The sequence below is a fragment of the Protopterus annectens genome, chromosome 7.part0 (assembly GCF_019279795.1).
Source record: "Protopterus annectens isolate FY-2018-M chromosome 7.part0, PAN1.0, whole genome shotgun sequence".
Classification (NCBI taxonomy): Eukaryota; Metazoa; Chordata; order Ceratodontiformes; family Protopteridae; genus Protopterus; species Protopterus annectens.
Window position 1 is genome coordinate 1,562,903,180 of NC_056739.1, and position 144,179 is coordinate 1,563,047,358.

Consider the following 144,179-nt stretch of genomic DNA (forward strand, 5'->3'; position numbering starts at 1 on the left):
TTTGCTTAAAGTTCCTCATGGTGACTTGAACAGTAGAAAATATTTAGCCTCATGGAATCTTAGTATCAACTATACTGTGAAAAGTGACAAATTCATATCTGAAAGACTTCCATGCTTATGAAATAAATTCTCAGTCTCAAACTCAAGACATCAATTCGTACTTTCAAGAAAGAATCGGATGATTACAGTGGCATCCATATTTTGTAGCATGAGATCCAGGCATTCAAGGTTTTTGATGACAGTAGGCTTCAAGCTTGTTCACCAAACCAAAAAACTTATGAACCTATGAACCTGCCACATTTACTCTGTCTGCACCCAACTGGGCCATGAGAAAGATGTATTTAGCAGAGGGAAGGCCTAGAAAACTCAAAGAATGAGATTAGAATGTTTGCATCATATGAGGGAGAGTATTTGTGTGTGTGTGTGTGTGTGTGTGTGTGTGTGTGTGTGTGTGTGTGTGTGTGTGTGTGTGTGAGTGCGTGTGCAGCATGTGTGTGTATGTCCATATATACAGTATATATATAATATATATATATATATATATATATATGTGTGTGTGTGTGTGTGTGTGTGTGTGTGTGTGTGTGTGTGTGTGTGTGTGGGTCTACTTTCATTCACTGAAAACACATTTCACTGAATTTCAATTCGCCCTCAGTAAGTCGCTGAAAGCTCAAATCACTGAAAACTCATTTCACCTAATCATATTTCACTGATTGTAAGTACTGTTGGGCAAATAAAACATATATGCCCTTTTCCCCACTGTAGTGCAATCCTAGAGTTAGTATATATAGTTAGGGGGGGTTGGAAGTGCACAGCCCCCCACACTGGGGGGGTGTGGGGGGCACATAGCCCCCCATCTAGTTAGCTTTTATATTTATGAATCTCATTTCACTAAAAGTTAACAACATAAAACCAAAAGTAGGTGGGGGGGCTATGCCCGCTGCACCCCTGTGCCTCCCACACCCCCTAACTATATATATATTAACTCCAGGATTGCACTACAGTGGGGAAAAGGGCATATACATTTTATTTGCTCAACAGTACTTACATTTAGTGAAATGTGATTTGGTGAAATGAGTTTTCAGTGATTTGAGCTTTCAGTGATTTGGTGTGAGCAGTTTGAAATTCAGTGAAGTGTATTTTCAGTGAATGAAAGCAGACCCATCTACGGATATAGATAGATAGATATATGTGTGTGTGTGTGTGTGTGTGTGTGTGTGTGTGTGTGTGTGTGTGTGTGTGTGTGTATATATATATATATATATATATATATATATATATATATATATATATATATACATATATGTGCTCATTATCTTTTGTATAATATCAAATATGTCACACATATATTTGTAAATAATGACGTTTACATTGTGAGGTAAAGTATAAACACCACCTACTCTTTTTGATAAGTACCTTGCTATCTTTTGTATTCATCTGGGCTACCACCAGTTTAAGAAGCTAGGATGTTAGTTTAATATATTACCTGAAGGATGGCACACTCAGGAGAGCAGTGTCACTCTTGTGCATTGCACTGCACTGATGGTATTGTGAAAAAATCAGTCCAATCACTTTTGATCTACTATCTTCAAAGGTAAATGTGCTGCCTGGCGCACACTGGCATTTCTTAGGGCCAGCTGTCCCATCTAGATTAGCCTGCTCCAGTGCAGTTCTTAGTATTGTGATGCAGACAAAGGTGGGGTGACCAATGCAAACCAGTCATCAAGATTTACATCAACAGAAAAAAATGAAGCATTTGCAGTTATCAGGTGTATTTATCTGATGATAACTGGAAGACCATACAGGATTTTGTTGTTTTTTGAATTCTTTTTGAAGAATTGTAATACCGAGCTACCATCTTTGGTGGGAATCCAGCTCTCCAGGTTACCAATGAAGCTTTTCTGCATGAGTGTTATTTTTAAATATGCAAAAAGTTATACCCTGTTACTTTTGTTCTGTCAGATATGTACATCCAGATTATGATTATTTGCATAAATGTTGCACACAGAAGATACTTATGTTATACTGAAACTATCCACATCTAAATAATGAAGATTATTTTAAGCAATCAAAGAGTTAAGAAAGCTTTCTATATTTAGACTTAATGAAACAAATGCAGACAGTTCCCAAAAGTAAATGTCTGTTGTCTTTAGTTTAAACTGTATGTCATTAAAGAATTTCTATTTTAAAAACCCCTTTGATCACAAACTTAGATTAACAATGATAAATTCTGACAAGTGAAAAACCTGGTAGAATACACAACTTTCATTATTCCAAAACACTTTCTGACAAGGGCTGTAGATTTGGATTTGCACAAGTTTTTCTAAGTTCATTTTAACTAACATCAAACAACATGAGGTCTGGGATACACCTCAAAAAAGCCCTAAGGTGTTTTTTTTTTTCTTGGAAAAATGATGCATTAATAATATAGAGGTCATTCTGTAATGTCAGCTTAACTTGCATATTGGATTAGATGGTCTGCTGATGGCAAAAGTTCTACAAACAAACTAATTTGTTTGAGGTTTATGCATAGGTTTACTTTCAACAGTTTACTCAATATTTCATGCTTAATCCTTTATGTAGACCTAATGATTTTATTTGCTGAGTGACTGGATACTTATATGGTTGAAAGCAATGCAATCTATCTATCTATCACCTAAGGAGTTTCTTCCTGTTAGTCAAATGCTAGAATTGGCTAAATTTCCAGAATCATAAAAACGCACACATTTGGAAGGATAAAAAACTTCCTAGATATGTCTGCTGACTATTTTAAAACTGAAGAACTACTCATAACTGGACAGGCAAAGCATCTTCCAGATGTGTGATTGCAAAGTGCTTTATTTTATTTATTTATTTATTTTATTTTATATTTGTTAACCGGGAAGTTCTGACTGGACCAGGTCCATTTTCAGCGGAGGCCCGGGGAGAAAAGCTCCAACATCAAGTTATACAAATACAGTACATCCAGCATAATACACAAAACAGGTTACATCATGTATGCTGAGCATAGTAATATAACAAGAATTAATAAAAACACTCCAGGTAAAAGATATAGAACATGGGTAAAAAGACAATGTCAGTCATACTTTGGTAAGAAAAGAAAATATATCAAGTAGGATTCTACAGTTAAAAGTACCCTTTCAGATGACCAAGCCTACAGGGGATCAGAGCTCCAGCATGTGATCAGAGAGGAATTTGGGGAGTTAATAGTAGTATGGGTAGGGTTATGTGATACAAGGGCATAACCATGTACTAAGAAGGTGCGATTTGAGGGAGTTTTTGAATATGGATGTGGAGGGGGCAGTGGACACAGATAGGGGAAGAGAGTTCCAATTTCTGGCAACGGTGTGGGAGTAGAGCACTTTCCCTGCATTATTGTTAGCCTTGGTGATGGAGAGGAGAGATTTTTCACTGGATCTTAGGTATCGGTTTGTAGTATAGATAGTAAGTAGGTTGGATAATGAGGGGTTTTTTTCAGGATATTTGAGAATATTGTAGGCTGTGCCCAGCTGGTAATAGTTAAGTAGCTGTGGTAGCTCAAGCCATTTTAGTTCTTTTAGTGCAGCACAGTGATGGGTTCTATAGGTTGAGTTAGTAGCAAACTTGGCTATTTTATTGTAGCATAATTCTAGTTTGTCTAGGTCACATTGTCTGATTTGGGTAAAGATTGGTGCTGCGTATAATAGAGTTGAGAGGAGGTGGCTTTGTGCAAGAGTGACTCTTGCTTTTTGTGAGAGAAAGGACTTATGCCTGTATAGGGAGCCTAGTTTTTTGTGTACTAGTTTTATGGTATGTGAGATATGAACATCAAAGTGGAGATTATTGTCTATTTCAATGCCCAGAAGTTTGGTGTGGTTAGAAGGGGAGATGGTGGTGCCGTCATTAGAGGTTATGGTAAAGGAGAGGGTTTTTTTTGATCTATTAGGGGTAAATAGTAGCAGTTTTGTCTTTTTGGGATTTAGAATTAGTTGGATCCCAGATATCCATTTTTCTACTGAGATAAAGGTATCTTGAGTGAGTGTACGTAGGGTGGTGGGAGATGAGGCGGAGCAGATCAGAGTTGAATCATCTGCATATTGTATGAGTGTGGCATGTTGTGTAGAGCATTTGAGGTTATTTGTGAAAATAGAGAACAACAGTGGGCCCAGTATAGAGCCTTGTGGGACACCTATGGTGGCTGGAAGTTGTGTAGACAGAGTTCCTTTCCACTGGACTGATTGTTGCCTGTCAGACAAGTAGCTTCTGAACCAGGCTATAGTAGAGGAGGTGAAGGATAATGATGTTAGTGAGTCTAGTAGAATGGAGTGGGAGACCATATCAAATGCTTTTGAGAGGTCTAGGAAAATGGCTGATACATATTTGTTATCATTCCTGTGAAGGTTTATATAATTAGTGAAAGATAAAAGGGCTGTGGTAGTGCTGTGATGTGGACGGAAACCGTGTTGTGTGGTAGATAGTAGATTGTGTGTTAAGAAATGTCATCACTTGCAAGTGGATGCATTTCTCAAGAATTTTGAATAAGGGGCAAAGGATGGCAATAGGTTGGTAGTTGGAGAATTCAGAAGAATTACCTCCTTTATGGAGAGGAATGATGCGAGATACTTTCCAGAGTTTGGGTATGTAGGATTCTAGTATGGAGCGGTTGATAAGGATGGAGACAGGATATGATAAGGAGTCACTAGCCATTTTTAGGTATGCAGCAGGTATGTTATCAGCTGCTAGTGTGGTTGGCTTTAGTTTTAGGAGGAGTTTTTTGATAGTTGAGGTGGGCACTGGTGATAGGCTGAAAGAGGGGGTGGTGTGGAATAGGTTATGTTGTGACTGAGGTAGACTGTTTTTGGTTATTTGACTGGACAGGGCTAAGATGGATTTAGTAAAATGGTTATTAAATTGAGAAGCTGTGTCTAGGGTATTGTTAGTAGAGATGGGTGCTGGTGTTGTGGTTTTGCCTGGCTTTAGTAGGGAGTTAATGGCATGCCAGAATTTTTGTGGACTATTTGAATATTTCCTTTTTGTTTGGCCTAAAGATAACTCATTGAGTAAGATTGTTCTATTTTGAGTTTGCCCCTTTACCTAAGGGGTTGCAAACTTGAGAGTTTAGTATACTAAGTTCAGAGATAAAGAGGTTGATGACTGCTATATTGAAGAAGTGAGGGAAATTGCTTATTAGAAAAGGCCATCAAAAAGGCAGTTAATCCCTTGTTTTTGATGCACGGTCATTTATCTGCTCTTGTATGATATTACTGTCTTTATAGTTCATGGCAACTAAAAGTAAATCTCATGCTGATTAATTGTTTTCTGCATTCTTGCATTTTATCACCATTGTTATATATTAATATAAAGAAATGAATTATTTCTCAAATGTTAGGTGACCGAGATTAATGAAGAGATGGGAGTAATGAAGACAGAGAAGGGAGATGAGCAACGAGTTAGGTAGTTTATCGACAGCCATAATGGTGATACAACAATTATTACCTGGATTATTCAATTTGCTTGATGTTATTGTTAGAAAAGTACTTCTATAATTGAATTGGTGGTTAATTAAACTGAAAACATTTATAAGCCTTATAAAGTAACTGCAGTTTTAAGCAGGTCACACAACCTCATGACTGTGTTAGATAGCATTACTTAAAGTCTAATGGATGCACTTTAAATGATTCTCAGGCCTCGCGTGGCAAAATAGCTGCTACTTCTCAGTACCTGGGACTTAGGCTCTGTTTTTGTGCCTGGACATTGCATGGGTGGAGTTTACTTTTTCTCCATAGGTTTCTATGAGTTTGAATTTTCTCTGTGCACATTGGTTTCTTCCCACATCTATGTGCTACTAACATGGATAGGTGAGTAATTATTTGTCTCCACATGTATTGCATAGTGTTACTGCCTGGGTCTCCTTTGTAAAAGAGTAATTGCATAAATAGAACTAACCATGTTAACTAAGTATAACTAAGCAGACAAAAGGAACAAATAAATAACTTTGAAGCCATGTAAGCAAAGTATAAACAAGTTAGAGACAAAAAAAAGTTAAGATTGTTTTTTTTGAATATGATCATTTCCAGAATACAAAACAATGGAAGTCATGAAAAAAATAAAACACTAATTCACAGCATTAGTTTCAAAGACCCTTTTGCTCCATTCAACAGAGATAGCAAACGTATAGGCTACCCTAACAAACATGACTTGTGGGAACAATTAAATGATGTACATTCAGTATAATCCAGTAAAGACCATCTTACTGTAACAACTGTTATGGTATTACATATGATATAAGGTTATACCTTCGGGTATGGAAAAATGTAAAGCACATGCTATGTCATACAGGAAGAATGATGTGGCTTAGAACATAACTGTATTTGTAATGTCTGAAAACGAAAATATGGTATGTTTGGGAAATTCCTTAAATAAACAAAAATGTGTAGATAAATATGTAAACTAGTATTTATTGTAAGTGTAGGTTAGTCTGAAGGATACAGCATTGCAGTTAAATTAATTAACATTCCTCTATTAAGCATGAAACCTTATAAACAGCACAAAATGATGTAAATAACACAAAAGTAACAATATTGCAGGCTGAGCACCCGTCTTTTTTTCACTGTTTATTTTTATGCAGACATTAATGTTTGTTGAATTTCTTTTCAAGATGTCGGTTGAATGGCTAAATCCATTGTCTAGAGTACACAACCAGACATTTTTGTAAAGATTTATGTCATGAAGCATGACGCACATTTATCAGTATAGTGTAAAGGACAATAAAAACTGATGAACATATTGCAGACTTTACAATGATCAGTACAGACTGCACTGTCTTTCATTTTAACATGTACAATATCTGAACTATCCAGCCTTTTCTAATACAAAAAAATCCTGAATACTTTTCACGTATTTGTTCATCTTTCTTTTTCTCTGAGTAACATGCCATGTTCATATATGTATGGCAAAGCTGACTGGTGCAGTTCCAAAACATATGGGTGTAAGCAATAAGTAAGGCACTACTAATTCTGACTGTCTTGAAGCATTACTGGAAGATTTATTTGAATTCACTTTTTTCGAACAGACAACTTGCCTCTTTCTGTTAAAATGATGATAATTTGTAGCTGTGCAATAAGGATGCCAACTAGAATCAGAGCAAATGCTGGTAACCAAAGAACACATTCTGTTTTTTATTTCCAAACATAATGTCATTATATGATCATTTCCTTTTCCAGAATCCTCTGTTTAAGGTGCAATCTTCATAACGAATTATCATTTACAAAAGTATTACTAAGCTTCTTAACAAATGATGTTAAAATAAACAAGACACAATGCAGAAATAAGAAGTGATATAGTAAGCATTTATGGGGGGGGTCTTCCTTTGACCTACAGACCACTTTGAGGCAAGATTTGTATCTCTAATGTTTTGATACATTTTTTACATGGTGTGATGGGTCTCTCTCTCTGAGCCAGCAATCAAGGAGACTCAATCCTCACCACTGAATCCAATGAGGGACGATCACTAAGAGCAAACATGGATTCACACAGTATTTTCAGATGCAGCTCCCTGCACCAAGTGCAATTTCCATTAACAGCATGCAGGGGACATGCTCCAGACCTGTGGCTAGATTGCCCTTCTCTCTCCAGACCCACACAGAACTCCACACTGACTACTTTGAGATTTGTGTCTCTGTTCCCAGTAGCTGACATACACACTTGGATATTTGAGTTTCACACACACACACACACACACACACACACACACACACACACACACACACACACACACACACACACACACCTGAGAAAAGCTGGCTCAGATTTACTAGCTGTGTCCCTTTCTGCACAGACTCTGAGTTAATCATGCTGCATTCAGCTACCCTAAAGGATACTCAGTTATACTGTGTAAAATGAATACTAAAACACATGATAGGATGTGACTAAAGAAGGTTTTTAGGAGCAGAGACAGTGTCACTAAAATTAGTATAAGTACTCTCAAGCTGTTAAAAGTAATCTCTAAAGGACAAGCCACAATGAAAGGTATTAAAATATTTAATGATAAATAATAAAACAGAAATCCCTACCTTAATAGAGGTGGAGATTATATTAATAAATTACTTGAATTAGAAACTAGAATTATACTAAGGTTTAAAACTCTAAAACCCTTTGGTCTAAATCAAGAATTGGCTATTTAAACAATAGTTGTAACATCTAGCATTCCATATGAATAATAATAATAATCATATATAAGGAATATCTAATTTTTGAATATGTGATTGTTTCTTATGTTTTTGTATATTTATACTTATATATTTTCATATTTTTGTATTGCAATCAGTGATAAAATAAGGAATTTAATGTGATTTGCACTGTGTCACTTTAAATATGCAGGATGAATTAATGCTTGAATGCAAGCTGTTTGTGTTAATTAGAGTTAATTAATTAAAATGAATAAGTATATAAGCTAATTGTAAAATGTAAGCTTTGTGATCCGTGAATGCGAAAGGCTGAGGTACCAGATCGCTTACGAAATAAAGAAGATACTCTGGTGAAGTGCTGGTGATTTTGTGTTACTTCATCATTTGTTTGCTGGTGTTTTTTGAACAGGAGACTACTGACTACAATAGACAATACAGTTTTAACCACAGAGATATAAAAAAAATACATTTGGATAGTTTCTCACAGATGCAGAAAACAATACTAAACTATTCTTACTAAATGTCCCTGACTAACTAAAGAATTACTGTTTCCTGACTACGTACTAAAGCAAAGCAAGCTGATGTGTGCTGAGTGTCTTATTACAGCAAATTCCCGTATGTCTTTGTCTGTGTGGATGTGTGAGATATATAAATCCTGTCAGAAATCTTTCCTGTCAGGTTCCAAACTGCTGCTGTGAGAGTTCCAAAGAAACCAATGCTGGTTACAGGATGACATCACTTCTGGTCACCTGACTTTACAATACACACACAAACTTTGCTAATATCTGTGGTAGCATCTGACAGCTATAACACAATTTCAAGCTTTCCACCCTTCCAGGGTTCTCTGATAAACATACACATTTGATCAGTTACAACAATACAGCCTAATATACGTGCATACATTCTTTCTGTCCAGCAGGACCTACTGTTGATGCATTATTAACAGAAGTAACTTTGCAAATATATTTTTAACTCAACCATCTGTACAAGTCAGTGTGATAGTCAAATAACATAAAATTCTTTACAAAACTCCAGTAAGCTATGCTGGCATATGTACACATGTACTGCCCTACTCCCTTTGGCACAGATGACACTACATCATATCATTACACATTGGTTCTAAATTTAGATATCTTAAAAAGTTTCTAGGTGTTCCGTGAAAATCAAATTAGTATTCTGGAAGGCTGCAGAGCTGGTGGTTTGATGTCTGGAGGCTATTCTTTATTATATGGTGCTTTTTTGATTTAACCAGAGTCTCCAGGGGCCATGGGCAGTTCATAAATGTATCTTTAGAGGTTTCTATACTGCATGATCATGTATTCAGAAGAGAAACAGATCAGAAAGATTATAGTTGCTGCTAGTAACAGAAATAATGTATTTGCCTTGTTCTACAGGATGGTACTAGAGGATGGACTGGAGGTGCTCAGTGCACATTTATCTGATTGTCCAACAATCAAATTCAGTTGTAAAAATTAAACCAAATTACGAAAACTTGTGATAACTGTGATCAAAGCCATATTATCTGCAACACAATATTATGTACATCGAGAATACTGGTTGTCAAAGCCCCCGCATCCAACAACGAAAGCTAAAAAGCTCAACCACTAAATGATATGAACTATATTATCTCGTGAGTCATAATGCTTGCTTGGTCTGAGACTGATTATGTTTATGCACATGCTGTGTTTATTCAAGTTTGGTTTCATGTCTCAATCTGAACTGCTGAAAAGAACTTTGTGTTTTGTTTTTGGCTGTGATTGTTACATTTTTGTTGAAACTATTTTTAGTGCAACCTGGCCTGAACTTGCAGTTCTTCATGCTGAAATTAGTGCTCTACTCTAGTAATGAGAATGCAAATAAAATTAAAAAAAGAAAAAGAAAAAAGAAAAAAAAAGAATGTTACTTAATTTTGACAGTGAAATTCACTTGGTAGAATACACCAATTTGAGAGAAGTCATATATGTATATGTGTGTGTGTGTGTGTGTGTGTGTGTGTGTGTGTGTATGTATATATATATATATATATATATATATATATATATATATATATGTATATATATATATATATACATATATATATATATATATATATATACATATATATATATATATATATATATATATATATATATACATATATATATATATATATATATATATATATATATAAATATATATATATATATATATATATGTATATATATATGATTAACCTCATGACCTCATGATATGTAACCGCAAAATATAGAAACTGAAAATAAGTTGATGAAAAAGACGCAAAATAAAAGTTATAAATGGTTGTGAATGGACTGTTTTCCTGGAAGATGAAAAAGTGGAGCAGTGCAAGTGCAAGACAGGCAGAGAGGGAGAGAGAGAGAGAGAGAGAGAGAGAGAGAGGAAGTTGGCAGTGGGAGAAGAATGTCACTGGAATGACTGGTAGTTGGTGTTATGTAGAAGCACTTTTATGATAGAAGAGTGGTAGTGGGATTCCATTATAGCCCAACACGTATGAAGTAGACGGTATGATAAGTTGTGTAGAGAAAGGGTGAGACATAAGTTCATAGTTTTATATGTGATTACTAGGCTAATGGCACAAGAGCTTTTACAAACCTAGTCATTACTACTCAGGATATGACAATATTATATCTTAATTCCCCAGATATGGGATGGGGTAGTTTCAAGGTTGTGGGTCTTTGGGTGTTGGAACCATGAGTAATTTTACAGACTGACTCAGTTGATAAGGGACATGGGCACTACCTCAGGAGTGAATTTATGGTTCCCCATCCATTATCCAAATTATTTTTGAAGAGAGAGAGTAATGGGCTTTGTTTTATGAAGATGATAATTGTATTCCACAGATGAGGCAGCCTTTGGTTTATGAATCTGTCTCTCTAGTTCTGTTGGAGTCACAAATATGGTTCGGGTCCATGGAACACGTAACCCTTGTATAATTCTTCTTACGATTATGTAACATTTTCATCAGGGCTGGATCAGAGAATGCTTTGTAGGTTAGGCATAAGTCACCTCTCAATAAATGATATGCAATGGAGTAAAGGGATAGGGCCTTTAGTTGGTCTGCATAAGACAATTGTCTTATACCACAGGAACAACACAGGGCAGGGCCACACAGCCCCCACCATTGCCAAGGCCTGTACAGGCACAGAGTGACTTGGAGGAGGAACAATTTGAGCCTGCCCCAGTAGGTAGAAGGAGGTGTGCCCAGTATGCCTTGGCCTCGACAAAGAGGCAATGTATAGCACATACACTGACACGGGAGGGACCCAGGGAATAACACCTCTCTCCGACTCTCACATACAGTAAAAGGGATGCCAAACATTACCTAACCATGTGTAGGGAGTGTACTATGTGCATCTGACATAAGTAGCCCTGCAGCACCACCATCAGTACTGGGACACCCAAATGGTAAGTGACTCACATATGCCAGTCAGGGGTGGTGACATACCCAACAAAAGTCACAGCCAGAAAGACAGGTGTAGACAAGCACAAACAAAGGCTGTGCTATGGCCTCTGAATGAAGCCTATGGGTAACCCCCCCCAGGCCTACATAGACAGACTACAGCAGGTCAGGCAGTGGGATGTCAGTTCTGAAGGCTAGGAAGTCAGAAACTAATATGTAGGTAATTAAAAGCTAAGATCTGTAGTACACTGGTATGCGTCTATCCAGCATGATAGGTAAGACTACAGACTGAAATGGAGTACCCGACATACCAGTACAGTCCTAGCAAATGTGTACAAGTGTCAGGTGTGCCCCCCCTACGTAGAAATATAGTAACAGTCAGGTGTGCCCCCCAATCCTGTGTAGAAATGTAGACATAGTCAGGTGTGCCCCCCAAACAAAGGCTGTGCTTTGGCCTCTGAATGGGTAACCCCCCCCAGACTTACAAAGACAGACTACAGCAGGTCAGGCAGTGGGATGTCAGTTCTGTAGGCTAGGAAGTCAGAAACTAATATGTAGGTAATTAAAAGCTAAGATCTGTAGTAAACTGGTATGCCTCTATCCAGCATGATAGGTAAGACTACAGACTGAAATGGAGTACCCAACATACCAGTACAGTCCTAGCAAATGTGTACAAGTGTCAAGTGTGCCCCCCCATCCTGCATAGAAATATAGTAGCAGTCAGGTGTGCCCCCCAATCCTGTGTAGAAATGTAGAAATAGTCAGGTGTGCCCCCCATCCTACGTAGAAATATAGTAACAGTCAGGTGTGCCCTCCCAATCCTGTGTAGAAATGTAGAAATAGTTAGGTGTACCCCCCATCCTATGTAGAAATATAGTAACAGTCAGGTGTGCCCCCCTCAATCCTGTGTAGAAACATAGAAATAGTCAGGTGTGCCCCCATCCTACATAGAAATATAGTAACAGTCAAGTGTGCCCCCAATCCTGTGTAGAAATGTAGAAATAGTTAGGTGTGCCCCCATCCTACGTAGAAATATAGTAACAGTCAGGTGTGCCCCCCAATCCTGTGTAGAAATGTAGAAATAGTCAGGTGTGCCCCCCATCCTACGTATAAATATAGTAACAGTCAGGTGTGCCCCCCAATCCTGTGTAGAAATGTAGAAATAGTTAGGTGTACCCCCATCCTATATAGAAATATAGTAACAGTCAGGTGTGCCCCCCTCAATCCTGTGTAGAAATGTAGAAATAGTCAGGTGTGCCCCCCATCCTACATAGAAATATAGTAACAGTCAAGTATGCCTCCCCAATCCTGTGTAGAAGTGTAGAAATAGTTAGGTGTGCCCCCCCATCCTACATAGAAATATAGTAACAGTCAGGTGTGCCCACCCAATCCCCTGTAGAAATGTAGAAATAGTCGGGTGTGCCCCCCCATCTTACATAGAAATATAGTAACAGTCAGGTGTGCCCCCCAATCCTGTGTAGAAATGTAGAAATAGTCAGGTGTGCCCCCCATCCTATGTAGAAATATAGTAACTGTCAGGTGTGTCCCCCCAATGCTGTGTAGAAATCTTGAAATAGTCAGGTGTGCCCCCGCCATCCTACGTAGAAATATAGTAACAGTCAGGTGTGCCCACCCTCAATCCTGTGTAGAAATGTAGAAATATTTAGGTGTGCCCCCCATCCTATGCAGAAATGTAGTAACAGTCCATGCCAAATGATCAACAGATACCCTGCAGAGACAGCATGCTACCTGTAGGTGTACAACACAAAGGTCAGCACTACAGTACAAACTACCTGGACCCAATCCACACATTCAGTACAGACAGCCATAATGGGCATGCCCACACACTAATGAAGGCAATGTCAGTCAACAACATACTGAAAGGTCATACTGGGCATGCCCACACACTAAAACACATGAAGGCCATGTCTGCAAACACCAGTGGACCAGACATATATGGCAGCTGCAGATGTTAGTGCAGACACTCTTCAGTATGCACCACACCTGCTTTGCACACACAGTGGATAGGAATACAGGCATATATGTAAGGACAACACATTATAATAAGCCAAAGGTAGACATACATAGATGTGTGAAAGAGAGTGACCATGACAAGGAGCCATCCAGGGCTCTCCCACCCAGCACACAGCCAAAGAGCCACAATCACATGAGTGTCTGATGTCACACACTGCAGATAATAGCCACCGGTATCTGTCAGCATTACAGAGTATGTGGTGCACGTGCCAGCTGTGCAACATGACTGTTCAGGGAAGTAGTCATCTAGCAGCTGTATACACATACCTGTGGAATATAACCAAGGTTGTGCCCGCATGTGGCGTGTCAACCCTTAGATGAATGGGTTATGGCCCATGCACACACACTGCCCTCCCCATAGCCCCACTATGATAAACCTGCTGTGGTCATCTACTGTGAAATGCACCTTTGGGAGAGTTGTATCCCAGTAATCTTTGTGGCGTGTCCCATAACTGCATCCTGCTGTAGTGTGATTAATTAGCTAGGTAGGAGTTCTGGGTCCATATTACATTATCGAAAGATGATTTCAGTGAATGCTCACATGAGCGGAAATGCTGAAAATTGAACTTCTTATTGTGAGGGGGCTGTACCCCCCCCCCACTAACTATATATTCCAACTCCGAGATCGCACTACAGTGAGGAAAGGGCAAATATCCTACTCCTCAATGTACCACGACCCCATAAACACCCTTTCAATTTTCAGCGTTTTTGCTCATATGAGCGTTCGCTGAAATCAACTTTCGATAATGTAATATAGACCCAGTGTTCTAACCTCAGCCTTGGCAAGTGTGTGTGTGTGTGTGTGTGTGTGTGTGTGTGTGTGTGTGTGTGTGTGTGTGTGTGTGTGTGTGCGTGTGTCTGTCTGAGTCTGTCTGAGTAGAGAGCATTGCTTTTTGGGGTGGTCATACTCCCTACCATTGCAATGCTCTACTTTGGTAAGGCTGCTGATGTAATCCACCTAGAAATACATCCCTGGAAAAGTTGTATCCCAGTAATCTCTGTGGTGTGTCCTGTAACTGTGTACTGCTGTAATATGATAAACTAGTTAGTTAGGAGTTTTAACCCCAGCCTTGGCAACTGTGTGTGTGTGTGTGTGTGTGTGTGTGTGTGTGTGTGTGTGTGTGTGTGTGTGTCTGTTTGTCTGACTATATTGGAGTATAGAGCAATGCTTTTTAGGGTGGTCACACTCCCTACAATTACAATGCTCTGCTTTGGTAAGGCTGCTGATGTCGTCCACCTAGATATACATCCCTGGAAAAATTGCATCCCACTAATTTCTGTGACATGTCCCATAACTGCTTCCTGCTGTAGTATGATAAAATAGGTAGGAGTTCAATTCCCAGACATGGCAACTGTGTGTGTGTCTGTCTGTGTACAAAGCAATTCTTTTTAGGGTAGACACACCCCCTACAATTTAAATGCACTACTTTGGCAAAGCTGCTGATGTCATCCACCTAGAAATACACCTCTGGGAAGGATGGAGCACAGTAATCTCCATAGCGCATCCAAAAACTGTGCATTGCTGTAGTGTGATAAATTAGATAGGTAGCTGTTCTACACTTAGAGGTGGCAAATGTATGTCTGTCTGACTCTGTGTAGAGAGCAATGCATTTAGGGTAGTCACACTCCATACAATTTGTATGCTCTACTTTGACAATGCTGCTGATGTCATCCACCTAGAATTACACCTCTGGGAGTAATGTAACCCAGTAATGCCTGTAGTGCGTCCTATAACTGCATACTGCTGTAGTGTGATGCGTTAGGTAGGTAGCTGTTCTACACCCAGACATGGCAAGTGTGTGTCTGTCTATGTGTAGAGAAATGCTTTTTAGGGTGGTCACACTCCCTACAATTGAAATGCCCTACTTTGGTAAGGCTGCTGATGTCATCCACCTAGAAATACACCTCTGGGAAGCTGTAACCAAGTAACCTCTGTAGCACGTCCTGTAACTGCATACTGCTATAATGTGACGTAGAACTCTGCTAGGGGTTCTGTACCCATGCATGTCAGTTGTGTATGTTTAGTGTGTGTTCCACTGTCTGTGTGGGGAGCAATGCATTTTAGGCTAATCACACCCAGTACATATCCAATGGCTTACTGTGGCAGTCCTGCTGATGTCATCCAATGTGAAATACACCTTTGGAGAAAGGGTACTCCAGTAATTTCTGTGGCCCGTACTATAACTGCATAGTGCTGTGTGTGTGTGTGTGTGTGTGTGTGTGTGTGTGTGTGTGTGTAACTTGTATCCTGTGTGGAGGTAGGTGTGAATCCTGAGTCCAATGTGGGGTGGGTTTTGCAAATGTCTTTTATGGTGGCCCTATATCACAATGCCCACCGTACAGGGATAACAGATGAGAAATAGCCGAGAGGCTGGGGTGCAAATCCATACACATGACATCACGGCCAGGCAATCACAGTTTGCAACCCCAGTATTACCCAGAGCACACTCTCAACCCATGTTGCATACACACACACACGCACGTACACACACACACACACACACACACACACACACACATGCATGCACACACACGCACACACACACACACACACACACACACACACACACACACACACACACACACACACACACACACATACATATGCCGAGGCAACAGCCAATATGTGTGTAGTACACTGCATATTGGTGACTGATAGTAACTATGGAGTGATTGCAGTGGCCTAACAAGGGCATGGCACCCTGTCCATCTGTCCAATAGCACATACATGCAGACAGTACACCTTCCCCGTGTTCCCCACTGGACACCTGCAACACCTGTGGTGCCATCACGTGACCCACAAAGGACATACCATACCTGAAAACATGCCCTGTATGGACAGATACCACTGATGCCAGGGAATGCTGGTAGCATGCTATCAATGTAGGTGCAGGGTTAACCTGCTGTCCAATACCAGTCCCTGTCACAGGTGGCCACGACTGGCACATCTGATGATAATCTGTGTACACAACATGGGCCTGACACCCCAGGTACAATTCCACATGTCACTGTACATGCATGCGGGAGGTGTGCACATCCCAGATACCATCCATGTCATGGACTAGGGAACACATACATGGCAGGCGATGCACAGCATTGGCCAAATGCAATAGTCACCCAGGTGACTGGATGGTGGATACAATACCCACATGTGTGGGCAAATGCAGAAAGCACAGGCCTGAGCCACAATGCAGACCATTGTCATGTGGCCTGATGCCAAGTTATACCCATCACCTAGCTTTGTATAGCCATCTGCCACAGTCAACCACCACATACCCATGCAGAAATGCACCCATTCATGTCAGTACTGGCACCCTGTGTGTTTGTGTTGTATGATGTGTATGATCACATCCACACTCAATACAACCCCAGTGGCATACTGATGCGTGCTGTTTGATGTCAGATACCTTGATGTCAGATACCTCCCCATACCCTTTTCCCATATAACCTCCATATGACCCGTGTGGTGCATGTGATACCTGCACAGTAATGTGTTGTGGCAATCTCACTAGTGATGAGTTGTATCCCTGACCCTACCGTGAGTGTCAATGTGTGTGCGTCCCTGTGAGAGTGTGGCTGTGTTGATACTGGCACCTGTTCATGCGGACAGGCACGTGTATCTCACCTACCATATAGCTACCATATCCCTGTTACAGATGTCACTCACCATCACATATATGTTCTGCGGACTCCACAGCAGGTAACCTTTGTGGTGCATCCAACAACTGCATAGGACTGTGATAGCAGTACATAGTCATCAGGGGTTTGAAACCCTGTGTTGGTAGGTGTGTGACACAAACATACTTAGTTTTTACTCTCCCAACCCTCCATAACTTGCCGGTGCCTCTGTCTGCCTACCTCACTCCCTCACTGGTGGATATGGAGACCTATACCTGCTTTTCTTAGGCAGCAGCATGTGTATTTTAGGTAATGCTTATGATCAGCTGATGGCCTCTGCATGAATTGCAGCCCTCCCCTAGCTGATTGCATGTGGAACAGCTGTGGTAACATTCCCAAAGACAATTGCATGGACACACACTCCAATATCTAGGAACATCATGTTTGTGTTGGTCCTTTTCAGTCACTGTGAGAAGGAACTCGTTCTGCTGTTTGGGAAACTGCATCTCAGATGGTGTGGGGATTTACCTCTGACAACATACACTGTGGAAATAGGCCAACACACAGGAAGGGGATGTGCCTGACCTGACTACAGACTGTAAGTGCTGCTATACTGCATTCGGAGTAATGTTGGTTTAACAGGGTGTGTGCAGATATGGCTGTCCTACACGTATTAATGCCTCCCATGTCAGTTGTATGTTTATGCGGACTCCCATATGTATGGTCATCTGCAGACTGGGTAGTGTGTGGTGCCTTTGGTGTCATTTGTTACCCACAGAACATGTATCTGTGAACTGCAGAAGGCAGTGTGAGGATTGCAGTCTGTAGATGGGGTAAGCCATGACAGTTACTGACTTCATATCCCTCATAGGACATATGTTGCAACAAAACCTGTTACAACAGTAAATGTATGGTGTTATCACAGCAATGTGTCAGCATTGGCCCTGTGTATGTGCTTTCAGCCACAACTCAGTCAATCTTTGTGCATATGTCATGCATTAAGAGGTGCATATGTGTGTACACCATAATTATTGTCATCATATCTGATAACAAGCCAGTGAGATGGACTGCTACACATGTTATGTACAGTAGCGGATATATTTGATGACATAACCTAGACATACTTTGGTTGTTTGTACAGTACTGAGGTCTGTGTAGTTATGATGAATGTTGACAGTGTGTGTATTGTTAATATGTACATTGGCCTGTGTACAGACTGTGGTAGTTGCCATTGTCCTAGGTCCCTTCCTATCTGATGTTACATGCTGCTCTACTGCATGTTACCGTATTGGCTTACATGTTTGTAGGGCCATACAGACACGTCCCATACCACAGTCAGCCATCAGACCAAACTGTTTAGTGGCCCAGTATATGTAGAGTTAGTGTGTGTGTGTGTGTGTGTGTGTGTGTGTGTGTGTGTGTGTGTGTGTGTGTGTGGCACATATGAGGATGGTGTTGAACAGCTAGTCCATAGCTTGCCATATGTGGCTGTGGCTGTGGTCTCAATAGTTGTGATTATGCACCCTGTGCTGTGACTTGCCTGTACAGCTTATTATATGCAGGAACATATGCATTCCCCCATAGGAGATGTAGACCATTGTTGAGCCAGTCTGCCTGTAACCTGCATAGTGCATTGTTACATGCTTTGCAGCTTACTGTACTTACCCAGTGAGATGTCATGTGCAGATACTTGCCAGATATACTGTTGCCGGGCCTCCCCTTAACAGTCATGTATGTCAGACAGAGCAGTGGGATGCTGTACAGATGTATGTCAATATCTAGTGGGTAGTATGTGGTCATGGCACCCACGTACCAGCGGTTATTACGTGTCAGGCCAGGCAGGGGTGTTTGACTGCATAACCTACAGTGGCATATGTATACCAGTCATTATGTGTTATACCCATCTACATGACTGTTAACATCCATATTGTCAGGCATGGCACACAATGTTTTGCACTAAGGGGTTCTGTGTATACCTCTGGACTGTACAGAGTGTGTCAGCATGTCCACACATATTGGCCAATATCTCTGCTGCAGTCGACAGGGGCAGTACATGCTAGCAGCGGTACTTCTCTATGATGTCCTTAGGATATCTGTCACTAGCCAATGGCACACATGTGGAAAGCAGATGTGACCTTCCACACACACCATGTCTGTGAAGATAATCACAATTACTGTAGCAATAGTATATAGAACTGTAATAGTACACAAATAAAGGTTTTCTATTTCTGCACACCTGTGTATGGGTTTTTTTTCCTCTGACCTCTCTGTGGGTATATGTTGCAGGCAGTGATTGTCATTTCTATGGGTGGCCCATACAGTGCCCAGTCATTCACGTGTGAACTGTAGGCATAGTGGCTGTTCAATATTTTGTGCACATTCGACATATGAATCTTACTGTACAAATCTCTGCATGTGTACGTGTAGTCACATGTATATCTATATTTATCTATCTATCTATATATATATATATATATATATATATATATATATATATATATATATATGTCTGCATATATGTGTCTGTGTATATGTATCCCGGGGATGTTGATAGCTTCCACATTTTACATTTCTGATGGGAGCCAGACTGTGCTGCATGATATGTTACCAATACCAGCCTGACATCATACATGTGGAATGTAGTACTGTTAATATCTCGTGGCCAAGTCATGTCAGATCCTGGTTATGGGATCTGCAACACTCAGTAGCGTATTGCAGGGCGGACGTATTTGGCTGTGGGGGGGTATGCCTATTCGTACAAGACATATATTGTTTGATCCTATCAACCCCATTATTGGTGCATGTGGACATACTTGTTTTTGTTAATCTACCATTGCTGTCTACAGATGTATGGCCACATATACCTATATAGATATATATATATATATATATATATCTGCTTACATATATATGACTATGTCCATATATACCTACATAGATATATATCTGCGTACATATATGTACCTTGCTGTGTGTATGCAGACATATAGGTGTAGACATATGTATATGCACGTGGACATATATGTTATTAATTCCACATTGTTATCTACAGATGTATGTCCATATATACATATATATATATATATATATATATATATATATATATATATATATCTGCTGACATATATAAAACCTGCCGTATATATCTAGACATATAGATGTAGACATACATATCTATGGCTGCATTTGCATGAATATATGTTCATATATATGTATATATGTCTATATATATATATATATATATATATATATATATATATATATATATATATATATGTTGGATCTGTTTAGATATTAGTATATGTACAAACACACATACATCTAAATGTTAGAATACATGCTCTATACTGTTCAATGACTGGGCTGGATGATATGTTATTGAAAACAGTAGGGTTATGTATATCCGGCATGGCTTAGTGGTAAATCACTTTGTGTATGGTATGCCGGTTCCTGGTTTCGAGCCTTGCAGAAGTTGTTTATTTTGTTGCTGGGCAGAATATGGGCCGTTAGATACAGAGTGATTAAGACACTTTAAAGCAGTTGTAAGCTGGTTTGCATGGGTTTGCGCTGAGTTAAGCAATGCTTACTTCTGGTTACAGTTTCTTACACTCAACTTCTAAATAGCTTAACTTGTGTAAGCAGTGATTACCTCTGCGCAAACAGGCTTAAACCCCTTACTGCTGCTTAAAAGTGCTTACTCTTGCTTATCCCCATGCTAATTTCTTTAAAAGAAAAGAAAAAGGGGTTGATAGGACAGTGGTGAAAAAAGGGACACAAAGAGGGAAAGACAGTAGGGAAAATAGCCAAGAATGTGCAGGAAGGGTGTAGGGAAGGTCCATAGCTGCCTATTTCTTCTACAGCAACAGCTTTGCATATACACTGAATTTGGGGGTAGATTTGGACACTCAAACCCCTGGGTGGGGGTGAGGACAACAATAATTTATTCTGATGCCCATTAGACCAGATTACATGTGTCCAGTGGACATGTGTGCAAAATGGACAGCTATGTATGGTTTGAGATTTTTTTGTGGAAACAGATTACCCTTTTTTTCAGGTGAGAGTGGGATGTTGGGGAGGCATAGTAGGTATATTTGGGGTGTAGGTTGGGTAGGTTAACAGACAAGACAAACAAGACGCATACAGGGGTGGTATATGACACATGTGGGGGGTAAACACCTTGGACGGGGAGGTGTGTTTGGAAGTTGCAAACCCATGAGCCCCCAAATGGAAACAGTGGAACTGAGGTCTCCACCCATGGGCAGTCACCACTGCACCTTCACAGCCTCAAAGGTGGCTGTGCTTGGGGCTGGGTAGGAGGGGCAGGCTCACTCTCCAATTGTGCCATGTGGCCCTCAAGCTGGCATAGCTGTTCTAGAATCTCCTTGTCAAGCTCCCTACGCACCATGGCCAGGACTTGACAGCGGGTGACAGATACCTCTTCACCCCCACTCCTGGGGGGCCGAGCCCCGTCCCCTATGGCAGTTCCACCAGAAGGTGATGCAGGGCCAATGAAGGAGGAGGTCCCAGGCTGGGCCCCAGATGTGCTGGTACCCAGTGCTATGGCCAGCTGAGGTGGGACAGGTGGGTCTGCTAGTACCAGCCTTCCCATACGAGCTATGGTGTTGCAGTTTTAAGAAGGTTATCGGTTAGTAATAGTCAACAATATTCAGGATTAGTTATAACGGCATGCATAGGTATTCCCATTAACTCAAGACACCAGATTTACAGCAGTTGCAGAGCAAGCAGAACACATGCTTATATGGAACAACAGTGGCCATTACAACATGCAGATTTCATTGATGGCAACAGGCCACCAATATGGGAGAACTTTAACACGGCACATGCATAGAATCATATGTGAATATTTATAAACCGATAGGACATATGTCCCAACAAAAGGTTGGAGTGCACACGTACCCATTCAGGTGTGTAATTAGGTTATTGTAGTACATATGGTGGGGGTTAGAGAGAGGTCAATTAACAACTAATACATCCCTGTAGTTTCACAACATTCTTATTCACTGCAGTAATCTGTCCCTTACATGTATTATTACACTACCCAATGTCCTTACTTTGTACAATGGTATGTTTGTAGATTCGTATCTACATGTGTCTTACATATAGTTTACACTTCTTACCTGTTACAGCTGTTGAGGAAATCATTGTTAACACTACTTGTCAAGTTCTACACATACTTCCAGATTCCATGCTTGTAGACAAGTATAGAAGTGAATTGTGTTGTTCCTATAGTCTACACCTTGTACCTGTTATAGCTGTGGGGAAAATCTTTGTTAACACTACCTGACAGATTCTACAAATACTCCCAGATTCATGCTTGTAGACAAGTACATGAGTGAACTGTCTTGTACCTAAAGTCTATACCTCTTACCTGTTATAGCTGTGGAGAAATATTTGTTAACACTACCTGACAAATTCTACACATACTCCCAGATTCCAAGTTGATGTTATACACATATCTAACAATCCATTATTGCACACACTCTGGTCAAGGCTTGACAGGCTGCAGGTGTTAATGCGACATATTTTGGAATAGCTGTCATACACTTTAGGTGAGATGCTACAATGACAGGTTTGTTTCCATATACATTCTCTGTTTATATTCAGGTCTGACTATCCATTATATATCAGTAAAAGCTGCCTACATTTCTTGGATCATCACACTGATTTGTCAGGGGAACAAGTTACCGGGCAGCAGATTTGGGCCATTTGTCTGGACATGCTGGACAGATCAGAACAATTGAGGGGTATGACTATGCATAAAGCTTACTACTGAACATTCTGCCACAGTCTGTACAGTTGATGGTTATGATTATGCTTACAGCCTACTATCTGAACATTCTAGCAAAGTCTGTACAGTTGGGTCTAATTATGCATACAGCTTTCTATCTAAACATTCTCGCAAACTCTGTACAGTTGTGGGGCATGATTATGCATATAACTTGCTACCACTCCAGGAATTGAAGCCCCTGCTGTGTGCGGTAAAAATATTACAGCTGATATTACAGTGCACTGTGCTATCAGGGAATTGGTGTAAAGCATTCCAATGGTTTCTGTCTAAGTCTCCCTCAGTTGTTCTATATGACTGTCCTCTTGGGACTTACAACATTGTTATACTGAACTTCCTACACATTTTAACTTCATTCAACAGTGTGGGTAACACTGCTTAATACAGCAGTACTGTTTATAGAATGCAACACTACAACAACATATGAAAGCAGAATGTACACAAGCACTCCAGGGGTTATACTTTTATTCACAAGATATTACACCTTTTTTCCATGCAACCTATATGACTGTCTTCCTGACATATTATCTGATTTATTCAGTACATCCCATACACAATACAGTTTTATGCTGGTACAACACTTTCTAGAACTGTTATATTTATTTGTTATGACAGTACATGCAGGAATATTACTAATCTGCCTCGCGATGCAGTCTTTGCAGCCTAGCAGCATGGGCATGCTGGTTCACAGCCCACTCATCTGCAGCTGTCAGAGAAATACAGTGATATTTAGTCGTTATCTATCCATAGTATACACAAGCTAGGCAATCATTTTCTACATAACATAATGGGTATTTAGTGCTGGGGCATCAGCCATCTGCCTTGCTTCTTGGATCCACTGGTCCAAGAGATTACCCCTCCACTGCTTCAGGTCATTATGGTGATGCCTGACCTGCTCACCAGTCCAGAGGTTACCAGTGGCACTGATGAGGTCACAGGCGAGACTGTTATAGGTCTCCACTTTATAATGAGAGCCCTGGTACTGGCCCTGCAGTAGTGTCTCCTCATGGTGTCTTACCAGGAGCCATACCATGAATCTGGACTCCTGGGTGCCCCAGCACTGCATTCTAAATTGAGTGTCTTCCCCAACTCCAGCCATTCTGCCTGTAGTAGGGAGCTGCAACCAGTTATGGAAATTATTGGAGACTGTGGGGTTTAAATACGCCCGATTTCTCACACTTTCCCATGATTGGATGGTTTTGAAAAGGCTACGCTATGGGCACACCTGCTTACCTAATGTTGGTATTGCTTGAAGGGGCATACCACTGGGCAGATTGAGTTAGCCGGCCTACACATTGCTTACACCACATAAGCTGACCTGTGCAATGCTTAGCATTGCTTAATATCTAATTAGCATTATATTTTCCTTTTGACGTTGATTTATTATATGTTGCATGTTATATCTGTGTCTGGTATCTCTGATTCATGTGTATGTACACTGTATGGGGTCCTGGGGACTTCAACACTTTATTACAATAACGCCTCACATCTGGCCTTACTACAGTACTCCAGTTCACATATTTATGTTATGTAGCAGGTTATACAACATCACACTGTACATAGATTAATTTCACATGTTCAGTTTGATTTTCCTATGGTGAGGATTTGTTTGTTGAAACCTCAATCTTATATACTGCTATGATGGATTAGTGGTTAACTAGTATGACTGTAGTGTCCAGGATCCTTGGTTCAAGACTTGCAGAGGCTGTTCATTTTGTTGATGGGCAGAACACGGGCTGTTGGATACAGAGTGATTAAGGCATTTTAATGCAGTTGTAAGCGGGTGTGCGCATGTTTGCACAGAGATAAGCACTGCTAGCTTCCAGTTACAGTTTCTTATACTCAGTTAGCTTCCAGATTGCTTAATCTGTGTAGGCAGAGCTTACCCCCATGCAAACGCACATAAACATGTTTACTAGTGCTTACATATGCTTACTACTGCTTAGTTGTGCTTAGACTTGCTTACTAGTGCCTTATTCATTATGACACTGATACTTCACATGTGCATTTCCTGCAGTACTCTAGTTCATAAATATGTGTTATTTACTGGGGTTTACAGGAAAAAAATTGGTTATAACATGCTTTGCCATGTAAAATAGACTGTGCTGCAGTGGGACACGAACCGGGAACACCTGCTCATTAGGGGGATGCTTTGCCCACTACACTATTGCTGTGCTGCTTCATTTGCATATATCTTCCTTGTTATCCTCTTCAGCCTTTTAAGCTGTTTTAACCGTAACTAAGTGATGGGCACACCCACTCACCTATGGTTAGCTTTAATCGGATTAAAAAAAAAATAAATACAAATTTTTTTTTCATTTTATTTATATGTACTGTTGCTGTTGTACACATGGGGGACTGTTGGTGGGGATATGTGGACACCTATGAGTGTTCTCACTCATTTATTAATACTTTCTGCTGTTCTACATTACAGGAGAGTGGTTATTCTGAGATCTCTGCTCTCAGACACGCTCCCTGCACTCGTACAAGCTCCATGTAAGCCTGGGAGCTCGGGTAGCATGCCTTCATTAATATGCATGGCGTGCTGCCATCCTGCTCCTACATGGGTGCCTAACTTAGTCCTGCACAGAAAATTAATGAATCCAGGGGAGGATTTTTTTACTCTTCCAATTTAAGGTGATAATTTTTCTTGCAATTGCAAGAAGAGACCAGAGAAGTTGCACTTGTGACCTTGGAATATAAACTGATATCGGAGCATTAAACAATAGCAATGAATCAGTTATTTCACATTTGTCTGTCCATAATGCATTTATAAAGTTTTTAAAATCTAGCCAAAATGGAGTTACAGTTTTCCATTCAAGGAACATATGTTTCTAATCTGCATAGTGTTTCATCGCATCTACAACATTTAGTATTATCATTTCCTGATATCATCGCTATTTTATGTGGGGTGAGGAAGCTTTTATGTATAAATTTCCATGTGAAAAATTTTCCAAGAGGAAGCTGATATGGTATTGTTTATTGATTTAAGTATTAATGTTTTCTCACTTTCTGAAAAAGTAGATTTATTTATTCTTTCTGTATATCTCCATAGGGAATATTCTGGGTATTTTAAATCAGCTCTTAGAGTTTTATATATTTTTGATAATAAAAGGCCGTCATTGGAACACAATGTGTTTATTTCACAAAAAAGAGATAAAATATTTGATCTGAGTGTAGTGTTAATTTTCTGACATATTTTGAATTCTTTAACAGTGTATTCTCTGAATGTTTGTACATTCAACCAGTTGTCTTCATTTATATTGTATCTTGCTATGAGAAAGCTAGCATTTATTATTGACTCACAGAAATTGGTGCCAATAAACTAGTCCATTTTTCTTCATCTCTTCTTTTTTTTCAAATTAAATGAGTCTAAACATCCTTTAGTAAAAGCTATGGGAAACAATATTTGTTTTATTCTTGAAGTTTGTAAAATTATTGTTCTTAAAATGTTTTGTAATAATTTGGAGCTTTTCTCCCCGGGCATCCACTGAAATTGGGTTTCTACCCAGTCATACTTTCCCAGTAATCAAATGTCAGTAAATAATAAATAAATAAACACATTCAGATAGAGTCTATGAAAACATTCATCCTCTGCCATAGGACCTAAACTATAGGATTCACCTTCCCACAAAATCTGTAACATATCAGAATGCAACACATTCGTACAGAGTCTATGAAAACATCCCTTGTTTACCATAGGACCTAAACTACAAGAATCACTTCTTTACAAAATTTGTAAGATATAAGAATGCAGCGCAATAAAGCTGCTAAGCTTCAAAACATTGCATACACATATATAATGAAGCTGGTCTTATACTTCTATTATTTATTCATTTATATTTAGTGCTGCCACAATGCCAGCAATATTCTGTATTGTGAATGCTGGAGGTTTTGTGTTTGAATCCCCAATGAAAGTTAGCATTTCTGTTTTATATTTCCTTGACTTTAACAATGATTAAGCAAAAGGCTTTCTCTGTATTTGTGTGTGTTTATTTGACCTTAACTATTATGATACTGGTTTCCTTGGAAAAAAGGCTCTTAAGGGAAACTTTGTGCTCAAGGTTTTCTGGAATTCATAAATTCCAATGCCATGGATCAACTTATCTACACCCCCACCAGGGGCAGCAATATCCTAGATCTGGTTATTACCAACATGGGCAACTGGTGCTCCACACCAGAGGTCAATTCCTCATTGGTCAGATCCGACCATAAGCTAATCACCCTAGATATCCACATCCCTCCCCCACCCCCCATCAGGGAAACCACAGTAAAAAATTTCTCCAAAGCCAACTTCACGCTTCTTAAGACAGAAGTGGCAAACTTCACGACACCCATGCTGACGGACAATAGAGGTATGACTGCTGAATCCTACACAAATGCACTTTATAAGCACTTACACGATGGATCGTGCAATCCCTAACAGAACCAAGATGCTATCCTCCAAAAAAAGGAAGCCAATCTGGTGATCCCCTGCCATAAACAAACTCTACAACAGAAGAAAGAAACTGTTGCAAAAAAGAGTAAAATCCCATGATTGGAGAAACTCCCTGGTCAGCTTCAGTAAGAAGCTGAGATCCCTCATAAAATCCTCCAAAGCTAGTTATGAAAACAAAATTGCCACTGACTCTAAAGACAACCACAAAGCATTCTATAGCTATGTCAAGAATCTCAATGGCAACACTCAGATCTGCTCTGAGTTACAGCACAATGGCACTAAATTTACAGAACCAACGGATATTGCCAACATCCTGGCAGATAGGTTCAGTGCTAACTTTACCCCTCTGTCATCCCCTAAAGGGCAAATCTCTATACCAAAAGAATGCAAAGTTCCTGTAATCATGGCTGCACAGCTAAAAAACGCACTATCCAAAGCCAAGAACACAGCATCCATGGGACCTGACGACATCCCAGGCTGTGTTCTGCATGAACTACAAAACGAACTGGCACCCCACCTAAGCACCATGTTCAATCATAGCCTCACCTCAGGCTATGTTCCCACTGAATGGTGCACAGCAACAGTTATCCCACTCCACAAATGTGGAGCCACCACAGACCCTGGAAACTACCACCCAATTAGCCTAACGAGCCTGGTCTGCAAGGCTATGGAGCGTATCATCATGGAACTTATAAACAATGACATTGATAATCTCCAAACTCAGGACCCCACCCAGTTTGGGTATGTAAAAGGCAGATCATGTCTCTTAAACCTGATAGACTTCTTTGAAGCAGTTACAAAAGCTGTAGATGAGGGAAAGGTGGTTCACACAGCCTATCTAGATCTCGCCAAGGCTTTTGACACCATCCCCCACTCTGGAATTATAGATAAACTCACTAAACTAGGTATAAATCCTTATGTCACAAGATGGGTTGCCAACTGACTCACTGACAGAACCCACACTGTGAAAGTAGCAGACTCCAAATCCAGCTTCAGACCAGTGACAAGTGGAGTACCACAGGGTTCAGTCCTGGGTCCTCTTCTGTTTGGTATCTACTTCTCTGAAGTACAGGCCAACACAGAAGGTCTTTGGCTAATGAAGTTCACAGATGACTGCAAACTAGGAGCCATAATCAAAACTCTAAAAGATGTGGACATCCTGCAAAAGGGCCTTGCTGAGACAGATGCCTGGTGTCAAAGCCATGGCCTCAAGCTCAATGCCAAAAAGTGCATTGTCATTCCTTTTGGTAAAAACTCAGTACCCATGAACTACCACATAGGTGGTAGTCTACTTAACACCAAAAGTGAGATAAGAGACCTTGGGACACAGGTGGACAGTAGTCTTTCCTTTGATAATCACATCGCCACAGTAGTCAGGAAATCCTTCTATGTGGCACACCTCATCACAAAAGGTTTCTCATCCAGGAAAAAAGAGGTCATTGTTCCCCTCTACTCGTCACTCATTGGACCCATTATAGAGTACAATGCCCCTTTTGGTATGTACCTCACAAGACATCTACAGCAACTGGAAAGGCCACAGAAATACCTCACAAAGAGGATTACCAGCCTCAAAGAGATGCCCTATGCAGACCGCCTCAAAAAACTGCAGCTTTACTCCATTGCATATCGCCTACTCAGAGGTGATCTCTTCCTTAACACACAAAGCTATGTCAAACCCAGAGCTTTTAGACATGCTCCACTTAAAGAAATCCCAATCCCTACGAGCTACATGCTCTAGGGACCTAAACCTCGTCACCACAATAAACAGAACATGCTGGAGGGATAGATTCCTGTCCCAGAGACTTCCCATACTGTGGAACAAACTACCTATCTATATCAAACAAAGCTCCTCATTAGCACTGTTCAAGAAAAATCTTGATGATTGGATGGGAGATAGGAAATTCACCCCGGGGATCACTTCTGTGGCTCTGCTCAACAGTGGCACAGGAAAATAATTTTCTTGGGTGGCGAAAGCCAGGATACCTTTGGCTAGGCTTATATAGGTCTAGGGGCAATAGCCTAGTACCTATGAACCTATGAACCTATGAACTCAGCCCCTCTCTGCCTTAAGACTCTTGTTTATTTTCTCTACTAATTAGCTCCACTACCCTTTTTTTCCCTGAAGCCCTCCTTTCTTCTACCATTCTTTTCTCCTCTGTTCACGCTTTCCTTACATACCTTTCCCTCGTCTACCTCTCTCTCTCTTTCTCTCTCTACTCTTTCTCTTCCATCATTCCTCTATTGCTCTATTAAGCAACTGCTGTTTGCCTTTCTAACCAACTTTTATTCTTCATTTATACACTCACCTTGAATGTTTTATTTAAGGCCTTATCACATTATATATCTCTCATGGACTATACCAGTCTTATCCTGACATGTTTTGCTCTGCAGTATGTCATGTTATTATTATACCCCTGTACTATGAATATGCTCAACCTTCATGTCAGAAAGTTTGCAGCAGGTTTAGTTCATTTTATGTAAACTTTTAATGAACATCTTATGAAATTTGTTTGACTTTTTATGTAATTTCTGTAAATAATTTTCGTGTACTTGTTTTTGTTACTTTCTGGAGCTTTTCTCCCTGGGCCTCCACTGAAAATGGGCTACACTGGTCAAGTGGACTTTCCCAGTAAACAAATGCTAATATATAAATTAAATAAATAAAAAAAATGTATCTGCCAGGAATAACACCGGCAATGAATGCAGGATATTTTGGCATCAGATCCCAGGTTTAAACTAAGACTTTCCTTTCATATTTCCATAATTCTAACATGCCTAAGCAGAAGACTTTCACTTCATTTGTTCTTTGACCTTACTCATCATGCTAGGGGTTTTCTAGCTGAAAAGAAAAAGGTCACTTAAGGAAAACTTCAGTGGCTATCTATGCAGGACCTCTTCTTTGTCTAAAGGTATTGCTGTTCAATGCTAGGAGCTTAAATAAAAGACTGCAGTCCCTGGAAGCACTCCTTACCCTGGAGAACACAGACATATATGCAGTTACAGAACCATGGTTCAAATCCATGGAGAGTACCCTGGCTATCAAAGGCTACAATGTCTTTCATGCATTTCAATCCCTCTCAGCTCAGGATTAAACAAAGGGAGGAGGTATCTCAGTGTTTATGAAGGACAAGGAGAGACCATAGAGGTTCCTGATCAGGAAAATCCAGGGTCTCAAACACCTATCCTATATGGATAGGCTAAAGGCCCTGTTCCTCTACTCAGTCTCATACAGACTGCTAAGAGGTGACCTGTGTCCGGCATACAAGGCCATTTCAGACCCAGCCTTGATGGAGTTGCTGCATATCTGTAAGACAATCTCCACTCACGCAACCCGCATGCAAGGCCTTAACCTTGTGTGTGACATTAATAGAACTTATTGGCGGGATAGATTTGTCTCCCAAAGACTCCCCCATCTGTGTAATAGACTCCCTCTCCATGTCAAGCACAGTACCTCTCTAGCCTTCTTTAAGAAGCACCTGGATGACCTGCTGGGCAGGGGAAACAGGTGCTGACTTTGAGGGAACATGGGTGGAATTCTTGGCTAGGCTTATAAAGGCCTCTGGGCCAATAGCCAAGTATCTTCCTATGAACCTATGAACAAGTACACTGTTAGACTGATCCAATAATATGACTCATTTGAGCTGCTCGATACCCAGCTAACTATAGCTGCACCCCCTATCATATCCTTGCTAGCTAAAGATTCCCTAACATGAGTCTGGAAAACACACCCTCTACCTAAACCTACTGAAATCTCTTAACATTCAGCCTTATATCATACATATGGGTGAATTCAACTACCTTGTCATAATCTGGGAGACTTATACAATCTGTAATTCCTTGCTCAGAGGTATTTGGACTTCATCAATGCAAACACCATAGAGCAATTAGTTAACTCCCCAGCTAGAGGTACAAATATCCTAGACATGAACATGGGGGGGATACTGCTCCTACCTGTGCATTAACTCCTCCCTAGTAAGATCTGACCACAAAATGATCTCCTTTAGCATTAAAAGTAACTAGAATCTCCATCAAACTCCTAACCTGTTAAGATACTTTGCTAAGGTCAGTTACCTCAAACTTAGTGACAGCCTATTAAACTTTCAAGCCCCTCCAAAACTGGATGACACTGAGGCCTACTCTGAGCTGTACACAAAAGCACTATATAACCACATTCATAGCTGCATAGAGGAGGCTGTACCTGTCTGAGTCAAACCTTTGATTACTGGCAAAAATAAACCACCCTGGTGACCCTTAGCATAAATAGGTTATTCAATAAAAAGAAAAAAATTCTTGCCAAAGCCAAGAAGGAACAGACAAAACAGTGCAAAAAGACACTCAATGGTCTAGACAAACAAATTAGAGAGCTGGTCAAATCTGCCAAAGCAATCTGTGATGCAAAGATAACCTCCTATGTGAAAGATAACCATAAGGCTTTTTCTTTAATTATTTTCATAACCTCAGAGGAAATGCTCAGCAATGTGCCAAGTTGATAATGAATGGCAACACTTACACCCAGCCTGAAACTATACAAAACCTGCTGGGTGACAAGTTAAGTTCAAATTTCTCCCTCCCATCACCTCCTACCACACCCAAAGAATTATCTGTAACCACCCCCCTACTGGTCATTATGAGGGAACAAGTCCTTACTGCTCTCACTAAAGCCAAAAACATAACCTTCATGGGTCTGACAACATTCCAGGATGCTTCTTAAATAGTTTAAATATAATCTATCAGGGCCACTAAAACCCTTTTTAATACAACCTCCAAATGGACTTTGTCTCAAAAGAATGGAGGACTGCAGCTGTCTTGTCTCTGAACAAGGGAGAGTTCATCAACTGACTTAGGGAACTACAGACCCATAAGCTTGATCAGTCTTATCTGCAAGGCCATTGAGAAAATAATCTGGACCTGGTCAATAGCGACACTGGAAATCACCAAACACTAGACCAGACCCAATTTGTCTTTGTTAAAGGTAGGTCTTGCCTGTTCAGTCTGGTGAACTCCATTAAGAAAGTCACCAGGGCCAGGGATGATGGTAAAATGGTACACACTGCTTTGCTAGACCTGGCCAAAGCTTTCAACACAAGCCTTCACTTAGGGATCATAAATAAACTTACTGAGTTAGGCATAAACTCCAACATTGTAAAATGGATGGAAATTGGCTCACTGACAGGACACACATTCTCAGGATAAGTGAAACATCTTCACATAAGAAACCTACTACTAGTGATGTCCCACAGAGCTCAGTGTTGGGACCCTTACTGTTTGGTATATACTTCTCTGAAGTGAAGGTCAATGCTGGGGTCTTCCAGTTCATCAAGTTCGCCGATGACTGTAAGCTGGGAGCAATCATTAAATCCCCAAACAATGATGACATGCTACAAACAGGTCTAAAAATGACTGGTGCCAAAACCATGGTCTGAAACTATATACTAAAAAATAAATAATCATACCGTTTGGTAAATCAGATATTCCTGCAAATGTTAATAGCAAGCCCCCCCCAAAAAAAAAAGTAGACCCAGTGGTGAGGGACAAAAGAAAAGAGACAGTAACCTAAACCTTTACCACCAAGTAGCTATGGTAGTGAGGAAATCCTTCTGTGTAGCTCAACTTATAAGTAAAGGTGTGGAATCACGTTCCAAGGAAGTCATAGTGCCATTGTATTCAGTCCACATCAGACCCATAATTGAGTAAAATGCTCCAATCTGCATGTATCTAACCAGACACACTAATTGGAGTGGTTTTGCAGGATCATATTGTGTAGCATGGCACATACAAGGACAATTTGGGTACATGTAGCTGGTGAATACTGCAAGGCTCCACTGGATTTGTCCAGGCACCGGAACCGTGACTTGAGCATCCCAAACACACGTTCTGTTATGATTCTTGTTTGTGCATTCTGTTATAATTCTTGTTTGTGCATGTGCCTCATTATGGAGTTCTTGTTTGGGTTTGTGTGCATTTCTGATGGGTGTCATCAGCCACGGCTCCAGTGTGTATTCAGCATCCCCCATTAGGTGACCGTGTGGGATGTCCCCACTGGCAAATCTTTGGTACAGCCATGTCAGATGCCAGATGTGGTAATCGTGATAGCTTACAGGGCAGCCAGCACACATGTTCATTATTATGCCCTGGGCATCGCACATGACCTGGCAGTTGAAGGAGGGGAAGCCTTTGCGGTTGATGTAGACCCTACCCCGTTCACCGGGTGGTGCTTTGATGCATATGTGCGAGCAGTCAATTGCACCCACTACCTCAGGGTATTCTGCTATTTGGTGGAAGAGACGCATATTGCTGGCCAACTCCTCACGGGTGTTGGGGAAATATACGTGCTCACCGACATGTGTTGACAGGGTATCCAGGAACTAGTGGAGTATCCTGGATGCTGATGCGTATGAAATCCCCATCATATCCCCAGTTGGCCTTTGGAAGGTACCTGTAGCTAGTATTCTCAGGCCTACACATACCTTGGTATCCACTGGGATGGGTTCACCTCTGTTAGTTCTCTGTGTGAGGCATGGCCGGAATAGCTCAACAATTTGCTGTAGGAGGTCCCTGTCCACCCTATAGTGCTCTACTATCTCCAGCTCATGTAGCCCCTGGTAAGTTACCCTGGGTCTGTACACTCTTCTCTGTCTCCTCACTGTGGGTTGGTCAGCAGCATTCACATCTTCACCACACTCAGCCTCTTCCACATGTTGTATGATAGCTATTGCAGCCCCAATCATTTTGCTGTTGTGAGTGTTAAAAGTTCCCCACTTGTTTATACCAGTGGTGTAGACTGTGGGAAAAAACAGAGGGGAAGGTGTTTGCTTAGTTGATAGTAGTGTTCTGGGCTGGGCTAGTCTGCTGCCTGTGTAATTGGCTGATTCTGATACATTTCACCTGCCATCTAAGCTAGTTCTCCTTGATTTCCTTCCTACTGCTGTTTTCCCTTCCCATTGCCTTCCTGTTTAAGCTCGTGGGCACGCCGAGAAAACACAGTGCTCAAATGTGCACACTGCTGCTATTTCCAGATTTAACCTCTTTTTTCTTCCTGTAAAGCCTGGTGCGTGGCGCACACACCCACTTAGGCTTTGTAAAGAGTGCTAAGCAGGTTTATACACACCCCGTAGCTTAGCTATGCTAAGCTAGGAGCAAACCCGAGCCACAGGGCTCCAGTCCGCTTGCAGTATGCCTGACACACATCCCTATGATGCCACCTAACTCCTAAGCTTGCACCAGGCTATTCCTACTCTTACACTGTTGGGACCTGACTCACATGCTGGGGAAAACTGGGATTCACTATCCTTCCCTCATTTGCATAGGATTGCCTGCTAATGCATAGTTATATGTCTCACACTGAGCCTCCCCCCTTAGCAACCACTTCTCACTGACCAAATTGTCTTCTGCCTGCCATTTACTTGCATGTCAGAATACTGATTTGAGTTAGAATGCTTATTTTAGGTTTATTTTATTATTTTTCCCCCGATCCTGTTTGCGTGCCACTGCCCTATGCTTAAACAGCTGAGATCGGCTAAAAAAAAAAATAAATGTTTATTTTTATTTTTTTTTGTTTCGTTTGCAATACCAATGGCCTTATACTTGGCCATTGGCATGCTTACTACATGATATGCAGCCTTTATTTGGTACTGTCATAGCTCCATTTTGGATTTTGCAGAAATGTACTTGGTTACTAACCGAGTACATTTCTGCAGATTGCACTAGTCTTGCACCAACTGTTGCAAGCTTCCTGGATTGCAAAATCACCTAATTTCCAAGGATTTCACCTGCAAATGGGGTGATTTGCATACCAGGGCTTAGTCAGTGCAAGAGTAGTGCAGGAGCGCACGTGCACGCCCCTGCATGCTGTTCCTGGATCGCACAGCAGACATATTGCCTGCTTGAGCTCCTGCACCGATTTTGCACTCCGTGCATGCTTTTGATACCCTAGGGGCCTGTCATTCATGGACTTTATTTCAATGGCCAGAATTGTATGTAATAGAGAATATTAACTGTAACTGTAAGAACTACAACAAAGACACATGCACAATTAGCTTGGTTCAAACTTAAAAAATTGCTGAATAAAATGTAATTATAACAACGAAAGTATTCTTGTCATGGGCAATGTATATAGTTTTTATTAATTTACAATGTTTAGTAGTTTATTTTAATTGTTTTTTATAAAAAAACAATAAAATATTTCTAATAAAAAATAAAACAAATACATCTACAGTTTAAATAATTGTAACAAATTAGACATAATATAAAAACATAGGTTAAGAATAGCAATCATTTAATATTTAGAGAAATGCTGGATAGTCTGTAGAGAAATTAAAGGTAAATTAGTGTAATACAAACAAGAATTGCAATATGAAGTGAGGGAAAAACAGGCTTAGGGTATATTTGGAGAGAAAGTCAGAGAATACAATTAGCAGTAAGGAAGTGAAGAAGGGAAAGTAAGGAGGTACAAGGAATGAAAAGGTACTTGTTCTCATTTAGGGATATAGGTTATACTGTTTTTTTTTTTTTTTTGCAACCTCTTTATTGACTTTTCTTAAATGACATTTCCATTGGGTTCAAAACCAAGAACAAACATTCCAAAATAGAAGAACAAATATAGGTAGATTACAATCCCGCAGATTTACTAATCTTCCGTGCTGGACTAGTCTAGTCCTGCATGGTCCCGCAGATTTACTAATCTTCATGCTGGACTAGTCTAGTCCTGCATGGAAGCGGCAGCTTAGCAGGACGATGCCAGCGCGCCATACATATTAATGAAGGCGCGCTGCCTGAACTCCCAATCCTACACGGAGCATGTATGAGTGCAGGGGGTGTGTCTGAGAGCAGAGCTCTCAGAATAAACGTGCCCATGCAATATAGAACAGCAGAAAGTGAAAATAAATGAACGAAGCCACCCATAGGTGCCCGCATATCCCAACCAACAGTCCTCCATGTGTACAACAGCAACAGTACATATAAATAAACCATAGAAAATCGACTATATTTATTTAACTCCTAATACAGTTAACCATAAGTGCACGGGTGTGCCCATCGCTGAGCTATGGTTAAAGCAGCATAAAAGGCTGAAGGGGATAACACGGAATATATATGCAAATGAAGCAGCACGGCAATAGTGTAGTGGGCTGAGCATCTGCCTAATAAGCAGGCATTCCCTGTTTGAATTCCACTGCAGCACATGCCATTTTCCATGTGAAATCCGTATATGAACAATTTTTTCACGTAGTTTGCTGTATAACCTACTAAATAATATGTAAATGTGAACTGGAGTATTGCATTAAATGCACATGTGAAGTCTCAGTGTTATAATGAATACGGCACTAGTAAGCAGGTCTAAGCACAAATACATAAGCACTAGTAAGCGTGTTGAAGTGCAGTTGCACGGGGGTAAGCATTACCTACAGAGATTAAGCAAAGCAGAAGCCAACTGAGTGTAAGACACTGTAACCGGAAGTTGGAGTGCTTACCTTCACGTAAACCCATACAAACCGGCTTACAACTGCTTTAAAGTGCCTTAATCACTCAGTATCCAACCTCTGGTATTCTGCACCACCAACAAAATAAGCATCTCCTGCAAGGCCCGAACCAAGGACCCTGCACAACATAGACAAAGGGATCTACCACTAAGCCAGACAGATACTAATAATGTCAATGTTATCAGAAACATATCCAGTCCAGTCATTAAACAGCACAGAGAATGTATACCTACAGTTAGATAGACGTGTGTGTGCAAATATATTACTGTCTAAATGGATACAACATATCTATAGATGTAGTCACACACACACACACACACACACACATATATATATATATATATATATATATATATATATATATATATATAAAATCCAGATATATATATATAAATATATGAACAGATATACATGCAAATGCCAACAACTACACATATATATGTCAACATCCATACGTCCACATATACACAGCAGGTTACACATATATACGCAGATAAATGTCCCCATAGGTATATACGGACAAAGTTAGAAATATCTAAGCAAATATATACACCCACAGAGGTGTATATGGCTAGACATCTGTAGATAGCAGTGGTAGATTAACAGACACATATATGTCCACATGCACTGTGAAAGGCTTGACAGGCCCCAAACAATATATGTCACATACGAACTGGCATACCCCCCCACCCAGACAAACACGTCCGCCCTGCAAAACACTACCAAGCTCAATGTAATGTACGTGTGTCATTGAAATACGGATTTAAATTAGCCCTTGGTCATGTTCCACATGTTGACATCACAACCCCTTCCGACTTACCCACTAGGTGGCCCGAGCAGTACAGGCCCATCCAACCAAGGCCATCCCTGACCCATATATTCATAACCCACAGTTCCGCTCCCCCTCACCCACTGCACACATGTAGCCACCATCTCAACCCTGGTTACCGGCCCGTAGCTACCACACCACCACACATTGCTCCCCCCTCCACACACCCCCCTTGGGACCCAACCTGTATGTTGTCTCGACCCAAGTATCCTAGGTTTGGCACACGCCATAGTCCATGTACATAGCCATGGGTACCTATGTAATTCTGGGTGCAGACAAAAGTTGTATACCCAATGTACGGGCTGTCTCGCATGGGACGAATGATTACCTGGTACTAACAATAGATTTTATGTGTGACTCTGTGTACACTAATGGATTTAGTTGTAGGTATCGCAATGCATATGTGGCATACAAGATTGGCCAGTATGCACACAAAACAGTACCCAGCAATAACAGGCAACATGACAGGATATGTAGCTATATATGGAGAGGTATGTGTGTGTATATATACCCATAACTACATGGAGATATTCCTCTTCCTCTCTGTAGCACAAATGTATACATACATAGACAGACATATATATATAGATACCCACATATAGATATATACATATGCAAACACCCATACATCCACATGTCATTTTATATATATATATATATATATATATATATATATATATATATGTGTGTATACATATGTGTGTGTGTATGCATACATATACAGATGTGTATATATACATATATATATATATATATATATATATATATATATATATATATATATATTTCTATATATATGTGTGTGTGTGTGTGTGTGTGTGTGTGTGTGTGTGTGTGTGTGTGTGTGTGTGTGTGTGTGCGTGTGTGCAAATATACAGAGATATATAGGTAGGACATGATATAGCAGCTAAGACTTACATATGTTCACAGGTCATGCCAATGGGGGTGAGGGGCCCAATCAACAAACGTGTAACACATAGCATCAACCCCCCCCACAGCTAGACAGGTGAAACATACAAGCACACAATAAAAGTATACAAACCACTGCTTCCCAGACTACAGGCAGGATACTACCAGTGGGAGAGACCTGCCAAGTCTAATCTTGAAACAAAGACAAGAGCGTCCCTTGCGGGACAGCCCAAAAATTTAATGGCTATTTGGGCTTCCAGCCTTTACATGGATAATATACGGCAGGGCATGCATGTTCCCGGACTACAAGGTTGAGGAAGCCTGATGACCCATGGGGCTAGACAACGTATGTGATGGGTCCCGAGAAGTGGAGAGTGGGCAGTGTGTAGTGGTGTGTTTAGACCCGACCTGCACCCGGAGTAAGGAAAAGTGCTGAAAAGGATGTGTGGGTTGGGAACTATGGGTATGTAATTATGGGCCTAGCCATGCAGGTGTTGGCTGGAGCGGTGCTATGTGGATCACCCCAGGGATGTAAGCAATAGTGTGCATTGGGCAGAGATGATGCCTAATGAGCAGCCACACCAAGTACGAGTCCCACTGCAACAAAGCCTAGTTTACATGGCAAAGGACAGTATAACCAGATGTGTTGTTGCAAACCCACTAAATGACACTAAAGAACATATGGTCACAACACCCCACTGTAAGCATGTAAGCCGAACTAAGTGGCATCACAAGGTATTATTGCTGTCCTTCCCCCACCCAGGGATGTGAGTGTCCAAACCTACCCCCAAATGCAGGGTATATACACAGCTGTTGCTGTAGATAAAATGGCCATCTGTGGACCTTCCCATTAGCCTTCCTGCATATCCCTGGGCATGTCCCCTACTATCAGCCCATCTGTGTGTCCCAATAACACATGACACATGCAAATAACACATGAAGGGAAACCTCAAGCACACTTGGATCACCACCTGCTCACCACCTGGTGAAGTCCACTCCCCACAACTAACACTCCATCCCCCTACACCAACAAGTGACACCAACACCTCCTGTCCTGCCTCGCATACAAATCCCAGCATCCTGCAAACGTGCAGTACTGCTCCCCCACCAATCAGTCCAACGGCCTACTATACAGTTAAAATGCCCCCCTCCCCCTACCTACCTACACCTTCACTATTCACATCTACTCTACAACACAGGTATGGCATAATGAAACCTAACCTAAATACCTGAGTGTAACCTATCCAGAACTACTAAACTGGAATCCCACTTCACCGTACACTGACCTCCATCAAAGGTCATACCTGACATGTACACCTGACTTAAGCATGTATCATACCGACATATTAATGAAGTAGCATGGGGGTATGTGGCAGCAAGCGGGATTACACCTGCTTGGGTGGCGGTAAGCAATGCCCACACTGGTTAAGCAATGTGGAGGCCAACCCAGTGTAAGATGCCATAACTGGAGGTCAGCAAGTCTGAGCCTCGAGCACACCAGAGCATACCCGCTGACAATTCCCCCACAGTGCCTTAGGCACTCTGTAGACAACAGCTGTCATTGTGCCCAGTAACAAAATGATCAGCACTCCCAGGTTCCTCCCCCACCCTGTGCACTATAGTCCAAGTGAGTTACCACAAAGGCATGGCATATAGACAATCAGCTGCTGTTACCACGAACACAACATCCAGCACACACAGTCAACAGTAAAGGAAATGTATGTAAGTATGCAGATTAATACCAGCAAACATGTACACATTGCTCAATTACAGTATTCTGAGCAGTCTATGAGTATCAATGAAAAGTCCCTGTCCACACATACTGGGAGAACAGTAGTCTTGCATAATGCTGAAGAAAGGAATGAAAAACGGGGCACGCCGTGGGGGCATGCTTCATCCGTGCAACCGAGAGATGAGGCTGGTCCAGTGTGTGAGCACACTGCTGCATCTCAAAACCCTGACAGGATGCTACCAGTGGGAGAAACAGTGTTGACCAGCAAAGTCTACTCGTGACACAACAACAGGTCCATCCTTGGTGGGACGAACCAGACTTTGTGGGTCACAAAGATGTGCCCACCAGTATCGGAGGAGGATCAAGGGGAATCTTGAATGTACGTGGACTAACCGGTTGAAGAGCCTGCAGAAGGTTGCGTCGTGACAGTATAATGGAGGAGTACCGAGACGTGCAGAAAGGGAAATGTGTGGAGGTGTGGTATGGCAGGGCTAGCAACTGGAGAATGGATGGATGCTGTGTACGCAGAGCTCAGGGGCCAGGGAAAGGGAGCAACAGTATGACATTACGGTAAACATATGCAAATGAAGCAGAACAGCAATAGTGTAGTGGGCAGAGTATCCGCCTACTGAGCAGGCATTCCCGGTTCGAGTCCCACTACAGTACATTCCATTTTCCATGGGAAATCTGTATATCAACATTGTTTTGCTGTATAACCTACTAAATAACATTTATATTTGAACAGGAGTACTGCATTAAATGCACATGTGAAGTGTCAGTGTCATAATGACTAATGCACTAGTAAGCAGGTGTATGAGTAAATAAGCAGTAGTAAGCATAGATAAGCAGTTGTAAGTGTGCATACGTGTGTTTGCGTAGGTGTAAGCATTGCCTACATAGATTAAACAAAGTAAAAGCTAACTGAATGTAAGAAAACACGCCCAGAGGTTAGCATTGCTTAGCTCTGTGCAAACCCATGTACAACCGCTCAAATGTCCATTAATCACGCTGTATCCAACAGCCGGTGTTCTGCCCATCAACAGAATATACAGCCTCTGCAAGTCCCGAACCCAGGACCCTGCACATCATACATTAATTGATTTACCAGTAAACCATGGCAGATGTACATAACCCTCTTATTTCCTGAAAACATATCATCCGGCACAATCACTCACCAGCACAGGAAATGTAGGAATATCATACCACACAACCTCTTAATGCAGGCATTCCAGACAGAGTGTGCCATAATGTGGGTACAAATAGGGATAACTGTCAAATACTGCTCTAATACACTTAAAACATTTCTAGTTACACAGTTATATGGAGTTATATGTAGTAGAATACATACTTTGAAGGAGATGAAAAGTCTGAACAACGAATGAGTTGGCACGAGTGACTGGCCTCAGTCCTAAGGTCAACCATGTCAATTGCCAAGAGAATGAGGTACAGGCCACACATATAAGCCAAACATGCATGGACATATGGACAGATATATATCTGTAAATGTAGACAGATAGACAGCCTAGGTATATATATATATATATATATATATATATATATATATATATATATATATATATATATGTATGACCCACAAATAACCATATAACAGCAATTGTCCATAGATAGATAAATATGTTCAGTGTAGATATCCTGATATATATACATACACATACATATATATACATATACACATCTAGATCTATATCACTGTCCATATCTATCTCACTATATATGGGGATTTCACATATATAATTATGCAGATATACACACACACATGCATATATATATATATATATATATATATATATATATATATATATATATATATATATATATATAGACATGTGTATAGCATTGCCACATGGGAACAAACTCCTGAACAACCTGTACAACATAACAGACCATGAGCACAGTTAATGGGGGTGGGGCCACAAATGAGGAACACCTGGTAATTACTGCTATGTAACCCCCCCCCAGCCCTAACAAATATGCTGTGCAATCCAGTATCCAGCACATGAAGTACTTGATGTCAGAGACCTCCACAACACAGCTACAATGCTCCAACAGTAATTCAAGTCACCTGTACATGTCAGGGCAATATCTGTAACATATGCAGAAAATTCATTCATCCATAGGGAATGTACATTGTGGAAGGGGTACACATTATATGCACACACAACTATACATTGGCAATTATGTTCAGGTATATATATATATATATATATATATATATATAGATATATATATATATATATATATATATATATATATATATATATATATATATATATAGATATATATATATGGGTGTACCTGAGATGGTCGACAAGCCATTCGATCGACACTCATTTGGTCGACAGTTCATTTGGTTGACAGGCAGATTTGCCACCCTCCCCAATGTTGTGTGACCCTGGAGTTGATATATATAGTTAGGGGGGGTGTGGGGGGGCACAGCCCCCCCACTGGGGGGTGTGGGGGGCGAAGCCCCCCACATAAAACTGCTTGTTGACCAAATGAACTGTCGACCACATGAGTGTCAATCAAATGGCTTGTCGACCATCTCAGGTAGACCCATATATATATATATATATATATATATATATATATATATATATATATATATATATATAGGTAAATACACATATACACAGACAAAAGGTATTAGTAGCCATACATATGTAGAAGTAGTGTGGCTCTACTGGATGCAAAGTATATCCCTCAACCACAAGCCCTGTAACTGTTACCTGTGACATGTGTAGTGTGGCAACCATGCCCACAAAGGGAATACTTACATTACACATATACCCACTCACAATTCAAAGGGCATGACATGATACACAGGTATGTATACACAGACAACCTTTATTTGTGTACTATACAATAATGTATTCCATTACTTACAGCATGTAGAATTTGAAATATTTAACCAGTGATGTATGCAGGGCCCACACAAAACAGTAGATGCAGACAGTGTGGATATATAACATACTTTAATTCGTACAGCAGTAGACAGAGGATTTGCCTTCAAGTTAAGTAACAATCAACAATATCAGATGTAGTTCAGCAGCCTTCAATTACACCCTGTAGTCAAGCCCTAGGGGGACATTCATTACTTGTGGTAATGTCAATGTATCTGTCACATGTATGAACCTTGACCAACATATGTCGTGGGAGTCCACAATATGACTGAGATGATAGCAGGAATGCTAGCAGTAAATAATGATAAGCCATTACCTAACAACCCCTAACCATATCACAGCAGGACATAGCCTGCCAAATATGTGGAGGACAAAGCCAGGAACACAAGGCCTTATTCGCAATATTGCTCTTACACACCCTGGGAAATGTTGGTGTTACAGGATTTGCTGCAACATACCCTTATGCAGGAATAAGACATCAGGAACACAAATGGATGTAGACATGTACTGATAGCACACAACACACATACTGCCAGTGTAATGTCTGACACAGGACCTGTGTGGTGGACGGACAACACTTGATAGGCATACCTCTGTCCAGCAGGAGGATAGGCCCACAGTAGTGAGCTATGCAGACATACTGCATTCCAAGGTAAACTAGTATGTACACACACACACCCTGTAACACCAGTACTATACAAAACATAACACAACTCTACTGACAGTCTGTCTGTGGTTTCTGATCCTCCTATATATATGTGTATGCCATGAGTGTGCAGGTTCTCCTGTAAGAGGTATTGCTACCTGCCATCTGTAACACTGATCGAGCAAGGGCAAAAATACACAGTCCAAAAAAAGTGAAAATCCACTTTAATTCACTTAAGCGCTTTTCATCAGCGATATACGCTGACTTCTTCAGAAACTGTTAAAATTGGTTATTTAACCACCTGACCTTTATATTGACAAACAATTAAAACATTTTAGACACGTGGCTGAAAAAGCCAATCTGTTAAAGCTATTCAAGATAACTAAACTAAATTAGGGTATTAGGGTGGCACAATTAGATGCTGTATAGGTTGGGTCAATGTGTGTTTAGTTTAACCTTTAAATTTATGATTCATTGATATTTTATTAGGGAAGTTTGAAAATTATTGTTTTATTTTACTATTTTATTTTATATCTACTTTTTATAACGTACTGCATTTTTCAACATCCATTGTCATTATTTATGTCTCGAGAATTTTTAGTTTAGTTATCTTGAATAGCTTTAACAGATTAGCTTTTTCAGCCACATGTCTAAGATGCTTTAATTGTTTGTCTATATAAAGGTCAGGTGGTTAATTAACCAATTTTAACAGTTTCTGAAGAAGTCAGCATATATCGCTGACAAAAAGCGCTTAAGTGAATTAAAGTGGATTTTCACTTTTTTTAGACTGTGTGTTTTTGCCCTTGCTCATTTAGTTTGTTTGTTACAGTTTGCTTATTAGTTATACGTCCTTTGATTTGTAACACTGATGCCCACACACAGGAAGGATGTCCGTCACACAGGAAATGTAAAGGGAACACACTCACATGCTGTCGGGATTCATAGTGGGTGGTTGCCATGACAGTGGTAATTGGAAGTACTACACATGTGTAATCATATCTATATGGCTATGTGGATAAGTATATATACATATATGTCCACCATATGTCCTGGACAAGGAGTGTAGCCCTACCCCAGCCCATATAGTCCCACAGTCGTAGTGCAAGGGGATGTCAGGTATGTATAGTAGGTATATTAGTAGACTATTGCTACTGTCATTGGGATTGTTTTTGCAGACATGGTGTGTATAGAAGGTCATATCTGCTTATAACATGTGTGCCCTTGACTACTGACAGACATACTAAGGACATCAGTGTAAAGTACCGCTGCTAGCATGTAATGTCCCTGTGGACTGCAGCAGGGATATTGGCCAATATATGTGGCAAGTTTGACACACCCTGTACAGTCCAGAGGTATACACATAAGCTCTTAGTGCAAAACATGTGTACCATGCCCGACAATATGGATGTAGACAGCTATGTAGATGGGTATACTGGTATACATTTGCCACCATAGGTTATGCATTCACACACTCTTGTCTGGCCTGACACATAATGACTGCTGGTACAGTGGTGCCATGGCCACATACTACCCACTAGATATTGACATACATCTGTACAGCATCCCACTGCTCTGTCTGACATATATGATTTTTAACAGAGGCCCAGCAGCAGTACATCTGGCAGGTATCTGCACATGACATCTCACTGGGTAAGTACACTATGCTGCTAGGCATGTAACAATGCACTGTGCAGGCTATAGGCAGACTGGCTCAGCACTGGCCTACATCTCCTATGGGGGAATGCACATGTACCTGCATATATAGCAGGCTCAACAGGCATGTCACAGCACAGGGTAAGATACACCTGTGTGAATGTGTGTAACCACAACCAATGTGAACACAGCCACAGCCTCATATGGTAAACTAGCATAATATGACAGTATATGGACTATCTATTCTTCACCATCCTCATATGTGCCACCTACAGAATTACCCTACATATACTGGGCTGCTACATGGTTTGATATGATGGCTGTTTGTGGTATGGGACATGTGTGTGTGTGTGTATGGTCCTACAAACATGTACGCCACTATGGTACCATACAGTGGGGCAGCATGTAACTTCAGATAGGAGGGGAACTAGAACAATGACATCTACCACAGTCTGTATACAGGCTAAAGTCCATATTAACAATACATACACTGACGACATTCACCATAAGTACACAGACCTCAGTACTGTACAAACATCCATAGAACGTCCAGGTTATGTCATGAAATATAACCCCTACTGTACATAACATGTGTAGCAGTCAGAGATATTACTGGCTTGTTATCAGATATGATGACACTACTTATGGTGTAAGACACATATGCACCACTTCATGCACAACATATGTAAAAAGGTTGACAGAGGTGTGGCTGAAAGCACAGACACAGGGCCAGTACTGACATGTTGCTGTGATAATCTCATACATTTACTGTTGCAATGGGGTTTGTTGCAACATATGTCCTATGAGGGATTTGAAGTCAGTAACTGGCATGGCCTTCACCATCTACAGACTGCAGTCCTCACACTACCTTCTGCAGTCCACAGATAGATGCTCAGTGGGTAACACATGAAACCAATGGCACAACACTGCCCAGTCTGCAGATGACCCTGAAGATGGGGATTCCTCATGAACATGGAACTGACATGGCAGGTATTGTGACATGTACAACAGCCATATCCTCACAAACACTGTTAAACCAACATTACTCCAAATGCAGTATAGCAGCAGTCAGTAGTCAGGTCAGGCACATCCTGCTCCTGTTTGTTTCCCTCTTTCCTCAGTGTATGTTGTTAGAGGTACATCCCCAATCCTTCTGAGATTCTGTTTGTCAAACAACAAATCTAGTTCCTGCTCACAGTGAATGAAAAGGCACAACACCACCATGATGTACCTAGATATTGGGGTGTGTTTCCATGCAATTGGCTATGGGAATGTTACCACAACTGTTCCACATGCAATCATCTAGGGGAGGGCTGCAATTTATGCAGAGGCCATCAGCTGATCATGAGCATCACTTAAAATACACATGCTGCTGCCTGAGGAAAGCAGGTATGGGCCTCCACATCCACCAGAGAGGTAGTGGGAGAGGCAGACAGAGGCAAATACATATCAGGGAGGGGTGGGAGAGTAAAACTGAAGTATGTTTGTATCACACACCTACCAGCACAGGGTATCAAATCCCCAACAACTATGTAGTGTTATCACAGTTCAATGCAGTTATGGCATGCACCACATCGCTTACCTGTTGTGGAGCACTCAGAACATATATGTGATTGTGAGTGACATCTGCAACAGGGATACAGTAGAAATACAGTAGGTGACGTACACGTGCCTGTTCACATGAACAGGTGCCAGCATCAACACAGCCACACTTTCACAGGGATGCACACACATTGACACACCTGGCAGGACCAGGAGTACATCTCATCAGTAGTGGGATTGCCACAACACATCACTGTGCAGGTATCACATGCACCACACGGGTCATATGGAAGTTGGATGGGCAAGTATTATGAGGAGGTGTCAAACATCAGACAGCATGCTGCAGTATGGCCATGGGGGTGTAGTGAGTGTGGATGTGGACATATGCAGTATACAACACACACACAAACACTCAGGGTGCCAGTACTGACATGCATGGGTGCATATCTGCATGGATGTGTGATGGTCAACTGTGCCAGTGGGCTATACAAGGGTAGGCAATGGGTATACCTTGTTATCAGGCCACATGACAATGGTCTGCGTTGTGGCTCAGGGCTGTAGTTTCTGCATTTGCCCACACAGGTGGGTATTGTATCCCCCATCCAGTCACCTGGGTGACTATTGTGTGTGGCCAATGCTGTGCCTCGCTTGCCATGTATGTGTTCCTCAGTCCATGACATGGATGGTGTCTAGGATGTGCACACCTCCCACATGCATGTACAGTGACATGTATAACAGTACCTGGGTTGTCTGGCCCATGTTGTGAACACATATTATCATCAGATGTGCCAGTCTTGCCCACCTGTGGCAGGAACTGGTAATGGGCAACAGGTATACCCTGCCCCTACATTGATAGCATGCTAACAGCACTCCCTGATGTCAGTGGCATCTGTCCATACAGGGAATGTTGTTAGGCATGGTATGTCCATTGTGGGTCACATGTGAAGGCACCACATGTGCTGCAGGTGTCCATCGGGGAACATGGGGGAGGTGCACTGTCTGCATGTATGTGCATATTGGACAGATGGGCAGGAGGACATGTCCTCTGTAGCCCACTGATATCACTCCATAGTTACTATCAGTGGCCAATATGCAGTGTACTACCCACATATTGGCTGTTGCCTAGGCATGTGTGTGTGTGTATGAGACATGGGTTGAGAGTGTGCTCTGGGTAATACTGCGGTTGCTAACTGTGATTGCCTGGCCTTGATGTCACATGTATGGGTATGGTTTGGCACCTCAGCCTCCCATCTATTCTACATCTGTTATCCCTGCACAGTTGACATTGTGAAATATAGTAGGGCCACCATATAAGAAATGTGCAAAACCCACTCCACATTGGCCACAGGTGTCACACACCACCTCTACACACAATACGGTTTACAAACACACACACACACACACACACACACACACCTGTCATGTCTGGGAGTAGAGCCCCTACCTAAGTAGTTTATATATTACAGCACTATGCAGTTACAGTACATGCCATTACTGGAGTACTCTTTCCCCAAAGGTGCATTTCACAATGAAAGACATCAGCAGGATTACCAAAGTAGGACATTTGAAATGTACTGCAAGTGACTAGCCTAATATGCATTACTCCATACACAGACATTGAAACATACACAAAACAACCAGAACTGCCATGGGTGGAGATGGGACCCTACCACAGTTCTAAATCACACTCCAGCAGTACGCAGTTACCAGATGCGCTACAGAGATTACTGGGCTACAACTTTCCCAGAGGTGTATTGCTAGGTGGGTGTCATCAACAGCCTTGACAAAGTTGGGTTTATGAATTGTAAGTTGTGTGAGTACCCTAAAAAGCATTGTTCTTACTCAGTCAGAGACAGACAGACATACACACACAGATTCACGCACACACACACAGTTGCCAAGTCTGGGGTTAGAACACCTACCTAGCTACTTTATTATACTATAGCAGTACACAGTTATAGGATGTGCTACAGAGATTACAGGGCAACAGCCTTCCCAGAGGTATATTTCTAGGCGGGTGTCATCAGCAGCTTTGTCAAAGTTGGGTATATGAATTGTAAGGTGCGTGAGTACCCTAAAAAGCATTGTTCTCTACTCAGTCAGAGACAGACAGACATGCACACACAGTTGCTAAGTCTGGGGTTAAAACACCTACCTAACTACTTCATTACACTACAGCAGTATGCAGTTACAGGATGTGCTACAGAGATTACTGGGCAACAACCTTCCCAGAGGTGTATTTCTAGACGAGGATCATCAGCAGCCTTGACAAAGGTGGGTATATGAATTGTAAGGAGTGTGAGTACCCTAATAAGCATTGCTCCCTACACAGTCAGAGGCAGACAGACATGCACACAAACACACACTCACTTACAGTGCTATCTTGGGGGACAAGGGTGACTGCAGCTGTGTCTGGGATTGTGGGCAGACACCTACGTATTCATGGTACATTATGCCATGCTGGAGTGAGAGCTGCAGACACTTGCTGCTGGGTCTGTGTATCCAGTTCAGCACCTTGGTAAAGTGATGGCGGAGGGGTACCATACTTGTACAACCATTGACAAGACAGTATGGTCTTATCTTGCTGTGACAATGCCTCACAGCTGTACAGATTCTCAGGGGTTGCCCAGAGGCAGGGGCCATGGGTCAGGACATTAACCCTATTGTGATGTACGGGCAGATGTGTAGGCACCCATTCATGTATTTGCAGCCAGAGATAGTGTGGGCACACAGCTTAGTATCAGACCCTGCACATTCCATGCTAGCCATGTTGCCACCCACCCTCTGTTATTGTAACCTCTTCCATACTTTATGCAGACATTCTCTGATACTTCCCCTAAGGGTATCACCCCATCACAGGTGTGTGTTAGTGGTGGTCCACATTTCATGCAGTGGGTCAGGGTGGACATGTTGCTGTGGTTTGTCCACATTGCCTTGCATATGGCTAATGTGGAGCATATTATGTTGTTTTGTGGGTGTCCATGACTTAACATTCATTGACAGTACATGTGAGACACAGGCCTTTGACAGAGGTCTGTGGGGCATTAGGTAGCTGGGGGCCACTTGTGGCTGGATGTTGCATTCTGACAGGTCTACAGTCACAGACCATCATACAGTATATTCCTCTGGTGTGTCAGGGTAGGTGTGATGGGTGTCCATGCACATTCCTTCTATCAGTCTTGATCAGGTGGTGTGGATGCTGGCAGGGTGCTACGTACAGCTAGGGACACACCTGCATGGGATACCTGCACTGCATGCTACATTTTTCCACTATTGCCATGTACAGGAGGGATCATACTGTACCCATTCCCCGCAGCAGGGGTATGGCCAGTGAGGAACCTGTGGGTGGTGTTTGCATGAGCTGGGTGCATGTGTGCTATGGACACTACTTGCATCTGACACACAGATATGCATGGGCCATTCCAGGTATGCTGGCATGTGCAGCTACACCAGCTGTTTCCCAATACATTAGCCCTGCCTGCTTTGTGATCTGCAGTTGTTCGAGCGGGCATCACAGGTATCCCCTACTATGCGACCAGTTGCTGTGATGCTTACCTGTCTGTACAATTCCAAGGGTGCCTCCATTTCACAGTGATACAATGCATACTGTATGTCTGGGGTACTTCCCCCTGTGTACTGCTTGTATATCTAGCCCAACAGCCATTCCATGTCAGTCTTTCAGATGGTGACACATATTACCACCATGCATTTACATTGGCTTACTGCTGGCAGGTGGTATACTGGTGGGGATTGTCCTTGGTACTGCAGGTGTGAGGGCTTCTCCCTGTCATCAGCAATACTGGGCTATGGGCACCAGGTCTTACCTCGACATGCATACATACTGTCCACTCTCACACAATATGAAACACACACCATCCTAACACACACACAGACTTGCATATTGTGCACATATTACAGCCTATCCTGCTACCTTGGCCACCTCTGGGCATCTCTGCTCCACTCGTATTATACCTATGCATGCATGTTACTACATTTATACACTGGATTGGGGGCAAACTGTTTCTACATTTCTAGGCTGGAATGGGGGTGGGGCACACCTGACTATCTACATGGGAGTGGGGGAGCACACCTGACTGTCATTACATTGCTATGCAGGATGGGGGGAGCACAAGTGACACATGTACACATTTGCTATGCCTGTACTGGTATGTCATGCACTCCATTTCATTCTGTATTGCTGCCTATTATGCTGTCCAGAGGCACACCTGTGTACTACAGATCATGGCTTTGGTTGCCCTACATATTATTGTCTGATGTCTTACCCTTCAGTACTGGCATCCCACTGCCTGCCCTGCTGTGGTCTGTCTGTGTAGGCCTGGGGTGGGCTTAAATCTAGCCATTATTCTGGGGCCATAGCACAGGGCCTGTTTGGGTTTGTGTCCACCTGTCCTGCTGGCTGCAACTGTTGTTGGGTATGTGAACCCTCCTGACTGGCATGTGTGGGTCATATGGTCACACATTTCGCACAGCACATTTCCTGCAGTGGTTTATGTCACCCTGTGTAGTACTGGCTACTGTGATGACTCCAGTATGTGTTATACATGTCAGGGTGCCACTATGAGTGTCTACTGTCTGCTGTCATAACATTCAGCCACCCAATTCCCTTGCATGCTCACATCCATACCATAACTACAGGTGACAACACATTCTACTCCATTTGGCAATCGGTAGGTTGAGTGACTTACCTTGTGGGTGTGCCAGACTTTTGGATGGTGCTGCAGGGCTACCTATGTTGGATACACACAGTACACTCCCTATACATGGTTGAACACAGGTGGTGTAATGTTTGGCATCCCTTTTACTGTATGTGTGAGTCGGAGAGAGGTGTCATTCCCTGGGACCATACTGTGTCAGTGCATGTGCTATGCGCTGCCTCTTTGCACAAGGCCAGGGCATACTGGGCACGCCTCCTTCTGCCTACTGGGGTAGGCTCAGGGTCTCCCTCCTCTGGGTCACCCTATTCCTGTGCAGGCCTTGACATTGGTAGGTGACTGTGTGGCCCTGCCCCATGCTGTTCCTGCTGCAGCTGTTTCCGCAGGATCATATTGTGTAGTATCGCACATACCATAACTATCTGGGTACATGTAACTGGTGAATACTGCAAGACTCCACCAGATGTGTCTAGACACCGGAACCGTGCCCTGAACATCCCAAACACATGCTCTATTATATGTCTGGCCTGTGCGTGTGCCTCATTATGGCATTGTTGTCCAGGTGTGTGTGCATTTCTGATGGGTGTCATCAGCCACGGCTCCAGTGTGTACTCAGCATCCCCCACTAGGTGACCATAGGGGATGTCCTCATTGGCAAATCTCTGATACAGCTGCGTTAGATGCCATATGTAGGAATCGTCATAGCTTCCAGGGCAGTCAGCGCACACATTCATTATAATACCCTGGGAATCACAGATGACCTGGCAGTTGATGGAGGTGATGCCCCTGAAGCTGATGTAGGCTCTACCCTGCTCACCGGGTGGTGCTTTGATGCATATGTGCGTGCAGTCTATTACATCCACTACCCCAGGGTATTCTGCTATTTGATGGAAGAGATGCATATTGCTAGTCAACACCTCACGGGTGTTGAGGAAATATACATGCTCACTGGCATGTGCTGCCGTGGCATCCAGGAACTGGTGGAATACTCTGGATGCTGATGCCTGGGAGATCTCCATGTTATCCCCAGTTGTGCTTTGGGAGGTACCTGTGGCTAGTATACCTAGACCTACACATACCTTGGTATCCACTGGGATGTGTTCCCCTCTTTCGGTTTGGTGTGTCAGGTGTGGCGGGCACAGCTCTACTACTTGCTGTAGGAGGTCTCTGTCCATCCTATAGTACTCCAGTATCTCCAGCTCATGTAGCCCCTGGTAGGTTACCCTGGGTCTGTACACTCTTCTTCGTCTCCTCACTGTGGGTTGTTCGGCAGCATGCACATCATTACCACCCTCAGCCTCTTGCACCTGTTGTTCTATGTTGCCTGCAGCAGCCCTTCTCATTTTGCAGGTTTGTTTGTAAAAATTCCCCACTTGTATACACAGGTGGTGTACAGTGTGGGAAAAACCAGTGGGGAAGGTGTTTGCTTAGTTTATAGTAGCGCACTGGGCTGGGCTGTTGCCTGTGTAATTGGCTGCTTCTGATACATTTCACCTGCCAGATATGCTAGTTCTCTTTGATTACCTTCCTACTGCTAGTTTCCCTTCCCATTGCCCTTCTGTTTTGGCCCAGGGCCGCGCTGCGCAGACAGAGTACTCGGGTGTGCAGACTGCTGCTGTTTCCTGGTTTAACTTCTTTTCTCTTCTGTACATCCCGGTGTGCAGCATGCACACCCACTTACACTTTGTAATGAGAGCTGGGCAGGTTCATACACACCCCTTAGGTTGGCTGTGCTAAGCTGGGAGCATACCTGAGCCACTGGGCTCCAATCTACGTACAGTATGCCTGACATACCCACCCATGATTTCACCTACCTCCTTGTCTTGCACTCAGCTATTCATACTCTTAAACTGTTGGGACCTGCCTCACATGTTGTGGGAAAACTGGGATTCACTGTCCTTCCCCTCATTTGCATAGGATTGCCTGCTAATGCATAGTTACATGTGCCACACTGTGCCTCCCTACTTAGCAACCGCTATTCACTGGCCAGGTTGTCTTTTGCCTGCCATTGACTTGCATGGTGGAATACTGATTTTAGTTAGACTGCTTTTTTTAGGTTTATTTTCTTATTTCCCCACCAATCCCATTTGCGCGTCGCTGCCCTAGGCTTCAACAGCCATGATCGGCGGACATATAATAAAAGTTGTATTTTGCATGTTTTGCGTTCTTTGCAATGCCTGTGGCCTTCTATTTGGCCATTGGCATGCTTCCTCAATGTTATGCAGCCTTTATTTGGGGCTGTCGTGCCCGTTTTGGATTTTGCAGTACCGTACTCGCTTACTAACCAAGTACATTTCTGCATATTATGCTAGTCCTGCACGCCCTGATTACTGATTCCTGGATGGCAGATTTACCTCATTTGCATGGTTTTCACCTGCAAATGGGGTGATTTGCATACAGGGGCTGGGGATGTGCAGCATTAGTGCTAAACTGCTCGCGCACGTCAGACATGCACGTACATGGTTCGCTCGGCCACCATATTGGAAAAATGTCATCTTACACTAATCATGCACGCTGTGCAAGCTTTTGAGAATCCAGGGGAATGTTAAGTACAGTGAAATGTAATAGAATGACAAGTTGATGTTATCACATATGATTAGCAAAAAGGTTATCCTGGTTTTGAGCAAGAACAAAGATGAATTTTAGCTAGGAAGTCTTTCAGAGAGGTTTTGAAAGATGGGAGGTTGGGAATAGACCTGGTGGATATAGGTAAGGCATTCCAGTCCTTAGCAACTTTGTACTAGTATAGAAAATGCCCAGCAGATTTGCTAGGTTTATAGACAGACAGGGGGTTTTGGTCACTGGATTGTAATGACCAACTGGGAACATAGTTGTGTTGAATGTTTCTTAGTGCTGGACAGGCAGATGGACACTTGGATAATTTTATACGTGGTAAGAAGTTGTGTATATGCTAGTTGATGTGGCAGTTCTGATCAATTTAGGCTTCCCAGTACTATACAGTGGTGGGTTCTGAAAGGGGTTTGTGCTGCAAATTTAGCAGCTTTATTATAACATTGTTCAGGTTTAATTTTTTGTGAAGCCTGGAGGTTAGTAAGGATGAAAGCACCATAAAGAATAGTGGGAAGGAGATACGTAACGATAAGTGTAGTTTTAGTTTTGTCGGTGAGAAAGTGTTTGGCTCTGTAAAGCATCCCTAGTTTTTGATGTGTTTTTCTTGTGCAATTTTCCATATATCGGTTGAATGTAAGATTATCATCCACTGTCACCTTTAATAGTTTGCTACGAAAACTGACCTCAAAGGTTATATTATCAAGAGAGAGGACTTTAATTTTAGTTTTTTCACGAGAAAGATATTTAGGGAAAACAGTAGTAGTTTTGTCTTTTTTGGGGTTGAGCATGAGTTATGATTTACAAAGCCATGTTTCAGTGGCAGCTAAAGATTCCTGAGTAATTTTTGGCAGGTATATAACATTATCCAACCAAATGGTGTTGAAGTGCTAAAGTTAAGTATAACCAAGTAACAAGTAGTTACTTAGGTATATAACATTGTCAGATATGCAAATGAGAGTGGAATCGTTTCTGTATTGTATTACGGTGGCCTGTTGTGTAGAAGTATAGAGAGTGCTGGTGAAAATGTTAAAGAGGAGAGGTCCAAGGATAGAGCCTTGTGGTACACTGGTGGTGACTGGGAGGTAAGAAGAGAGCACAGAGTGACTGATACCTGTTGGATAGGTAGGTTTTGAACCACAGAAGGGTGGGCTGAAAGAGATCTAGTGAGGACATTTATGGAAGAAGTTTGCTGTGACAAACTGTGTTGAAGGCTTTAGACAAGTCAAGGGATAAGGAAGATACTAGTCTGCCAATATCTCTAGCTTTATTGACAGTATCTATATAGGTTAGAGGGGCAGTGCTAGTACTGCGGAAAGGATGGAAGCCATGTTGTGTAGGGGATAGGAGTTCTTCCTGCAGGAGATAGGATAACAATGTGATTTGCATACATTTTTCAAGTATTTTGGTAAGGTGAAAAAAGATTGTTATAAGTCTAAATTACTCATGTCTTCTGAATTTCCTCCTTCGTGCAGAGGGATAATGTGTGACTTTTTCCAGAGAGAGGGAAAGTGGAATTCCTGGATTGACCTATTTACAAGGATTGGGACATGATAAGCAATGCTATTGACTGCTATTTTTCAGTACTCACTTGGAAGGTCATCAGATGAAGAGGAGCATGTTTTAAGTTTTTTTAAGAGTAGTTTTATATATGATATGAGCACAGGTTTGAAGGTGAACGTAGATGTGGTAATATATGGCTGCTGGGCAGGGTTGGGATTAGATGTTGAGGAATCCTTGGTTAGAGATGCTATACTATCTATAAAATACGAGTTCAACTGTTTTGCAGTTTTGAGTGGTGAGATATTGGGACAGGAGTTTAGGTTGAAATTTTGACCAGGATGTAAGATTTCTTTAATGACTTTCCAAAATTTTTTAAGGTTGTGTTGTATTCAGATATGTTACAGATTTCATGTGGAATTGAATCTTATAGTTTAGATCCTATGGTAAAGGAGGAATGTTTTCATAGACTTTGTCTGAATGAATTGCATTCCAATATGTTATGGATTTCATGTGGAAGTGAATCCTGTAGTTTAGATACTATGGTACAGGATGGATGTTTTTTGTAGAATCTGTCTGAATGTGTTGCATTCAGATATGTTACAGATTCCATGAGAAAGTGAATCCTATAGTTTTGGTCCTATGATAAAGGAAGGATGTTTTTATAGACTCTGAGTGTGTTGCATTCAGATATGTTACAGATTTCATGTGGAAGTGAATCTTATAGTTTAGGCCCTATGGTAAAGGAGGAATGTTTTCATAGACTTTGTCTGAATGAATTGCATTCCAATATGTTACGGATTTCGTATGGAAGTGAATCCTGTAGTTTAGATACTATGGTACAGGATGAATGTTTTTTGTAGAATCTGTCTGAATGTGTTGCATTCAGATATATTACAGATTCCATGAGAAAGTGAATCCTATAGTTTTGGTCCTATGATAAAGGAAGGATGTTTTTATAGACTCTGAGTGTGTTGCATTCAGATATGTTGCAGATTTTGTGAGGAAGTGAAGCCTATACTTTAGGTCCTATGATATAGAACAAATGTTTGTAGGACCTGTCTGAATGTGTTTCATTCAGATATGTTACAGATTTTATGAGAAAGTGAATCGAATCCTATCATTTAGGTCCTCTTGCAGAGAAAGAATGTTTGAAGGATCTGTCTGAATGCATTGCATAGATATGTTACAGATTTCATGAGGAAGTGAATCCTACAGTTTAGGGCCTATGGCAGAGAAGGAATGTTTGTAGGATCTGTCTGAATGCATTGTATTCTGATATGTTACAGATTCTGTGTGGAAGTGAATCCAGTACTTTAGATACTGTGGTACAGGATGAATGTTTTTGTAGAATCTGTCAGAATGTGTTTCATTCAGATATGTTACAGATTTCATGAGGAAATGAATCTATAGCAGAGAAGGAATATCTACTGGTGGAAAGGGAGTTTTTTGGCCTGAGTGGTAGCATTGCACTAGTGCATGGTGAACAGGTGTGGTATGGGGTAGTTTCCATTGCTTTTCTGTGGCTAAGAGATGGAATGGTATCACTGCATGTGGTGCTGCTAATTATACTGAGAAGTAGGAGGTCTGCCAATTCTTTTACAGGGAGTTTGTAGCAGTGGTACTCAGTTTTATGTGAGGGAAGGATCAATTGACATATTTTGTTGTAATAGTGTCTTGAGATCTTTAAGGTTTTCCTTGGTGGCATATTTTAGTTTAGGTAGAGCATACTCAATTTGTGGCTCAAAAATAATTTCAGTTATAGATATCCCACCATCAAGTAAGAAGAAGAGGGACAGCTATACGGGATAGAATACATTTTACCTTTTGCATTGTATATGTGCAGAGCCATATTTCGGCCTACATCCAGAGTGACAAAATGTTATTTGAAAGTTTATACCCAATGAATGAGTTGACTATTGTATGTGACAAAGAAGTCATGATGATAGTTTATTCAGCTTTTGGTGACTACCAAAGAACATACATTTGGTTTTGGTAGCATTTAGTGTAAGTTGTTTATCTAGGAGCTATGGGTCTAACATATAGAGAGACGTTTTAAATTATATATAATTGCTTTGCATTTGGTGGCTGTGGCATTAAATACTAAATTGTGAGCATGAAGTAAGAGATTTGCATCTCTGAGGTTTTATGGTAAGGTATTAGTAAAGATACTGAAGAGTACTGGTGCTAGAAATGAGTCTTGTCAAATGCCTGTGATTATTATTATTAGCATTATTATTATTTTTTCTGGTATTGAGAATTTTTTTGACTGCAAAGGATCATTTTGGAGGTAGCTTGAGAACCATTATAGATTAAAGGAGCCAAATGTTGATAGCATAAGAACCATAATAGGTCAGAAAAGCCAGTAATCCTGCTTTAGCAAGGACATTTATTATCCTTGTGTAATGCACTGAATCAAAAGCTTTGGTAAGGTTGAAACAAAGAGTGGCACTGAATTGACCTCTGTCTGTATTAGTGAGAAAAGTATCAATTAGGTAATGTACAACAGTCTGAGCACTTGTGTGTTTAAAAAGAATGCTTGTAGGATGAGATTATATTATATTGATAAATGTAGTTTGGTTGTATAGGCCTTTCACCAGGCTAGACCAGGAGCTGGTTACAGTAAGCTGCCTTCTCCTACTAGAATTCACTGTGTGACTAGAACCCTTAGAATCCACCATCCTAAGTACTAATATGACCTTGTGGTTGCCTATGTGTGAGTGAATGAATAATCTTAAGTGCTCTTCCTTGTGGGAAGTTCATTAAAACATGATGCATGTGTCTGATACAGAAAAAAGAAACTGGTTATGCAGTATTCTGCAATTAGCAAGAAGAATACCAGAATTCAAAGGATTTCCTACAAATGGGCTATGTCTTTTCTGGATTGTTTCCACATATGGCCTAAAACTATTCCAATTCCTATTGAGCCTTTTTTAGGCGAAGTCCATCTTCTGGATGAATTCCACTTTGGCTTACATTTATTAATTTATTTAGTTATTGACATTAGTTTACTGGGAAAGTCTGACTTGTCAATGGTACCCATTTTCAGCAGAGGCCCGGGAAAATAAACGGTCAAGTAAAGACAATATTAAGAATATCACAGACATTAAGTAACTTGTAAAATTAATAAGTAATACAATCAATTTATTATAGTTACTATAGGAAATCAAAGACAATGATTTAGTGGCAAGACATAAAAAATGAAATAACACAGTTGCTATAAGAAATATAGAATACATAGAATAATTAATTGCCAAAGACATTATAACTTTAGAGTAGCAAGAAACATAATGGGTATATTGATAAAATGACTGAATATGGGGAAAGGAGAGGGGAAGAAAAATATAGGTGAATTAGGCCTGGAGAAGGCAGAAGATTATGGTATATAAACAGGAAGTTGTAGGAGACAACATTTAACTTAATATTGCACTTGGAATCCTTGTTTGTTACTATTTGACTGTATTTGTAGCAAAATCTTCTGTGTAAGCTGTAGTAGCTGATTCATAGCATTTATAAGTGTTTGCTGTACCTGTTTCTGCCTGTTTTGTGAAAAAAAAGAAAAAAAAGAAAAATATATCTCTTGTTTTTCCTGCTTTACTAGTTTAGTCCAGTTTCAGAGTTGCTGATTCCTGGGCTTTGGTTGTAGTTCCTGTGTACTGTTTCCTTGCCTTATTTGGGGGAAGGGAAGCTACCTTGCTTACCAGTGGGAGTGGGAAGGATTGAGCTGCCTTTTGTCCAGTTTTGTGAGGTTTCAGCCAGTAACTAATAGTTTATTGGTCGTTTTGGGCCAGTTTCTAGCTTTTTCCAGCCCCCTGGTATAAAACTTTCAGCTTGTACCTACTCAGCACAGACTCCACGTGGGCCAGCAGAGTAATCCAGGCTGCAGAGAGCTGAATAAGCGACTTTTCTTGATACTAAGTATATTTTTTGTTGCTTTCCACATCTGAATACCTAGCAACTGTATTTCACCTGCCTTTCTGTTACATTGAAGCTGTTTTTACTGCATTTAACTTAATATTGCACTTGGAATCCTTGTTTGTTACTATTTGACTGTATTTGTAGCAAATTCTTCTGTGTAAGCTGTAGTAGCTGATTCATAGCATTTATAAGTGTTTGCTGTACCTGTTTCTGCCTGTTTTGTGAAAAAAAAAAAAAAAAGAAAAAATATCTCTTGTTTTTCCTGCTTTACTAGTTTAGTCCAGTTTCAGAGTTGCTGATTCCTGGGCTTTGGTTGTAGTTCCTGTGTACTGTTTCCTTGCCTTATTTGGGGGAAGGGAAGCTACCTTGCTTACCAGTGGGAGTGGGAAGCATTGAGCTGCCTTTGTCCAGTTTTGTGAGGTTTCAGCCAGTAACTAGTAGTTTATTGGTCGTTTTGGGCCAGTTTCTAGCTTTTCCAGCCCCTGGTATAAAAGCAGCTAAACGCGTTAGCGATTTAGAGCGATTTAGCTGAGCTGCCACTGTTGCACACTAGGGCAGTGCCGGTTAAGCAGGTTTAAACTATTCGGGCTACCTAAAGTCCACTCTTCAAATTTTCCCTTAAAACTACCTTCCTCGAACTATACTACTGATCAAATCAGCGTATCCTATAACTATTAAGGTCATCTCTACTTGACTCCAAGTAGACTATTCTCTATCTATTAAACCTAGCACTTGCTCCTACAGTACTTATTACCTTGATACGGCACTCTTGTCATAGATAGTACGCCAAAAAGGCAACCCCCCATTTCTCGGTCACCCACGTCCCCCGGAATCTTTATTTAAAGTTTTTCGTCTACCCTTCTAGCATGTCGAGGGATCAGTTGCTAGTGTCCTCTCCTGCTCAGCTGGTGAACCTGGGAATATTGAGGCAATGTTTCAATTGCCTCATGTACACAGACAACCCTTTCCTCCTCCCACAAAACACAAATACATGCGAGAGATGCAACTATACGGCCAAACTGGAGGCTGAGCTCTCTAAACATAGGACTGGCAAGACCAGTCAGGAGGAGAAGGTTACCACACACACTATAGACCCAGTCTCACATAGTACCATTACAACCTCAAATCATACACATAAACACACAAAGACATACTCGGAGGCTCTGATCAAAAATCTACCAAAACAGCAGAGGCCACCAAAGCAGACACCCAAACAACCACCACCTCAGAACACAACACCCGCAACACATAGACCTCACAGTCAGAGTGTCAAACAGTCACAGCCCTTAAGGCCAAACACAATGCCAGACACACTAGTCATTGGTGACTCCATAGTCAGACACACTGATGTCCCGCTCACCAGACTGAGTAAGGAGAAGGTCACAGTAAGCTGCCTGTCGGGCGCTAGAATCCGCCACATAACGCAAGCACTCAGGTCTCTCAACAGCAGGTACAAATATGACTCAGTCATTGTCCACGCTGGTGTAAACGACCTGAGACGTACCTCCTTGGACTACATGAAAAGAGACTTTGAGGAGCTCTCTGATTATGTAGCCCAGGCAGGTATGACCCTGACCTTGAGCAGTATCCTACCTTCACCAAGAATGATGCCACAATACAGAGATAAGATGATCAGCTTTAACAATTGGCTTAAACACTGGTGTCATTCAAAGGGGATCCAGTATCTGTCTGCCTGGGATGACATGCTGGACAAGCCACGCTGCCTCGCAAGGGACGGCTTGCACCTGTCACCCTGGGATTCCGGATATTGGCAAAGGCTCTTGCCACCCCATAGTGCCTTTTTAGGCAAGGCTCAAATTCTAAACCTACCACCCTAGAACACAAAAAGGAAAAAACTAAGGCTAATGCTGCTCAATGCCAGAAGTCTAAATCTCAAAATGCACGCACTCGAGGCCCTTCTCAGTATGGAGAACATCGATGTCTGTGCTGTGACAGAAACCTGGTTCAAGGCTCCTGAGAGCACCCCAGCGCTATCAGGTTTTACCTCATATCATGCGTTCCGGCCCCAAAATCCGGACAATACCAAGAAAGGAGGGGCCGTATCCATATTCATCAAGGACACCCACACCTCAAGACTGGTGGCAACGCACGATGCATCGGAGACCATCCAGGTGCAATTAACCATAGGCAAGACTGCTCTGCAAATTGTAGCATGTTACAGGCCACCCTCACAAACTCAGGAAACTCACATGGCCTTCCTGAAAACACTAGAGGGATAAATGTATCACCAAACACCATCATACTAGGTGACTTCAATTACCCTAATATAGACTGGGAACACTACTCAAGCCCAAACACCCTAGCCCAAAAGTTCCTGGAATTCATAAACTCAAATGCCATGGAACAACTAGTCACCATCCCCACAAGAGGAGATAACATACTTGATCTCATCATCACGAACATGGGAGCACAATGTTCAACACCGAAGTATACCCCTCACTGGTGAGATCAGATCACAAACTAATCTCGCTGGAGGTCCTCATCCCACCCCCACCTGAAATAAAAAAAACCACAGTAAAGAACATCTCAAAAGCCGACTTCACACTTCTAAAGACTAGTGTGGTCTCCTTTCAGGCCCCGAGCGCGGAAAACAATACTCAAGCCGCTGAATCACTTACAAACGCCTTCTACCAGCACCTGCAGGACTGCATGGATAAGGCAATCCCAAGCAAAACAAAGACTCTTTGTACCAAAGGCAAGCATCCAGTCTGGTGGACCCCAGCCATAAACAAACTCTACAACAAAAGGAGGAAGCTACTACAAGATAGAGCAAAATCCTTAAAAGGTAAGACACCCTTGATCACTATAAGTAAAAACTAAGAGCTCTCATAAAATCATCCAAAGCAAATTTCGAGAGAAAAATAGCTAAAGACTCAAAAGACAATCATAAGGCCTTCTTTAGCTATGTTAGAAACCTAGGAGGAAACTCCCAGATATGCTCAGAACTAGTTCAAAATGATGTGAAGATTACTGATCCTACAGACATTGCCAACATACTGGCTGACAGGTTCAGTGCAAGCTTCTCTCCTCCCCAAAGGAGAGATATCTATACCAAATGAGTGCAGCCCCCAAACATCTCCAGCGCCCAAGTGAGAACTGCTCTCTCCAAAGCGAAGAACACAGCATGCATGGGATCCGATGGTGTCCCGGCTGTGTGCTCCACAAACTCAATGAGGAATTAAACCCACAGCTAGGACAGCTGTTTAATCAAAGTCTTACCTCTGGATACGTACCCAGGGAGTGGCGCACTGCAACTGTGGTCCCACTTCACAAAGGCGGTGCCTCCACAGACCCTGGAAATTACCAGCCCATTAGCTTGACAAGCCTTATCTGCAAAGCCATGGAGAGGATCATAATGGACTTCATAAATAAAGACATAGGGAATTTGCAGACTTTGGATCCAACCCAGTTTGGCTTTGTCAAAGGCAGATCATGCCTTTTAAACTTGGTTGACTTTTGAAACAGTCACCAAAGCCATTGATGAGGGAAAGGCAGTCCATACAGCCTACCTCGATCTGGCTAAGGCCTTCGATACAATACCCCACTCGGGTATCATTGAAAAACTCATCAGCTTAAATGTTAACCCATACATCACAAGATGGGTTGCAAACTGGCTGAGTGACAGAACCCACAGGGTCAGAGTTGCTGGCGCCATGTCAGACTCAAAGCCTGTCACAAGTGGTGTCCCACAGGGCTCAGTCCTGGGCCCACTCTTGTTTGGCATCTACTTTTCCAAGTACAAGCAAACACAGGAGGGTTATGGCTGACAAAGTTTGCAGATGACTGCAAACTGGGCCATAGTAGAAAACACATCTGACACAGATATCCTTCAGAAGGGTCTCACAGAAGCGGATAACTGGTGCCAGAGCCACGGCCTAAAGTTAAATGCCAAAAATGCATAGTCATACCCTTCGGGAAAAACAAGGTTACCCTAGCTACCAAATAGGTGGCAATCCACTGAGCACAGAAGAAGTTATCAGGGACCTGGGGACCCAGGTTGATAGTAGTCTGTCATTCAACACCCATGTAGCTAAAGTAGTTAGGAAGTCCTTCTACATTGCCCACCTTATCATGAAGGGATTCTCATCTAGATCAAGGGAGGTCATAGTCTCCCTTTACTCATCACTCATCAGACCAATGATTGAGTACAATGCCCCATTCGAATGTATCTGACCCGACACTTGCAGCAGCTGGAGAGGCCACAAAGTTCCTCACCAAAAGGATAAAGGGTCTCAAAATCTGTCCTATGCTGCCCAACTGAAAGAACTCCAGCTCTATTCAGTCGCTTACCGCTTGCTCAGAGGTGACCTTTGCCTAACATACAAGGCCATGTCAAACCCAGATTTGATGAATATGCTTCACCTCAAAAATCTAGATCCATCAGAGCCACAAGGGCGGGAGACTTAAACCTCGACACGGCTATTAATAGGACGTGCTGGAGGGATAGATTCATCACCCAAAGACTCCCTATGCTGTGGAACAAAATCCCGGTACATGTGAGGCAGAGCACCTCGCTGGCCTTGTTCAAGAGAAATCTTGACCAATGGATGGGAGATCGCAGATATACCCCAGGAATTACCTCAGTGTCACTGCTCGACAGAGGCACAGCAAAATAATGGGTATAGTTCCCCATACTAAAGGGGTGGCGTAAGCCACAAAACAATGGGCTAGGCTTATAAATGCCCTCGGGCAGATAGCCTAGTATGAACCTATGAACCTATATAACAGAGACAACTGATAGAAGATTGTAGGCAAAGAAGTAATATGGAAATAAGAAACAGATTAAATTAAATAAGCTCAAAAGTGGTTGGTATGAGTGGATACCAGTAATGCATAAATTATGAGCAGATGGTGCTCCAGTGGAGATAGGTAATATAAAATGGGGTAAATATTTACAGTATGTGCAAAAACGAATGCAAGAATTTCTCTATATCACTTTAAATGGGGCTTAGAATTTATTTTTGTGGTGTTAGCTGGTGAAGCTGGAAGAGAATATTGAAAGTGTTTAGCCAGGTATAGAGCAGGAGCAAAGCCAGAATTCAGCTAGAACTTATTTCAGTGTTGGTTTGATTGTGCGGAGGTTATGAATGGACCTCAGGGCAAGTGGGATTGAGTTCCAGGATCTAGAAATGCAGCTAGAGTACAGTGTATTTCCTGCAAATCTCTCAAGTTGTCAGGTGGAGAAAAGATTTTATATCATATGAGTGTAGCCATCTGTTGGGAAAGTAATTGTGGAGAATGTTGCTTAGTGTTGGGCATTTTAAAGTTTATGCATTACCTCATGAATTACAAGTAACTAAATGTATTTAAGATGGTGGGGTATTCAAGCCAATGTAATTGTTTTATGGCAGAGCATCAGTAGCTTCTATAGAGTTGCTATAAAGATGGCACTGCTTAATGCTAAGAGTTTAAATAAGAAAACTCCCAAATTTGAGGCCTTGCTGACTATCCATATCTGTATCTTTACTGAAACTTGATTCCAGTATATAGATAACATTCCCTCTATAGCTGAGTTCAGCAATAATCATTAATTTAAACACAGTGGAAACTGTAGGGTGTCGCCATATTTTTTATCACACCTTTATCTCATGCCAAATTCCAAATTACATCAACGTCAAGATCCTTGAGTTCATGGTTATTTTAATAAACACAACTACCATATCCTCAAAAATTATAGGTCCCCTTCAATGTCTCCCGCTGGTCACGATGTATGCCTGAATTACTTCGATAAAATATGTATAAAATCATGTATGCTGTTTCTAGGTAATATTATCTACCTTCCCCTCAAAAGATTCATGTTGATACATCAATACCACTTTCCTCAAATGAAAAAAAAATTCTGAAAATATTTTATTGAAAACACTTTTGGTAAAACATAGAGTACATCTTTTCTTGCAATTGGGAGGTGGGGGACAAGCTCACCTGCAACCCAATGAGGGGGGACATCCCCACCTCCTAAACTTTAATGTACCTCCTATAAGTGTGTATAACAGTGATGAAAAAGGAATTCTCCATTATTATCAAACTGCTTTCGGCAAAATATTTTTGCAAAACTGGCAGTCACCTAAACTGCCATCAGCACATTGACATACTCCCTCATCAACTGGGACATGTATATGAAGCAATAATAATGCACATCAATTTCTTAAATTTTATAAATAGCTCCCTAAAACATATAATACACTTTTACACTGAGGTACTCACCTTCTAGTCCTTGTGTTCTCCAATATTACCCACATCTGCACACCACTGTATGTTACACCATCTGATTAAAACTGACCACCAGACTGTCATCTTCTCCCTCAAATTCAGCAACACTCCCCCCAATGAGCCCTACTTCATTTAAATACTATTCCAAAGTCAACCTATTCCTCTAGGATATCTAGATACATTTAATTGTGACACCCACTAAACCTATTCGCCAATCAGCCTACATTCAGTCCCAAATTATACTCACATCTAGACAGCTGCATTGAGGCATCCATTTCCATATGCCTCAACACAATGGAAAATTAAAGAATAAAAACCTATGGTAGAATTACCAGATTAATAAATTGTGCAACAAATGAAAAAAAAATGTACTTACATATGATCTCTGTCTCCCTTCACCATAAAAGGCATTAAAAAATAATAAACTAAAGCCTCAAGTGACCTATTAAAAATGTAAGTCTGCCTATGAATTAAAAATTGCCACCTCTGCCAAAAACAACCACAAAGCTTTCTTTGACTTTATCAGGCATCTCAGAATTAAAACTTGATTCTTACTAAACTAATATCCAAACACTCCCACTTACTCTGAAACTGAGGACATCCTTTTTTGAGAAACCCAGATCTGTTGCATGCAAGCTCCTTTATGGTGATCTGTGCCTGACATTTCAAGCCATAAAACACCTCACATTCTTTGATCTTCTACACAAAACAAAAGGTATCACAAACACCAGTACCAATGAACTTTACTTTTACTAACACATATATAGAACATGTTAGCATGATAGATTCATAGCCCAATGAATCCTCTATATATGGAATAAACATAATGTATACACCAAGCACAGCAACAAATTGATTTCATTCAAAACTACACAAGGGTTGGATAGGCAATTATAAATTCCCATTGGAGTATGCAACATGGCACTGCTTGACTGGGGAGCCTAACCCATCCGGGTAGTCTTAGGCTTAACTGGCTAATCTCAATGGTGTTCCGAACTGCACATCCCCTATATAACTATATACATGTAAACATTTGTATACTACTTGTATACCTTCAGCATACCTAAAATTTATATACTATCAATGCATCACTTGTGGGGTTTTGAGGAAACAGTTTGTGCCAGCAATCTGAAGCCTATATCATGAAACAATGGACAACACATGCACATGGTGTATGCAGGATAAGATAGCATTGCCCTCGTACCACTTGACATAATCCAGGACTATGAGCTGAATACTGAGGCTCACTGCTTCCAGCAACAGGTGTGATGGGGTGACATTTCCATATGACCCATAGAGTGTGGTGTAAGATCAAGCACTGTAGGCTATGTGATAGTGACAGTGCAGTCAATGCTGCCTCTTGCAGACTTAGTGCAGTCACATACCTCTTCCTCATGGACTAGTAGTTCATACAGCACAGGCATATGTTGGTAACATTGTAGCTCTTGAAGACAAGTCCAGGTAGTTGGGCATGTCCTTTGCTCACACCATAGCATATTTGCCCTTGTCCAATGAACTAGACTAGTTAAGACCAGTATACAGGCTTTGCTGTATTCTGGGCTGTGTGTAGTTCCTGTGTTGGCCATTGCCTTACTTGGATAGAAGGAAGTTTCTGAGCTCACCAGTGGGAGTGGGGAGCCTTGAGCAGCCTATCTGTCCCTGGGGGAAGTGACCTCAGCACTTGAGCTGTAAATCATTGGTTGCTTTGGACCATTTCTAGCTCTTTTCAAGTTCCCTGTATAAAAATCCGCCTCAGGGCATTTTTGCGCGGTTGGGCGCATAGCGCAGCAGCGGTTATACAGGTTTAAACTATTTCTGGCTCCGCCAAGTCTGCTCTTCAATTTTTCCCTTAGAAGCTCTACTCAGTCTATTTAGCTGTATATATTAGCACTTGCTTTCGGAACTTCTATCCTTAGCAAGCACTCATAATAAAATAAGCACTCTTATCCTAAAGTAAGCACTACAGGCATCCACTACCCCTGTGAATACCCACTTCCCTTAAAGGCACAGCACTCCTTATAATATTCTAGTATGTCGAGTGGTAGACCACTAGCATCCTCTCTTGTTCAGCTGGTTAATCTGGGAATCTTAAGACAATGTTACAATTGTCTCATGTACACAGACAACCCTCTCCTCCTTCCTACTAACACATATACTTGTGAGAAATGCAACTATATAGCCAGACTGGTGGCTGAACTCTCTCAACTCAGGACTGGCAAGACCAGACAGGAGGAGAAGGTACCCACACCCGAAGCAAAACCGGTCACACATAAAACCACCACTACTACAAACCAAACACATAAGAACACAAAGACATACTCGGAGGCTCTTATAAAAAACTTACCAAAACAACAGAGGCCTCCAAAGCAGACACCCAGAAATACACCCCCACAAAACGCAACACCTACAACACATACTTCAAGCAACAGGTGTGTCACACAATCACAGCCCCTAAGGCAAAACACTATGCCAGAGACATTAGTAATAGGTGACTCTATAGTCAGACACACCGACGTTCCACTTACCAGGCTGAATAAGGAGAGGGTAACGGTGAGCTGCCTATCAGGAGCAAGGATCCGCCACATTACACACGCACTCAGGTCACTCCAAAGCAAGTACAAGTATGATGCAGTCATTGTCCATGCTGGTGTGAATGACCTGAGACGTACCTCCCTGGACTACATGAAAAGAGACATTGAGGAGCTCTCCGATTATGTAGCCCAGACTGGTATGACCCTGACCCTGAGCAGCATCCTGCCTTCACCAAGAATGATGCCTCAATACAAAGACAAAATGATCAGTTTTAACAATTGGCTTAATCACTGGTGTCATTCTAGGGGGATCCAATGTCTGTCAGCCTGGGATGACATGCTGGATAGGCCACGTTGCTTCGCAAGGGATGGCTTGCACCTGTCACCACTGGGCTTCCGGATACTGGCCAAGGCTCTTGCCACCCCCATAGTGCCTTTTTTAGGCAATGCTCAAAAGACAAATCAACCTCCATAAAAAACAAAAATGGAAAAAAATTAAGGGTAATGCTGCTCAACACCAGAAGTCTAAATCTCAAGATGCAGGCACTCAAAGCACTTCTCAGTATGGAGACCATCGATGTCTGTGCAGTAACTGAAACCTGGTTCAGGGCTCCTGAGAGCACTCCAGCGCTACCAGGCTATACCTCATATCATGCGTTTCGGCCACAAGTTCCAGGCCGAACCACAAAGGGAGGGGGAGTGTCCATTTTCATAAAGGACACCTACACCTCTCGATTGGTGGCTACCCATGAAGCATCAGAAACCATACAAGTTTTACTCACCATAGGCAAAACTGACATACAACTGGTCGCATGTTATAGAACACCCTCCCAATCCCAGGAATCCCATCAAGCATTCCTGAAAACACTGGAGGATATGAATGTCACACCAAACACCATCATATTGGGTGACTTCAACTACCCCAACATAGACTGGGCCCACTATTCTAGCCCTAACACCCTAGCCCAAAGATTCCTGGAATTCATTAACTCAAATGCTATGGAGCAACTGGTCACTTCTCCTATGAGGAGAGATAATATACTTGACCTGATTATCACAAACATGGGGCCCAAATGCTCCGCACTGGATATAAACCCCTCACTAGTAAGATCTGATCATAAACTGATCACGTTGGATGTACATATCCCACCCCCACCCCAGAACAAAAGACTACAGTGAAAAACTTTTCAAAAGCTGACTTTGCGCTCCTTAAGTCAGAAATGATATCCTTTAAGCCTACTGGGTTAATGGAAACCACATCACAAAATGCTGAATCCTTCACAAAAGCCTTCTACGGACATCTCCAAGAATGCATGGATCAAGCAATCCCAACTAAAACCAAGACCCTCTCCACAAAGGGAAAACGCCCAGTTTGGTGGACCCTGGCTATAAACAAACTGTACAACAAAAGAAGGAAGCTACTGCAGGACAAAGCCAAATCCCACAAAGGAAAGGCTTCCCTGATCAGCACAAGTAAAAAACTATGTTCTCTCATAAAAACATCTAAAGCAAACTTTGAGAAAAAGATTGCCAAGGATACCAAAGACAATCACAAGGCCTTCTTCAATTATGTCAGAACCTTGGGAGGAAATTCTCAGATATGCTCTGAGTTAGTACACAACGACAAAAAATTCACTGACCCTACCGACATTGCCAATATTCTGACAGATAGGTTCAGTGCAAATTTCTCCCCTCCCTCACCCCCTAAAGATGAAGTAATTATCCCTGCTGAATGTAACCTACCTGTCATCACAGACATACAGGTGAAATCAGCACGCAACAAAGCAAAAAACACAGCATCTATGGGACCCGATGGTATCCCCAGTTGCGTGTTACGTGAACTTCAAGATGAACTAAACCCGCACCTAAGAACGCTATTCAATCTTAGCCTCACTACAGGATATGTACCTGAACACTGGCGCACAGCAACAGTGGTCCCACTCCACAAAGGGGGAAATTCTACTGACCCTGGTAACTACCGCCCCATAAGTCTGACCAGCCTGGTCTGTAAGGCTATGGAAAGAATCATCATGGAACTCATAAATGGCGACATTGGGGATCTGCAGACCCTTGATCCCACCCAGTTCAGTTTTGTAAAAGGCAGATCCTGCCTCTTAAACCTGGTTGACTTCGAGACAGTCACTAGTGCCATCGACGAGGGCAAGGCTGTCCACACTGCCTACTTGGACTTGGCTAAAGCCTTTGACATGATACCACACTCTGGCATCATAGACAAGCTCAGCAGCCTAAATGTAAATCCATATGTCACAAGATGGGTAGCAAACTGGCTAAAAAACAGAACCCATAAGGTCAAAATTGCTGGAGCCATGTCAGACTCAAAACCAGTCACAAGTGGTGTCCCACAGGGCTCAGTCTTGGGACCACTCTTATTCGGCATTTACTTCTCAGATGTGAAAGCAAATATGGGAGGATTATGGCTGACAAAGTTTGCAGATGACTGCAAACTGGGTGCCATAGTTGATTCACCTGCTGACACACACATCCTACAGAAAGGTCTCACTGAAACGGACAACTGGTGCCGGAATCATGGCCTCAAACTTAACGCCAAAAAATGTATAGTCATCCCCTTTGGGAAAAACAAAGTACCCACAAATTATCACGTAGACAATAACCCACTGAATACGGAAGAAGTAATCAGAGACCTGGGGACTCAAGTCGATAGTGACCTCTCCTTTGACAACCATGTTGCCAAAGTGGTCAGAAAGACATTCTACCTTGCCCATCTCATCATGAAGGGATTCTCATTCAGATCAAAGGAGGTCATTGTACCTCTATATTCCTCCCTTGTCAGGCCCATGATTGAATATAATGCTCCATTTGGGATGTATCTCACCCGGCACATGCAACAACTGGAAAGACCCCAGAAGTACCTCACCAAGAGGATCATAGGTCTCAAACATGTGCCTTATCCAGCTAGATTAAAGAAACTCCAGCTCTATTCAGTAGCATACTGCCTGCTCAGAGGTGATTTGTGCCTAACATATAGGGCCATGTCCAACCAAGAACTGATGGACATGCTCCATCTCAAAAAATCCAAATCCACCAGAACCACCTTGAGCTAAAGATTTCAACCTCTGCACAAATATGAATAGGACATGCTGGAGGGATAGATTCATAACACAGAGGTTACCCATACTCTGGAACAAAATCCCAGTTCATGTGAGACAGAGCCCTTCATTGGCACTGTTCAAGAAAAATCTCGATGCATTGATGGGAGATCGCAAGTTTACCCTGGGAGTCACCTCAGTGTCACTACTAGACAGAGGTATAGTTTACTAAATAATGGGGTCCCACATGTGTCACTACTAGAGAGGCGCAACTATATAATACGGGGTGGCGGAAGCCACATCACTGTTGGCTAGGCTTATAAATGCCCCCGGGCAGATAGCCTAGTACACTACTACTATGAAACTATAATATAATTTAGTTTGTTTGCTTGTTTGCAGTATTGCAGGTTTTGCATGTCAATTTACTATCTGTGTGCACAGAATTGGCATGTTTGCTAACCTTTCACTTCTAGACAAGGTCTTCACAACTTCATTCCCTGCTATGTTACTGTTTCACAGCTGTACACTTCCCCGCACACAGCTCCCATCTTGTATACTGTAATGTGTACAAATGCACAACTCAGTGACATATCACTGTGCTTGTCTTTGCTAAAATTGCTACTGTGGATTTAACGTTCACAGGAGTACATTAGTGATGTTTTTTATCAGTGTTTGTCATCGCCAATCAGTGTTTTACTTTCCCTTATCATCAGTAATTGTCTTTCTACACAAATTATTACATTATCATTTTAATTTAGGTTATAAATTTTTCTAAAAATCTAATATTTGATAAACATATTTCTCTGACTATGAAAAAAAGTTCACATCAAAGTTGTCACCTTATATAGAGCAAAACCATACCTAATGCAAACCGCCAGACTGGCCATTGCTAGGTCTCGCCTGCTTTCTGCACTCCTCTATGGTTCTCATACATTCACAAACCTGCATAAAACCAACCTCAGTAACCTAGAAACATGTTACAACAAAATTGCCACGTTTGCCACAAATCATCCACACAGGACCCACCACTGCACTGCTCTCTCCCAGCTCAACTGGCTAGAACTCCCTAACCTTTTATCTCTCAATCAACTCACCATTCCCCAAAAAATAGCCCATCAACCCAGAAACTGCCCTGCTCTTTCTAACCTAGTCCAACCTAATATTAATCTCAAGTCCCTCAGATACTCTGACATGATAATGCTAAAGGTTACCCACTCCCACAACTATCAGGACGACTCCCTGTATGTTAACAAAATTACCAAATTTTGGAACATTCTACCTCAACTCATCACAAAAAATCCTCACAATCATGTGTTCAAACAACTCCTAAAAAACTACCTAGCTACTCATTGGCTTTGCTTCTGCCATACTCCAGGCTAATCTCCTAACCCCTTACTACAGCACTCCTCCTAACTTCAAAACTTTATTCTGCTGCTTCTTGCCTTCCTACTTTCCCCTCCATCCCTATGCTGAGCTGCATATATGTTTATAACCTCATTCTGCACTCTTCCATGTGGGTTCATAATAACCTTTGTACATAGCTGTACATGTAATTGCAACTGCATTGGTGTCACTGTCTCTGTCAATTCTTCTCTGTGTATATTTGTACACATTGTTACTTGATTTTTGATACTTTGCTCTTTGTTTTTTAATTATAATTATAAGTGTTAGTATTGTTACTGCTCCAGAGCTTTTCTCCCCAGGCCTCCGCTGAAAATGAGCTTCTGGCCCAGTCGGACATTGCTTGGTTAACGAATGTGATAAATAATTATAACATCTCTACACTGCTGAACTGGCTGTAGCGTATACATATTTATATAGGAGTGTGTGTGTGTGTGTGTGTGTGTGTGTGTGTGGGGGGTCTGTGTTACTACTTGTGCATAGTCCACACCTCTGCTTGCACGAGCACAAGGATTTTCAAAGGCTGGAATGTGACTCATTAGCTATTGAGTAAACAGCCTATAACAGAACTGGCTTGGCAAAAAGATAATAATATGACATTTGTATTTTGAGGAACTGAGTTTCTTCCACATAGTCATCCATCAAGCTAAAGAATCCCCTTCCCACATACACATATATGGAGTTGGCAATTCAGATAGCATGTCCTTCTAGAAATGGCCATCCAGTCTACCTTTGGCAAACACTACTTATAAATCTCACATACATTATTTTAGAGAAATCAGAAGCACTGTGGTAAGTTGAAGGATATAAATATGTTACTCTCTGTTACAAATTTGGTGGTGCTGCAATGTAACAAAGTGGACAGCTTCAAGGGGCTGGATACATGCAGAATCTTTGCATTTGTTCAGGTCAACCCCACCATTCATCACAAACTCATCTAGACTATAAATAAAGTGCCACTTATGTCCTTTTGCCACCTGTGCAGTTCAGCTGCATACCTACCCCCTGCCTCTTTTGCAAAATTCAAGCTCGTTTGCATAGCACTCTTGCCAACTTCACACTTACCAGACATATTATTATCTTTGATTATTTCAACCTAAACATTTTGAGTCCTGCTAAATATGAGATCTCGGAGGTCCTGGATGATTTGAAACTACTCAAAATCATAAGCAACCCAAGCAGACAGAATTGTGAAACACATCACCATTCACTCTTTTTTTAGAGATTAAAAACTTTTTTAAAAACATTTCACCATTTGTACGAACTATGCAATCCTGAAGCATAGCACATTTTATAACTATACTGTTGGCTGTCACAGTATGATTTCAATTCAGATTGTTATTTAATCAGAGTCTATCCCCTGGATTCTCAAAAACTTGCACAGCATGCATGCTTAGTGTAAGAGGTAATGTTGGCAATATGGTGACTGAGCAATCCACGTACATGCTTGTGTGACGCACGCGAGCGCTCTAGCACTAGTGCTGCATGTTCCCAGCCCCTGTATGCAAATTACCCCATTTGCAGGTGAAAAGCATGCAAATGAGGTAAATCTGTTATTGAGGAAGCTGGAAACAGGGTGTGCAGGACTAGCGTAATATGCAGAAATGTACTTAGTTAGTAACCTTATAGTTTGCCATTGGCATGCTTCCTCAATGATATCATGAGGAAGCATGCCAATGACAAAGTGTAAGGCCATTGGCATTGCAAACAATGCAAAATGTCCAAAATACAACTTTTATTTTATTACCGCCGATCACGGCTTTTTAAGCATAGGGCAGCAGCGTGCAAATGGGATCGGTGGGAAAATAAGAAAATAAACCTAAAGCAAGCATTCCAACTAAAATCAGTGTTCTGTCATGCAAGTCAATGGCAGGCAAAAGACAACCCGGACAGTGAATAATAGGGGGGAGGCTCAGTGTGACACATGTAACTATGCATTAGCAGGCAATCATATGCAAATGAGGGGAAGGATAGTGAATCCCAGTTTCCACCAGCATGTGAGGCAGGTCCCAACAGCGTAAGAGAATAAATAGCCGAGTGCAAGACTAGGAGGTAGGTGACATCATGGGTGGGTGTGTCAGGCATACTGTAAGCGGAAGCCCTGTGGCTTGGGGTTGCTCCTAGCTTAGCACAGCTAAGCTAGGGGGTGTATCTAAACCTGTCTAGCACTTATGACAAAGTGTAAGCACGTGTGCACGCCATGCACCAGGATCTACAGGACGATAAAGGAAGTGAAACCAGGAAATAGTAGCAGTGTGCACATTGGAGTACACCGATTGTGCGGCTTGCCCCTGGGCTGAAACAGAAGGGCAATGGGAAGGGAAAACAGCAGTAGGAAGGTAATCAAGGGGTACTAGGTTCGCTGCCAGGTGAAGCGTATCAGAACCAGCCAATGACACAGGCAGCAGACCAGCCCAGCCCAGAACATGACTATAAACTATGCAAACACCTACCCCTCTGGTTTTTCTCACACCCTACACCACTGGAGTAAACAAGCGGTGAACTTTGAACACTCACAACAGCAAAATGTTAGGGGCTGCAATAGCTATCATGCAACTTGTGGAAGAGGCTGAGGATGGTGAGGATGTGAATGCTGCCGACCAACCCACAGTGAGGAGATAGAGAAGAGTGTACAGACCCAGGGGTAACCTACCAAGGGCTACATGAGCTGGAGATAGTGGAGCACTATAGGGTGGACAGCGACCTCCTACAGCAAATTATTGAGCTGTCCTGGTCATGCCTGACACACAGAACTAACAGAGGGGAACCCAACCCAGTGGATGCCACGGTATGTGTAGGCCTAAGAATACTATCTACAGGTACCTTCCAAAGGCCAACTGGGGATACGATGGGGATTTCACAGGCATCAGCATCCAGGGTACTCCACCAGTTCCTTGATGCCATGTCAGCACATGTTGGTGAGCACGTATATTTCCCCATCACCCGTGAGGTGTTGGCCAGCAATATGCATCTCTTCCACCAAATAGCAGAATACCCTGAGGTAGTGGGTGCAATAGACTGCACGGGCATATGCATCAAAGCAACACCTGGTGAGCAGGGTAGGGTTTACATCAACTGCAAGGGCTTCCCCTCCATCAACTGCTAGGTCATGTGCGATGCCCAGGGCATAATACTGAATGTGCGTGCTGGCTGCCTTAGAAGTTACAACTAGGATTAATTTTAACAATTTAATATTTGTAATTTATTAATAAGTTATTTACCATTTTTTATAACATAAGACAAACCCATACAACAACTACATTAATGGACGGGGTATTTAGTTTGTGTTTAACTTCTTTTTTGTATAGATATATGTGCAGTTTTAGGTGCATTACATGTTATTTAGTTTTTGCATTCATTCTTTAACTCAATAGTATTTATTAATTGTTGAGGTTTGCAGCCTAAATTAATTGATATGGGCAGTTTTCCAAAAAGGTCTTTAGCATATAATGCTTTTTAAATATAATGCTTTTTAAGTATGTTTTCTATGATGTTTTTTATACAGTTCTTTAATCATTCATTGAATTATTTATTATTCTCTTTCATTTGCGAGTTGCTTAATAATGATAGTAGAATTTTGAGTTGCCTAACATACAATGAAATTTAGTATGAAACGTTTTTTCCACTAACACAACAAGTGAGTTTGACAACATGGGGTAAATTAAATTATTACTGTTAGATAATATGTTAAACAACTCTTAACAATTTTTAAATAATTACCAAGTACCTTTTAAACAGAATGGTAATAAATTATGTGATCGTGATTTTTTTGTATAGTAATTTGGTTATTTTATGTATTTTTAAACAGTACACAATGCACTTTGCACTTTAAAAGTCAGTGAATGAGTTAATTTTTGGTCAAGCTAATTGTGCTTGTTAATTGATTGTAGTATGTAAGCTTGTGCACATCCGTTATGAAATTTGTATTGAAAAAGCCTGATATTAATCAGGCGAAAGCACTTGTTTTACTGTATGTTAAAGAGAGTTTTGCATCGCATTAAAGTGCTTTGGATTATTTGGCTGGTTCAACTGTCGTGGTTTCTGAAGGATGCCTTAGAAGTTATCACGATTCTCACATCTGGCATCTGACACAGCTGTACCAGAAATTTGCCAAAGGGACATCCCACACGGCCACCTAGTGGGGGATGCTGGATACGCACTGGAGCCATGGCTGATGACACCCATCAGAAACGTACACACACCCAAGCAAGAACTCCATTATGAGGCACGCACACAAATCATAAGAATCATAATAGAGCATGTGTTTGGGATGCTCAAGTCATGGTTCTGGTGCCTGGATACATCCAGTGGAGCCTTGCAGTACTCACCAACTACATGTACCCAAATCGCCCTTGTATGTGCCATGCTACACAATATGATCCTGTGGAAGCAGCTTCAGCAGGAGCAGCATGGGGCAGGGCCACACAGCCCCCCACCAATGCCAAGGGCGGCACAGGCACAGAGTGGTCAGAGGAGGAACAACCTGAGCCTGCCCCAGTAGGCAGAATGAGGTGTGCCCAGTATGCCCTGGCCCTGGCAAAGAGGCAACACATAGCACATACTCTGACATGGGTGGGACCCAGGGAATAGCACCTCTCTCTGACTCTCACATACAGTAAAAGGGATGCCAAACATTACACTACCTGTGCCTAACCATGCATAGGGAGTGTACTATATGCATCTGACATAGGCAGCCCTGCAGCACCACCCTCAATACTGGGACACTCACAAGATAAGTGACTCACATATGCCAGTCAGGAGGGGAGTCACATACCCAACAACAGTCACAGCCAGCAGGACAGGTGTAGACAAACACAAAAAAATGCTGTACTATGGCCTCTGAATGAGAGCTATAGGTAACCACCCCCTCAGGCCTACACAGACAGACTACAGCAGGCCAGGTAGTGGGACGTCAGTTGTAATGGCTAGGAAGTCAGAAACTAATGTGCAGGCAATCAAAAGATAAGAATGGTAGTACACTGGTATGGCCTAGCCAGCACAATAGGTAAGAATACTGACTGAAATGGAGTATATGATATACCAGTACAGTCCTAGCAAATGTGTACAAGTGTCAGGTGTGCCTCCCAATCCTACACAGAAATACAGTAACCGTCAGGTGCGCCCCCCCCCCCAATCCTGTGAAGAAACATAGAAATAGTCAGGTGTTCCCCGCGCTATGCAGACATGTTGCAACAGTCAATGCCAAATGATCGATGGATACCCTGCAGACACAGCATGCTACCTGTTGATGTACAACACAAAGGTCAGCACTGCAGTACAAACCACTGGACATGATCCACACATGCATAACAAATGGCCTTACTGGGCATGCTCACACACTTAGAGAAATGAAGGCAATGTCAGTCATCAACATACTGAAAGGTCATACTGGTCATGCTCACACACTTAAACGCATGAAGCCCATGTTTGCAAACACCAGTAGATCAGACACATCCGGCAGTTGCAATTGTTAGTGCAGACACGTCAGTATGCACCACTCATGTCTTGCACACACAATGGATAGGAATACAGACATATATGTAAGGACAACACACTATAATAAGGTAAAGGTAGATGGACATAGATGTGTGGAAGAGGGTGACCGTGACAAGGAGCCATCCAGGCCTATCCCACCCAGCACACAGAGAATGGGCCCCAAACACATTAGGTGCAGATGTCACTCACTGCAGATGCTAGCAACCAGTACCTATCAGTACCACAGACTATGTGGTCCACGTGCCAGCTGTGCAACATTGACTGTACAAGGATGTAGTCATCTAGTAGCTGTATACACATACCTGTGACATATGACCCCGTGTCTCGACGCATGTGGAGTGTCACCCCGACATGAATGCGCTATGGCCCATGCACACACCGTCCACCCCATAGCGCTATAGGACATGCTGGAGGGACAGATTCATTTCCCAGAGGCTCCCCTCACTCTGGAATAGAATCCCAATTCCTGTTAGACATAGCCCCTCGCTGACCCTCTTCAAGCGAAATCTGGATGCGTGGATGGGAAATCGCAAATTCACCCCTGGGATCTCTTCTGTGTCCCTGCTGGACAGAAGCACAGTAAACTAATCTTAAAGGGTACCTTCTGTGACCTACTTTACAGAGGCACATTAGGCTAATCTAATAGGGAGGTGGAAGCCAAATACACTCTGGCTAGGCTTATAAATGCCCTAGGGCAGATAGCCTAGTATCTACCTATGAACCTATGAACCTATAACAAGCCTGCTGAGGTCATCCAATGTGAAATACACCTTTGGGAGAGCTGTAGCCCAATAATCTTTGTGACGTGTCCCATAACTGCGTACTACTGTAGTGTGATACACTAGTGAGGTAGGAGTTCTAACCCCAGACCTGACAACTGTGTATGAGTGTGTGTCAGTGTTTGTGTACATGTTTGTCTCTCTCTGACTGTGTACAGAGCAATGCCTTTTAGGCTACTCACACCCTTTACAATTCATATACCCACCTTTAGCAAGGCTGCTGATGTCACCCACCTAGAAATATTCCCCTGGGAAGGCTGTAACCCCGTAATCTCTGTAGTGCATTCTGTAATTGTGTACTGCTGTAGTATGATAAAGTAGTTAGGCAGGAGGTCAAACCCCAGACGTGGCACCTGTGCATGTGTTTGTGTATGTGTGTGTGTGTGTGTGTGTGTGTGTGTGTGTGTGTGTGTGTGTGTGTGTGTCAGTCTGTCACTGACTGTGTGGAGAGATATGCCTTTTAGGCTACTCACACCCCTTACAATTCACATACCCAATTTTGGCAAGGCTGCTGATGTCACACACCTAGAAATACAACTATGGGAAGACTGTAGCCCAGTAATCTCTCTAGCACTTCCTGTAACTGCGTACTGCTGCAGTGGGAATTAGAGCCATGGTAGGGTTCCATCCCCACCCATGGCAGTTCTGGATGAATTGTGTGTGTCACTGTCTGTGTAGGGAGCAATGCATTTTAGGCTAGTCTCCCACAGTCAGTTGCAAATGCCCTACTTTGGCAATCCTGCTGAAGTCAGTCGTTGAGAAATAGATTTTTGGGGAAGGACTAAGCCAGTAATATCCGTGATGCATACTATAACTGCGTAGTGCTGTAGTGTAATAAACTAGTTAGGTAGGGGTTCTACTCCCAAACATGACAGGTGTGTGTGTGTTTGTAACCCATATTCTATGTAGAGGCGGGTATGACACCTGTGGCCAATGTGGAGTGGGTTTTGCATATTTCTTATATGGTGGCTGTACTATATATCACAATGTCTACAGTACAGGGATAACAGATGTGAAATGGCTGGAAGGCTGGGGTGCAAAGCCATACCCATACATGTGAGATCAAGGCGAGGCAATCACAGTTAGAAACCCCAGTATTACCCAGAGCACACTCTCAGCCCATGTGTCATACACACAAACGCACACACACATGCCTCAGTAACAGCCAATATGTGGGTAGTACACTGCATATTGGCCACTGATAGTAACTATAGAGTGACAGCAGTGGGCCACAGAGGGCATGTCGCCCTGTTCATCTGTCCAATATGCACATACGTGCAGACAGTGCATCTCCCCCGTGTTCCCCAATGGACACCTGCACCACCTGTGCCACCATCACATGTGACCCACAATGGACATATCATGCCTGACAACCTGCCCTGCATGGACAGATGCCACTGACACCAGGGAATGCTGTTAGCATGCTCTCAATGTCGGTGCAGGGTAAAGCTGCTAGCCAATACCAGTTCCCATCACAGGTGGGCAGGACCAGCACATCTGATGGTAATCTGTGTCCACAACATGGACTGGACACCCCAGGTGCAGTTCCACATGTCACTGTACATGCTTGTGGGAGGTGTGCACATCCCAGACACCATCCATGTCATGGACTAAGGAACACATACATGGCAAGCAATGCACAGCATTGGCCACACACAATAGTCACCCAGGTGACCGGATGGGGATACAATACCTACCTGTGTGGGAAAATGCAGACACTACATCCTTGAGCCAAAATGCAGACCATCATCATGTGGCCTGATGCCAAGGTACACCCATCGCCTAGCCTTGGACAGCCATCTGGCACAGTCGAACACCACACACCTGTGCAGGCATGCACCCATGCATGTCAGTACTGACAGCATGTGTGTGTGTGTGTGTGTGTGTGTGTGTGTGTGTGTGTGTGTGTGTGTGTGTGTGTGTGTTGTATGCTGCGTATGTTCACATCCACACTCCCTACAACCCCCATGGGGATACTGCAGCATGCTGTCTGATGTCAGATACTTCCCCATACCCTTTGCTCATATAGCCCCCATATGATCTGTGTGGTGCATGTGATACCTGCACAGTGATGTGATGTGGCAATCCCACTACTGATGAGTTATACACCTGGCCCTGCCACGTATGTCAATGTGTGTGTGTCCCTGCGAGAGTATGGCTGTGTTGACTCTTGACACCTGTTCATGCGGACAGGCACGTGTATGTCACCTATAGTACAGCTACTGTATCCCTGTTGCAGATGTCACTCACCATCACATATATGTTCTGAGTGCTTCACAACAGGTAACCCTTGTGGCACATCCAATAATTGCATCGAACTGTGATACCACTACATAGTTGTCAGGGGTTTGATACCCTGTGCTAGCAGGTGTGTGACAAAAACATGCTTCATTTTTACCCTCCCACCCCTCCCTGACATGTATTTGCTTCTGTCTGCCTCTCCAACCCCCTCTCTGGTGGATGTGGAGACCTACACCTGCTTTGCTTAGGCATCAGCATGTGCATTTTAAGTGATGCTCATGATCAGCTGATGGCCTCTGCACAAATTGCAGCCCTCTCCTTGCTGATTGCATGTGAAACAGCTATGGTAACATTCCCATGGCCAGTTGTATGGAAACACACTCCAATATCTAGGAACATCATCGTGGTGTTTGCCCTTTTCTTTCACTGTGAGCAGGAACTAGATCTGTCATGTAGCAACCAGCATCTCAGATGGATTGGGTTTACCTCTAACAACATACACTGTGGAAACAGTGCAACAAACATGAGGGGGATGTGCCTGACCTGACTACAGACTGTAAGTGCTGCTATACTGCATTTGGAGTAATGTTGATTTAACAGTGTTTGTGTGGATATGGCTGTTGTACATGTGTCAGTACCTGCCATGTCAGTTCCATGTTTATGAGGAATCCCCATCTGCAGGGTCATCTGCAGCCTGGGCAGTTTTGTGTCCATGGTTTCATGTGTCACCCACGGAGCATCTAACTGTGGACTGCAGAAGGTAGTGTGAGGATTGCAGTCAGTAGATGGTGGAAGCTGTGATAGTCACTGACGTCATATCCCTCATAGGACATATGTTGCAACAAACCCTGTAACAATGGTAAATGTATGCGGTTATCACAGCAACATGTCAATATTGTCCCTGTGTATGTGCTTCCAGCCACACCTTTGTCAACCTTTGTACATATGTCATGCATGAAGTGGTGCATATGTGCTGTACACCATAATTAGTGTCACCATATCTGAGAACAAGCCACTGATATATCTGACTGCTACATATGTTATGTACAATAGGGGTTATATTTCATGACATTACCTGCACATTCTGTGGATGTTCGTACAGTACCGAGGTCTGTGTATCTACGGTGAATGTCGATAATGTGTGTATTGTGAATATGTACCTTGGTAGATGATATTGTTCTAGTTCCCCTGCTATCAGATGTTACATGCTGCTCCACTGTATGGTACTGTATTGACATACATGTTTGTAGGGCAATACACACATGTGTCCCATACTACAGACAGCCATCAGACCAAACTGTGTAGTAGGCCAGTATATGTAGGGTCAGTCTGTGAGTGGCACATATGAGGATGGTGTAGAACAGATAGTCCATATACTGTAATATCATGCTAGCTAACCATATGTGGCTGTGTTCACATTGGTTGTGGTTATGCAATTTCACACAGGTGTATCTTACCCTGTGCTGTGACATGCCTGTTAAGTCTGCTCTATATGCAGGTACATGTGCATTCCCCCATAAGAGATGTAGGCCAGTGTTGAGTCAGTCTGCCTGCAGCCTGCACAATGCATTGTTAAATGCCTAGCAGCTTAGTGTACTTACCCAGTGGGATGTCATGTGCAGATACTAGCTGCGCCTCCCTTAACAGTCATATATGTCAGACAGGACAGTGGGATGAGGGCAGATGCATGTCAATATCTATTGGGTAGTATGTGGCCATGGCACCCCTGTATCAGTGGTCATACTGTGTCAGGCCAGACAGGGGTGTGTGTGCATCCATGACCTATAGTGGACATTATATAACAGTCATTATGTGTTATACCCATCTACATGGCTGTCTACATCCATATTGTCAGGCATGGTACACATATGTAGCACTAAGGGCTTATGTGTATACCTCTGGACTGTACAGACCGTGTCAGAATTTCCACGTTATATTGGCCAATATCTCTGCTGCAGTCCACAGCAGCATTACATGCTAGCAGCGATACTGTACAATGATGCCTTAGGATGTCTGTCAGTAGCCAATGACACACATGTTATAAGCAGATGTGACCTCCCACATGCACCATGTCTGTGAAGACAATCCCAATGACAGTAGCAATAGTCTACAAGTATACCTGCTATACATACCTGACATCCCCTTCAACTACAACATTGGGATCATACGGGCTGGGGTTGGGCAACACTTCATGTCCAGGACATATGGTGGGAATATATGTACATATCCAGATAGCCAGATATACATGATTACACATGTGTACTACTCCCAATTAACACTGTCATGGCAACCACCTACTATAAATCCCCACATTATGTTTGCGTGGTTCCTTTACATTTCCTGTGTGATGGACATCCATCCTGTGTGTGGGCAATACATACACATATTTATATATATATATATATATATATATATATATATATATATATATATATATGTATATATATATATATATATATATATATATATATATATATATATACATATATATATATATATATATATATATATATATATATATATATATAGGCTATCTGCCCTGAGGCATTTGCAAGCCTAGCCCTAGAGATGTGGCTTTCGCCACTCCATGTAGAGGTACTAAGGTATATAGAATAAATTTAGAATACTGTGCCTTTGTCTAGTAGTGACACATTGAAGACCCCCTTACTTATTAAAATTAGTTTACTGTGCCTCTGTTAAGTAGCGATACAGGGGTGACCCCCGGGGTAAACCTACGATCTCCCATCCACTCGGCAAGATTTCTCTTGAAGAGAGTCAGTGAGGGGCTCTGCCTAACATGGACTGGGATTTTGTTCCAGAGTATGGGAAGCCTCTGAGTTATGAATCTGTCCCTCCAGCATGTTCTATTCATGTTTGTACTGAGGTTTAAATCTTTGGCTCTCGTGGTTCTTATGGATTTTGATTTTTGAGGTGGAGCATGTCCATCAATTCCTGGTTGGACATGGCCTTGTATGTCAGGCACAGATCACCTCTGAGCAGGCGGTATGCTACTGAATAGAGCTGGAGTTTCTTTAGCCTGGCAGCATATGACATATGTTGGAAACCCTTGATCCTCTTGGTGAGGTACTTCTGGGGTCTCTCCAGCTGTTGTAAGTGCCGGTGAGGTACATACCAAATGGGGCATTGTACTCAATCATGGGCCTGATAAGGGAGGAGTATAGGGGCACGATGACCTCCTTTGATCTGGATGTGAACCCCTTCATGATAAGGTGGGCAAGGTAGAAAGTCTTTCTAACCACTTTGGCAACGTGGGTGTCAAATGAGAGGTCACTATCAACTTGGGTCCCCAGGTCTCTGATTACTTTTTCGGTACTCAGTGGGTTACTGTCTATGTGATAATTTGTGGGTATTTTGTTTTTCCCAAAGGGGATGACAATACATTTCTTGGCATTCAGTTTAAGGCCATGATTCCGGCACCAGTTGTCCGTTTCGGTGATGCCTTTCTGTAGGATGTATGTGTCAGCTGGTGTATCGACTATGGTGCCTAGTTTGCAGTCATCTGCGAACTTTGTCAGCCCCAACCCTCCCATGTTTGCTTTCACATCTGAGAAGTAAATGCCAAACAAGAGGGGTCCCAGGACAGAGCCCTGTGGGACACCACTTGTGACTGGCTTTGAGTCTGACATGGCTCCCGCAATCTTGACTTTATGGGTTCTGTTCTTTAGCCAGTTTGCAACCCATCTTGTGACATATGGATTTACTTTTAAGCTGTTTAGCTTTTCTATGATCCCTGAGTGGGGTATTGTGTCAAAGGCTTTAGCCAAGTCCAGGTAGGCTGTATGGACTGCCTTGCCCTCATCAATGGCTCTAGTGACTGTTTTGAAAAAGTCAACCAGGTTTAAAAAACAGGATCTGCCTTTTACAAAGCTGAACTGGGTGGGATCAAGTGTCTGTAGGTCCCCAATGTCGTTGTTTATGAGTTCCATAATAATTCTTTCCATAGCTTTGCAAACCAGGCTGGTCAAGCTTATGGGGCGGTAGTTCCCAGGGTCTGTAGTGGAGCCTCCCTTGTGGAGTGGTACCACTGTTGCTGTACGCCAGTGTTCAGGTACATATCCTGTAGTAAGGCTAAGGTTAAATAACATTTTTATATGCGGGTTTAGCTCTTCTTGGAGTTCATGTATCATGCAGCCGGGGATACCATCAGGTCCCATAGATGCTGTGTTTTTTGCTTTGTCGAGGGCGGTTCTCACCTGGACATCAGAGATGACAGGGAGGTTACATTCAGCTGGGATGAGTATTTTTTCTTTTGGAGGTGAGGGAGGGGAGAAATTTGCACTGAACCTGTCTGCCAGAATGTTGGCAATATTTGTGGGTTCGGTAAATTTTTTGTCGTTGTGTACTAACTCTGAGCATATCTGAGTGTTTCCGCCCAGGTTTCTAACATCACTGAAGAATGCCTTGTGGTTAGCTTTAGTGTCCTTGGCGATTTCTCTCTCAAAGTTGGCCTTGGATATTTTTATGAGAGAACGTAGCTTTCTGCTAGTGCTGATCAGAGATGCCTTCCCTTTATGGGATTTTGCTCTGTCTTGCAGTAGCTTCCTTCTTTTGTTGTACAATTTGTTTATGGCTGGGTTCCACCAGACAGGACGCTTTCCTTTGGTGGTGAGGGTCTTGGTTTTATTTGGGATTGCATGATCCATGCATTCTTGGAGATGTCCGTAGAAAGCATTTGTGTAGGATTCAGCATTGTGGGATGTGGTTTCCATTGGCCCTGAGGGCTTAAATGATACCATCTCAGTCTTGAGAAGTGTAAAGTCGGCTTTTGAGAAGTTTCTCACTGTAGTCTTTTGTGCTGGGGTTGGAGGTGGTAAATGTATATCCAGGGTGATTAGTTTGTGGTCAGATCTCACCAGTGAGGGCAATACTTCCAGTGTGGAGCATTTTGTCCCCATGTTTGTGATGATCAGGTCTAGTATATTATCCCCCCTTGTGGGAGAGGTGACTAGCTGTTCCATTACATTTGAGTTTATGAATTCCAGGAACTTTTGGGCTAGGGTGTTAGGGCTAGAATAGTGCACCCAGTCTATGTTAGGGTAGTTGAAGTCTCCCAATATGATGGTATTTGGTGAGACATTCATAACTTCCAATGTCTTCAGGAAGGCTGAGTGAGGTTCTTGAGATTAGGAGGGTGGTCTGTAACATGCAATCATTTGTATAGCAGTTTTGCCTACGGTTAGCTGCACCTGGATGGTCTCCGATGCTTCATGAGTTGCCACTAACCTAGAGGTGTGGGTATCCTTGATGAATATGGACACTCCCCCTCCTTTTGTGGTTCGACCCGGGTTTTGGGGCCGAAAAGCATGATATGAGGTAAAGCCTGGTAGCGCTGGGGTGCTCTCAGGAGCCTTGAACCAGGTCTCGGTTACAGCGCAGACATCAATGTTCTCCATACTAAGGAGTGCTTTGAGAGCCTGCATCTTGAGATTTAGACTTCTGGCGTTGAGCAGCATTACCCTTAATTTTTTTCCATTTTTGTTTTCTAAGGAGGTGGGTTCGTCTTTTGAGCCTTGCCTAAAAAAGGCACTATGGGGGTGGCAAGAGCCTTAGCCAATATCCGGAAGCCCAGTGGTGACAGGTGCAAGCTGTCCCTTGCGAAGCAGCGTGGCTTGTCCAGCATGTCATCCCAAGCAGACAGACATTGGATCCCCCTAGAATGACATCAGTAATTGAGCCAATTATTAAAGCTGATCATCTTGTCTTTGTATTGTGGCATCATTCTTGGTGAGGGCAGGATGCTGCTCAGGGTCAGGGTCATACCAGCCTGGGCTACATAATCAGAGAGCTCCTCAATGTCTCTTTTCATGTAGTCCAGGAGAGTGCGTCTCAGGTCATTCACGCCGGCATGGACAATGACGGAGTCATATTTGTACGTGCTTTTGAGTGACCTGAGTGCGTGGGTTATATGGCGGATCCTAGCCCCCGATAGGCAGCTTACCATTACCCTCTCCTTGTTCAGCCTGGTAAGTGGGATGTCAGTGTGTCTGACTATAGAGTCACCTATCACTAGTGTATCAGGCATAGTGTTTGGCCTTAAGGGCTGTGATTTATTGACACACCGATTTATTGAAGTATGTGTTGCATGTGTTATGTTTTGAGGTGGTGGATTTTTGGGTGTCTGCTTTGGGAGCCTCTGTTGTTTTGGTAAGTTTTTTAATAGAGCCTCCGAGTATGTTTTTGTGTTATTATGTGCTTGATTTGCAGTTGGGGTAGGTCTATGTATGACTGGGTTTGTTGTGTGTGTGGTTTCCTTCTCCTCCTGTCTGGTCTTGCCAGTCCTGAGTTGAGAGAGTTCAGCCTCCAGTTGGGCTATATAGTTGCATCTCTCACATGTATTTGTGTTTGTTGGGAGGAGGAGAGGGTTGTCTGTGTACATGAGACAATTATAGCATTGTCTCAAGATTCCCAGATTAACCAGCTGAGCCGGAGAAGATGCTAGCAATCTACCACTCGACATGCTAGAATATTATAAGAGAGTGCTGTGCCTTTAAGGGAAGTGGTTGGGGTGGTAGATGGATGTAGTGATATTTGAGTTTGAGAGAGCTTGCTTAGAAGAGTAGCTTAGAGAATAAGTGCTATGCTTATAATATAATGAGTAGACTGGTTATTCTAAGAGTAGAGCTTTTTAAGGGAAAATTTGAAGAGCAGACTTGGCGGAGCCAGGAAAAGATTAACCCTGTTTAACCGGTGCTGCGCTATGCGCACAATCGCGCAAAGCTGCGCTAATGCGGATTTTAAACAGGGAACTTGAAAAGAGCTAGAAATGGTCCAAAACAACCAATTACTACAGCTCTTGTGCTGAGGTCACTTCCTTCAGGGACAGATAGGCTGCTCAAGGCTCCACACTCCCACTGGTGAGCAAAGAAACTTCCTTCTTATCCAAGTAAGGTAATGGACAACACAGGAACTACACCACAGCCCAGAATACAACAAAGCCTGTAAACTGGTCTAAACTAGTCAAGGAGAGGCAGGAAAACAAGGATTATTTTTTTGTTTTTTTTTGTTTTTAGATAGAAAACACTCAGAAATACAGAAGGCAGCAATAAGTCAGTTACACAGGCTAGCCCACTTTAGTGGGCAGCCTCAATAATTAAATTAAACAAACACAGATTTACGATTAATTTTTGACCAGGTAAACTTTTAAGTGCAGATACTATAAAATGCAGCAAACAGTTAAAAACACAGTATAAGCTTGTTTAAAATAAGCAAGAGAAGGTATTCCAAGTAAAAAACAGAAAAAAATACTTAAATCTGGAAAGTAGTCACTTTTCTCAGTTCTCTGTAGCTAGGACCACTCTGCAGGACCACGTGGAGCTGTCTCTGAGTAGTATAGCCAGAAAAAAAAACGCTCTGAGCCGGATTTTAAACAGGGAACTTGAAAAGAGCTAGAAATGGTCCAAAACAACCAATTACTACAGCTCTTGTGCTGAGGTCACTTCCTTCAGGGACAGATAGGCTGCTCAAGGCTCCCCACATCCACTGGTGAAAAAAGAAACTTCCTTCTTATCCAAGTAAGGTAATGGACAACACAGGAACTACACCACAGCCCAGAATACAGCAAAGCCTGTAAACTGGTCTAAACTAGTTGAGGAGAGGCGGGAAAACAAGGATTATTTTTTTGGGGGTTTTTTTGTTTTTAGATAGAAAACACTCAGAAATACAGAAGGCAGCAATAAATCAGTTACACAGGCTAGCCCACTTTAGTGGGCAGCCTCAATAATTAAATTAAACAAACACAGATTTACGATTAATTTTTGACCAGGTAAACTTTTAAGTGCAGATACTATAAAATGCAGCAAACAGTTAAAAACATAGTATAAGCTTGTTTAAAATAAGCAAGAGAAGGTATTCCAAGTAAAAAACAGAAAAAAATACTTAAATCTGGAAAGTAGTCACTTTTCTCAGTTCTCTGTAGCTAGGACCACTCTGCAGGACCACGTGGAGCTGTCTCTGAGTAGTATAGCCAGAAAAAAAACGCTCTGAGCCGGATTTTAAACAGGGAACTTGAAAAGAGCTAGAAATGGTCCAAAACAACCAATTACTACAGCTCTTGTGCTGAGGTCACTTCCTTCAGGGACAGATAGGCTGCTCAAGGCTCCCCACATCCACTGGTGAGAAAAGAAACTTCCTTCTTATCCAAGTAAGATAATGGACAACACAGGAACTACACCACAGCCCAGAATACAGCAAAGCCTGTAAACTGGTCTAAACTAGTTGAGGAGAGGCGGGAAAACAAGGATTATTTTTTGTATTTTTTTGTTTTTAGATAGAAAACACTCAGAAATACAGAAGGCAGCAATAAATCAGTTACACAGGCTAGCACACTTTAGTGGGCAGCCTCAATAGTTAAATTAAACAAACAAACACAGATTTTCGATTAATTTTCGACCAGTTAAACTTTTAAGTGCAGATACTATAAAATGCAGCAAACAGTTAAAAAAATGTACACAGACATACATCTAGATGTTGGTATACATTCTCTGTACTGTTGCGTGACTGGACTGGATGATACGTTTCTGAAAACATCAGGTATATTCGTATCTGGCATGGCTTAGTGGTATATCACCTTGTCTATGGTGTGTATTGTCCTGGGTTCAAGCTCTGTATTTTGTTGCTGGGCAGAACACGGCCCATTGGATACAGTGTGATGAAGGCACTTTTGAGCAGTTGTATGCAGGATTGCGCGGGGGTAAGCTACACAGGTTATGCAATATAGAAGCCAACAGAGTGTATGACACTGTAACCGGAAGGTCCATGTTCTGCCCAGCAACAAAGTAAAACAGTGTCTGCAAGGCTCAAACGCAGGACTCAATACACCATAGACACTGTGAATCACCACTAAGCCATGACAGATTTACATATATCTGATGGCTCTAGTAACATGTCATCCAGCATAATCATTCAACAGTACAGTACATGTACTTTAACATCTGGATGCATGTGTGTGTATGTATATATATATATATATATATATATATATATATATATATATATATATCGAAATAGATAAATATACCCCACTCTCTCCATGCATACATCTACACAAATTTGTCTACATATCTATGTCAAGATATAGATATATATACAGCAAAATATACATATGTATATATATATATATATATATATATATATATATATATATATTATGTATGTATGTGCAAATATATATCTGTGTATACAGATATATATCAATAGATATCATAGAGAACATGACAAAGACATATATGACCACAGGCACTGTTAATGGGGGTGGGGGGGCTCAATCAGCATATGTCTCACATGTGGTGACATCCCCCCTGCAATACATAACTGACTGTTGCAAATGCCATAACCAGGACCTGACAATACATGGCCACAAGATGTTAACAGTAAGCCATCCCACCTGTATTATGTCATGTGGGTATCAGTAACATATCATGCTGTACAGTCTGTCTACCACAGTGAATGTACAATGTGCAAGCAATGAATCGTCCTATGATACCTGTACTCAGACACATGTATGCAGATACTCATATGCAGATATATATATATATATATATATATATATATATATATATATATATATATATATATACACATATGTATAGATACATATGTAACTACACAGACACACACAGAGGTATGTCTAGGAAGATACATAAGAGAGTGCACACCATACTGAACTGCCAGTATTCCTACAGTTGCGTACTCATCCGATGGACATTGTATGAGTCACTCATACCACAGACAAGTGTTGCCTGACACATATACCCACAGAGATATCAATGGATGTAACACAACAGATAGGTTCATATACATAGGGAAGGTTCAGTTGTGTACTATTACAGTTGTATATGCCATGACATATAGCTGATTATGCTCTGCCATACATGCAAACAGAGTAATGCAACACTCAAACATATTATGCTCTGCCATACATACAAACAGAATAATGCAACACTCAAACATATCCTTTAGGACGGTAGTCCAAAAGTATTACATCTGCAGGTGTCCATGCCAAGGCCTTCAGGTAATCCAACAAAAAAGACTGACGTGGCCACAGCATAACAAACTATCCACAGTATGTCATGCAGATGTATAGCCCAGTGGCCTCTAAATACACTCTGCATGCAATCCCTAGGTTAAAAAGACATAAATTGACACTATGGGTGGTATCTGTCACATAACAATGCATAACTGTAATCAGCACAATCACACTGATGCCAGTCATCAGTAGGCCAGCAGTGTTTAGAAGGTGAATTCTATTGAAATGTACATCCGCATACCATAAGGCAGCTTACTACTGGTGGTCCTCACATGTTGTAACACTCTGGGATACTTGTGGTGCATACCCCCAATACACTGCCTTACAGGGGCATAGCAAACTGTTACATACACTGACCTTGAAACTGCAGAGGTGCTCACATATATATGATGCATATGGGCTGTACACCATTAGTTATTGACAGCATACCTGATAACCAGCCAGTCAGATAACAGACTGCTGGACATGTTGTGTGTAGTAGGGGCTTTGTCCAAGGACATCACCAGGACAGCACTATGGTCAGTGTATGTATGGCAGGGGTATGCAGCCTTCACTATCCAAATAGCCATTCCTGACTCCTCACCTACCAAAGTAATGTCATTGGGGGGCACAACAGCTATCTGACACCTACAATGAAGATAACAGTGCATATATGGTCCCATATATAGTAATACTACATATAACATAACCACGTGTATAACAACAATATCTAACATATGTCCTTACCTGTGTTCCTGTGTTGGGATGGCTGGGTTTGTGTGTGTGTGTGTGTGTGTGTGTGTGTGTTTGTGTGTGTGTGTGTGTGTGTGTGTGTGTGTGTGTGTGTGTGTGTTTGTGTGTGTGTGTGTGTGTGTGTTGAGCGGTAGTGTGTCCATTAATCCTCACAGGTACAAGGACCCACTACTGCAGGGCTGAAGAAACACCAGTGGCTCCAGATCTGCAGGTTGCAGACCCCTGGGTTAGGATGGTTGCTGACTGTATGTGTATTCCACTTACGACATATGGGCTCTGTACAGACTGTGGTAGACGCCTGTGTTCTTTGTCCAGTACATTCTGATTTTACATGCCACTCCAGTGGTAACCTTGTGTATCATATGTGGCTGTGGCCGCATTGCCATTGGATGTGGGTATGCATTTACTCACATGTGTCTGGCATGCTGTGCTGTGACCTGCATGTCGAGCCTGCTATAATCGCAGGTATATGTGTATTACCCCATACAGTATGTATTCCAGAGTTGTGGCAGTCTGCCTGTAGTTTTCCCAGTGCTTTGTGACATGCCTAGCAGCCTACTGTAAATACCTAGTGTGCTGTTATGTCCAGTTATTTGCAGGACATACAGCTGACAGGCCAACATAACTGTTGTGTCTTACTGAGAAAGCTGTGATATGTTGTACAGATGTATGTCATTCTCTACTGGGTAGTATGTGGTCATGTGAACTCAGCAGCACCAGGTAGTATGTGTCTGGACAGACTGGCGTGTGTGTGTGCATACACTGTGTGAGCATGTGTACCCCAGTATTGTGATATACCCATGTACATGTCTAGTAACAGCCACATTGGGAGGCGTGGTCCACATGTCTTGCATGAAGGGGACATGTGTACAATTCTGGACTGACCACAGAGTGCCATGCTGTCCACATATAGTGGTCATATCCCAGTTGTAGTCCACAGCATCATTACTGTGCTAGCAGTGGGTCTGTACTATGTTGCCCCTTGGATGTCTGTCCGTAGGCAATGGTGCACATGTCTACAGCAGATGCAACCTCCCACACCCAACATGTCTGTGAAGACACCCCTATGACAGTGGCAACAGTCTACATATATACCCACAATACATCAGTGATATCCCCTTGCACTACGGTGTTGGGACTATAGGTACTGAGGTAGGACTCTACTCCATGTTCTGGACATATGGTAAACTGATATGTGTGCACATATATCCACATATCTATGTAGATATATACACATATACATATCCATATACATATATGGCCATATACATATCCACATACATATATGGACATACATATATAGGGATATATATGTACATATATACATATAAATGCCACACATATACATATACACAGCACTAACTTCAACAAGTGGCTAAGCATCTGATGTCATTCTAAGGGGATCCGTTATCTGTCTGCCTGGGGTGACATGATGTACAATCCACGATGCTCTGGCATAGACGGATTGAACGTGTTGCCCCTGGGATTCAGGTTACTGGCTACAGCTCTTGGCAACCCCATAGTGCCTAATCTAGGCAAGGTTCAAAGGGCAAAACCACACTGTAAGAGATGCAAGCATGCTAAACTGACGGTAATGCGACTCAATGTTAGACGTCTAAACCTAAACAGGCACTCTTCTGAGCCACACATACAAATGGGGAACATTGATATCTGTGCAGTACCTGGGACCTGGTGCAATGCTTCAGAGAGCACACCTGTAATACCTGCCTACAACACTTATCACACATGTCGGGCAACAAACCAAGACCATAACACTACAGGTGGAGTAGTGTCCATTTTCACCAAGGTCATTCACACCTCCAGCCTAGTGTCAAACATAATGCATCTGAGAATCCCCAAATGCAACTGACACTATGCAAGACTGCAATCCAAATTGTAGCTGCCTACTGATCCCCCTCCATGGTCCAAGGTTCTCACTACACTGTTATAAACATACTGGATAATATTACGATACAATCAAACACCATAATACTGGGTGATTTCAAATACTCTGACATTAACTGGGAAATCACCTCATGTACCACCACCCTTTACCAATGGTTCCGGGAACACATACATTCCAATCCCCTGGATCAACCAATCCATTGCCCAACCAGCGTCTCAAATATCATAGACCTGATCATTACCAATATGTGTGTCAGATGCCCCCATACCAGTGGCCACCCCTCATAGGTCAGGTCTGACCATTAGGTAATCACTGTTGACATCCACATCCCATCCCCACCCACCAGTAAGGATCCTCCATGAATACCCTCTGCAAAGCCTATGCCATGCTACTCAGGTCAGACGTGATAAACCTCATGATACCCACGGAGATGGGAGCTGAACATGCAACTGGTGATTCCTACACTAAGGCACTGTGTGGGCACATCCACTCGTGCATGCATTGTGCCATCCCACATAGACCCGAAACATTGTCCTCCCAAACAAGGAAGCCAGTCTTATGCTCCACTTCCATGAACAGTCTATACAACAGAAGGAAGACGCTGTTGCAGTTAGCAGGAGGATCCCAAAATGGAAACTTCTCCCTTACCAGCCTCAGTAAGAAGCTGTTATCCCTCGAAAACTGCCCCAGCTTGTTACATAAATATAATTGCCATAGATTCCAAAGACAACCACACGGTATTCTATAGTTATGTCCAGGATCTATACCGCAATGCTCAGAATTGCTCTGTGCTACAACAGATTGGCATTAAGTATACTGATTCAAAGGAGTGTTCCAATATCTGGGCAGACTGATTTAGTGCCACATTCAGCCTCCCTCACCCCCTAAAGGGGACATCTCAGTAAGAAAAGGTTGCCAAATTCCAGTAATCATGGCACACAGGTGGAATCTGTTGACTCCACTGCTAGGAATACAGCAGCCATGGGACCAGATGATATCCTGGGCTGTGTAGTACTTGAACTACTACATAACCTTGCATCTCACCTAAGTGTCATGTATAATCATAGCCCTACCTCAGGCGTCTATCCCACTGAGTGGCACACAGCTACAGTTATCACACTCCACAAGGCAAAATCCACCTTGGATCCCGGGAACTACCGTTCCATCAGTCTGATGAGCCTGATCTGCAAGGGCATGGAATGCATTATCATGCAACTCATTAACAAAAACATTGGCAACCAGTAAACACTGGACCCCACCCTGGTTGGGCATGTGCAGGGCGACTCTTCTCTCCTCACCCTGTTTGACTACTTTGATTCAGTCCCCAGAGCTGAGGAGGAGGGTAAGGCGGTGCACACAGCCTATTAGGACTTCGCCAAGGCCTTCGACAACATCGCCAACTCTAGAGACATAGTTAAACATGCGGAGCTGTCTATAAACACCTGTGTCACTTGATGGGTTGCCAAATGACTTACCGATGGAACACAGACTGTAAATGTAGCCATGTCTGATCCCTGCTCCAGACAATTGACTAATTTGAGTATGTCAGGGTCTGTCCTGGCACACCTCTTGTTTGGCATCTACTTCCCTGAAGTACAGGCCAACACTACGGAACTCTGGCTGACAAAGTTCACAGATGGCTGCAAACTGAGAGCCATTATTGGATCTCCAAATGATGTGGATATTCTACAACATGGCTTTAAAGACACAGATACTTGATGCCAGAGCCATGGGCTCAAGATTAATGGCAAGTAATGTATAGTTATCCCCTTTGGACATACTGTGTACCCATGAAGTACCACATAGGTGTCAGTACACTAAACACTGACAGTGTGCTGACAGACATAGGGACAAAGGTGGATAGTGGTCTCACCTTCATTAACCACATAGACACGACAGTAAGGAAATCCTCCTATGTGGCACATCTCATCACTGAGGCTTTACATCCAGAGAAAAAGGGGTAATTGTCCCACTGTACTCATCCCTCATTACACCCTGTATAGAATACTAAGCCCCATTTGGTATGTACCTCACAGGACAGCTGCAACAGCTAGGAAGGCAGTGGACATACCTCATTATAAGAATCACAGGCATCGAACAGATGGCCTATGCTGACCATCTAGACATTCTCCAGCTATGCCCTGTGGCATACTGTCTACAAGAGGCTATGTCAAACCCTGGGAAATGACATCTGTAATATGTGTATGTATTGCCATGTACAGTACATGTGCCTATGTGCTCTCTTTACTGTAGCAAAGGGTATTGAGTGTCATGTCTGGGACACGCAAGTATATGAGGCCTGCACAGCACAGTTATCCATGTGAATGTGTGACATGCAGGGGTAGAAACCCAGGGCATGTGCTGTCACACAGGCATGCAGTGTAACATGGCATTACTACTGTTGACAGTGATGTCCCAACGAAGGGTGCAGTGCTAACATTACTACTGACAACAAGCACACCTGGGGGCATAGCTGCACTCTGAGGGCTCACTGTCATGTACCTGCTGTGTGGGCTGTGTCACCATATATATGCCCTACTGGATGATACTCAGACATGTGGAATGTAACTGTGGAGTACCATAGGTACCGCACATGTTCGTGAGGGCTTACAACATGTAGAAATGGCATACTCATTGTTGTCAAACATCCATCTGTTGACACATTCATCCTACTGCATAGCTACTCGCCAAACAGGTGTCTGTCAGTCCCTCTACAGATGTGCAACTGGCAGGTCTCCAGCTGGGATATGTAGAGACAACCTATGCTTGATTGACACCAAAATGTGTGGCCAGCTGTGTACTACCTGTCACATATAGGAAACATCACTCTGTATGGGCTACATGCCACCGGTACCTACACTACACTACCACAATCAACTGAACATGCTTGGGTACAGGTCTCCATCACAGACAATAACCACGTGTTGTACGACATATTGCATACATGTCACCTGGATCACCACGGTGGCCATGTGTAGAAGGCACCCAGAGGATTGGCTGATGCATTTTCAAGGTTTTTAAGTTGAGATTGATTAGGAGGATTAAAAGTACTATTCTTCCTGGGTACATCCACTTCAGGAGGGCTCTGGTTATTACCAAATAGGTTTTCAAGATTCAATTTTCGAATAAACATTTTTAAATCCAAAATGACCCGAGTCAAATTACTTTTCTTATTGGGAACAAATTTAAAACCTTGTACAAACAAGTCAAAAAATTCATCAGTGACAATAAAATTACTGTAGTTAAATACATGAAAGCCAGATCTAGAAACCACTTGAACATTGTCGTCAACCACTGCTGTGATATGCAATGGGTTGTTTTGGCGTCATGGGCAATGTGTTATAGTGGGTATGTCAGAGTATCAAGATGGGTTCCAGTGTGTACAATATCCAGTGTGGGATGTGGGTGCTGTGTACACTGACATTACACCATGGTCCATCCAGTATATGGCCCACGTACCACTCTCTGGTGGCCACTGTCACCATCACCCATACAGGTAATGGATAATAGGGTACAGCCCAACACATGTGCTGTGTGCAGCCTACCTGTAACACATTGGACACGCAGACTAGTTAGTTAGCAACAATACACCAGGTCTCTAATATGTGTGTCTGTGTGTTATGTGTCAGTCAATGTGTATTTGAAGGCATGACAGACTATGTATTCACCATATACAAACATTACATCCCCCATTACCATATTGTACATGTCTGTGGATGTTCTGCATGTAACATGTGACCTGGTACACACCTCACCCTACAGATGGTGTCGTGTGTGCAATAACAGCCACACAGTTCAGTAGCACCACATACCTGCATAGGGGTCTAGACACAGTGTCGACAAGTAAGGATGGGTGTGTATGTGGATGGGTTGACATAAAGGTGCAGATTATACTTGTACCAGCAGGCCACTGGTCAATGTTGCACAGACAATAACTGTAATACATACCTGTGACATGTGTGCAATTGTACACCAGGTATGTCATGGCCATGGTGTCACCACAGTGACATACCCTTGTGGAATATGATTGCAGGCCATCCTCCTGCTGATGCATGTATGCCTACAGCACAAATGGATAACAGTATGGAGATAACAATAAATGTTACCAACAGCTGAGATGCATCATAGCTGCATGGCTACACTACCTGACATGTATGCATTACACATTACCCCTGGCAATATCTTACACTGCAGTACATTACAGCACTCTACTACATTCACTGTGTGCATCAAAACCATATTAGCCTGTCCCTGCATCGATGTTATGGATGACAGGGATGTGGCACAATTATCATCATATGCACAGGGTGTGTGAAATGCATCATAGCTGCATGGCTACACTACCTGACATGTATGCATTACACATTACCCCTGACAACATCTTACACTACAGTACATTGCAGCACTCTGTTACAGTCACCGTGTGCATCAGAACCAAATTAGCCTGTCCCTGCATCAATGTTATTGATGACAGGGATGTGGCACAGGTATCATCATATGCACAGGGTGTGTGAAATGCATCATAGTTGCATGGCTACACTACCTGACATGTATGCATTACATATTACCCTTGACAACATCTTACACTGCAGTACATTGCAGCACTCTATTACAGTCACTGTGTGCATCATAACCATATTAGCATGTCCCTGCATCAAAGTTATGGATGACAGGGATGTGGCACAGGTATCATCATATGCACAGGGTGTGTTGCTGGTGTGCCAGAGGTCAAGGGTGGTCCAAACATGTGTCACCATGTGTGTGGGTGAGGGGTTTGGTTCTTTGATTGGGACGTGGTGATGTGGTGTGTGTCGGTATGGGTCACCCTAGGTGTGGTTACATAGTGTGTGGATATGCATGCACACAGTTCTGCCATGTTGCTACTCTATATTGGTGATGTTGGACAGCTGCAGACCATACCTGGCAGGGTGTGCAGTTCACTGCCTCTGGCCACAGACACAATGACTATATCTGCCAGGGGTTCCATGGGCATGTGCAGCTGCAGACCTTGAGGTGCTACACTCCACTGATGATGACAGATGTTCGCTGGAACCATGTCCTGCCTGGGACTGGCCAGGGCCATGTGCATGTGGCCTGCTGTGGTGTGGTATGGACAGCACCCTCAGTGATGTGCTGGGGCTGGTACTGCCACTATGGGAGTGGCTGGGAGTCCTAGCATGTCCACGTTGACTGCCAGCTGCTGGTGTTTCTGGTCTACATCCACATGGCCTTCACACCACTCCCATCACACATTCAAGAACAGACATACCATGGTGGAGGAGGCCCACCATCTTACCCCACCGTCTATCTATGACCTCAGTTCATTCACAGAGGGCAACAGCAAGTTCATGGAGGTTGCCACTTAAGCTGCGAAAGCAGACCTCTGCAGCCTCAGGCCCTGTCTGGTGTGCATTTCCATGCATGCCTGTGCCTCCATTATGGCCTGAAATATGCTCCTGGTGGTACCAGTTGTGGCGCCTCTGCCAGTGGCATGATGACCTGCGGCCCACCCATGAGCACTACAGTACATCTTCTTATGTGATGGCCTTCTGGACATCCAGCTATGCCGGCTGTGACCCGACACAGTTGGCAAGGACACCACACTTTACTGGTCACTGCCACCAATCGCCAACTATCTCTCTGCTATGGCCACATGTGATAGGGTTTGTAGGGGCACTGTAACAGCGTGCGGGATTGAGGTGGCTAGGAGGGTGATAACACATATTGGCACAGTGTCGACCTCTGACAACCCCACCTGTGCCTCAACTGTACCATCATCATTATTGGTGTCTGTAGAGACACCTACCTCAGTTTGTTTGCAGGAGGGACCCTGACCTACCTTGCCACCTGTATAGGAAACAAATGCACATTTTAAGACCTGTATAGCATTGCATAACAGTACACACACTCACACACACTCACACTGACAGCCCACCTTACTACCTCCCTTTCCCTGGGTTTACGGACAGCTCCACATTCAGTTACATATGTTCCCCATCCTGCATGGCATGTGCTAATATACACTACACTCATTACTGGTACACATTAACATATCATTCCTCTCCATGCCTACACGTGCGATCACAACACCTGACCTGTTACTCCATCACCTCCCTGACTTGGGTGGAGTAGGTTGTATATGGCCTCACTGCTGTCATCCTGTATTACTTTGTATATGTGCAGTCCTGGTGTACATGGCTCCTATATGGTTGGGGCTGCTACTTTCACTACATATATCACATACCAGAGCCTCATACTACAGTCTTGCTCAGTCAATGCCACATCTGCTGCACAAGCGACCCATCATGCAGACAACAGTAATACCTGGATATACTCACTGATGTGCTGTGGTAATTCCCCATTGCATTTGCAGTGCTGCATATGTGGGTAGCCGCTTATCTATCTGCTGCTGGCAATATGATGTGTATACCTGGTATGTACTCTCCCTCCTAATGCATGTTCCATGCTACAGACCTTGTTATGCTATCAGCTGTCCTGTGTTCACATATCAGATAGGTTGTCCTGATGTCCCATGTGTCACTACTTGAACATGTACAGCACAATCCCAAGAAAAAGTACTGCCATGTGATCAATCCCACTATCCCCTGTGCATACATGGACACCCACACACATATGTACACACACATCCGACATGCATTGTCCACACTCCACTAGATTGCACTTACAGACACATTCAACACACACACACACACAAACACACACACACACACACACACACACACACACACACACACACACACACACACACACACACACACACACACACACACACACACACACACACACACACACACACATCACACTCCTACATATGGGTTTGCACAACATTTGTACACACAATCCTCCCATTACCCTTCTGTCAGCATGCATTACATATGGTGCTCAACAGCATGCAGTGCAATATAGTGACTTCATGCTAGCAGCAGTATACATGTGTGTGACACATGGGCTGTGTTGGTAGGTGATGGCCCTTCCCTTTGTTAACACTGCACCCATGTCCAAAGTGTTACTGTGGACTTGTTCTGCACCTTGCCTTGTACTGTGTACCATAGCTCACAGGTGTAGAAACCATTGCTGCATATGTAGTACTGTGTCAGTTATGTTAGCTCCACTGCTCACAGCCACTATGTGTTATAGCAACTCATACCTGGGATGATATGTGAACAGATATCATTTGTGAATGCCTGATGTCTGCTTTACAGATCACAACATCAGCAGTGCATGTATGACCAGTACAGGAATATTACACTGACAACCAGCAGACCTTACCATGGCTGTGGGGGGTACCCTACACATGTCCCAGACCTGTGCATGGTTGTAAGGTCTACTCATGTGCACATCCCTTGGAGTGCACACACTGCTGTCACAAGTGCTGTGGGGTCAGGGTTACTTCTGCCATGTTTACTTAACCTGATTGTGTGCAGCTACAACCATGGTGGTGTTGATTCACACATGTCCCTATGGTAGGCCGTGTGTCCTGTCATACTTCACATCTCTGTGGACACATTGCACATTGAAAGGATGTTAGTATTCTTGCATGTGTCTGTTGTACCCTGCCAATATCCCAGCATGGTCTCTACTGTGATGCAATGCATTTCACAGCAACAAAACGTGAACATGTACAGCATGCAGTATGGGTAGGTGTGTTAGATGTGTGCATGGAATATCCCATAGCTATTACATGCCAGTGTATTATCATGCATGAACACAAACCATACTCACTGGCTATGGGCTGCTGCCGTGGTGGTATCCTGGAGGAACCTACATGGGAGTGTGAGAAAGTTGATGTCAGTGGCGACAGCTGTGGCATTCGTAAAAGGTGAGTGCAGTATTACGTTACATCAACAGTAGAATTCCACAATAATACAGCTTATGCACAACTGTTTATTACTATTACACAGCAACAGACTATGTATATGACATCTCAGATTTGCATGATGTACCTGTACAGATGCAGGTGCATACACAAGAGTGGTGTACCGATGTGCCCTGGGGCCTTACCTGCATGCTCCGCAGCTGGCTCCACAATGTGCCCTGCCAGGTGTTGTTGCTGAAGGCAGGCAGGTGCCACAATGCTGCTGAGAAGCACCTCCACATGGGTAAGGGGCGGATGGGTGGGTTGCCCCCCCGTTGCGAGGTGGTACCCCCATACAGCAGCTGCACGCCGACGTACATGGTGAAGCAGGTCGGTGCAATGATGACGGACCTGCTCATAGCTGCATTTATGCAGTCCAACATCATTGACCCTGTGGACTAGCTCGTTTCACAGGGTGGTCCTCTCCTGTTGATCATGGGCTGTCCTACCAAACAGTTGTTCATACTGTTGTACCAGATGGTCTATAATCACCTCAGTTTTGGTGGCGCTGTATGAGGGAAGATGAGTGTGCACCATTTTCCCTGGAAGACAAAGATGGAAACAGGTCTAAGCCATTCATACAGCAGGGTTACCATAGTTCTTAATACACATATTGGTTGCCCCCCACCATATCAGCTACAACAAACTGTTCACAGAATGCAATTGGTATGTTGGCTGCTTACCTACCATTGGGACATATTTTGTATTGTACCAAGCTTTGTGGTATGTGTTTGTGCCATTCTTTGTGCTATGTGTTTGTAGCCATGCTCCCTGTGTGGGCACTATATTTGCTGGCCTGTTACAGACTATTTCACCTGCATGCCATTGTCAGTGCCACTATAGATATATATATATATATATATATATATATATATATATATATAAGTGTAGATATATCTTGTAGGTTTTTGATATACCTATATATATATATATGAGTGTCTGTGTATCTGTAGACATACACTTCTGTATCACACAGATATTTATCTATATGTGGGGTGCATACAGACATCTGGTCCACATTCTGTAACTGTCTTTCATTCACAGCTGCACTGTTCTGCCTTGCTACAACACAGACAGGTGTCAGATGTGAACACAGGCTAACATTAGGGTGGAATATATGGTGTGAGATTGCTGATAAGCCTATTATGCACCTATGGCATTTGTGCATGCTACATTACACATTAACATGACTGTCCTGCAAGTGGTGTGCTCTGACACCCATGTATCTATCATGATGGCAGTGCTTCCACCACCAGCTATTGCCCACACTAACATAACACACACAGATATTATGGCTGACATCTTTGTCATTCATTGCTGATCTGTACAGTTGGCTGGTATGTCCCACTGCCTACAGGGACAGACAGTACTGTCCAGAACAGTTGTTCAGTGGAACATCATTACAGAGACATGTACAGATGGTACATATCAAACATTCAACATCATATACCCTATTAATCTATACCACATACTACATTAAATTGCATACATTTATGTTTTACATACCCTTTTTTTATGATGGGTGTGACTCCTTTCCGGTTTTGGATTTAAGTTTTTTTTTTTCACTGTGTGTCTCTCTGTCTCTCTGTCTCTCTCTCTCTCTCTCCACTAGAGCAATTGAGCTGGTTTGAATGGATTGCAGCATGGCTTTTGTAGGTGATGCACATGATCAGGTGATGGGCTCTGCACTATTCAGTGTGCAAGAGTTGCTAACTGCATGCAGCCTGCTGTGTAGTGATTCAGATAACCACTGTCATGGCAACCCAGTACTATAAATAGCTGACTCATGTGGGCGTTGTCCCTTAACCTTTCCCATATGGAGGACATCCTTCCTGTATGTGGGCAGAAGTATTAGAGATGGCAGGTTGCAGTACCTCTTACAGCAGGACTTGCAGACACAGACCAACTACACAATTGTAAGAGGTTCCAGACCTATAGACAGAGTGAGTAGTGTTGTTATGTACATTGTATATTGCTGGTCTTGCAGTGTCTGCGTGTACATAGTAGTTTAGGATGAAATGCAGTCTGTCTGCATAGCTCTCAACTGTGGGCCTATCCACATGATGGCCAGTGGATTGTCTGTTTGCTTTTGCCTGTGCACCACAGAGGTCTTGTCCTAGATATATCCCCAGCAATCTGTCTGTTGCATGCTATCAGTACATGGCTACATCCATTTGTGTTCCTGATATCTTATTCCTGCATCAGGGTATGTTGCAACAAATCCTGTAACACCAGCAATTTCCACAGTGTGTAACAGCAATATTGCGAGTATGGCCCTGTGTTCCTGCCTCTGTCCTCCACATATATGGCTGACTTTGTCCTGCTGTGATACAGTTAGGGGTTGTTAGGTAATGGCCTATCATTATTTACTGCTAGCATTCCTGCTATCATCCCAGTAATATTGTGGACTCCCACAATATTTGTTGGTCAGGGTCCATACATGTGACAGATACATAGACATTACCACAAGTAATAAATTTCCCCCTAGGGCTTGACTACATGGTGTAACTGAAGGCTGCTGAACTACATTTGTTATTGTTGATTGTTACTTATCTTGAAGGAAAATCCTTTGTCTACTGTTGTACAAACTGAAGGACTTGGCCTGGACAGCATAGTATGTTATATATCTGCACTGTCTGCATCTCCTGTTTTGTGTGGGCCTTGCATTCCTCACTGATTAAATACTTCAAATTCTGTGTGCTGTAAGTAATGGCATACATTATTGTATAGTACACAAATAAAGGTTGTCTGTATATACATACCCATGTGTCGTGTCATGTCCTTTGAATTGTGTGTGGGTATATGTGTAATGTAAGTATTCCCTTTGTGGGAATGGTTGCCACACTACACAGGTCACAGGTAGCAGTTACAGGGCTTGTGACTGAGGGATATACTTTGCACCCAGTTCTTCAACACTACTTCTACATATGTATGGCTACTAATAACTTTTGTCTGTGTATATGTGTATGTACCTATATATCTTATATATCTTATATTGATATATATATATATATATATATATATATATATATATATATATATATATATACCTGAACATAATTGTCAATGTATAGATGTGTGTACATATCTGTACTGTTGTAATGTGTAACCCTTCCACATTGTACATTCCCTTACGGTAGAATGACTTTTCTGCATGATATGTTACAGATATTGCCCTGACATGTACAGATGACTTGGATTACTGTTGGAGCATTGTAGCTGAGCTGTATTGTGGAGGGTCCTGAAGTCATGTACTGCATGTGCTGGATATTGGTTTGCACAGCATATCTGTTAGGGCTGGGGGGGTTACATAGCAGTAATTACCAGATGTCCCTCATTTGTGCCCTCACCCCCATTAACTGTTTTTATGATCTGTTATGTTTTACTGAATGGCTCAGGATGTTGTTCCCACGTGGAATTTTATACACATGTCTATCTATATATATGTATATATCTATATATCTATATATATATATATATATATATATATATATATATATATATATATATATATATCTGCATAATTATATATGTGAAACCCCCATATATAGATATATATATATATATATATATATATATATATATATATATATATATATATATATATATATATATATATATATATATATATATATATATATATATATATATATATATATATATATACACTGAACATATTTATCTATGTACAAGTGCTGTTATATGATTATTTGTGAGTCATACATACACACACACACATATATATATATATATATATATATATATATATATATATATATATACCTATAGTTGTCTATCTTTCTACATTTACATATCTATATCTGTCCATATGTCCATGCATGTTCGGCTTATATGTTTAGCCTGTACCTCATTCTCTTGGCAATTGACATGGATGATCTTAGGATTAGAGTCAGTCACTCATGCTGACACATTCGTGTTTCAGACTTTTCATCTCCTTCAAAGTATGTGTTCTAGTACATATAACTGCGTAACTAGCAATGTTTTAAGTGCATTAGAGCAGTATTTGACAGATATCCCTATTTGTACCCACATTTTGGCACACTTTGTCAAGAATTCTTGCATTAAGAGGTTGTGTGGTATGATATTACTATATTTCCTGTGCTGTTGACTGATTGTGCTGGATGATATGTTTGTGAAAATAAGAGGGTTATGTACATCTGCCATGGCTTACTGGTCAATCACTTTGTGTATGAGGTGCAGGGTCCTGGGTTCAGGACTTGCAGAGGCTGTATATTTTGTTGCTGGGCAGAACACCGGCTGTTGAATACATAGTGATTAAGGGACATTTGAGCAGTTGTACACTGGTGTGTGCGGGTTTGCGTGGAGTTAATCAGTGCTAACCTCCGGGTGCGTTTTCTTACACTCAGTTAGCTTCTACTTTTCTTAATCTGTGTAGGCAATGCTTACCCCCATGCAAACACACATACACATGCTTACTACTGCTTATCTATACTTACTACTGCTTATTTGCGCTTACGCCTGCTTACTAGTGCCTTATTCATTATGACACTGACACTTTACATGTGCATTTAATGCAGTATTCCTGCTCAAATATAACTGTTATTTAGTAGGTTATACAGCAAAACGATGTTGATATACAGATTTTACATGGAAAATAGAATGTGCTGCAGTGGTACTCGAACCGGGAATGTGTGCGCGTAAGGCGGATGCTCTGCCCACTACACTACTGCTGTGCTGCTTCATTTGCATATTTCTACCATAATGTCATATCCATGTTCCCTTTCCCCAGCCCCCGATCTCCACGTACACAGCATCCATCCATTCACCAGTTGCTAACCCTGCCCTACCACACCTCCAGACATTTCCCTCTCTGCACGTCTCAGTACTCCTCCATTATACTGTCTCGATCCAAGAATCTGCAGGCTCTTCATCTGTTTAGTCCACGTATGTTTGAGACTTCTCTTGATCCTCCTCCTCCGATACTGGTGGGAACATCTATGTGACCCACAAAGTTTGGTTTGTCCCACCAGAGATGGACCTGTTGTTGTGTCATGAGCATACTTTGCTGGTCTACACTGTTTCTCCCACTGGTAGCATCCTGCCAGAGGTTTGAGAAGCAGCAGTTTGCTCACACACCAGGCCAGCCTCATCTCCCAGTTCTGCGGATCCAATGCCCCAGGTGTGACATTCTGTGCATGAAGCATGCCCACACACCCCCACAGCATGCACCATTTTTCATTTCTCTCTTCAGTATTATGCAAGACTACTTTTCTCACAGTATGTGTGGACAGGCACTATTCATTGATACTCATAGACTGCTCAGAATACTGTGAGTGAGCAATGTGCACATGTTTGCTGGTATTAATCTACATACTTACATACATTTCCTATACTGTTGAATGACTGTGCTGGATGATATGTTTGTGATAGCAGCTGAATGTGCATCTGCCATGCCTCAGTGGTAACTCACTTAGACTATAGTGTGCATGGTGGGGGGGGTTGGAACCTGGGAGTTCTGATTATTTTGTTACTAGGCATGACAAGAGCTGTTGGCTACAAAGTGCCTAAGGCACTGTGGAGGAAGTGTAGGTGGGTATGCACTGGTGTGCGTGAGGCTCAGCCTTGCTGACTTCTGGTTACGGTGTCTTACACTGAATTGACCTCCACATTGCTTAACCTGTGTGGGCATTGCTTACCACCACCCAAACAGGTGTAACCCCACTTGCTGCCATATACCTCCATGCTACTTCATGTACTTAGTTCACATTTGTTGTCCAGGACAATCTGACTGGATGATTCCCCATTGTCAGCAGTGGCCCAGGGAGTGGAGCTCCACAGTAAACCCCAGATACAAATTATATGTACTACTGAGGTGTACACATTCATAGAGAGTAACAGACTTACCATAGCTACGTAGCACATTCTTCATGCTTAGTTCACATTAACATGTCGGTATTATACATGCTTAAGTCAGGTTTACATGTCAGATATGACTGATGACAAAGGTCAGTTTAAGTTGAAGTGGGATTCCAGTTTAACAGTTCTGGATAGTTTACACTCAGGTATTCTGGTTAGGTTTAGTTATGCCATACCTGTAGGGTAGAGTAGAAGAGAATAGTGAATGAGTAGGTAGGTAGGTAGGGGGGGGGCATTGTAACTGTATAGTAGGCCATTGGTATGATTGGTGGGGGAACAATAGGGAAGGATTGCAGGATACTGGGATTTGTATGTGAGGCAGGACAGGAGGTGTTGGTTTCACTGGCTGGTGAAGGGGTATAGAGTGTTAGTTGGGGGGACTTTGCCAGGTGGTGAGCATGTGCCGATCCAAGTGTGCTTGAGGTGTTCCTTCATGTGTTATTTACATGTGTCGTGTGAGACAGCTGAGATAATACACGTGGGTAGGGTGTTCCAGATTCTGCCAATATAGTTGGGGAAGAGGGTGTCACCTACTTGTGACTGTGAACATTAATAGTAATGAAACAGGGGTCAATAGGTAAGTGGTGTTAATTGGGCACACAGAGGGGCAGATAGCAGGGGAAATGTCCAGGGATGTGCAGGAAGGCTGATGGGAAGGTCCACAGCTGGTCATTTCTTCTACAGCAACAGCTGTGTATATACACTGCATTTGGGGGTAGGTTTGGACACTCACACCACTGGGTGGGGGTGAGGACAACAATAATACCTTGTGATGCCAATTAATGTGGCTTACATGCCTACAGCGGGCTTTGCAACCATGTGTTCTTTGGTGTTATTTAGTGGTATTTGCAACAACACATCTGGTTATACCATACTTTGCCATGTAAAATAGACTTTGCTGCAGTGGGACTCGTACTGGGTGTGGCTGCTTGTTAGGTGGCAGCTCTGCCCAATGCACACTATTGCTTACATCCCTGGGGCAGTCTGTATAAAACCACTCCAGCCAACACCTGCATGCCTAGACCCATAATTTCATACCCATAGTTCCCCCCTCTGCACCTCCTCTACAACACTCATCCTTACTCCGGGTGCAGGTCAGATCTAAACACACCACTACACACTGCCCACTCTCCACTTCTCGGGACCCATCACACACGTTGTCTCGCCCCATGGATTATCAGGCTTCCCCAACCTTGTAGTCCGAGAACATACATGCCCTGCCATTGCGCATCTGTGTAATGCCAGGAAACCCAAATATGCTTTAAATTTTTGGGTTGTCCCACAAGGGACATGCTTGTCTTTGTTTCAAGATTAGACTTGACGGGTGTCTCCCTCTGGTAGTATCCTGCCTCGAGTTTGGGAAGCAGTGGTTTGTTTACTTTTTTTGTGGGTTTATTTGTATGTTTCACCTGTCTGGCTGGGGGGGGGGGTTGATGCTACGTATTACACATTTGTTGTTTGGACCTCTCACCCCCATTGGCATAGCCTGTGAACATATGTAATTCTTAACTGCTGTATCATATCATAGCTATATATATGTGTATATTTACACACACACACACACACATGCACACACATATAAATATATATATATATATATATATATATATATATATGTGTGTATATATATAGATATATATATATATATATATATATATATATATATACAAATTCTAACTTCTTTTAGGCGTAGTAATTAATACTGAGCTAGTAGAAAGGAAATAAAAACTCAGACACTGAATAGATGATTAAGCTTTCGCTCTTATTCAGGTGGAAGAGCTTCATCAGAATAACCTACAGTCAACAATACTTACATTATATGTAACTACAGTCACATGTTAACAACAAGCCAATGAACTACTTATAACTTATTAGTACAGTAACCAATAGTACTACCAGCCAATATTTAAACTGTGCCAATCATCTTAACACAATAACCATGAACATACATATGAATGACAGGGGCAAGAATATTAATTATACAATGACCCCCCCATTAATATTCAAAAATGTGCAGGCTGATTGGTCAGCATGCACGTTGTAAATCAGAGTTATAGTAATGGAAAACTGTCCGGTCGCCTGGACTTTTTCCGTTAGTATACCTTTTTTTTTTTTTTTTTTTTTTTTTTTTACAGCAACGGAGAACGCAAGAGCTCCGTTGTTTCACACTGTCTCACAATGTTAAACGAGTTTAACATAGCGAGACAGTTTGTAAACAACAATGGAGATCTTGCTTTCGCCGTTTTCAAAACTGTCTCGCTATGTTAAATGGGTTTAACATAGTGAGGCAACTTTAAAAATGCAGCAGAGATTCTCTGTTGCTTTTTTTAAAGCTGTCTCACTATGTTAAACCCATTTAACATAGCGAAACAGATTTTAAAAAGCAATGGAGATCTTGCTTTCTCCGTTGCTTTTGACCACAGCTCTGATGTACTGCGTAGGCATACGCATGCGCAGTACATCAGAACTGCCACAGAACACCAGACAGCTGCGGAAGGGCAGCAAGGAGGCATTATACAATGCCATTATTTAAGAAAAGTAATTTATTTTTTTTCTTAAATAATGTCATTGTATATTAGCAATAACCCACTTCTGGGTTTGGGTAATGCTGGATTTACTCACGGTTGGCTTTGTTTGGCCACTCAGGCTTTGCCCTCATGACCAAACCACACCAACCGTGGATAAATCCAGCATTACCCACACCCAGGCGTGGGTTATTACTATAATAACAACTCCCTTGTGTTAGCTTAAAATTGAACAAATATACAGTGTGCACACTAAATATGCATGTAGGATACATGAATATTCATATAACTGTACACATGGTGACTTATAAGTGTGCCAAAGGTCAAGGATGGATGCAAACACATTTTGTAGAAAGAGAACAACTGTCAAAATAGAATTAAATCTTCCATTTTAAAGCACATTTAATATTAACACTTTCATTCAGTCCAAGGTATGTTTCTGAATTAAGCAGTAATTGCCATTTAAGTTCTCTTAGTTCTAAATATAATTCCCAATCTCCAAAAAACAGTCAACTTGTTCTAATATTATGAAGTAAAATTTACTAAAAGAAGTACAAAAAATGCTATGTTTAGCAAGGGCATTATTTAAGTTCTTTGCCCTGATGGCTCCTAGATGCTCCTTAATTCTATCTGAAAGTTTTCTTGTAGTTTTACCTACATAAAATGCTTTACAAGATGCACAAATACCTGCATATACTACTGCTGTATAATGGCAGAAGAAATATTTCGAAAACTTAACAGTATAATTACAATGTGTGAATGTGTATGAGATCCTATGAAAATGTTAGGGCATACCACACATTTATTACATGAATGCATCCCATTTTGAGAGTTAGAAATAGAAGTAGAATTAATAAGAAAAGGTAAATCTCTGCTTTCTAAACTCATTCTTATGGTTTTGGTTCTTTGAAATGAAAAGGTAGGTGCAGTGCCAATAGCAGCTGACATAAATTGTAATTCAGTTAATAAATCCCAATTATTCAAGATGACATTTCTAATTTGTGACATGTCCCTAGAGATAGGTATTGGGAAACTAAGGCTTCTGACAAGGTTCTGACAAGGTTCCTTTTCATAAAATATGGATGGGAGCTAGTAAAACCAAGCAGATTATTTTTATAGGTCTCTTTTTCTATATATAGTGGAACATACTGTATTAGGAGGAAGTTAATATATCTGTGTATCTAAAAAGGAAATAGAAGACCCTATTCCAGACAATATCAAGTTCAAAAACCTAAACTGTCTCTCAAATCAGAAATAAAAAGGTCTAAAGAAGACTGGTCACTCTGCCACGCAAAAAAGCATCATCAATAAATCTTTTATAAATGTGTACTAGATTAAAGTACTTCAAGGTATTTAATTTTTCTAATTCCCATGTGCTCATGACAATATTAGCAAAAGCAGGTGCTGTCTTGGAACCCATAGCTATTCCCTTGGCTTGTTTGTATATATGTCCATTAAAGAAGAAAAAGTTCCCCGGGATTCATGAAGCTCGGCGCAAGGCCGGCGTAAGGCCTGCGCCGGCGGTGCATGGAATATCCGGTGCAGTAGCGCCATATACATATTAATGAGAGTGCACCGGAATCACAGACACGTGCGTAGTGTACGTGAGCGAGCCCAGGTAGGATGCGTCTGGAGGCGTGTCTAAGCCGGCAGGAGGTGAGCAACCTAATGTGCTGACAGCCACGGTCCGCCCACAATAGTAATGGCAGCAGCCAGGTCCCATGCAGAATGAAACGCACGTACAGTACGCAACATAGTCCCCGTTCCAAATCAACGGAGAAGCAAATAGAAGCCACCAAGGCATAAGTGTACCCGTTCAAGGAGCAAAGGATACGCATAAGACCGCCGCCGTCCCGCAATGTACTGTCAGTGTTTACACTCAGAGAAGGTGTACAGCCGCATGTCAGCGCGCCACACCGACATAGGAGCAGCGACTAAGGTCACCACCTGTCCCACTGTGTTTGGGGCAGTCTCTCCATGGACAGTTGTGTCCCGAAAAAACGTATTAGAAATGGCTGATGTGCTACGAATGTAGGACACAATGATGTCCCGTATGTAATGTAATGGTAGCATGAATTGGTTATTTCTGTAACAGAAATACCGAAATGACACAATAAACAGAATAAGCAAGGAAATTGCCACATTAATAAGCAAATTATATAGGCAAACAAGTGAATTTCTATGCTATATAGTGACTGTTTGTATGTGTCGGCCTGTAAAGGCAGATGTGAGTCCCGGAAATATCCCAGATCGGAAAATGGAAAAGGTGGAAACCCCAGCAGCGACATGGGCATGGTCACCAGGGTTACCTGCTGTCCCAAAGTGCCATGGACAGTCCCTGATTGGACAGTCGTGTCCCTGCAACAATCGTCAAAATGGAAAATGACCTGCGATCCCCTGCCACGCAAATTCCCGCAATATACATGTAAATAGTAGCATAAAACATATACATTACGGTATGGAACACAGACATGGCATAAGAAAATAAATAAGGAACCCAAACGCCAACAGAATAGGCTCATAGTATGGCAAACAAGTGAAGTTCTGTCTACTGCACTAGCCCTGGGTATGTGTAGTCCTGCAAATTTCGAAGTGTCCACATAACATGCCCCACTATGGGCATTGGAAAAGGTGCCAACCATAATGGTCACAAGCAGTAGTGACAGTACATAGCCGGGTAGCTGTGCCGACATAACAACAGTAAGGAAGCAAGATACCCCAAACACAGGCAAACATGTGCATAGCAACATATCCCAGACCCAGCAACATCTCTGTGGCATACACTGGATGGTGTATGATGAAGTGTAATATCCAGAAGCAGAACCCATGCATTCGGATGTACTACACAATAGCCTCATTGTACATGTCAGTCACACCCATGTATACCCCTGCACCCAAACCTGCTAGCATCCGTGTGCAGCTATACAACCACACACAATGTGCATACCTGAACTGTGGTAAGATGTTTGTGTTAGGCAATGCCACGCTGGCAAATACGTACACCACATGTCAGCAACCCACCGCAGGTACAGATATGTAAATGGCTGCATGTGAATGTGTCAGCAGAATGTGTACATCCGGCATGTAGTATGTACCCGTCCAAACCATCTAGGTTTGCATACGACACGGTGCACATAAGTGTACACATGTGGACAAGTCGGGTCGTTGGACCACCGCATCGACGATTATCTTTGCAGTGAAGTCGATCACATATAGCGGAACAGGTGCCTAACACACAGGACATCCTAATAGGGTGCTACAGGCAAAGAAGGGGAAACTGGGACATCACATGTGGAGATTAGCGTGGCTGGACGGACAAATACACACGGTCAAGGTAAAGGATGGAACAACATGCATATGGCTGGATGGATGTTGTTCGTAAAATATATAGAAACACATATGAAGTTCCAGTTTACACTCGAAATACTATATAATGTATTGAAATGTACCGTACAATATGGCAGCAGAACTAAGCCTGCATGTAATTGGTGAAGCTAAGCTGTACTGTGATGGAATTCTGAACCTGGCAGTAAGCAGGACAGCAGGCTCATGTCTGTCATCATTAATTATTTGCTGGGTTACAGAACAATAAATGTATGTACATGCATAACAGCACTCCTTCCCCAGAGGAGGATGGCCTTGTGAGCTCAATGGAAGATAGCAGTACAACTCCCTACCAGACAGACAAAGCAACGTATCAAGAAATTAACTGTCCACTGTATCGTAACAGTCTAGGGTCCTTGAAACAGCTACAATCACAAAAGGATACTGTAATGTACAAGGTGCCTTGCAAGGCTGTGTTATTCCCATGAGAAAACAATTTAAGTTCCCATGATGTACACAGTCTGGGGTTGTTGTTCCGATAATAAAGTGGCAATACCTCCCAATCGTGACCTCTGGGTATGGTATGAAAGTGGTTGTTAACCTGCAACATTGGATGTATAGCATTGGATACTGGTGTCGGAAGACATGGTTCCTGTAGCACAACACAGTATGGGTAGTCAAGCACACATACACGATTGCTGAACACACAGCATCAGTGAAACCCAATGCTCACAAGGACACAGTCCGACAAGCTCTACACTTTACATATGCACAGTGGTGTCCATTGTAGGACCCAAAAATTGTGGAAAGAACCAAATTATGTCTTATTTCAATGCGTACCTGAAATCAGTGTCATCACAGGTACACATATGCACCGCAAGAGTGTTTAATGTTGCTGATAGCTATGCATGTAATGCAGCACAGATGCACAGCAATACCCAGGGTACCGGGTCCATAGAGCTGCGCCCACATCACAGTCCCGCACACATGACGGATGTGTAATGGGTACTGTCAATTGTTGCAGTCAAGGGATTCTGGGTATGTAGACTCTGTGCTCGGTGTTGTTTCGCAGGCAATCCTTTCACCCGCCCCGTGGGAGGGATGTGTGCGTATCACCTGCCTTACTCACCGCTAATAATGCAAACCATACTCCGGAGAATGCTAAATGTAGGTGTGTAATGTGTACAGCCCCATACTACTGTCCAGTAGGCAATTGTCATGGATGGACACCCGTATGGCCAGAATGGCACCCACAACTGCAAACCCGGTAAATGACATAGCCGGAAGGCATAACACAGGAAATACACATAGGGACTACAGTTGACATTCCACATACAAAGCAGGACCGTCGTGCCAACACCGGCGTACACAGCACTCAATCTGCCAGCAACAGACTGAGGAGCACCCGCCACCGTGACAGCGTAACAGATGTGCGACCTGTGGAACACATACTAATGGCACACACACAACGTCAAGTAGGATATGTAAACTATGGCTTTCCCACCTATGAAGACAACATGGTTAAATGAATGCATAGGTAAGCAACATGTTCTGGTGGTGTTATAGTGGAAATACAGTGACGGATATGTCCCATTGGGACGTCTGCGGTTTAAATGGAGCATTTGCTAACCAGCATCTTTGGATGTATGTAATTTGTCCACAGTAGTAAATCACCTGGTTATGTAGCACCATGTGGAATGGGTAGTCCAACAGACATCCGCGATTTCTGAACACACAGTATCAGTGAAACCCACTGCTCACAAGGACACAGTCCGACAAGCTCTACACTTTACATATGCACAGTGGTGTCCAATGTAGGACCCAAAAATTTGTCTAAAGACAGGAATGCCGCCTTCTTTCAACACTTAAGTGAACTCATTGTCGTCACAGGTACACATATGCACCGCAAGCGTGTTTAATGTTGCTGATAGCTGTCCATGTAATGCAGCACAGATGCACAGAAATACCCAGGGTACCGGGTCCATAGAACTGCATCCACATCACACTTCCGCACACATGACGGATGTGTAATGGGTACTGTCAATTGTTGCGGTCAAGGGATTCTGGGTATGTAGACTCTGTGCTCGGTGTTGTTTCGCAGGCAATCCTTCCTCCCGCCCTGTGGGAGGGATGTGTCGTAGCACCTGCCTTACTCTCCGCTAATAATGCAAACCATACTCCGGAGAATGCTAAATGTAGGTGTGGAATGTGTACAGCCCTATACTAGTGTCCAGTAGGCAATTGTCATGGATGTACACCCGTATGGCCAGGATGGCACCCACAACTGCAAACCCGGGTAAATGATATAGCCGTAAGGCATGACACAGGAAATACACATAGGGACCACAGTTGACATTCCACATACAGAGCCGGACTGTCGTGCCAACACCGGCGTACACAGCACTCAGTCTGCCAGCAACAGACTGAGGAGCACCCGCTACCGTACAGCGGAACAGATGTACGACCTGTGGAACACATACTAATGGCACACACACAACGCGTCAAGTAGGATATGTAAGCTATGGCATTCCCACCTATGAAGACAACATGGTTAAATGAATGCATAGGTAAGCAACATGTTCCGGTGGTGTTATATTGGAAATACAGTGACGGATATGTCCCATTGGGATGTCTGCGGTTCATATGAAGCAGTTGGTAACCAGCATCTTTGGATGTATGTCATTTGTTCACAGTACTAAATCAGCTGGTTATGTAGCACCATGTGGAATGGGTAGTCAAACAGACATCCGCGATTCCTGAACACACAGTATCAGTGAAATCCACTGCTCACAAGGACACAGTCCGACAAGCTCTACACTTTACATATGCACAGTGGTGTCCATTGTAGGACCCAAAAATTTGTCTAAAGACAGCTCGTCCGCCTTATTTAATCACCTAACGGAACTCATTGTAGTCACAGGTACACATATGCACCGCAAGCGTGTTTAATGTTGCTGATAGCTGTCCATGTAATGCAGCACAGATGCACAGAAATACCCAGGGTACCGGGTCCATAGAACTGCATCCACATCACACTTCCGCACACATGACGGATGTGTAATGGGTACTGTCAATTGTTGCGGTCAAGGGATTCTGGGTATGTAGACTCTGTGCTCGGTGTTGTTTCGCAGGCAATCCTTCCTCCCGCCCTGTGGGAGGGATGTGTGCGTAGCACCTGCCTTACTCTCCGCTAATAATGCAAACCATACTCCGGAGAATGCTAAATGTAGGTGTGGAATGTGTACAGCCCTATACTAGTGTCCAGTAGGCAATTGTCATGGATGGACACCCGTATGGCCAGGATGGCACCCACAACTGCAAACCCGGTAAATGACATAGCCGCGGTAAGGCATGACACAGGAAATACACATAGGGACCACAGTTGACATTCCACATACAAAGCCGGACTGTCGTGCCAACACCGGCGTACACAGCACTCAGTCTGCCAGCAACAGACTGAGGAGCACCCGCTACCGTACAGCCGGAACAGATGTGCGACCTGTGGAACACATACTAATGGCACACACACAACGTCACGTAGGATGTGTAAACTATGGCATTCCCACCTACGAAGACAACATGGTTAAATGAATGCATAGGTAAGCAACATGTTCCGGTGGTGTTATATTGGAAATATAGTGACGGATATGTCCCATTGGGATGTCTGAGGTTTATATGAAGCAGTTGGTAACCAGCATCTTTGGATGTATGTCATTTGTTCACAGTACTAACTCAGCTGGTTATGTAGCACCATGTGGAATGGGTAGTCAAACAGACATCCGCGATTGGGGAACATACACCAGCAGTGAAAAGCACTGGGCAGGTGGACACAGTCCAGCAACATCTAACTTGACATATGCACATCGGTGTCCATTGTAGGACCCAAAAATTCTGTTCAGAGAATGCCTGCTAGCTTCCTGCATTACTCATGTGATCTAATTGTCGCCACCACGCCACAGGTACACATAGGCACGCAAGCGTGTTCAATGTTGATGATAGCTGTCCATGAACTGCAGCACACATGCACAGAAATACCCAGGGTATCGGGTCCATTCAGCTGCGTCCACATCACACTGCAGCACACATGAAGGATGTGTAATGGGTACTGTCCACTGTTGCAGTCAAGGGAGTCTGGGTATGTAGAATCTGGCCTCGGTGTTGTTTCGCAGGCAATCCTTTGTCCCGGCCCGTGGGAGGGACGCGGCGTAGCACATCGCCACTCTCCGCTAATAATGCACACCATACTCCGGGGAATGCAAAATGCAGGTGTGAAATGTGTACAGCCCTATACCAGTGTATAGTAGGCAATTCACATGGATGGACAAGCGTATGACTAAGATGGCACACATAAATGCAAACCCGTGGAATTACACTGCCGTAGTAAGGCATTACACAAGTCATACACATAGGGACTACAGTTGACATTCCCCATACAAGAAACACAGACAACCAGCCGATGAAGTCCAAAGCAAAGACGAGGTACTGTAGGGACCGTCAGTGACCAACCAGAGCACACCAAGATTTAAAGGCAGTCACCATAGTCTATTGGAGCCCACTCCGTCTGCTTCATAAGCAGACTTATTCAGACTACATACAATGCAGTCCAACCTACTACATTTACAAGCATTAATTGTTTGGTACATTAGATGTGCTAGGTACTAATTACATGCCTTAAAGGCAGACAAGCGAACAAACCTTACTTGGGTTACACATCCCACACAGTGAGGACATCAGACATTGCTTCGAAAGGTACAGTCTTCATCGGAAAATGGAAATATATGTACATATATGAAACATGAACCAACATAAAATGTTTTCCAAATGTCTGACTGTGTAAGCTACATATATATGTCCTACGGATTGTGCCAATATATTAACAGAACTGCAGACACCTAGTAATATGAATGAACCATAATATATACACATAAACCGTAGGATTATGACTACTGTAAAATAGACCAACGAAATGTAAAGATTCACAATGTGCTAATGTAACATTCATTTAGAAGGTTACTTAAATAAATCAATTCAGACATCCATGTGTAAATACTAACAGAAGGCCAGCGAGGTGCTTGCCCTCACATGTACTGGGATGTCGTTCCACAGCATAGTGAGTGTCTGGGTGATGAATCCGTCCCAAACACACGTTCGATTAATGACAGTGTCAAGGTGTACGTCAGCTGCCCTTGTGGTTCTGAGGGATCTACCCTATTTACGTGAAGCATAGTCATCAGATCTGGGTTCGACTTAGCCGTGCATGCCAGGCACGGGTCACCTCTGGGCAAGTGGTATGCAACTGTATACAGCTGGAATTCTTTCAGTCGGTCAGTATAACACATATACCTGAGACCCTGCATCCGTTTGTCGAAGAACTGTTGGTGCCTGTCCAGCTGCTGCAGGTGTTGGGTCAGATACATTCTGAACGGGGCATTGTACCCAATCATAGGTCTATTGAGTGATGAGTACAAGGGGACAATGACCTCCCCTGATCTAGATGTGAATCCCTTCATGATGATGTGGGCAATGCGGAAGGTCTACCTAACTATGTTAGCAACATGTGTGTCCAACGAACGGTTAACAACAACACGTGTCCCCAGATCACTGGTAACCCCCTCCGTGCTCAGTGGACTGCCACCTATATGGTAGCTCGGGGTAACCTTGTTCATCCCGAAGGGTATGCCTATGCATTTCCTGGCATTTAGCTGTAGGACATGTCTCTGGTACCACTTATCCACATCTGTGAGGCACTCCTGAAGGATATCTGTGTCAGATGTGTGTCTGACTTTGGCATCCGGTTTGCAGTCGTATGCAAACATTGTCACCCATAACCCCCCTGTGTATGCGTGTACATTGGAAACGTAGATGCTGGAAATAGTGGACCCAGGACTGAGCACCATGGGACACCACCTGTGACTGGCTGTGAGTATGACATGGCGCCAGCAACTATGGCCATGTGTGTTCTGTGACCTAGCCCGCTTGCAACCCATATGGCGATGTATGGATTTACATTCAAGATGACGGGTTTATCAAGTATACCCGAGGGGGGTATTGTGTCGAAGGCCTCTGCCGGGTTGAGGTAGGCTGTATGGACTGCTTTACCCTCAGCAATGGCCTTGGTGACTGATTCTACAAAGTGAAACACGTGTAAAGGGCATGATCTGACTATGACCAAGCTAAACTGGGTTGTATCCAAAGTATGCGGGTCCCCTATGTCTTTATCTATGTGTCCCATTATGATCCATCTCCATGGCTTTGCAGATAAGGCTTGTCAAACTAATGGTATGGTAATAACCAGGGTCAGTGGAGGCACCATCTATGTGGAGTGTGACTACAGTCGCCCTGTGCTACTACTCAGGTACGTATCCTGAGGTGAGGCTAGGATTACACAGCTGTCCTAAGTGTGGGTTAAATTCCCCATAGAGTTCCTGGAGTGCACAGCTGGGACACCATGTGGACCCATGGATGCTGTGTTGACTGCCTTGGGGCTGGATGTGGGTAATGCTGGACATACCCACGGCAGACGTCGCACGTTCCCGAGTCCGATGCCCAAGGGACCACACACATAGCCGGCCTTAGGCATAGGCCAAGTAGGTAGCCGTCTAGGGTGTTGCTCTACTCCGGGCACGTTTCCAGACTCTATTTGGTGTAGGTAGACCAGGAGGGGGTAGCGGTGAAGTATCGGTGGCAACTTCTGCCTAGGTCACCACTTACCCTAAGGCCACTCTTCGCGTGGGTAATACAGCAGTACCCACACCCAGACGCGGGTCATCGCTAGGGTCATTGCTAGTATGGCACATCATCTACGTAAGGAAGGAAACCATATATCCCCAGACATAATGGCACAGCATAATGCCTGTTCGCCGCCAAAGGCAGACATACGCCACCCGCCGGTGCGGACGTACGCGCGAGATGTCCGTTAACAATGCCGACAATGTGTCGCTTTGTGAAACAAACTCCACAGAGACATTCAATGATAGGCAACGACGGACAACCCGATGTCCTCGTGTCTGGGCTGTTCAACCTGTTACGCCATGTTAAATGTGTGTAGCACAGCGGAACCGGGCCAAACAAAGCAACGGACATGTCTGTGGCTCAGTGAAAGTCGTCACGCAATGTTAAACCCTTGTAATATTGCGACACAGGCCATACATACGGAGGGTTAGTAATGGAAGTAGGTTAGTTCGATCAGACCGTGTGCAATTAGTATAACGAGATCTACAACGGATACACCGGCCAATCGGCGCACACGGTTAAGACTAATTGGGGCCGTGACATGGTACCATGGACACGGACAAAACGTGCCCATGTGACTCATCTAACATTCATACAGGGTCAGGGCGGTCCCGTACAGTGGGCGGCCAAGACCAAACCCAAAGCACCGCAGCAACACCCTGACAATCGAAGGCGTGTATGCATATGGGATATAAGCAGCTGTCATCTCAACCGCCCTGTGGTGACGACATATGCATCCTGGGCCATGAGCGAGGGGGAATTAGGAATGTTCAACATGCAGTACCGCACCTTTCCCAGCAGGAGAATGGATGCCTGTGACGTGCGTGTGTGCGGGGGGGGTGATATGTAAATGTACATAGGTACCAAGGGTATGCATATTAATGACAACGAACAGCTAACGTGCACTGGTCACAGTAAGCGCCAAACGTGACTGCAGTCACGTTGGAATTATGACTATAGAACATATAGATGTGCACGTGTACGTAAAGCGCCCATGCTGCAAAGACTGTTACATATATAAAGCTGTAAGTGCTTTCTGCACACGTCCGTCAACCGGATCAGACATATGTTACCGGAATAGTCACAAGTAACGCAAAACACGTAACCACACAGACACTGTAAACATATATAAACGGACTACGGATATGCATGTGCGCGTGCGCGTAACCCACAATCCGGACATGCGAGTGTACGTGTGCGTGTGTGATCCAGTGGAACCAGGGAAGGCTACGGATGTCTCCTCCACACGTTTACATTCATAACTGTCAAATATATGCTTAAATAGTACTTATTGATTCCATGCTTTGTTATCGTAATGCTACTATTATACACATCGATATACAATAACCTGATCAAAACACTACATTCTAAGGTGCACTCTCACCAATTATCAACTATGTGTCCGGATACTGATTGTATTTACCAATATTGTATATATATTAACACATTGTTGCCGTATTATTTTTTCCATGAAGTAAGGCATGCAACACTGATTTGTATATGTCACGTTATAATCAAGACTTGGAGCACTGTCCACCTAACTATGAGCAGGTTCATTGATTATTTCGCTTTAAACCGACTCTGAAGGAAGTGTATTAGGGACGGCTATGTCATGAAATCCGCATCGACGGTGCCCCATGTTAGTAGTTGAGAGAGCTCAGTATCCTTTCACTGTGGAGTCTATCGTATTTGACAGTGTCTGTTTCTGCCGATATATGTTCCATAATGTCGTTTATGAAGATGGGCAGGACGCAAGGTTTGCTGTATTTACGCATACTGGCACGTGGATATAGATAGGCCATGTCATACAAACGATGGGTAGTCAAGCAGACATCCACGACTGGGGAACATACAGCGGCAGTCAATACCACTGGCCAGATGGGGACAGTCAAACACGTTCTACACTTTACAAATGCACATCGGTGTCCATTGTAGGACTCCAAAAATTCTGACTGTTTTGCCAGTATGCGCCAAGATCAGCCAATCCGAGTACTAACCGTGACTACGGCACAGCTAGACATATGCACCACCAGCGTGTTTAAGGTTGATGATACCTGCCCATGACATGCAGGACATATGAACAGAGGTCCCCAGACTGCCGCGTCCATACATAAAGGCCCATATCCCAGTTCCGCACACATGAAGGATGTGTCATGCGTACCGTGGGGGGTTGCAGCCATGGTATCCTGGGTATGCAAAATGGGGCTCGGTGTTGTTTGGCTGATAATCCGTTGTCCCGCCTGGGGGCTGCAGGTACAGGACGTGCCTTAGTCCCCAGTAAGGATGCAAAGCATCCATAGGGTAATGCTAAAGGCATGTGTGAAATGTGTTCAGCCCTACATCAGTGTCCAGTAGGCATTTCCCAAGGATGGACAAACGTACGGACAAGATGGCACCCATAATAGCAAGCCTGGTGGAATCACACAGCCGTAGTAGGGCATGACACAGGACATAAAGATGGAAACAGCAGTACATACACCCCGTAGACATCCATCCTGCCATGCGAATCCCAGCGTACACAGCAGCGAAGGTGCTATCAAGTATGTGGGGATCACCCGCCTCCACTCTGCGGAACATACCTGCGACCTGTGTAACACATATTAATGGCACACCAACAACGTCAACTAGGAAGGTCATACTATCGCTAAAATATGGCGTTCACACACATAACCGACATACTGTCATGAATAAATAGGTTCTACATGTACCGGCTGTGTTATACTGACAATACAGTGGCGGATAGTTCACAATGGTGCCTGTGAGGATTATGTAAAGCAGTTGCCAACCTGCAGGACTACAGTAACACCCTATGGGTAAATTGTGGAAGTAGGGTTACCACCAGTCCCACTTTGCGAGGGACAGTCCCTCTTTGGGCAGTTGTGTCCTGACAAATAATTGTAAAAATGGCAAATGTCCTGAGATTTCAGGACAAAATTATTTCCTATATTTTATGTAATAGTTGCATAAAACAGTTATCCTGTATCTAAAATACCTAAATGTTATAAGAAACAGAATAAGCAACTAAAATGCTACATGAATAAGCTGTTATTTAGGCAAAAAAGTTAAGTTCTATCCTTTGTACTGACCGTGGGTTAGTGTCGGCCTGTACAATCTGATGTTTGCACCAAAAATGTCCCACTTTGGCCATTTGAAAAGGTGGCAACCCTATGTGGAAGGACACGGGTTACGTAGCACTACATAATATGGGTAGGCGGACAGACATCCGGGAATGGGGAACATACGGCGGCAGTCAAACCCACTGGCCGAATGGACACAGTCCAACATGTCCTAAACTTTACATATGCACATCGGTGTCCATTGCAGGACCCAAAAATTACTCCTTAAGTGAGTGTGAGCAACATAGTGTGAACCGGAAGAGGTGACAGCCGTGACTACGGCACAGGTAGATATATGCACCACAGGTGTCTTCAAGGGTGATGACAGCCGTCCATGAAATGCAGGACATATGAATAGGACTCCCCAGGCTGCTGCATCCATACACGCAGTTCCACATCCCATTTCCGCACACATGACGGGTGTGCAAGGGTACTGTCGACGGTTGCAGACATGGGATCGTGGGTATGCAAATATGGGTGTCGGTGTGGATTGGCAGATGATTCATCGCCCGCCTGCAGCGGACGTGGCCATGGCATATGCGTTACTCCGCAAAACTAATACCGATCATCCACCGGAAATGGAGAATGCAGCTGTGAAATGTTGACAGCCCGATACTAGTGTCCAGTAGGCAGTTCCCATGGATGGACAAACGTACGCCAAGATGGCACCCATAGCTGCAAACCTGGGGGAATCCCACAGCTGTTGCAAGGCATAACCCAGGGAATACAGATACGGTGTACAGTACACACTCCCCATTCAAAGAAAGACCGCTGGGCAGATACCGGCGTACACAACACTCCATGTGCCAGCACATCTATGGGGATCACACGCTCCCATACAGTGGAACAGATGGGTCACCTGTGTAAAGGTACCAATGGCACAATCTCCACGTCTGCTGGGAATGACATAGGATGGTCAAACTATGGCGTTGACACCAAAGAAAGACATCCTTCGGTGAATTAATAGGATTGATGTCAATACACCATGGCAAACACCCAATGAACAGGGAAGACTTGCTGGCACCCTATGGCCACAAACCATGTCACACATAGGTAGATGGAACAGTCAACATAAACATTTCACAACGACAGGTCGCATATGGTATCCAAAGGTACTTCATAGACATGTATGCTATAACCCGTTGGCCCCGTGAGACTTACACATAACATGGAAGTATCCAGGCTTTAAATGTCCACCCTTACACTTCCATGTGTCACTTTTCATGCGAGCAATGGAGATGTAGCCACAGCATAGAAAGCAGAGACGCATGCTAACTAAACACACACATGTCAACATCACAGAAAGCATACTATGAACACACGTATTACATGATATTGTACTATGAAACACAAACAAACCGGAAACCTGCAGCAAGAATAGTCCCCGTAGTTCGACACAACACAAGTCTTCGTAACATTTGAACAGTTCATTAAAACATGCAACGCTTTTTGTTTCCACAACGTGCAGGAAATATGCTATGTAAGAATGTTCACAAACAACAATGTGAGTCTTAACATGATTTTAAATATCACACTGTTGATTGTGAACACTTTAACAATTTGCTTATTCAGTTGTATGGTCGAAAGCAACGGAAACACACACACACGGAAGGGACGGGAGATGAACCTACGCCTATTTACATGAACTCAGTACAGTATGAATCATTTACACAACGCTACCGAAGTTAACTGACGGAGCGCTGTCAGAGGCATACATGTAGGCTGCTGACGCCACCCGCAAGACAATATTTGAAATAGCCAAGGCATGTGTTGCGGAGCGCCTAAAAGCATAATCAGTCGCAGAGGCAGCTGGAAACGCACACACACACACACACGGAAGGGACGGGGGACGAACCTACGACTATCTACATGAACACACTACTGTATGAAGCATTTACAGAACGCGCTACCGAGTTTGCTAAACAGAGCGCTGTCACAGGCATACTTGTAGGCTGCTGACGCCACCCGCAAGACAATAGTTGGCAATAGCCAAGGCATGTGTTCGGAGCGTCTAAAAGCATAATCAGTCGCAGAGGCAGCTGGAAACACACACACACACACACACACGGAAGGGACGGGGGACGAACCTACGCCTATCTACATGAACACACTACTGTATGAAGCATTTACAGAACGCGCTACCGAAGTTTGCTAAACAGAGCGCTGTCACAGGCATACTTGTAGGCTGCTGACGCCACCCGAAGACAATAGTTGGCAATAGCCAAGGCATGTGTTGCGGAGCATCTAAAAGCATAATCAGTCGCAGAGGCAGCTGGAAACACACACACACACACACACGGAAGGGACGGGGACGAACCTATGCCTATCTACATGAACACACTACTGTATGAAGCATTTACAGAACGCGCTACCGAGTTTGCTAAACACAGCGCTGTCACAGGCATACTTGTAGGCTGCTGACGTCACCCGCAAGACAATAGTTGGCAATAGCCAAGGCATGTGTTGCGGAGCGTCTAAAAGCATAATCAGTCGCAGAGGCAGCTGGAAACACACACACACACACACACGGAAGGGACGGGGACGAACCTACGACTATCTACATGAACACACTACTGTATGAAGCATTTACAGAACGCTACCGAGTTTGCTGAACAGAGCTGTCACAGGCATACTTGTAGGCTGCTGACGCCACCCGCGAAGACAATAGTTGGCAATAGCCAAGGCATGTGTTGCGAGCCGCCTAAAAGCATAATCAGTCGCAGAGGCAGCTGGAAACACACACACACACACACACGGAAGGGACGGGGGACGAACCTACGACTATCTACATGAACACACTACTGTATGAAGCATTTACAGAACGCGCTACCGAGTTTGCTGAACAGGGCGCTGTCACAGGCATACTTGTAGGCTGCTGACGTCACCCGCAAGACAATAGTTGGCAATAGCCAAGGCATGTGTTGCGGAGCCGCCTAAAAGGATAATCACTCGCAGAGGGAGCTGGAAACACACACACACACACACGGAAGGGACGGGGGACGAACCTACGCCTATCTACATGAACACACCACTGTATGAAGCATTTACAGAACGCGCTACCGAGTTTGCTGAACAGAGCGCTGTCACAGGCATACTTGTAGGCTGCTGACGCCACCAAGAAGACAATAGTTGGCAATAGCCAAGGCATGTGTTGCGGAGCGTCTAAAAGCATAATCAGTCGCAGAGGCAGCTGGAAACACACACACACACACACACGGAAGGGACGGGGACGAACCTACGACTATCTACATGAACACACTACTGTATGAAGCATTTACAGAACGCTGCCACCGAAGTTTGCTGAACAGAGCGCTGTCACAGGCATACTTGTAGGCTGCTGACGCCACCCGCGAAGACAATAGTTGGCAATAGCCAAGGCATGTGTTGCGGACCGCCTAAAAGCATAATCAGTCGCAGAGGCAGCTGGAAACACACACACACACACACACACGGAAGGGACGGGGGACGAACCTACGACTATCTACATGAACACACCACTGTATGAAGCATTTACAGAACGCTACCGAGTTTGCTAAACAGAGCGCTGTCACAGGCATACTTGTAGGCTGCTGACGACACCCGCAAGACAATAGTTGGCAATAGCCAAGGCATGTGTTGCGGAGCCGCCTAAAAGCATAATCAGTCGCAGAGGCAGCTGGAAACACACACACACACAGAGACACACACACACGGAAGGGACGGGAACGAACCTACGACTATCTACATGAACACACTACTGTATGAAGCATTTACAGAACGCTACCGAAGTTTGCTGAACAGAGCGCTGTCACAGGCATACTTGTAGGCTGCTGACGGCACCCGCAGGACAATAGTTGGCAATAGCCAACGCATGTGTTGCGGAGCCTAAAAGCATAATCAGTCGCAGAGGCAGCTGGAAACACACACACACACACACACACACACACACACACACACACACACACACACACACACACACACACACACACACACGGAAGGGACGGGGACGAACCTACGCCTATCTACATGAACACACTACAGTATGAAGCATTTACAGAACGCTGCCACCGAGTTTACTGAGCAGAGCGCTGTCAGGAGGCATACCCCACGTGAGTGGTATCATTTGCAAAGGCAATGCGGCCGATCGGGTGTTCGGACAGAGTGCGCAGTCACGCAGTCTGTTACCATCCTGTCGCCAGACACCAACACGCTAGTGCTGCAGTCGAGAATAACAAGTAACTACTGATCAGTACATCACTGCATACTGGGCATGCTCAAACACTTAGACTCGGCACAGGGCAGACATGCATACACATGTTGCACGGCATGGGTGGCGTAATGTGGACCGTCGTGTGTCCAGCCACACAACAGAAACCTGGCCATGCCACAGACGTGGCCGCTATGTAGGGGATACAGGCATGCACCCGGGTATAACTGCAGACGGCGCGGTGTGCACTGTGCTGTGTGTCTATCTACACAGCTGCCTACTGGGCATGCTCAGACACTTAGAGTCGGCACAGATCAGACATGCATACACATGGTGCGACGGCATGGGTGGCGGAATGCGGACCATCCTGTGTGTCCGGCCACACAACAGTAACCCGGTCATGCCACAGACGTTGTTGCTGCGGGGAATATGTATGTGCAATTAACCATGTGTAGGACTGGCCTACAGTTTGTTGCATGCTACAGACAACCCTCCCAAACACAGGATACCTTCACAGATGTCCTGAGGACACTGGTGAGTGGGCATGCTCTCACAACAGCACCGTATTGGGTGACATGAACCACCCATACATAGCCTGGGAACATTACCCATGGCACAACACAGTACGCCAGCAGTCCCAGGTGTTCACACACCTGGCCACTGTTAAACAGCCATGCACCATACATACCAGGGGATGTCTGACAGTTCTGCCCATCACGCATGGTCAGGATATGCCCCACACAGGATGTACAGCCCTCAATGGTGATGCAAGACCGTGATAGTGGATCCACTGGTCATCCACTCACTGTAACCAACACCAGCATGGGGACCTCAGTGATGACCTCTCCACAGAAAACCACACACATCATATGACCGTGTGGTACCCCACAAGTCCTCCATGCCAATGTTGAACAGAGGCCAGACCGCAAACGATAACGAATGCCTTCCCGACCACCCACATGCATGTCTGCAACAGGCAAACATGATGACATCAGGACCTTGTCCACCACAGGTAGGCACATGGTGTGGTGGACCGCAGCCACTGACTACCTGTACATCAACAATTGAGCTACTACATGGCAGGGCAATGACAGTACCAGGGAAACCATCACCCATTCATACCGGCCACCATATGGCCCCACATACCAACATCCAGGTCCACTCGTGGGAGTGGTACTGCAGAGGGCACATGAGACAACCACAGGGCCTTCCCTAACTGTGGTAAGGACATGGTTGGGGCACACAGACTTGCCTGGAAATGGTCCAGAATGGTTCAACAGTCACTGCACCCACAGACATTGTCTGCATACCACAGGACATGTTCCATGCATACATCCCCCCCCCAACAGGGAACATATCCATCCCACCAGAGTGTATCCTCCCAAACATGTCATATGGCCTGGAGTGATCCCATATCTCTATGGCGTTTGACACGTCAGCAATGGGCACTGATGGTTTCCCTGGCTGTGTGCTACCCATCCTCTTTGAGGCCCTCGGCCCACACATGCGGCCACTGTGTCATGTTAGCCTTACTATGGGCTATGTCCCCAATGGATGCCATATGGCATCTGTGGTCCCACTATGCCAGGGTAGTGCTCCTATGGACTGTCAACAGCCACACCCTATACGCTTGACAAGTGTTGTCTGCAAAGCTGTGTGGAGGTCCATACAGGTGGTCATGGTTACAGATAGCGTGTACAGCCAATACCGAACATACCCACAACTACATAGTCAAGGGCGGATCCTGCCTCCCGAACCTGCTCGCACAGTCTGGAGTGTTCACCAAGGCCATTGATGGGGATACGTGGGTTTGCACACAGTACCATGACCTGGTGGGAGCGCTCAGAGCACACTACACATGGGACCCATGTAAAGGCTCGCCAGCATACATGTGGGGACATATGTCACCCGATGCTTCTCACACAGGTTGGAGGTCACACCACACAGGGTTGGTGCTCAAGGTGCCTTGTCACACTCATATCTGGACCCAGTGGAGGCCCACAGGGCTCACTCCTGTGCCCCTGCCATATGGCATCCGACCTCCCAATGTGCATGCAATCATAGGGGATTGTAGCAGACAAGGTATGCAGATGACTACGACCGCCAACATACCCAACACCCCATGTTACACCAACATCCACCTAGGGCGTCATAGACAAGGATGACTGGTGCCAGAGCCATGGCCTGCTACCAAATGCCAGAGAAGGTGCAGCCCTACCCAGTGTGAAGAACATGTTCGTCCCAATGTCACATGTAGGTGGTACGCCATTAAAGATGGTGGACATGTTCAGGGAAATGGCTACCACACCTGTCGGCAACCTCTGTCAACACACACAATGGCAATGTGGGTGTGAAGACATTCCATTGTGGCCTCCTGGTCTGGATGGAATGGCAACCACATCGTTCATTGTACCCTGTACACATCACACACCAGTGCAATGACTGCGCATAATGGCACATGTGGCCTGTAGATAACCTGACGCCTGCAGCACTCGGAAGGACCGCAAACGTTCCACAAGACGGGGATGACGGTGCTAGGACATGTGTCACAAGGTGCACGGCCAAGGGGACACCGGCTGTGGATCTTCACAGCACAGCTGGTCCATGGTGATCTGTGCCTGACATACACGGCCATGTCTGACCTGGGTGACATGGGCACATTCCACCTCCCAGGCCCCATGCAAACACGGGCACAGAAGCGACTGTCAGACACCTCAACTCAAAGATGAGTGGGACGTGCTGGGGGAACAGGGTAACGGCCAGACACCCCCTACAACACGGGGAGGAGTGCCAGGCCATGTGAAGGAAAGGCCCTGACTGCCCTTGTCCAGGACTGCTAATGACGGTGGATGTGTGACTATAGTTATGCGCCAGTCAACCTCTGTGTGTCACTGCTAGACCAGGGACTGGGGACTGATGGATATGGCATCCCCATCCTGAGGGGTGTTAGATGCCACACACAGTCATGCTAGGTCCACACATGTCGAGGGCACATATCCTGTCACGCTCATGTGTGCCTATGTACCTATGTAGGGTCCATGCCGGATGTGGGTAACTGTGCTATGCTGATTTTGCCAGACATGCCTGTGGGTACCCCACGACTACACGTGGGGAACTAATTACAGTGCTCCCAGTAGGCACGAAGTACACCATCAGTATCATACGGGTTAACTGCACCGACAAGGTGCTACACATGTAACCACCACACATACTGTGTACACATATCAATGAATGCTGCACCTGTCCTGCATGGTATGTCTGCTGCATGATGTCCGTGCACAACACACATCACATACACACCTGTCACCAGCCATACACACACACCACATCATACACAGCACGCATTATGCGGACACAGGTATCACATACACCTCTCACTATCGTGTCCACCCTGTGCATCATAATATGTTAGCTTAACCGCATTGATGGTGTGGCTCACAGTTATGCGGCAGAGACTTAATCATATGCACAGGGTGATATGTGCCACAGGCATGGGCTGTACCAATGGATGACATCATGTGTGTGTGTAAGGGCCAGTGCATTGAGTGGGCATGACTATGTAGATTGCATGTGGGTGTGGTGGAGCCCTACAGTTGTGTCTGCTGTGTGTGGGTGTGTGTGTACACAGTTCAGTCATCTGTGATGCCTACACGGGTATGCTTGGCAGCCCCTGACTGTACAGTGCAGGTGTTACGGCTCACTGTGTCTGCCGGGCGCGGCGACCCGCGCCTGCCTGGGGTCGCACGGGCATGACCGGGTGGAGGTACAGACTGTCCACTCTCCGATGTCACATGTCCGCTGGAAACGCGTGCCCACGACGGGCCGCCCAGGGCCACGTCCACGCGGCCTGCTCTGTCCTGGTGTGGATGGTGTAGTAGGAGCTGCAGTGCTACTGCTACCATCACTGACTGTGCGGGCATGGGAGGTGGCACGACACGCTGACCTGCAGCAGGTGGTGTTGCTGGCACACGCCCACGCGCCCTATGCCTCACCCCTACCTGGTGTTCCTGCACGGACTGCGACGCCAAGGATGGCCAAGCCTCGGTCGATGAGACCAGCCATGTCGCCCAATCTCCTATCCAGAACATCGGCAAGATGCTGTTGTGCATTCGCCAATGCCTGGATGCTGTCATTTAGGGTACGGATTGCGGACCTCTGCAGCCTCTGCCCTTCCTGGTTCTGCTGTTCGGCACGTGCCTGCGCCGCCATTACAGTCTGGAACATGCGTCTGGTTATACCAGCTGCTGCACCCTGTACGGCAGGTGTATGTCTAGCGGTGCTCCCCCTACGGGCAGCACCTGCCACATGCCTGCGTGGCACTGCACCAGTCCTAACACTGGCAACATCGTGTGTACCCACACCTTCTGCAGCCACCACACATTCCTGCTCGGGGACAACAGACGCTGACTGACCATCATCTATGGGCAACGGTGTTGGGGTATGTGTCGGCATCTGAACCGTGTGCAGGGATGAAAGGGACGTATGTGTAATGTTCTCCAGTGGCACAGACTCTGCCTGTGACGACCCTGCCTGTGCCTCATGCACATGCTCATCACCACTAGTATCTGTGGGGACACTAGCATCAGATTGTCCGCAGGAGGGGAACGCACCTACAGCACCTGTCAATACAAAGACATACCATCGGTTACAATACAGACACACACAGACACACACACACACACACACACACACACACACACACACACACACACACACACACACACACACACACACACACACACACACACACACACACACACACACACACACACACACACACAGCATGCATGTGATTATGCAGGTGGCATGCAGCATTCACACAACACAGACCAGTGAATGCAGACCAGACATTCATAGTGGCAGTATGTACACTGCCCTGGTGGGGACAGTACAACAGGCAGGTGTCATTTAGTAGGCATGCAGTACACACATTCATGGTAGTTTGCATGCATCAGCGTGATACACCGTGGCCGCGGGCAAGTTGAGAGTACACATGGCTGCCAACACTATGTAATGTACACCGCAAACATGTGCGGTATCATGTGGACATGTGAAGATGGTGTCCCACCGCATGCACCACATCACGATGGCTGTCATGGTGCAGTGTTATGTGTACAGTGTACAGATACAATGTATGTGTAACAGTGATGTCTGTGCAGGTACGTTTGCTGTGAGCTGTGTGCATAGCTGCACGGTGTGTGGTGCGGGCTCTGTGCCACTGCACAGTAGCAGGACACAGCTATGTGTCTGTGCGATGCGTGACCTGGACGCATTACATTGCCATGTCTGTAAGTCAGTTCAGCTGCTCAGCAGCACATATATGGTGGACATTGGAGGCACCTGTAGTAGCTGTGGAGAGGAATTTCATGTCACTGGTGTACTACATCAGATGTCCAGGGGTCCACTACATTGATGAACCCACTATGTGTGTACAGGGTGCAATGGTGAGTACCCACTGTGGATGTGCTGTGTGGCAACATGCCTGTAGGTATCAACCATGGCCTTGTCTGTCTGACTCATTGACAATTGTGTGTGGTAGACATTGTGCACACGGCCCTGTGGTGGCCCATGTGACATACACCCATACTAGTGTGACGTGTCACATTCTCTACGGATATGCTGACAGTGTGTATGTCTGCTATGTTGTGCATAGGTCATATCATGGTGTGACAATGCTGCAGCCAGACATCCACGCAGCATGGGACATGGCATGCGCCATGTCACAACGCAGCACCGATGCAGGGCATGGGTCACATTGGTAACACCTGTGCTCTGGCCAGATCACAGCTCACTCTGTGGTACTGTGTCCATACTGCACTGGCATACCAATGCATACTACACATGCAGCCATTGTGTAACACCTACACCATTGTATGCATAGCTGAATGCACGTAACACACCAATTGGTTGTGTGGTGTCATACCACTCTCACGGTAACGGGTGTATCTACTGTACATGGGTGGTGTGTATGTCGGGTGGTGCGAGCTGTATACCGTGACGGGGCACACACAGGTGAGCATGTCATGCCTAGACACATGGGGAATATCAATACAGCAGAACATGCGCTTGACTGGCAACAGACTTACCTGCAACAGACCCTTGTCCTGCGACACGCCAGACGCACCTGTAAAGGCATTACACAAAGGTATACACATTAGCCATTACTATCTCCACGGTCAGCACTGTGCATGACACATCATGCATGTGTGGTTGCATGTGCTATGCACATGTCTGCTAACACAACATAGCATACAATGGTTTGCATCTTGTGTGGCCATATACCTGGCATGTATTGCTATATCATGTGTTGTACTATGACACCCACACCCACGCCACCTATCATACAAACATGCAACACTGACTTACCATGCAGCTCCAGGCTCATAGCTCGGGAGACACCCACCTCCACGATGGACGCAGGTGGTTCTGCGTGTTGTTCTGTGGGTGTCCCCAGACTGGCCAGGAGCTCCTCCGTAGCTGTGAGTGGGGGCTGTGTTGGTGGCCCACCACCTGTCCCACGCTGTTGCCTGGCGATTGCAGCGGCACGCTGTCTTGCATGCCGGATCAGGTCTGTGCAGTGCCTGTGGATTTGTTGGTAGCTGCGGTTGGTTCCGCCCACGCTGTTCACCCTCCTGCACAACTCCTCCCACATCTCCTGCCGTTCTTGTGCCTGCTGTGGCACATGGCTAAACAGGGCGTTGTAGTTACTCTGGAGGTATGGTATGATGACCTCCTCCTCCTGTCGGCTAAATGGTGGAAGCCGGAACGTGGCATTATCTGGAAGACATAATGATGGTGGCAGGTCACATTCACACTGCTGTGCTGGCATACTGTTGGAAATACATTGCTATGACATGTACGACATCTGCACAGTGATCTGTGAAGGGCATCGTGGCGGTGACACAGCCGATGTTGTGGCTTCACACCATTGAGCACTGGGTGTCACATCATATCTGTGTGCCACCCCATCACACTGTGCACGCACCATGTAGATGTTAGCCTGCCATGGACATGTGTACCTGGCTGCACCTATGTCCATATCAGTTGGCATATGTCCCCATGTGACGCCTGTGCTACTGTTCACCTGTACGCTGTGTATATGTCAGTACACATCACGCCTGTGTCCATTGTGAACGCCAGCAGCGGCACTGTACACATACACATGGACACCTGCACATGCATGTGTTGTGCCATGTACTTCCACACAGCACTGTACCGGTGCTGGACAACTTGCCCCAGCTCACCTGTGTTACGATGTGATAGACATGGAGCAATGTGTAACCATGACACATTAGCAGGAAAGGCCATGCATAGCATGTACACGCACACATTGTGCAGAGCATCACACAGCACCTGTAACATGACAGGGTGCATCGCCACCACATTACTACTGTGTATGGTTGATAGTGAGAGTGCCTTTTGTCCATTGCACCATGTGGGACTGTGATAGCTCATGCAGCCTTGCTGGTCATCTCTGCATGATATGGCAGGGTATGCCACATACATGGCAATGGGTGTGACCCACCCAGGGGCTGACGGTATTGGCAGGGTGGCTGTCCATTGCTTTTGTCATAGCTGTGTGAATATGGACATTCAACATGTTTATCACCATGGTGTGGACACTGTCCTCCAGCGAGGTATGCTGTACGCCGCTTGTTGAGGGTGTGTGTGGTGCATGCAGGTATCACACATCCATGCATACACTGTAGCCCTGGCAGGTGCTATGTGCTGGGATGTTGATCGACACAGTGCTGTATGTGTACACACACCGCTATCCCATGCACATGGATATCTGCCTGAACTGATGTGGGTAACACATATGTGTACATACATTGCCCGCTGCCACCCACATGTCTGCTGCTGCACTACACACCGCCATCCCTCCCTGTGTGAATGTGGTGTTGGCCTCAGCAGAGGTATCCATGTATGGGGACATGGATGTTCACATAGCAGGCCCACTGATGGTATCGCCGATCTGACCATACACATATGATGCACCCTCACACATACAACCCATTCATATTGTTGTTCACAATGGTGACACGGCTATATTGCTATGCCGGAGCCATTCACAGACATACATACACAGAGGCATGCACGCCCATCTGTGTCATTGGCCGGACTATTGGTGTGGTTTGGCACCTAACGTGTTTGACTGCAGGTGGCGCAGACCTACTGTGCACATGTCTACATGGTAGGCCTGTTCTACGGTAGGCATCTGTGATGTGCTGTGCACATCTTATACCTGCACATTTGCTTGTTGTCCATCGGTCCACAGGCCAGTGGTGGGACATACAGGGATGTTGCTGAACATATGTACATGCGACCCTGTACAACTGTGACGCTAGCCTCTCAGATGCTCATGTGTCGTGGACGTGAACACCGTGCACACACATGTGGTTGTGGGCCGTCCATACCCATCTCCACCTGTGGGTTGCTATCATCCCACACACTCCTTGTACTGTATGTTCAGGCTATGCAGCTATGTGGGGCTTGTGTGCATACAATACGATACTATGTGCCTTTGCACCCATCACAGACATTGTCACACAGGTACACCGGCAGCCATACACATCGCAGATTGTTGTCAGCATGTCACATGTGGTACACACCTAACACATCTCCTGCGGGACATGGTAATCTGTATGGGCATGTCCAGTAGTGACATACCACAGCTACCCCTACATGACGGCTATGCAGGACATGTCTGTGTACATCTATTGTGACATATACACAAGCAATGCCCCCCTACCTACATCACATGGTACTACCTGTGGAGTATGTGTGTCTGCATCCATGCTATGGCCATAGATGACAATTGTACATCTATATGTGCAACATACCTCAGTGGGGCATTGTCATGAGCACATGTTCCATGTGTCAATGCATTGTTTGTGTCTGTTGGGCAGTCATTGTTGTGCATGGTTTACATGGCTGACATAGTGTACTGTGTCTGATTCCAGGTACTTCATTGGGCTACCAGCATTGTACATTTCTACAGCACATTCCAGCCATCATGTAGCCAGCTTAGATGACAGTGGGAGGTGTTCCGCCATGTGCACATATGTCACACGGTACAAGGGTGACTGACACACATTGTCTCGGACTGGGTTCTGACTGCTGTGGATGTGTGTACCGGTGTTGACAACCATGACTGCACCAGATGGTGTCTTCTGGATGTGTGACATTCACAACAAACACCCACATTCACATAGCAGCACATCGCCCACGACAATTGACATTCCTGCCTGAACACTGTGTACGGTATGTTTGTATGACCACTGCATATATCACTGGTGGCCACCAGCATGGCTGCCTACAACAGCAGTGTGTATCCTGTGCAAACATGGTTACACCAGTCACACCACACCTGTGCCAGCTGGCCCTGTAGTGGGTGACAGTGCAGTTCCATTCATCATGTAACAGTATACATCGTGGCACCAGTATGTTGCAGACATGTGAACGGCTGTGCTACTCAACATATGCACACGTGACACATCACCTGGTACACCGTGTCTGCCTTGCCACCTGCTATTGTGACCACCCTGTGATGACATTGTACGCCCACATGGACGTGGACATGTGATGGCTCAATGGTGAATTAACCGTCCAGGTGTGTGTCTAGCCAGGTGTCCAGTAGCCACTGGTCTGCATGCAGGGATAGTCTACATTGGCCTACTCTGTCACTGGGACTGTTGACTATGGTCATACTGTTGTTATGCAGGCATGTGCTGTTTGTCCAGTCTGATAGTCGTGTTGAACCACACTACCGTGGCACACATGACATGTGGACATCTGGCTAAGGTGTGCAGCCCACATGTACATCTTCTCATGCTATGCTGCCTGTGCAGCGTGTCACATGTCTGTCTCTGGCAGGGCTGTCACAGGTAGGCACAGCATGCAGTGATGTGTGACAATGCTTACACCTCCACTGTGCTGTACACTAGCACTGCACACACAGTACAGCACACATGTCATTTATCTACGGTGCCTGGGACCTGCCTCCATGCCCTACACAGCACACCTGCCAGTCCAGATTGTACACAGATCATACCTCCCAGTCACATACCTGGACTGCAACACACACAGGTGGGTGGTTCCCACACCACACCGTGATTTACACACATACTGTGTTTTCCCATGACACATTGCATCATAGGTAGTCCATGTTCAGATACCCATGTTTGTGGCCACTACACACATTGTGACACGCGACAGTGCAGACACTGTACACCACAGGTTACATGCCAGTCGGGCTGGCATGCTGTACATTGCACCTGGGACAGTTGCTACTGCTATGTATTGCCAGCAACACGACCTTCCCTAGTATGGACTCCCACGTACCCACATGCTTGGCCATGCAGTACGCATAGCTGGGTGACACATTACACGACACATACCATACCTACACTACCCTCAGCATGCACCAAACCTCCATGTGTCTGTATGCTAGGCCTACACACCTCCCCCCTCTGTTTGCTGAACATCCATGCTTACCATCCCTGCTAGCCACACCCTAAGCACACAACCATAGCAGCATGCATGGTACATACACACTACAGCCGGTATTACTGACATCCACTGACAGAGGTAGTTGAGGGCATGGCACGCCGTCCGATGGACAGTCTATGTGCCTATGCCAACAGTGATCACAGTGCACTTCTGCTACATTTACACACTGGTAGGGACCATGCTATTCCACACTGAGACATGGTGGTGCTGGCATTTTCACAGACGCCACAGTGGTATTCCTGTTCCATGCACACGTGCTGTATGGGCACATGTGCAGGCTGTTGCACGGTAGTATTGGTCACCTGTGTGTTGTGTGTCACTTGACAGTCATGGTGTGTCCTGCTGGTGCATGACATACTCCACAGCTAGCTACCTACACATGACTGCCAGACATTGCAGTGTGGGCCCTCACGCAGTGTGGTGGTATGTCTCTGCTGTTTGACTACATCCACATTCAATGCAGCATACCACGGTCATGCAGGCATTGACGACACAGATGTTGCTGGCATCCTGCCTGCCAATGGGGTACCTACCAACAATACACACTCTCACTCACTACAGGGTTCCTATCCTTGGCTGGACATTGTCTTAACCCTGTGGACACATACATAGTACTGGCATGCACATGTTATGTCTGGGAACACAGTCCCAATGTCACCTCCAACCGCCAGAGTTGTTGTATCCCGCCAACCTGGCTGTTACATGTCTCTGCAGCAGCACACGTCAGTGACTGCTAGCCCATTCATGTACGTTGTGCACCCTGACCACCACACTACCACATCTATCACACTACACATGGATGGTACTGCATTGCACGTATGGGGCTGCATCTCTACACCCATGACTGGGCCATTCAGTATGGCACTGGGCCACATCTTGACATACATGCTTCACACACTCATTGACTACCTGCATGCCTTTCCTGGCACCCTTGTTGGGCTTCTGTGCGCCACAGCACACCACATCCCATGCTGGCCACCTGTCATATTATTGCATGGGTGGTTGGGGTGGTACAGAGGGTATCACATCAGACATGATCCGCTCTTTGCCCTTCAGCACCATTCCACTTTATGCTATTGACAGTGTACACATCCAGCATCACATCGTACCCTATGTATCGGCATGTTACGCCATGTGCCTTCTGTACAGTTCACACAGTGGTGCAGGCATACCATGCTGACTACAACATTTCAGGGACGTGTGGCATTGCACGCCTCAGACATGTGGCCCCTCATGCTCAGTATTTGCATAATACACTACCTGCTGTCACACAGTACTGTACATGCCTACATATACCACTTCTACATACCTGGCAGCATTCTAGCTCATCCTACTATGTTGCTGACACCCATACAGGTGTCAGTGTGGCAGATATATCATGTAGATATCATTGCATCAGTTACATCACACATAGTGCATACACATCACCTTTGCATACTGACAGTCATGCGGTGTGTATCACATGGATACTGTCCCTATACAGGCATATCACGCTGTACATGGTTGATGTACACACACATGGCCCACATGGTGCTGTGGTTGCCATATTACACCATAGCGTGGGTACACATGTGCAGGACTACACATTTCTGGACCGTATGTCTAGCTGATACCTTGGGTGCCCTTGTACCTGTGCCATACACACATGTACACGCAGGCCGTGTTACAATGACACATGTGTGGTGTACCTTACACAATGGATACAACGTTACATGTCTCAGTATAGTCATGCTGTGCTCTCTACCCAGCTCAGACAGTTGACATATGCAAATGACAGTCATGTAACACATCTGTGCTCACCTGCATGCCACTAACACAGGGGTGTAATGTACTCTGCCATGGGCCATGTTCTCCACAGTACTGATGCATGTAGTACTCCTACATGGCGGTTGCTGTGGGCAGGGGGGGAGGAGCAGTCCTGTATGTGTGCACACATGCCACATTGCTCAGCCCGGCGCCTGTGTGACATCCACAGACTGGACACACACCATGCTGTGGGACATAGGTCCTGTGCACATCCCACAGGGGCACACTGTGTCACTAGTCATGTGATAGCTGCCTTGCTGGTAGGGTGACACACACCCATGGTACCACCACAGCGGACGATTGTATAGACATGACAGTTGACATCCAGTTCTGCCGCTCAGTGGACACTACCATGGGGGTGTCAGTACTGTGTACATTGCACATGTGTTTACACACGGCCCTGCTGGACATCATTGTGGCACACATTGCACCTGCTATGGAACGTTTGGACATGGTCACTTGCTGTTACCTCCATTTCGGTACCTATTCTGCTACTACATTGTCCCATATGTGCAGGCCATACATATCTTGTGTATGTATATAACATTAGCCCATCGCCCATCATGCATGCTATGCCTGTGATACTGTCTATGATTTGTGAACATATCCATCATGCCAGCTTTGCATTACACATAATTGACATAGTCGCCCTACCGCGTGGGATAGGTGCACGCCGTAAGACATTCCGTATGACATCGACGGTATATGCCCATGCACATGTGTGCTGTGACACTATACATAAATGTCCTATCCCCTGCTGTGGCACTTCAGTGTTGGATATCCACTGCCAGCATCGGCGTGGGTGGTGGCATTGTTCTGTGTTTGCAAACCCTATGGCAGACCTGGGGTAGGGTTACCACCTGTGCCACTTTGCAAGGGACAGTCCCTCCTTGGGCAGTTGTGTCCTGACAAATTTATCACAAATGGCAAATGTCCTGAGATTGTGGGACATCACTATATCCCATTCTTATGTAAGAGTTGCATAACATACTTATTTATGTATGTACATTCCTAACTGTTACAAAACACACAATAAGCAACTGAACTGCTACAAGACTACACTTTTCTTTATGCAAAAGAGTAGAGTTCTAACTTTTGTACTGACCATGGGTATGTGTCCACCTGTAACATCTGAAGTGTGTCCCGACGATTTCCCACTTTGGCCTTTTGAAAGGGTGGCAAGCCGGCCTGGGGTTATCGCGGTGTTTACATGTTGTCCCACTGCTGTGCACACGTTGTCCACAGTTGTTGGTATGCTGCGCCGCTTTAGCATTACATATCCAACCTTCGCCTCTCTCCCTGATGCACAGGTATCTTTACCTACTCACACCGTTCTCATACTGTACTGATTCGTCTTACGATCGCGTGCTACACACCAGTACATGTCGTGGGTTCGACATACCTTTCCGCCTTTTGTTTTGAGTTCGCCTCTATTCCCCTGCTTCTCTTCTCTACTTTGTATGCTCGGGTATGAACATACGGTTAGAATATCCAGGGAGTCTTCCTTATATTCGTCGTCGCCTGATGCATGAGGGTTAATCAGGCCAATAGCTGTTCCTCGGTGTGTACTTATGCGCATATCAGCGGTGATCCCCTTCCTTTCGCTCGTTACGGTCGGCACTAGGCCATGGTTCTTTCCTCGTGTGGCCGTTGGTTATTTGCAATACCTTCGTGAGGATGGTATGTATTGTATCATGTTTGTGTGACTGCATCCGCTATGTGTGTTGTCGGGTACATTTCGCTGTGGTGTTAGCCGTGGATTGTGTGTGTTGGGTATGGTATTGTGTTCGACATGTGGGTCCCCGTGTCCTGGCGGCGGCTGTCGATGGCGTTGTGCATTCATATGTGTTACATGGCTGTTATTTTCCTGTACATAGCTTAATGCATGGATGCATGAGCCGCTGCTAGTGTTTCCCAGGAGCTTGTTGTGGGTATGCCGCTGTCATTCACTGCCTGTATGTGTTTGCTACGGTTTTAGCTGTTATCCCTTTGATATGTGCAATGGGGTATATCTGCGGATGTGGGTGACGGGTACGGGTGTGAGTCTTGCATTTATACATACCAGATATGCTTGTGTGTGTGCTCCATCCGCTTGGGGAGCTGCGGGTTACCTGTGTGTTGTTCCGGGAATGTTTGTTTTGTTGATGTCGCCTGCTGTCGGTATCGCCTGCATGTGTGCTTCCTGCACGTATTCCTCCTTCACATCGGTTATATATCTGCGGATGTTCGTCCGCGCCTACCATCCATTGGCATTTTGTCGCTGATAGTTACGGTGATTGTGGTCCTATACTTGGGGCGGACTGTATGCTACCGTAGCCTCCTATTCGGTGCCGCTTGCTTACGCCACGGTCGTGGAACACACCGCGGTATTTACCGGACCGTGACTGTTCACGATCGGTGCCGGATGGCACATTCGATTTTCGCCGCACATGCCTGATGCTGTGTAACGCTGCCGACGGACCGTGTGGAGTGTACGTTATGGCCGCCATACCTACGGTCGTGGTTTGTACATGCGCCCTTTGCATCTCCTGTTTGCTATGGCCCTGTGGTACACTTTGGGACATTGCGCTTTGCATCATTTTACGTCGCCACGTGCATAGCCACTGAGGAGATGTCAGTACTACTTTGTGGGTACTGCTGCACATACGCCTATGGTTCCTGTACTGTATGCCTACGCCTGTTATTACACTCGCGGTGACATGTCACCTTCATACACAGTTTACACTGGCACACACATTACACACACACAGCGGAACACACGACAACCTCACCTCACACATACACATATTGCCGCCATGGCTGTCAACCTTCTATTTCCGGAGTGGGGAACACACACAGTAGTAATGTGAAACACATGGGCATAATGTGGAACACATAGTAATGGCATAGTGACAACTTCAGCTAAGTAGGTCATAGGTTGATTATGATATGCTGATTTACTTACAGTGAAGAACCTTTACTAACTTACTATGAGTACATTCTATTTACCAGGATGTCATTTATATACATTCCTAACAATGGTTGTTTGAGAGACATTTTCAATGTTGAACTTGGAGGAACTGCGAGGAACATGCACTGTTTTACACCCCAGATGAGGTACGGGCCGCATAATGACGTACACTTCACTGGTATGCTTTCCGCCAGACCGACGGTTGAACACAATACCTACGTTGCGCATCGCCGGTGGCGGCGTATCTCCGCACTCATGTCCTATGGATATGACACGACATATGTAGGGTTGCCACCTTTCAAATGGCCAAAGTGGGACATTTTAGTAGGTACGTCAGATTTTGCATGCCAACACATACCCACGGCCAGTACAAAGGACTGCGATTCACTTTTTGACGGAATACAAAGCTGTAGCATTACAGTTGCTTATTCTGTTTATTATCATATTTAGATGTTTCTTCTACAAAATAACTGTTTTCTGCAACTAATAAAGTAATTATGGGAAATGGTTTTGTCCTACAATCTCAGGACATTTGCCATTTTGTCAATGTTTTTGCAGGACACAACTGCCCAAAGGTGGACTGTCCTCACAACGTGGGACAGGTGGTGACCCTACACATATCCCGCTACTGTACCGTGGACCGGTGACCATCCCGACACGCGGATATGTATTGCTGCAGGTTAACATTTCCATGGCTGGCGTTACCTGCCCTGCCCACCCTCCAGGATGATCGGGTTGTCGGTCACTATGTTTAATATGTGGTGATTTCGCCTTACTTATCTGTGAACTTGCATCCCTGGGTTCCATATTACCCTGTTGTCCTTTCTATCTGTGTATGCGCATATATATTTCTACATGTGTACTGATATGTATTTCCCAGATTCTGTGTATGCACATGCGCACATGTGTGGTCGACTTGCGGCGATAGTGGCAGCATATGGCTACGCCGTGTGCTGTTGACCCGGCGCGTTGAGGTGT